The 144,179-nt window shown below is 37.2% G+C and overlaps 9 protein-coding genes and 1 long non-coding RNA gene across 14 annotated transcripts in view; 4 read left to right on the top strand and 6 right to left on the bottom strand.

Annotated features, from left to right (window-relative positions):
- Positions 1-3,242, bottom strand: part of LOC114361417 (uncharacterized) — a 7,439-nt gene extending 4,197 nt beyond the window's left edge. The window contains exons 1-5 of the mRNA XM_028316422.1: positions 3,171-3,242; positions 2,166-2,230; positions 1,487-1,554; positions 1,174-1,319; positions 1-6 (exon numbers count right to left, since the gene is read on the bottom strand). The exon at positions 1-6 is cut by the window's left edge and continues 98 nt beyond it. Coding sequence (XP_028172223.1) covers positions 1-6; positions 1,174-1,319; positions 1,487-1,554; positions 2,166-2,230; positions 3,171-3,228 — 343 coding nt within the window. The 5' untranslated portion in view covers positions 3,229-3,242. The remainder of the gene's footprint in view (positions 7-1,173; positions 1,320-1,486; positions 1,555-2,165; positions 2,231-3,170) is intronic.
- Positions 3,243-4,709: 1,467 nt separating this feature from the next.
- Positions 4,710-8,769, top strand: LOC114361415 (uncharacterized). Its single transcript, XM_028316415.1, has one exon. It carries the CDS (start codon positions 5,026-5,028, stop codon positions 7,795-7,797), a length of 2,772 nt encoding a protein of 923 aa, XP_028172216.1. The 5' UTR covers positions 4,710-5,025; the 3' UTR covers positions 7,798-8,769.
- A 9,773-nt stretch (positions 8,770-18,542) lies between these two features.
- Positions 18,543-25,629, bottom strand: LOC114361425 (uncharacterized). The gene is made up of 4 exons (XM_028316431.1): positions 22,740-25,629; positions 21,766-21,983; positions 20,208-20,739; positions 18,543-20,128 (listed from the first exon to the last, which is right to left on the bottom strand). Exons 1-4 carry the CDS (start codon positions 25,627-25,629, stop codon positions 18,543-18,545), a joined length of 5,226 nt encoding a protein of 1,741 aa, XP_028172232.1.
- A 3,175-nt stretch (positions 25,630-28,804) lies between these two features.
- LOC114361422 (uncharacterized) lies at positions 28,805-30,157 on the bottom strand. Its single transcript, XM_028316429.1, has 2 exons — positions 29,612-30,157; positions 28,805-29,499 (listed from the first exon to the last, which is right to left on the bottom strand). The coding sequence occupies exon 2, from the start codon at positions 29,486-29,488 to the stop codon at positions 28,805-28,807; it is 684 nt and encodes a 227-aa protein (XP_028172230.1). The 5' UTR covers positions 29,489-29,499; positions 29,612-30,157.
- A 578-nt stretch (positions 30,158-30,735) lies between these two features.
- On the bottom strand, positions 30,736-44,781 carry LOC114361421 (calcyphosin-like protein). The gene is made up of 7 exons (XM_028316428.1): positions 44,547-44,781; positions 41,199-41,352; positions 40,377-40,473; positions 39,123-39,203; positions 38,538-38,662; positions 37,880-37,964; positions 30,736-31,948 (listed from the first exon to the last, which is right to left on the bottom strand). Exons 1-7 carry the CDS (start codon positions 44,590-44,592, stop codon positions 31,847-31,849), a joined length of 690 nt encoding a protein of 229 aa, XP_028172229.1. The 5' UTR covers positions 44,593-44,781; the 3' UTR covers positions 30,736-31,846.
- LOC114361423 (long-chain-fatty-acid--CoA ligase 4-like) lies at positions 32,919-37,552 on the top strand. The gene is made up of 4 exons (XM_028316430.1): positions 32,919-33,095; positions 33,775-33,941; positions 34,580-34,688; positions 35,579-37,552. Exons 1-4 carry the CDS (start codon positions 33,032-33,034, stop codon positions 35,731-35,733), a joined length of 495 nt encoding a protein of 164 aa, XP_028172231.1. The 5' UTR covers positions 32,919-33,031; the 3' UTR covers positions 35,734-37,552.
- Positions 44,782-49,379: 4,598 nt separating the features above from the next.
- LOC114361419 (calcyphosin-like protein) lies at positions 49,380-54,851 on the bottom strand. The gene is made up of 7 exons (XM_028316424.1): positions 54,633-54,851; positions 52,174-52,327; positions 51,628-51,724; positions 51,434-51,514; positions 51,011-51,135; positions 49,883-49,967; positions 49,380-49,525 (listed from the first exon to the last, which is right to left on the bottom strand). The coding sequence occupies exons 1-7, from the start codon at positions 54,709-54,711 to the stop codon at positions 49,424-49,426; spliced, it is 723 nt and encodes a 240-aa protein (XP_028172225.1). The 5' UTR covers positions 54,712-54,851; the 3' UTR covers positions 49,380-49,423.
- Positions 54,852-57,443: 2,592 nt separating this feature from the next.
- On the bottom strand, positions 57,444-130,120 carry LOC114361416 (calcyphosin-like protein). Of its 5 annotated transcripts, none has more exons than XM_028316416.1 (8): positions 130,002-130,120; positions 79,462-79,536; positions 66,673-66,826; positions 62,437-62,533; positions 62,110-62,190; positions 61,195-61,319; positions 58,498-58,582; positions 57,444-58,110 (listed from the first exon to the last, which is right to left on the bottom strand). In XM_028316416.1, the coding sequence occupies exons 1-8, from the start codon at positions 130,072-130,074 to the stop codon at positions 58,009-58,011; spliced, it is 792 nt and encodes a 263-aa protein (XP_028172217.1). In that variant the 5' UTR covers positions 130,075-130,120; the 3' UTR covers positions 57,444-58,008. The 5 variants fall into 5 exon arrangements, with proteins under 5 accessions (XP_028172217.1, XP_028172219.1, XP_028172221.1 ...); XM_028316418.1 differs by lacking the exon at positions 130,002-130,120 and adding an exon at positions 82,654-82,690; XM_028316420.1 differs by lacking the exon at positions 130,002-130,120 and adding an exon at positions 81,533-81,762.
- On the top strand, positions 62,579-65,973 carry LOC114361424 (uncharacterized). Its single transcript, XR_003656593.1, has 3 exons — positions 62,579-62,737; positions 65,647-65,649; positions 65,922-65,973. It is a non-coding gene; the product is annotated as an uncharacterized LOC114361424 (long non-coding RNA).
- LOC114361418 (ribosome biogenesis protein TSR3 homolog) lies at positions 83,611-84,559 on the top strand. The gene has a single exon (XM_028316423.1). It carries the CDS (start codon positions 83,753-83,755, stop codon positions 84,491-84,493), a length of 741 nt encoding a protein of 246 aa, XP_028172224.1. The 5' UTR covers positions 83,611-83,752; the 3' UTR covers positions 84,494-84,559.
- Positions 130,121-144,179: the final 14,059 nt, after the last annotated feature.

The following is a 144,179-nucleotide window of genomic DNA, read 5'->3' as shown; positions in this document are numbered from 1 at the left end:
TGGATGCTGTAACAGATTAAATCAATCAGCTTATTAAACTTTACAAGAGAGGATTTTAGGGCTCTTACACATGAACACGATACCACACGATACCTACGTCGTCGCTTCACGCTGCGAAGTAGCATCGCGCATGCAACACTCGTATCGTGGAAATCTACGACATTGTACTTATAACTCAATGTCGTCTGTCATCCTTCAATGCGACATGACACGTACCGAAATACGCCGTCTGGGACCTCCACCCCCAAGGATCTACGTCCTTATAAAGGTATGTAAAGCCTGGTCCGTGAGCACGTAGAATTTTGTCCAATGATCCCAAGCTACCCATCCTTATCGCTCGCACGTAATTATATTGCTGTCGCGACTGTGCGACGCGCGCCCGCAGTGAGTGTGCGAGCGCGACAGCAACATAATTACGCTCGAGCGATAAGGATAAATTCTACGTGCTCACAGACCAGGCTTTAGCAGGAAGGGCGCTGGATGCAGGCCGCCACCAGCCGGTCTAAATGGAAATTATTGGGGGAGGTCTATGTTTAGCAGTGGACATCCTGTGGCTGAAATGATGATCGAAGGAGGAGTGTAAGTATTATCGTGCTTGAGTAGTGAGTTTCTTCGATATAGATGACTAGCTTTACGCCCGCGGCTTCGCCCGCGTGGAATTTTGTCTGTCACAGAAAAACTTTATCGCGCGCGTCCCTGTTTCAAAAACCTAGACAAAAACTATCCTATGTCCTTTCCCGGGACTCAAACTATCTCAATGCCAAATTTCATCAAAATCGGTTCAGTGGTTTAGGCGTGAAAGCAAGACAGACAGACAGAGTTACTTTCGCATTTATAATATCAGTTCTATACTGATATTATAAATGCGACTCTTGACAGAAGGATAATCATAAAAGGGTTCCGGTTTTTCTCTTGAGGTGCGGAACCGTACAGGAAAGTATTTTTACAATGGTCAAATTAGCAGTGTAACTGTGTCATACCCAGTTCAAATCAAAAGGTTCACTCAACATAAAATATGAACTTATCATGGCGCTTTTGATGGTGATCTCTTTCCATCAGGTGGTTTCGTTCGTTTCGGCTGAAACGAACGAAACGAAAGACTTCCACTGCTGGACAAAGGCATCCCCCAAGGATTTCCACAAAGACCGGTCCTGCGCCGCTCGCTTTACTTACACTCTATAAACCTGCGAATTTTTTCACGTTGTCGCAACAAAATGACGCTGATTGGAGTTTTTTTAGAACACGGTGATATGTTTTTTATTACTTCCTGATCAAAATACTCTTCAATAAGACGCGATTCATTACAGACCATTCCAGACCTGAAAAAAACTACATTGAATATTGAAGACTTATCTTGGCGGGAAAGATAAGTAAGGTATATAATTAATATTATGTTGTCTTGTTTCAATTTTTTCCATAGAGGATCTTTTCTGTTAATTTTCACGTCAAAATTACTATTTTAATTAAAATTAATTTTAATACGTACCCCGGAATATTGTATGGACGACGTAGAGCATAATTACTTAAGCACTTATATCTTTCGCTCTTTATCGTCTGTAAATATAGTACAATTTTATTAATGTAATGTTATGGCAATGTAATGTTTTTGGTCGCCAAAAATTTTTGGTTCTCCTAATTGTAAAATGACACAAACTTATCATTGATTCCGTAAGGCTAGGCGCAGACTACCGACTTAGTTGGCCGATAGTTGGGCACGATTTTAATTTGTATGAAGAATCGGCCGGTACCAAATCAGTGTAATGTGCGCACTCTCAGCCACTCTCATACAATATGTAAATACTGATTAACAGCCCGACTCAACTATAGGGCAAATAAAAGTCGGTAGTCTGCGCCTAGGCTAATTAATGAGGCCTAGCTAGCACAGACTCAGTTAAGACATGGTAGTTTTAAAATCATGGTTATCTTCTATCTTCTATATGTATAAATAAAAATGAATTGCTGTTCGTTAGTCTGATTAAAACTCGAGAACGGCTGGGCCGATTGAGCTGATTTTGGTTTTAAAATGTTTATCGTAGCCGTAGTCCAGGGTAGGTCTAAACGGTGAGCAAATAAGGAAAAATTGCGATGGCTTATTTATTGCCTTTAAGGCGGAACAGAGTTCGCCGGGTCAGCTAGTAAAAAAAAATAATCGGAGGTAGACTTACTTTAATGTTATCTTTGCAATTGATTCGTCTACTATTAGTTGAATTTTTTCCATTAATAGGGCTGTCTGTAATAATAAAAAAATGACTTGATTAAAAGATTTTACCCTATTGAACAGACGAAAGTACATCAATAGCTTATACAGTGGTATCTTATGCAGTCGTTGTGTTATTTAGCATAAAATACTTTTGACTGTACCTTGTAGCTGCTACCTAGCTATTACCTTTAGCTAGCTATATTTTGCGTGAAATTTTGTCTGTCACAGAAACACTTGTTTTAAAAACCGGGATACAAACTATCCTATATTCTTTCCCAGGACTCAAACTAGTTATCTCTATCAAAATCGGTTCAGTGGTTTAGACGTGAAAGCGACATAGACAAGCATTTCGCCCTAGGTTCACTATTCTATTATTACACACTCAGGCAGGACTCATGAAACGGCATTTCTTACACATGGCCCCTAGACTGTAGGTACAACAAAATACTTGCATCAAATAAAGACATTACACAACTTGTTTCGGTAACGTTTAAAAAACGTATTATAGAATGGATACGACACTTTAGAAAAGTTACTCCAGACAATTTACTAAGTAGTTTCTCTTAGCACATTTACTTATTCACTTACACACAAAATCACATTTACACTATCACACACGTACATTTTTGTTTTGTTTTTCTATTTAAAATTAAAGATAAAATTCACTCTAAACACTGATTTAGTCTACGAGTATGTTTTTGAGGAGGAGCCTGACTCTCGTTACACAGGTCAACCTTATATACGAAAGCGGCACATAGATACATTTTTGTAATTGTAAAGTGTTTATTTAATTTAATAATAGTAAAGTAAAAAAGTATTTATAATATTGTAGTAGGGATCACAGATAACTGAGGTTCACGTTTGTGAAGTTAACTTAGTTCATTATTATTAGATTTATCAGTCCACGATTGCACATAATATGTAGGATACAAACCAACACAAAATTAATATAAAAATTAGCAACACTAACCAACACACAAAGAGACTTGAATACTCATAAGTACGAGTAAAACTTCACAACGCCACATCTTAATTACCACGCTATCACACGGTATAACATTAAATGATACTATTTTCCTATTGTATAATTTATTTAGGTATTATTGAAATAAACGTCCCACCAAAAACATTTTCATGTAAAATGTTGCCAAGACGAGTCCATAAAATTAAATTATGGTTTGCATCGTGAAAAAGTTATCAGATCTCATGTAGAGCCAAGCTTCTAACTCTACTCGGCTCGACCTATCTTCACAAACTCTACACATTAGTCAAAATAATATTATGTGGCATAGACATTTTGCCATCATAACTATTGTTCATAATATACAGGGTGTCCCAAAAAGTAGTGTCAAGCCGAAGCCCAGAGGTAGAGCATCACTAGGGCTATCCGAATCCGAAATATGTTCCGCGATTTTTGATAGTTTACGAGATATGATTGTTTTACTGTGCTTAAGCACTTTTTTGTCATCAAAAAAGTGTTAAAAGTGATATCTATTCGCGCCACAGTCATCTGTGATAGGGTACATGCCTGATTTTTTATTATTATTAGATGAATACTAGGCCTAGCTGATTCAGAAGTATTTACATCCATAACACGAATGTTAACTTAAATTCTGCAAGTTGTAAAAAAAAAACTCTGAAAAGTCGCAGTGATTCTGGTAGCCCTAGTGATGCTCTACTTCTGGGCTTCAGCTTCTTCGTATCATCTTCATCTAGGCTTGTAGGTTGCTTGTCGCTTGGCTCGTCTTGGCGGGGGCCACTGCCGTGCCCCCAGATTAAGAAATAGTCAATATTATTTCCAATATTAAATAAGGATAGTACAGGCACACGAACAATAATAATTATTTTAGTGACGGACACATCAACCTAACTCATAATTTTCTGCCAAATTTTCCGCAATACATTCCTAACTTTACATACGTACGACCTACGAAAATTGAGAAATTATAACAAAAACAGCTATAACTCTTATAGTTTCGGAAAAAAGTGCCTGTGACATACGGACGGACAGACAGACAAACATACATGACGAATCTAGGGTTCCGTTTTTTGCCATTTGGTTACGGAATCTTAAAAAAACCTAGGTACTGTGTATTTAAAAAATAGTCCACGTGCCTCAACTCTTGCTGTGCTGTGCTGTGCTGTGCGACCTATACAAACTGTTGAACTGTTTGAAAATGTCAATTAATTATTATTGCATTAAATTGTGATCATATATTTTTGTGGTTTTCCTAAAGAAAAATACTATTATAATATCATCATCATTATTTTAGGCACAGAACGTTCGTCCAACACTGATGACTGAACCGTCCCAGTTACATTGTCGAGGGCGCTGTTGGGGCGCTGTTCATACGCATTTTCCATAGCCTTTTTGTCAAAACCTTTTTTTTCTTATGGCGTCTCTGGGATATTACGGACACAGGGACACAGAGTGACCTGCCCATCACGCGGATTCATAAAAACTTTCATTATTGTCTCTTATTGTCACTTGTCACTTTTCACTCTTTGTCATTCAAAATTTTAGTGATAAAAATAATTTAAATTAGTTACTTTTAAGATTTCAAAAAGATACCTTTGTATGGAAAAATGAATAAATCATACAGGGTACTACTTTTTAGGTAGTACTAGATATTACAAACAAGTAACCTAAGTCTTATTGCGATACAGATGGTGTCTTAGGTTTTCCTACATAAAAACACTACAAGGATGAGAGAGTAGTAGTCTCTAAGTCTTAAATTAATCCAGTGTACAGTAGGTATAGATGACACTGATGAAGTAACAACTGGACTACCTAGTAGATAAGGCTAAATCTATGTGGTATAAATATGAATTACTCAGAAGATACAACCCAATATTGGGAACCTCCTGCTCTTAGCAATAGAAAAGTAAGTAACAAGGGCAAATGCAGCAATAATTGGCAATTGATAAGTATCAAAAAATTATATAGACGCAAGAAAAGAAGCCGAATATCTCGTAGAGATGCTGGAGTCCAAAGTAAAAAAGAAAAAAGAATGAATGTAAAAACTAAAACTGAATGCTGCCCTAATACGATGTGTTCTAAATTAGTCAACACTAAACAGACTAAGTTTGATAAGAAGTCACTGATTAGTCTGTATCGACAAAGAAAGACTTGTAAAACTAACAAAAGGAGACTGTGTAAATGTCGATTTGAAGACAATCCTCATATTAATGAAAACAATAGTGCAGATAAAAATAAGCAATTTGAAATGATACCCAAAAATAACAATACTTGTGAGAAGGGCCTGTGCCCAAAGGGAATAAAACTCAAAGACAAAAATTTTGCTTGCTCTTGCGAGATGAAAACGAAAACAGCGCCTCCTGTAAAATGTACAAATAAAAGTGGCCATAAAGATAATAAATTAGTTAGGAAAAACTCAGTAGTAAAAATAAAAGAAAAAGTTTCTGACATACTTCGAAAATGTTCTAAAAGGATCAAAATAAGATATGGTCGGAATGAAGCAGGTAACTTTAACAAAACCGATGAACAAAGCGTCTGTAAAAACCAAAACAAACATGATATTTGTAATGAATGTAAGCATAAAGATAATACATATTCTAGTAAAAACAAGTCGTCAGGATCACTAACACTTAGTCAAAAGCTCCGCAATAAATTGAAAGCTATACATAAACAATCAACAAAACATCACATTCAAAAATGTGTCGTAGTACAAAACGAAGTAGAACAAACTGGTGATCCATTGTTTGAAATAAAAGTTAACCCAATGGATATGTGTGTATTGAATTCATCAGAGATCAAAGACAAAGTTATATCTCTGGGCCATGAGAAGAAAAGAGAAAAATGCGTTTGCCCCTCACACGCAGTCAAAAGGCAGTACATCCTCGAAAGAGAAGCATGTTTAAGCGGAGCATGCCAAAAAGCGTTAAAACATAAACAGACAAACTTTACTTGCAAGTGTTTGAAAAATAAAGTTTGGACTTGTACAGATTCCACATGTGATAAAGCTGAGCCTTTAAAAAAACATGATAACTGCCTTTGTGTAGATGATTCTTCTAAAGAACATGATAAGCCATTATTTGAAATGCAATTTGATTCCAATAATATGTGTATTATTAATACGAATGAAATGCGTCTTAAAATGGAAGATATCAAAAGGCGGAATAATAAATTGTGTCGTTCAGGTATTTGCAAGGACAAATCTGAAGAACCTAGTACGCGCGTTGTATGTAATTGTAAAAAATCTATGAAATATGATGAATGCGCTGAAGATACGTGCAGGCTCCCACAAAAATGTTGTAAATGTGGGAAACATCGCAATAAAAAAACGATGAGAAATAATTTAGATACGGCTTCTTTAAGAAATATAACATCGAAAGTTTCAGGTTTCTGTGCCCGAATGCTCAAATCAGATAATTGGATCAATCGCCAAAAAAAGAGACGCAAACGACATTGCAGGAGATGTAATAATAGCATAGCTCGAACCCAATCCGAAAATGTACATAAGCGTGATGGTCTTAAAATTATGATAAAAAAGCAAAATAATGAATGTTATGACAACTGTTGTCCGTGTGATAATGGCATGAGAGCTGAAAAACCTAAAAGAAATATGGGTGATATGACTAAATCACCACAAATTACACCTACTAAACCTGCTGCAAAGAAGAAAGTTCGTCAAAGAAATAGAATAATAGTACCCGTCTCCCCTTCAAAATTAAATAAAATACAAGCAATATGTCAGTGTCATCACATTTGTGAATGTGCTTTAGAAGAACATAAGAGAAAAATGAAAGAGAAACAGAAATCGAAAGGCTATAATCGAGGAAGAAGCAAACGAAAGAAAAAAGCTTCTGCCTCTTCAGACAAAAAATGGACGAAGGAAATAGAGAAACGAAAACAATTTGCAAAAGACCGAAACAAAGCTATGAAAGAAGAAAATAAGAGGCGGAAGAATCGAATGAAAGAAGAGATGGAAGTATTGAAATTATTAGAAAGTAAAGACGGAGCTAGAGATACTAATTGTTGTGTAGAAATTTTTGGAACTATATTTTCAATTGGTTTCCATACCATCAAGATTTTCTTTGGTGGATTGTTTAAAATTATTACTGATCCGAAAGGAAGCTACTGGTACACAAGGGAAAGGATGCAAGACCCTCAAGGCACATTAATTTCAATAAAACGATACGTGAGACGCGGTTGGCGAATCCGAAAGTTGAAAATTACGAAATGTATGAACAATTCGGAGACAGTTAGCATTCTCTCTGATACATTTAAGGAGAGTCCCGTGTACCAAGCGTTTGCTGACAGGGGAAAAACTAAAAAAGAGCAAGATACCTTTGCGATGGAAAGTAAAAAAAGGAAAAAAAGGGTCCGGCACAGACAAGATGCAGCAATTTACGGTTGTCGTCATGCGCTACTGACAACGTTACGGAAAACGCCTTGTTTGTGGGTTTACCACGTTTGCCCGGAATTTTACCCGCAATGCTTAAGTTGCTTGGCGTTCACGAGGAATTTCTGGCATCTGTGCCTCTTTGTGCTAGCGTTTGCGTGCTGGACACCGTGTATCGTGTTTTGTGAAGCTATGAGGGGTCTGTGCTGCTGCTTATTGTGTACTGGTTAGTGCGTTGTACAAGTGACTTGTCTGGTGAAATAAGTGAGCATTCTGTATTTTGTTTTAAGTAACTTGAAAAATATATTATTTATCAATGACAATGTACGTCTTTTTTATTTTTAACAACTAGGTATGTATGATAATTTCATCACTTTACAGGATTTTAAATTACGAGTAGTTTAGGGACGAATGATTATGGGACATGAATTCATATTACGATACAATTTTACAGCTAAAATATTTTCTTTATAGAACCTAAAACCATTGGAACTCCGAAAAAATATTGTAGGAGATGAATGACGAAAGGTATGGATGGAATGAATAGTAATACTTAGTCAATTTATTTATTTATTTATTTTAGGAATTACAAACAAATGTGTTACAAAAATTAACTTATCTACTAGACTTATGTATTATTTATGTGGTAACACATCCCACTACGTAATCCACATATTGATAATGAAACCATGTAATATAGAGCGAGGCAATTACAATTAAGGTACACCTTATAAACGCGGTGTAGCTCAACACCAAGAAGTAATTAATATTATGTTCAGACTTTTAATTATTAATTTTGTTCTGTTTTTTTTTTCATTTAATTTATCTTAATTTTAATTTGGTCACTTTGCAGAGTGTCTAAAATATGCTTTTTAAATCTTGAGGAACTCTGGGAAAAATCGATGCTATTAAAGTTCTGGTTGTAAATGGACAACAGTCTATTGAGTGGGGCTCGTAAACCCGCATTGGTTTTACACAAAGGTGTGAAGGTGTTAGTCAAGGTTGTGAAGCGATGTTATCCGAACGATGGAGGTGTCGGACTGGCCGACTCGTGATTCGAGGAACGCGGCTTCAATCCGCGCCGCACTATTGTGGTGAACTCACTACTAGCATACTTACCACGAGAAGCTCTTTAAAAAAAAGGTTATCCTTATCACTGCTCCCAGCCACAATCCCAGCTCAATAAACCGATGCAAGGTTGGTACGCTGTTTCCTAAAAACTGATGATCCCAAAATGATCTGGCAGTATCAAAATATCAGGATTTTTAATTCTTTGGTGCAGCGTCGCCTATCCGTAGCCGAGGTGACCAAATCCCTTTACGTGCTTACGTTAGGTTGACACGCTGCCTAGCACCTAGTTAATGGCGAGGAGAAAGGCGATACGGTTACGATCCCTTTCTGAATTGATAAGACGTGTGTAATTTTGACCTTAATCCGCCTCCTTGTGAAACTGTTTACTCGAAGCCACGCAAAGGTCCTTGTAATTTGTCATTTTTGACAGTCATTACTGCCATTCAATCAAATTAAAATTCCAGTGATAAAAATATAAATTAATTAAAAATATTTGAATCATCATGTTGCTCGTTAGGGAGTGGTGACTGGTGTGAACATGATCTAGCAATGATTTATTGCAACAAAGCAACATCTGTGCTATTCCCAAAGATTGATAAAGTTATACAGGTATATACTTGTCGAATTTCCCATTTATATCCCTATTCATTCGGTGTGGGATATAAGAGCAGAAAGACTCAGAAAAATATTCAATGCAAGGATAACAGTGTAGGATCTACTCTAACTAAAGCTGAATCAGCTTGCACTGAAACTAATGAAGTCAAAACAAACGATGGCTTAAATGAATCCTGTCCTAATACCATATGCAGCGAGGATGCTACTTATAAAACTGCCACTGATACGGACAATTTCAATGAGCAAATAGAATCTACCAAAAAAATATATAGACCGAAGACAAATAACCAAACATGCTGGAGAAATACTGGAGTTCAAAGTAAAAAGGAAAAAAAGATAAGTGTTAAAACAAAAGCAGAGTGTTGTACCACAAAGATGTCCTCAAAATTAGTTAACGCAAATCAGAAAACGTTTAACAAAACGTCTCTAATTAGTTTATATCATAAAAGAAAGATTTGTAAGCCTAACAAAGACAGACCTTGCAAGTGTAATTTTTCAGAAAGTCCCAAAAAATCAGTAAATGGAAAAGATAATCCTAAAGATAAAAATGTGGTTAGAAAAAGTTCAATGATAAAAATAAAAGAAAAAGTATCTGATGTATTTCGAAAATATTCTAAAAAAATAAAATTGAGTAACGACTGGAAAGGTACAGTGAACGCTAACAAAATTAGAAAAGAAAATATTTGTATAGATGCATACAATCAAGGTGAACAAGACATTTGTTACGCATACGAACTCAAAGTTGATAAATGTACAGATAAAACATGTACTCCTTGTAAAAATCGTTCAAAAATCATGTCACCTGTATCTCAAACACTAAGTCAAAAATTACACAACCGGTTAAAATCGATAAACAAATATTCAGCAAGAGATCACATGAAAGGAAGCGTTGTTGTACAAAACGAAAAAGAGCAAACTGGTGATCCATTATTTGAAATTAAAGTTAACGACGTGGATATGTGTGTATTGAATTCATCAGAGATCAAAAATAAAGTTATGTGTCTGGGGCGTGAGAAGAAAAGAGAAAAATGCGTTTGCCCCTCACACGCAGTCAAGAGACAGTATATCCTTGAAAAAGAAGCATGTTTAAATGGAGCATGTAGAAAAGCGTTAAAACATAAACAGACAAACTTTACTTGCAAGTGTTTGAAAAACAAAGTTTGGACTTGTTCAGATTCTACGTGTGAACAAGCTGTGCCATTAAAAAATAATGTAAATTGCCTATGTGTAGATGATTCTCCAAAAAACGACAATAAGCCTTTATTTGAAGTCCATGTTGATTCTGGTAATATGTGTATTATAAATACGAATGAAATGCGAAGTAAACTGGAAGATATCAAAAGACAGAACAATAAATTGTGTCGTTCAGGTATTTGCAAGAAAAAATGTAAAGAACGTAATACGCGCGTTGTATGTACATGTAAAAAACCTATGAAATATGATGAATGTGAGGAAGATACGTGCAAGATCCCACAAAAGTGTTGTACATGTGGAAAACCACATAACAAAAAAACATTGAGAGGCAATTTGGATACAGCTTCATTAAAAAATATAACGTCAAGAGTTTCAGGTTTCTGTGCGCGAATGTTTTGTCGATCTGATAATTTGACCAATCGCCAAAAAAAGAGACGCAAACGAAAGTGTAGAAGGTGTAATAATAGCGTGCCTCGTACTCAATCAGAAAATGTACATAAGCGTAATGGTCTGAAAATTATGATAAAAGAACACAATATTCCACAAAATAACCATGAAAGTGACAATAATTGCTGTCCATGTGATAGTGGGAACGAAAAACAGGGAATTAAAGTTAAGAAAACTAAAGGATCTATGGGTGACACTATTAAACCACTAGAAGAAACTAATACAAAATCAAAAAATGCTTCATCGCCTAAGCCCAGAGTGAGAAAACCGAAACATACTGGTGAGAAAGTTCTACAGTCAGAAAAAGTTGCAAAAAGAAATGTTCACCATAGAAGCGGACTAGTAGTGCCTGTACCTAGTTCAAAGTTAGCAAAAAAATCAAGCAAAATAGTTAAGAAGAAAATACAGGCAATATGTCAATGTCACCATATTTGTGAATGTGATTTAGTGCAACAAAAAAGAAAAATGAAAGAGAGAGAGAAAAAAAAGCGGGGAAACTATAATCAAAGAAGGGCAGAAATAGAAAAGAAGAAAAGGCAAAAGAAAAGTAAATCTGCTTCAGAAGATAGACAGTGGCAGAAGAAATCTTTAGAGAAACGAAAAGAATTTGCAAAAGCGCGAAACAAGGCAATGAAAGAGGAACAAAAGAGGCGGAAGAAACGGCTTAAAGAAGAAATGGAAGTTATGAAATTATTAGAAAGTAAAGATGGAGCAAGACGTACTAATTGTTGTGTAGAGATTTTTGGAGCAATATTATCAGCTGGCTTTCACGCAGTTAAACTTATATTTTATGCCCTTTATAAAGTTATATCAGATCCTAAGGGAAGCTACTGGTATACAAGAGAAAGGATGCAAGATCCTGAAGGCACATACGCTTCAATAAAACGAGTTATGGGTGACGGTTTGCGAATTAGAAAGTTGAAAATTACGAAATGTTTGAACAATTCGGAAACAGTTGGCATTCTCTCTGATACATTTAAGGAGAGTCCCGTTTACCAGTTGTTTGCTGATAAGGGAAAAACTAAAAAAGAGCAAGAGGCCTTTGAGGTTGAGAGTAAAAAGAGAAAAAGAAGAGTCCGGAAAAGACAAGACGCAGCGATTTACGGTTGTCGTCATGTGCTACTGACTACTTTACGGAAAACGCCTTGTTTGTGGGTTTACCACGTTTGTCCAGAATTTTACCCGCAATGTTTAAGTTGCTTGGCGTTCATGAGGAATTTCTGGCATATGTGCCTCTTTGTGCTAGCGTTTGCGTGCTGGACACCGTGTATCGTGTTTTGTGAAGCTTTGAGGGGTCTGTGCTGCTGCTTATTGTGTACTGGTTAGCGTATTTATTATAGGTGTAACGTTTTGGTAAAATAAAAACTGATCTTATAATAAGTCTTTCAATCAACATTGTTCAAATTAATCTACATAATAATAATTATTTACAGTATTTCTTAGGTTATAAGGTAATAACTTTGGTAATAACATACATACCCCTATCTAAGGTAGCAACCCTGGTTAAAGGTTGAAGAACTAACTAACCACAAACATTGGGGTTTGTGTGGCCTGACGTCATTCCTATGAAATTCAAATCAAGGTACAACGCGACGGGCACGAGCGAGCAACGAATTTTATGAAAAGGAGTTCGAAGTTTACGTTCGTAAAAAAACGAGGTTTGAGATAAAATAATATTTATTCAAAACAGAATAAACAGCATATAAAAAGCCTACAAAGTTCAAGAGCGCACAGGCATGGGCACCACACAGCAAGAGCTAGCATAAATAAGAATACGCGCGTCGTCTGCCTCATCAGCCCCACCAGGCTAATGCAATGGGGATAAAACCATGGACACACGTAGTGGACGCATATGTACGGCCTCCTTCTAAGCGTATTCATGTATATCTTATCGCATTCGTACACCTTATAATGTCCAAAAACATGACTGGATTTTTTGGCTTTCTTTTTCTTCTTTTTCTTCTTCCTTTTCAATTTTCCGAAACGTGTATTAATATGGGTGTAATTTGAAAAATTTTTCATCCCTTTAATTTTTAATTTAAACCTTCCCACGTTTACTTCGTTTGTTTTCCCCTTCTTTTTATTTGCCGGTATTGATTTCTGATTTTTTTCTTTTGGTTTGCTGCATGGACTTTTAGATTTTGCATTACAGCGAGTTACTTTTCTTTTACTTGAACATGGTGGTAAGGACGAATGCGAGCTACGCTTTCGTCTGAATGGATATTTACGTTTGTGTTTTCTTTTGCGTTTCTTTCCTTCCTCTGAGTTGGATTTTTCACAGTAAAATTTATCTATATCGCTATCCATTGGAATGTGTGGCAAGGACGGCGACCTATGCCTTCCTTTAAGTGCTTCTTTATTTTTGAATATCTTTCTTTTATGTAAAAAATCGTCTCGATCTGATTTGCCACCATGTACTTTGTCGGCATGATAATGTGCATTGCTTGGGGTCTCCCTTAAATTTTCGTTGTATCTATGACTGTGTCTCTGTTGTATGTGTGTTGCCTCTCTCTTTTCGACATCTTTTTTATGTTTAATTTTAGATTTATGTTGGATAGTTCTTAGAGCATCACCACTCAATTCACTCAATTGGGTCTCGTGCTCCTTCATCGAGCCATTAGTACACTTACACACACGTATTTCGTGTGTTTGAGAAGCGTTTGCGTCATATTTACAAGGGTATGTGTTGTGTGGACGATATTTGGAATACTGTTTATGCTTTGGGTCCCTTTTTACAGTAACTTGCGTTTTGATTGATCTTTTGTAGCGTTTCTTATCTTTAGTTTGATCCCGAGGGTATACTTTAAAGGCTATCTGTTTCCCTTGTTTAATTAAAACATCTCGAGCAAAACAAAAACTGTCACTGATTTTCTTTAGTGTGCCTTCTTCTTCACCACAAACACAAAGTTCTCCTTTTACGTGACCTGGACAGTCCGTCTTGTTACACCCTGATTCCGGTCTAGCAACATAGGGTTTTCTAATACTTTGATCCATTGCTGCTTTTTCATCGTAGTTACTAGTAATATGCTTATTCTCATTTTTGCATGCATTTAACTCTACTGACTGATTATTCTCTGTTTGGACCGTACAATCGCATAAATTCTTATAATTATTCTGTAAATTGACATGGCGACATGGTTTTGTAATATTTTCATTATTAATAGCATCTTTAGAGCACGCACAATCTGGATCAGTGTTTTTTTTATTTTGCACCTTAGTGATATTCCATTTGCAATCGGGCGGATTGCAAGCTAATGGATAGCAAAAGTACGAATGGCTATATGACTTTAAAGCTTTTGTGTCAGTTTTAGGCCTTGGATTTAGTTCGTGTTCATGTTTCTTATCGATTACAGTGGATATAGTATCATTCGATCTATCTTTAGCTTCTGTAGTCGTCGATGAACCGAAATGACGTTTTATTTTCTTCCATAGTGTTAATTTTTTACCCATTACACAAATATTGTTTAGAATGACCGCATCATATTTACTTTCAGTGGTTTTCAGAGAATGTTTTTCATGTTTATTCGTCCTATTTTTAACTGTTTCATTTTTGTGTTGACTAACATTATTGTTGCATTTGGAATGCAATTTTGGTATAGGAGCACTAAGCGATGGTTTAGGGAAATTCTTTTGGTATGAATCTTTTAAATTACGATGCATGGCATGAATTAAAGCTACTGCTTCTTTACTGATCGTATCTTTCTTTAGTTCCCCTTCAGTGTACAATTTATGCATTTTTTTAAATTGGTCTATTTTTTCAAAGTTCGTTAGACTTGATGTTTTTTTAGATTGCACATTCGAGACTTTCTTTGGAGTTTTCTTTTTTCCATTAATTTTTTTTATCCGCTCATGGGATTCATCAGGTCTAATGTTTGATTGTGATTTTGTTAATCTTTCTACTTTAGCGCTGACTTTCCGGTTACAATCATATTTTCTTCTATCATTGTCAGTGTTAAATGTAACCCTCATTTTTGATCTTACCAGCTTTTGGTGTGAAGAGGATATACAAGTTTTCATGGCCTTATTATCTGCAAATGTAATATGTCCGTGATCAAGCATTTGCAAAGTCCTTCTTCCTTGTAATAAAGCATTTTGAATAGTTTTCCCTTTGATACAATGTTTAGCATCATTATGCACATTATAGATTTCGTTTCTAAACGAATTGTTATTTTTAAAGTTCAAAGACATTTTATATGCCTAGAAACTAGATACATTTGCGTAACAAAAAATGAAGATGAATACTGTTTCTTCGTACGTAAGTTTGCAATAAAGAGGCATAACTGACTCAATATCCGTTCATTATATTTCTATTTCCTTTTACCTCCAATTTAACCTGAAAAAGAAGAGTTTATTGAAGTTTTTTATAACACACAAAGGGTCGTGCGTGAGCGAGTGTATAGCTGTATCAATTCTCACATTTATGTAAATTAACTATAAGACCGCATGCAGCATGAGCAAGAGTAGGTACATCTACTACAGATACTTTAGATTATATACAAAATGCGTGCCGGACCGGACGACGTAGTGTGGGCAGGCTCCCCTGACTGGGTGGACCGACGATCTGGTGAAAGTCGCAGGAGGTGCCTGGATTCGGGCGGCCGCGACGCATGACCAGTCGTTAAGGAAATCATTTGGCTGAAACGAACGAAAGAACAAAATGCGTAGATAACATTGACGTGGAAGCAACGTCTTTAGACGCGCAAAATCCGCCATACAATCCCGGATTCTTAAAATATTATTACCTTCCGTCTTCTCCTGCTTTCCCTTATGATTAGGGATTGAATTTGTTCCTGCTACATCAAGAATTTTCCAAAAATGATTCTTATATTAATTAAAATGCTATAACTACTAATCTAAATCCTCCTTTTCTTCATAAAATCATTAATTCATGGTTCCATTACAATTTGTATCTTTAGCTTTGTGATTACCTACGTTATATGTGACGTTTGGCTAACAACAAGTCAAGGATGACATGACAAGACGTTTATAGATGACCCACGCTGAACTGTCCCACCAAACTCAATGACAGGGGGGCGCTACCATCGTTCAACTATATGGTTTCCAACATGGCAAAAATCTGAACCAGCGATCCGGTATTGACGGTGGCGCCCCACTGTCAATGTCATCGACAGGACAGTCCAGTATTTTGGAACAATATTATTTTTAACTTCGAAAAGTTTTCATTAATCAAAGTTTTGAGGTTTGTTTCTATTCGTCAAAAAAAAAATCATTAAGCAGTAAAACGTTGGTAAAGTGGGATCATCTTTCGCAAAGGAAATATTTACTCTGATCTTTCGTCCAAGGGGATCATCAATCAACGACATGAAGCCGGAACAATTCGGAAAATAAAAACTCAACGGAGCGCTATTAGTTAGAATATTCAGCTTTCGAACATACAAGTTGTTCGAAAGAGGGTTAGCTAAACACGTCGGTAAAGGTAGAGCTATTTTGAGAATACAAGGCCATTAGAATTTTTTTGCTAATAAATTAAATCCTACTTACTATTATAACAAGGAAGGATAGACGAAGCAGGCAGGGTAGAGTAGGTAGAGGCACAGAATAATAATAAGTAACAAATGTAACATACAAGTATCTACATATGCAAACGTAAATTAATTAGGTAGGTATATAATTATATAATTAATTTTATTATCCTCATCAAGTCATCAATTGATAAACAATGGAATTCATGAAATAATTTGGCATGAAGCATTAATTCAATTTACTTTCAAATACAGTCGCATTATACTTAGAAAAGAAGATCCGAATCAGAAGTGATCTGCACCCATTTGTTTATTAAGGNACTACAGTATTATTGTTTAAAACCCAGATTAACATATTATAGACTATAATTTTTGTTGTTATTTGTTCGATCTGTGACAAACTAAATTTCACGCGGGTGAAGCCGCGGGCAAAAGCTAGTACAAAATAAATATAGCATACTCGTTGGTGAACATTATTACATACTTAGTTTCGATTGAGATCATTAATTGCAAATCAAATCAGTTAAAAAAGGAAAGACTAGGCCAGTCTAAAAGCAACGTTAACCTATTTAAATAATTAAAACTAACTTTTGTCTAAGAAAATAGGCTTTCAAAAATATTAAAGCTTCAAAATCGAAACTCGAGAATTCTCGAGCTCCGGTAATATTTTTCTCGTCTCGAATGAAGCCAAATTTCTCGAGTTTTCTCGAGTTCGAGAAAGCTCGAGCAGAAACCCTAATTACGAGGCTACGAGCCGCCAAAGCTTAACAAAAGTACAAAACACGATAAAACACTTAAGAAATTGATTAAAAAAATGTGTTAATGGATTGTTTTGAAGATCATTTAAAAACATCTTTAGCTTCTCTTCTTTCCAATAATAATAACTATATCACTTGTAGTAAATTAGATATTGGATTTCGCCAAAACTTTAAAGTTTAGTGAAGAAAATGGAAAGCGTGCGATGTGGAAAGCATTGGGGGAGGCCTATATTCAGCAGTGGACGTCCTGTGGCTGAAATGATGATGATGATGATGAATAGAATTATCCATAGAAAGTTTCTTTAAACATCGCCATCTTTTCTGATATTACTGCTTTTCATAGCTTTCAAAATTCAAATCAAAAATAATAACTGCATAGAAAAAAAGGAGTTTTCATTCCGTGATCACAAGCAGACGTCTGGCAGCTGGCGGAATCATTTAAATATTTTAAACTACCCTTATATTTTCGGTGCAGTCCTGTTGTCCCCCCTGCTTGGCCCCTGGTATTCAATATTATCAATAATATGTTCAATATTGACCAATATTTTGAATACTTGCACAGACAGACATTTACATTTAGGTAGGTACTCGTACACATACATAAAAAACTGTTTAGAAGCTCACTTAACACACGAATATCGTCAGCCTAATTTATAAAACTGCTTAAATGTCCTTTTGTGCAATCTTTACAGGAGGAAATAATTGTTTATTTTTCATAGTTATGGTACTAATTGAAGTATAATGATGTACTAATTGAAATTTAATCATTATATGTCAATTTTATTTCAATTTGAAAATATGTTGACGATAATTAGGTAATTATTATTATTCTGTATAAGATTTATTTTCTTTTTTTTTAATTCTTTTTTGAAACATAAAATAAGCTTCGCAAATTTTTTTGATCTGCGTAAATTAAAATCGAGTCAACATTCCGGTAGGCAGTTAAATTAGAATTCGCAGCGCGTCGCAACTGTATTCTGAGCGCTCTTTGATATCGGGCAGAAGCGCGGGCGCGCGGTGAGAGGCACGTTGTCTCGCTCTAATGCTCAAGGTCGTTTGGCCAAGTAATCGCCTTAAATGAAAAGTATTTCAAATCAATTTTAATGTGTTAAAAATCCAGCTTTATTCTGCTTGCAATCAATAATTATTATGCAGTTAGTTATTAGAATTTTTATTCTGTTTGCAATTATTGTTCTGCACACAAGTGCTGCTTTAATTAGAAAGAGCGGTCTGATCCTAACACAAATTAATAAAACTTAAAAATATGAGTCCAAAACATTGTAAATAATTAGTAATTTGTCTTTAAAATTGTTATTTTTATAACATTACTTTAACCTCCTGCCTCGCCTAATTCTGGTATTAAGTAAGCTACAATGAAATAAAAAATAGGTTTTTATAATATTTATTGTCAACCTGTACATAAACAGCAACACATAATAGCTCGGCACAATTCTATACCAAAGATACACGGACTCCAAACAACAATTGCTGACAAAAATAACAGCATATCAATAAACTGTCTCCATCCACTGAGCAGGCTTATGAATTGAGGGTAGAAGGAGGGACACTTGTCGTAAACCCACAAGAACGGTCTCTTTCTCAAAGACGCCATAAAGGGGCTACAACCAAAATCTTCTCGTGCGCGTTTCTTCATTTGCTTTCTGCTTTTTAATGCTCTCAATCTCTTCGTAGAATCATCATCAAATGCATGAATCAAATAATTTGTGACAGTAAAACTTTCCAACATGTCCTTAGCATTTTTGGTCATGCGCATGGCAGCAAATTTTTGTTTGATACCAATAGCTTTTGTTGTGACACCATCAGGACATTTAATATCAGTAGGGTGTCGCAATGCCATCTTAAAATTCTCAAAGCTATCTTTAGGGTTAGAAATGACCTTAAACGGCACTTTCATCAAGTTCCACATAATCTCGGCGCTCATTTTGGTTAGGTCCAAGCATGAGTCTGCAACCAGTCTGGTATCGGATGTTTCACTGTATAATTGTAATAGATCAGAGTTTACTTTGTTCTTACGATTTGACTTTTGTTTCTTACGTTGCATCTTTTGTTTTTGTTTCAACCTTTTAGTCTTTTGTTTTAGTTCCTTCGCTTTCTTACTATCCTCCATCTTTTTTAATATCGCAGGACATTGACACTCATGGTGACACAAACAAACCACATTTGACTCCTTACTAACATTGGGTGACCTTGTTTTTGACTGCTTTTTACAAATGTTACTTCCACATGAACATGATATTATAGTATTAGCAATATCTGCGTTTACCTTAGTCCGGTTGATGTTTTTCGGTTTATCCAGATTTGTTCTTTTGGGTATTTGTGTCTCGAATGTTAATTTATTAGTGTCAGAATATTGCTTAGTAGGACAAACACAGCACGGCCTTTTCATTGCTACACCATCACACTCAAGAGCACCTTCGTTCATTTCTAACGTGTCATGAATGTGTTTGACATTTTCGGTATTTCTTGGCACATATTTTTTTATAAAAGATTTTGTCAGTCGTTGACTTGGTGTACTATTTTTCAACAGATTTGTCTTAGCTTTCTTTAAGCAAACTTCGTTACAATCACTTGTTTTCCTACTCAATCTTTGGCTTAATTTACTAAACAACGGATTTTTACTACCAATCTTCGAATCTTTAGTATATTTTTTTGCTGTTGACTTAATAAGTAATTTGCATTCCTTGCTCAAACAAGTGCGGCTGCATTTTTTTACAAACTTCTTTTTGCAATATGGCATTATCGTCTCTATCATCGCTGTTTCGCATTTCTCATTGGAACATATTATTGGGTTAGGTTTCAGATTGTTAACCAAATTGATGTCTCTGGTATGGGTAGCTTGATTCCCATCGAAACGTTTCTTTTTAGATAGAAAAGAAAATCTCATAATACACCTGATGATTCTTGATCTTTTCACAGTAGCGTCATTTGCCTTGGACTTTGTGCACTGTTCGTCTAACTTTTTATCTTCTTGGTCTGTGAAAATAAATGTCCGTTTTAATTATAAATCATGTTTCACAATAACATAAGTTTAGTAATGTAATGCTTGAATTACCTTTTGACTGCGCCCTTTCCTTGCTTATTTGACTTAAGTTTTGAATGTTAACTTTTTTCATTTGAGATACTTGTTGCATTTTTTGGGGGTTTGGACCAATTTTTCTTCCTTTTTTACGTTTTCCTCGTTTGTTTTGGAGACTGCATTGTTCTTTCTTATAAGTCATATTGGTAGAACAGTGAGAAGCGTTATCGACTGAGTCTTTGGCCTTTTTTTTCAGTCTATTGATATAACATTTACATGAGGTGGATTTATTCAGGCAGTTTTCTTTAGTTTGTGTAGCTTTGAATTTGTGCTTCTTTCTGTGAGTAATAATTTTATTAATTCTGCTTGTTTTCTGCTTGGACTGCATTGGTTGCAAGTTTAAGCCTTCTTTATGCATTTTTGTAAAGCTAGAAAAGGTGTTTGATGGTAAATTCTTTTCCGGATAAAGTATTACTATAGATTTTTTCCTTGAACGCAGAAAAGGTCTTTTAGATTGTAAACATTCACATGAATCGTAAACATGAGTGTTGTATATTTCAGACATAAACTTCTTTTTTTTATTAAATAGTTTACAACTACATTTATCATTGACCTTCGTTTCAATATTACTAATTGCAAATCTAACCTGTTTTTTACGTTGTTTTGGTTTTTTCTTACCTTTGTTTCTTAGGTTAGACCTCGTATATTTTCTTCTGAATGGATTAGATTGAATAAATACAGGGTTTACCAGTTGTGCAGATTTTTTCACTATTTGATCAGAAATTCTCATGTAATAAATTTGATGTTGCTGCTGAAATGCCCTTTCTCTCACCGTGGTCACTTCCTCTTTCATATAACCAACTTGATACTCTGTATGTCTATGATAGCAAGAACCACACAGACTTTTATCGTTCAACTTCTTTGATGCTTCATCTTTTCGTCGACAGTTAAAATTTAATTCTTTCTGATCTCTGCCAATTTTTTTGTAATGAATACCTCTATCATTTTGTTCTTGATGCGCATATTTTTTGCAAAATTCAATATCAAAGTTATATGCAGAGCCCAGACGAACAGCTTTATTGGGAGAACACTTTTCTATACGGTGCTTTTGCCTTGGTTTTTCACGTTTCATCTTTTGATAACATATCTTCTTTATAGATGAATCGTTTTCTGTAAAACTTGATTGGACTTTCTTCGTCTTTAAAGATTGTCTTTTTACTTCCAAAACGGATTTCGCTCTCGGTTGTTTTCTATTTGCCATTACATATTTTTCACACGTGGGACGACATTCATACGGTTGAGGTATGTTTAATTGGGTCTCTTTTTCATAATCATTTCTGATTTTCCCAGTTTTTGCCTGTTTCTGATATTTTAGTGAACATAAGCATTGCTTTAACATTATACCCAAATTGCTTTTACGATTTTTATTGGCAAACATACTTGTCTTTTTCTTCAGAAGGTTCTTTTGTGTTTCTGATTCCTTTAAGTCCTTTAATTTCGGATTGGCTTTTTTAAGCTTCGTTTTTGTTAACAGTGGTTTGCTTTGTTGTTTATTGAACTCAATATTAAAGCTAAAGTTAGAATTTATCCTCACCAACTGTCTTGTTGGAGCTTTCATTGCAGATTTTGGTTGCTTTTTATGTTTAGTTTTTATCGAAGGCTCATAAAAGTTGGACTGAGTCTTTTGAGTTTTGCATTTAACAGGTTGAATATCAGTGCCGATGATTTCAGATACCATTTTTTCTGGTCCGCAAGCAACACATGACGTTTTACGAGCAACCGGACGATAAGATTTTCGTCTAGTTGCTGTTCCTTTTTCACATTTACATGTTACCATTATACGTTTAAGGTGTGATTTTCTGGATTCCTTTACACTTATAGATTTGTTTTTTGTTCTAGGTGTACATGGTTTATGCTGAGTTATTTTATTTCGTTTTAATTTACAGGTTTTTATGTCAGAGCAAGGTAACATATCACCAGTTGTGTTTTCATTGTTCATAATATTTCTTTTTTTACAAATCTTATGATTCTGTGATGTTTTTCTAAATTCGCATATTTTGTTTTCTATTCTGTTGATTTTTCTTTGTTGATTCTTAGGCATCGGATTTATCAAATTACAGTCTGGTGCATCTCCTTTCTCCTTATAAAATTCAATATTAAAACTGAAACTAGAGCCCAAGCGTACTACTTGTTTATTAGATACGGGCTTGGGGTCTCCATACAAGTTTTTAGATAAATTTGTAGTAACTGAACTTCTCTTGTCACCTACAGATTCCGGCCTGAGTATCATTTTTGCTTGGAGCTTTTGATTTTTAATGTAGGATTTAGATGTACCACTGGATGTAGATTTATAAGCTCTAGTATTGGTACATGAGTAAGAGCACGTTTGTTTTGTCTTTTGTAGTGACTGATAAAAACATTTTTTCATTTTACATTGGCAAGTCCGTGATTTCATGTCCTTAGTATTGATGTTTGATTGAGTTTTAGGACTAGAAACTCTTATGGTATCCTTTCTTGCTTTGAGTTGTTTAAGAGTACAGAAGCATTTATCGAAAAATGGTTTGATACCATATTCTTTTCTTTCATTATTTTTACAAATTTGTGGCTGACGTAGTGATGGTGCATCAATCGCTTTGCAAACACACTCTTTGCATTTTTGTTTAATGTGATTGTTTGTTACTTTATTAGCCACAATATTGTGCTGCTTGGTAGAACTAGTGTCTTTACTAAATTCAATGTTAAAGCTAAAACTTGATCCAATGTTCACAGATTGTCGATGATGAGACGTATCTTGTCCTGTAGCAAAATCTTTTGAAGATAATGACTTCAGCATCTTTGTTTCACGGCTCATTTGCCTTTTACTAGATCCAGTATCAGTCAAAGTTTTTATTGATCTAGATCGTGATTTTGAGCAACATACAGTATTATTTTTTCTATGTCTACATTCGTTTGTGGTATGACTCTGAGTATCGATTTTCTTCACACACGTTAAGTCGTTGCATTGACCACCAGTGTAATATTGAGGCAATACAGGAGGTCGTACATAAGCACCTGACGCTGAAGTTTGAGTAGTAATATCACATTCACAGACGGTTTTTGATACTTTCTTCACAGGCTTTTTCTTAACAGCTTTGTTGGAGTTAATCTCTTGATCCTTCTGTGTAAAAGAACTTTGACTAGCCATTGAACAAAATCCATCACTCAAATTTAATTTCGACTGTGTAGTATTGTGCCTGCATTTCGCTGTTCTTAGACATTTTTGCCTCATCTGATGCTTACTTGTATAATCAGAATGTTCGAAATTTTCATCATTTTTTAAAGGAGTGGCGTCAAACGAAGGTTCTGTTTCTTTATAAAATTCAATATTAAATCTAAAACTTGAGCCGATCCTTACAACACTTCTATTTGTAGTGTCATCTATACCATTATGATATTCTGTACGCTTCGGTAATTCATTCTGAGAAAATTTCATTTTTTTACTCCGTGGATCTGAAGATTTCGAACTTAATTTAGAGAAAATATTGCATTGACTAGCACAGGTCTTAGTAGTCAGTTGTGGGGTTGTCCCTATACAATGTTTGCGTTTTCTTTCTTTCAGTCCTGAATGCTTATTTTTAGTTTGTTCTTGTTTGTCTCTGACTCTTTTTTCACAAATTGCGGAGTCACAGTTTTCTCCGCGATCAAAGTACGGATCGCATGGAAATGGCTTTTTTTTCGTTTGTGTCGATTTTTTAGGTTTCGGTTCACAGGCACAATCGCTAATCGTTGTTGTTTTTTCGATTTGGTCACCGACAGTAGACTTTTCTAATGTTGCCGCATCTTTGAGCTGTAGAGTACAAAAACAACGCCGTAGAGCATGAAACGTTGGTATACAACATAATCGTTTCAGATTTGATTGAATAGATTTATTTCGGCTACGAATTTTCCTGGGATAGGTAAATTTAGTCTTCCTCGAACCTGTTTTTTTATTTCTTGACCTAAATTTTCTGATTGTCTCTTGTTGCGGCTTATCTAGCTCAGTAATTTCGTTTTTCTGGTCTTTGTAAAATTCGATACTAAAACTAAAATTAGAGGCTATGCGTACTACTTGTCTTTTAGGTTCAATATTTTCACTTTTGGTATGTTGTTCATTCACATCTATTGATTGACTTTGTTGTTTATGTTTCATTGTACCAGAACCCACAGACTTTTGAGAAATATGTGTGCTTGAGGTTTGTGACTGTGCCTTTAATATTTCCGCACATTTTCTATAATCACATTCACCCGGTATACACATTGAGGCTTCGCATTCTCTTGGGAATTTCCTATCTGTAGAAGGGAATGTATATCGCCCCAATTCGTAAGTAGGTGAAACTGGTGTTTTGCTTTGTTCTTCTTTGTCACATTCACAAACATTACGTGGAGATTTAGGCTTAGTTGTTTTTTTCTTAGATAAAACTGATGGTTCTATATTGATAACCAGTCCGTTTCGTTTTACACTTGGACTAGTTTTCCTTTTCCGAGACCAAATTGACTTCTCGTGTTCGTAATTCTCCGTGGGTACAGCAGGCTCTGCTTCAGCTTCGCATGTACAAATTACAGGTTTAGATTTTCGTTTGCTAGCTGCTTTTTCCTTCTTCGGAGTCCTCTTGAAAGAAATCCCGGAACCTATTACTCTTAAATCATGATACGACTTTTTAATATCACTTTTGATATCATTTAGCCGCATTTTAATTTTTTCATAGCATTTTGGAGGGTCGCAGTCTTCCGGAAGGCAATAATACGGTTCTAATTCCTCCTTCTTAGATCTTTTAAAAGATATACCAGAACCGATCGCTCGTAAATCATGAAATGACCTTTTAATGTTACTTTTCATATCATTTAGTTGTGTCTTAAATTTTTCATAGCACTTAGGAGGTTCACATGCCTCTGGATCACAAAATGGTTCTATTTCATACTTGGGAGCTTTCCTAAAAGATATTCCGGAACCTATTGCTCGTAAATCGTGATATGATCTTTTGATGTCACTTTTGATATCATTAAGTCGTGTTTTAATTTTTTCATAACATTTTGGAGGAGCACATTCTTCAGGGATGCAATAACTTGGTTCACATTCGTATTTTTTCAATGCTCGTTTCCTTCTTAACTTATTTCGAAACATAATTATTGAATCTCTCTTTACCCTGATTGTGTTTTCAATTTTGGAGATACTACCTTTGATACTCCTTGTAACTTTCTCTTTAGCATTTTTTAATCGCTGAAGAGATTTGTTTGGTTTTCTTACAATGTTGCACTCGCAAACACATCGTTTAGCTTTAATTGCTTTCGATTCTATTGTAGTAGGTATAGAATCAATTTCTTTATTGAATTTCTTGCTGTGTAGACGCGAATGTTTTTTGTTGACAGCTTCACTATAAACACTTGTACAAGTGCAGGGATCAGAGCGGATATATTTGGTCTTAAAATGCACAGCTCTCATTTTTTTGCTTCTGTCGCCTTGTTTGCGTTTAGCATAAAGGCGACTGCTGCTAGAAGTTTGGATCTTATTCACGGGCTTAGTTTGGGGGTAATTAATGAAATCTGCGTTTTTGTGAGGCCCCACTTGGGTACTACAAGAACAACAATTTTGGCAGTCGGTTAATTGGTCTTTAGGTATAAGATAGGGTTTGTTGGAATTTCTTGGATCTGGCTCCATTTCTCCGCGATCTACCAAGTCCACTATAGTACGGATCCCACTATGTTTATGTCTTTTATCGCCATCGTCCATTTCTCTGTGTTTCCCATGGCGTATTTCATTGATAACATTAGTTTCATTGCCAGACAAAATTTCATTTCTGACACCATCATAAACTGCCCTGGTTTTGATCAGCTTATCTATTAATTTCCTCTCTCGCATTGGGAGATATTTTCCATAGTATAACTTATCGATTCGTGAACCTTTCGCTTCTAAATGTTGTGTGGACATTTGATCAAGTCCAATGCTTTGTAGGCAGTCAGGGCATGAGCAATTTCGGTGGTGTTCACCTGTCATTTTGTTTTTTAAAGAAAGAAAGTTTTTTACTTTATAGAACTTTCAAAATTCAATTACAATCACTGAGCTAATGATACATGCAATCCACAAGGTCAAACACAGTTCACCGGGAAATTATTATTCTGAAATAAATAGTAGGTAAGAGATAAGAATGATAATAAATAAATATTTATAAGCTGAATATTAGGATATTATGTATTGTTTTACTTACATAGCATTTAAAACTTATCTAAGTACCACAATAACAGTACCAGCTACATTTGCATGTAGGCATCTACATAATTAACACTACATTCTACATAGAATGAGAGCTGTTACGCCAATATTTTATTAAATTGTGGCATTTTTAAATGCAGATTAGATTTCATAAATATTTAGAAACTCCTAACAAAAATTTTGTTTACTTTGCCGAAAGTAAAATACATGTCAGTCACTTTGATTTTATTCTTTAAATTTATGGCCACCTTGAAAATGTAGACAAGGAGGTAAATAGACCAAGGAGGATATATTTTTCGTGCATTGCCCGTGGTCCTACTGCTCAGTCCCTACCTGAAAGACTGAAAAGAACTACGAAAAAAATATTTGCAGTGGTGCTACCGAAACCAGTAGAACCACGGGCGTCATAAAAAGATATTTAAAAAAAATATATTATTCTGTCCACCAGAAGCAGAGGTAGGTTGTGTTCCTCATTAATCAAGGAGGCTATCTCTATTATACAAACCGTCTGCTAACTAATAGTCCCGAGTATTTACTCAAACTAAAACAAATAGAAATCCTGTTTAACATTTCTTTTATTAACTTTATATTTTATCGTACAACATGAATGGATGTTTCACTATCTTCTTCGGGATACAATGTCGCATTTATAGTTTCTGTGTATCCCACTGTGTAATCTGTTGATTCTTCTAAAACCGATTCAGTTACTAAAATAGTGCTATGTATATTTTCCTCGACTTTTGTGGTTTCCACGTCTTCTGATCTGTCTGTTGTATTTTGAATGTACTCAGTAGCATCTGTAACTAAATCAGTTGATACTTCATAGTTTTCAGTGAAGTGACCAGTTTCTTCTGTTTTTAACAAACTAATCTTATAATTATTTCGGTTACTATCCCGTAGAAGTATCTTGACAATTTTCAAGGAATCAAGTTCACTTGGGAGAACTTTCTTGTAAATTTTGTTCTCGGGTTTCTTGAGCATTGCAATTTTAGCTTTAAGCATCATTGAGTCATGTTTAATTCTATCGCATTTCGCAAAAATATGACAAGGAATTATAGTATTATCAATTCCGAATCTCTTAAGCATATCTTCAATCCAGAACGTGTAAAAGAGAATCAGAACAACAGCCACTATAAATATAATCAACAACAAGTAGCCACAACTAGCTGAGTCGTTGTAATGGTAACATGGTCCTGTATTGCACATATTTGCGCAAAAGCATCTCTTTGAGCATAAAAACACAAGATAGACAGGTATTATGGAGAGCACGTGGCAGCATGTGGAAACATAGCTGTGAACAGTGTGAATTATCATCCTGGCGATGTCTTCTAAGGCTAATAATACAGTCATAAGTATTCGCGTCACCATTTGGAAGATACATATCACAGGCATCAAAAGTGCGATACACATGGTTAGAGGTACAGTGTAGAGTTCCTTTGGTGAAAATTGACTAACAACAAGTAGGTACCTACTTGTTACATTTCTAAGAAACTAGTGGAAACCACAACGCACTCCTTGCTAAAGGTTTTTAAAGGTTTGAGCATAAGAATACATTTAAGTATTTTATCATCTAAAATACTTGACTAAGGATATTTTTTGTACACATTTTTCATAATTTTATAATTTTTATTAATGTTTTCACGTTTTAAAATTTTTCATTATATTTTTGTCAGTACCTACTGACATATTTTACTGGACTGTCCTGTCGATGACATTGACAGTGGGGCGCCACCGTCAATACCGGATCGCTGGTTCAGATTTTTGCCATGTTGGAAACCATATAGTTGAACGATGGTAGCGCCCCCCTGTCATTGAGTTTGGTGGGACAGTTCAGCGTGGGTCATCATATAAAATATCTTTGACTGTCTTTGACAATCACACGTTCATTTTCATATTTTTCAAACGTGGATTTCTAGCTTTGATATTATCTTTATCAGCTTTCTTCTCATTTATTGATTTATCCTTGAATACCATATAAATTGGCAAAAGGCAAACTTAATGCCATAAGATATTCTATACCACATTGCTGTACCATATAAACATCTTGATACATATTCTATCAAAAACGCTTTTCAAAATCCATAAAGGCCTTATCATCAATGTTGATGCTACAAGGCGTTTTACGGATAAGCATGTGGTACTATTACTTATTTTGTGGCACGGCCTACTCATAAACACTCATAAATTCCTTTGATCATATACAATAGTAGTCTTTGCTTTGATCCAAATCACACTCCGGTTAGGTATGTTCTTTTCTCAGTTCTTTTTAGAAATTAAGGATTTTGGACTGTTTACCAGTGAGAGCAAATCCTTTGTAAAGCAAAACGTTTGTACATACTTACTTATTTGTAATAGTAAACGACCATTATGATTCAAAAATTTATTACAAAACGAAATCAAGACGGAATCATATCAAATAATACGCCACATTAGTAGTCAATTTGCGATTGCGTGCATTAATTTTCTTTTTCTTATCATCATGACGCCTGTTATATGGTTGCCACAATTGAGGCTTGGAGCTGGTCGTTACGAGGTCTGTTTGGGTCTCCTGTTGCTGAACTATCACCGTCCTTGTTGTGTCGTCGGCGAGCTTAGACATATCATCAAAAGGTGTAGTCATAGTAGTGGTGGACGTCAGGTCGTAATCGGTGTCAAGAGATTCAGTGTCATTTCTGGAGCATTCTGTTATGTCTCCAGGGGTGGGGACGAATCTGGCAGCGGCTGGTGGCCGGGCTTTCGCGTAGCCCAGACTGTAGAATATCTTATCGAGGACTCCAGTAGCTCGGAAGATGAAGAATAAGATGACAAAAGCGAGGGCAGACATGAGACAGTCACAAGTTCCCCCGCGGTTCACAGGGCAGGGTCCGCCGCCGCCGCACATGAAACACTTCAGCCTCGCAGTCAGAAGGAACACGATACATATCGGAATCAGCGACACCATTTGTAACACGAACGATATGAAGTTGTACAGCGTCTGCAGAAGCATTCTGATTACGTTCTCGATCATCAGAATTACGGTCATAAAGACCCTCACCAGCATCTGTATCCCGCATATTGCGGTTTGCAGGACCGCGTGTACCGTTCGACACATCTTGGTTTATTCTGAAAAACAGAAATAGCTGATCATTTTGGGGTGCTTTCAGGCGAACTACTTTGATGAAGCGTTTTGTCGTTATAGATATCAGCGTGATACAAGAAGAAAGGTTTGTCTTACGTGTCACTTCATTCGGCGAGATGAGATAAAAATGATTCTGTCTATCGTTCATTTATATGTGGTATATCGTCGCATCAATAAATAAATTACAAAAACAGTCTTAGAAAATAAGTTGCACAAAATGACAAAAAAACAAAAATGGCTGGATGACATATTTCATGTTGATCTCGTCGAAGAAGAAAGGTTTTATGCTTGAAAGATTGTTAACATTTTTTGTCTCGTGAAGATAAGGCTGATGATACACGGGTACTCGTGTCGTGGGACACGTGCAAATCGGCACTTAGGTAGTTTTTCCATAGCCCCTTCTTTATTTCTGCCGAACTATACTAATTTTTTTGATAATTTTTGCGATTTAAGTTTTTTTTCCTAATCTGAAAAAAAAAAAAAAATTCTCACTGAATTTCGATGAAACAAAAACAAGCTCCCGCTGGAACCTAGGAACCTACACTCAGTGTACTACATATTATTACATAATGCCCGTTTTCACCATCAAACCCTACTTTTTAAGTGACCCCTATTGCCCCTATGAAGACCACGGGAGACCATAGGTACCTACTCGTATATTAATGTAATTTCATACTAGTAGGAAATTAAACTCAAATATTACCACCAACAAACATTTTATTCAAATTAATGTCATTAGCACTCAATTAAAAATTAAATAAAGTGTTTTGCTAATCAATATTTAAGCTATGTTGCGTACATTTAAAGTCAAATAGGAGCTCAAAACTATTATTTTAAAAAGCTGGCTAAGCTAGTTAACATTAAGGTACTTAAAGTACATAAAATTAGGAATAATTTATAATCAGATCCACACACAAGGGAAAGAAAAAATGCTAAATTACAGTTATCATTTTTGTCTTTTGGACTCTCGGAACTTGTTCCGGTGTTGAAAAAGAAGACCTCACGGGTTGTTAACCAAGTGATGGTCCTCTTGTAGGAATCGCCGTACAATTCGGCACGTATTGAGGATTGCAGCTTTCTGCATATTATAAAAGGTACTCGTCGGCAAGTCTAATGCGTTTAAACTATTTTTTAGTTGGTATGGTATAACTCCCGTGCTAGAGAGCACAAGCGGTATAATCATTACTCTATTTTGGTTCCATAATCTCATGACTTCCTGCTTTAAATCCGTATATTTAGTAACTTTTTCCGAAATTGTTTTGTGAATATTGTGACTGTTAGGGATTGCAATGTCTATGATGTAGGTAGTTTTTTCCTTTTTATCAAGTAGTATGATATCCGGTTTATTGTAGTGTATAGTTTTATCTGTAAGAATTGCTCTGTCAAAATACATTTTGTGAGTGGTGTTCTCTAGCACTGGGTTTGGGTTATATTGGTAGTACGGTACTGAATTTTCTAATAGATTGTGTTTAAGTGCTAACAGTTATCATTATTATTATTATTATTATTAGAGAGAAATGTAGCAGACTCGCGGTTATAATATGTTTTAAGACTGGCATCTATAATGTTGGACAGGGTTTCTTCTTTATGTGATGGGTATGCTCTTGATAACAATGCCACCCAAGGGGTACAGAATAAGATACGTTCTAGTAGATGCGAGTTTGCCCAGAAAATTTGTCCCCTCTTTACAACATGTGTGAACGAAACACGAAAAAGACGTAATTGGTTGACTTCCCTGGCGCTTTTTGTTTAATAAGTTAGGTATTAAATAAGATACGATTAGTTTCTGCCAGGGTAATCAACGAAATACGTTCTTTTCTAGTATCTAAATACCGTATTTGCGGGTTACTTTTAGCCCTGAGTAGAGGGTAACTTTGGCTCTAAATAAAAAAGGATAAAAGGTAGCTTCCCACCTCATCATAGCAATGTCGATAAACGACAAGGCTATGTTAGAGCGTTACTTACGCCTATTTATTTTTAGTTAATTGCAACATAGTTTGCTCAATCACATTTTGTTGAGCCAAAGTTGCCCTCTAGGGCTAAAGTAACTCACATCTACGGTACGTAAGACCGCTTCCACATTAGGGCGTCAGAAGCGCGACAGCAGTGCGGCAGCGGCGTTTTTAACACGCTTCTATTAGGTCAACTTGTAACCAACTATAAAATCTAGTACCTATGAAATTATCGGCAGCGCGTCTGTCGCGCCTTTGCAGCGCTGCTAAAGTCGCCTAAAATGTAAAAGCGCTCTAAGAAGTAATTAAAATTGAAGATGCCAGATTAGTGAACTGAACACGCCCATGTTCAAGCGACCGCGTAGCCCGTGATACGTGTTTACAGCTTGTAGGCCTGACGGATCATCAGGTCGAAGTAGCAGTCGCTGTCTATGGACACGCTGAAGCCGCTGTAGAAGTTCAGGAACTCTTCGCGGGTCACCTGGAAGAGAAGAGCACATCAGACTATACATTTTGCATTATGCAGTGTACGCTGGCCGCGCGCTCGGCAGTGTACGGCCAGCGTGCGGTGCACTGCAGTGTACNAAATGACGTCCACTGCTGGACAAAGCCCTCCAACAAGGTTTTCCACAATGCACGGTCCTGCGCTGCCCGCATCCAGGCTCTTCCCGCGACCTTTACGAGATCGTCGGTCCACCTAGTAGGAGGCCTGCCCACGCTACGTCTTCCAGCCCGTGGTCGCCACTCGAGAACTTTTCTGCCCCAACGGTCATCGTCTCTACGAGCTATGTGCCCCGCCCACTGCCACTTGGTTTTAGCAATTCTGCGATACCACATGTCATACGAATATCTAATGAGTGAACAAACGGACTCATTCAACTCCCATTCAGCCACGCCATGTTGCATGTGGAATGAGTGAAGGAACGAGTTAATGAACGAACTCATACTACTTCCTTTTAGATACGTCATATTCCATGTTGAATGAGTGAACGACCTCATTCAATCATTCAGTCCATTCGTTGTTCAATTATAGTAGTTTGTTTCACTAGTTATAATAGCCTGAAAATTCAGTAACAGTATTTTCTTATTAACTCGGTATAGGCTTACATTTTATTAGGACTAAAGTCCTTATGACTAATGTCCTTACGACTAAAGTAATTATGTTGCTGTCACGCTCGCACACTCACTGCGGCCGCCCGTCACACAGTCGCGACAGCAATATAATTACGCGCGAGCGATAAGAATGGGTAGCTTGAGATCATCACGTGCTCACAGACCGAGCTTTAATTCGTTTCACTAGTTGTAAATAGCCTTAAAAATTCAGTAACAGTATTTTCTTATAAAATCTGTATAGGCTTACATTTTACAAGGACTAGTTGTAGCGATATAATTTACACTTCATGACCATTCGCCATTATGATTTAAGTTGTTTATACTGTTGTTGTGTGTGGACTAACCATGCCTACGGTCGCAGGGTGAGATCGTGATCGGCGGCGAGTCGGTGGCGGAGGGCTACTACAAGAACCCCGAGAAGACGAAGGAGGAGTTCGTGGAGGCCGACGGCATGCGCTGGTTCAAGTCCGGAGACATCGGCGAGCTGCACCACGACGGATGCATCAAGATCATCGGTCAGTACATCTTAGTGAAATATTCCATTGAGTTTCCACATTTTTATTGATTTTGACTCTTATTTCAAAGGTTGTAAGATTGTAATTTATTGTGACTGAAAAGTTTTGGTGAAATTGTGCATTCAACAACACTCTTTTACTATTCAATGTACTAGGTAACTGAGGGAGTACTAAACTTTTTCGACGACTTTATTCGCTATGTTATCTCATAAATGCATTATAACAAATGTGAATGTCAGTGGCGTAGCGTGCCTTAGCCCCTCCTATATCAAAATGTGTTTGGAGGGCTATTAAAAAAGCATTGCAAAATTAAAGAACTTCCCTCTGCAGATGCCTACTCTGTCTAGCCGAAAAAGTCTGGCACGAGCGGCTGTATTTCGGGAGTTTCGTATTATTGATATGATGTGCAAATTGAGTAGTTGATCCAATCTTTGATGTCGCTTGGAGTGGGCAATTTTAATGTTTTTTTTAAAGATTATTAGCAATTTGTTATTATACAAATTACTAATACTCCCGTTAGCTTCTCGTACTAAGCTAAATATGCTTGTATCACGAATGAGCTCACCACAACAGTCGAGCGACGGCGATCACGAGTCGGCCAGTCCGACCCCTTCACCGTGCGGCTATCGTGGCTTCAACAAAGTATGGGTGTATCCTAAACGTGCGTGTGTCCCCGCAGACCGCAAGAAGGACCTGGTGAAGCTGCAGGCGGGCGAGTACGTGTCGCTGGGCAAGGTGGAGGCCGAGCTCAAGACGTGCGCGCTGGTCGAGAACATCTGCGTCTACGGCGACTCCACCAAGACCTACACCGTCGCGCTCGTCGTGCCGCACCCGCAGCGCTTGCAGGTAAACAACCCATAAAACTCACTTTACACCTGCTGCTGTCTTTTCCGAACATTATGATCCGGGCCTTTTCAAAGCGAGAGAAATAGTCACTGACAGAGTTGATTTATGTATTATCCAACTATAGTCTGGTCTGTGAGCACGTAGAATTTTGTCCAATGACCCCTAGCTACCCATCCTTATCGCTCGCGCGTAATTATGTTGCTGTCGCGCTCGCACACTCACTGCGGGCGCCCGTCGCACAGTCGCGACAGCAATATAATTACGCGCGAGCGATAAGGATGGGTAGCTTGGGGTCAATGGACAAAATTCTACGTGCTCGCAGACCAGACTATACAACGAACCGTCCCATCAGTGACATTGACAGGGTCACTGTCAATACCGGATCGCTGGTTCCGATTTTTGCTAAGTTCGAAACTAAAAGTTGAACGATGGTGACGCCTCTCTGTCAATGAATTTGGTGGGACAGTTCAGTGTAATTTTATACCATCCTAGTCCAGTTACGGAATTATCATTTTAACCCCTGACGCTGTGTCGTGAAAATCCGTTGACGAAATTTAATTTACACTATTACCATAGTTATCGTCGAGCATTTATCTTATCATTTGAATGACTTCTAATGTATTATTGTGATTTGGCAGGAGCTGGCGGCCCGCGAGGGGCTGCCGCCGATGGAGTTCGAGCAGCTGTGCCGCGCGCCCGCCGTGGAGAAGGCCGCGCTGCGCGAGCTCGCCGACCACGCGCTCAAGTGTGAGTACACCCTTAGCTTTTCTTCTTCTTCTTTGATGTTGGCAATACACGTCGGCCGACTTGATATGTGCCATTTTGATCATGCCAAAATGGGACCAAGTGGGATGGGACTTGGGTTAATTAAAGATATAATGCATTATGATAGATGATACCCCTTACCCAAAGGGTAAAGTTGTGGTGCTTTACTGAGACTTCATATGGGCTACTTGAGAGAATCCGAAGAATCACGCTGCACTGTTTTGCTTCACTTGCCCACACTCATGCATGTTCACGAGCACTTAATGGTTAATAATCCACCATTATTACACATTAATAGTCGTCCAAACACTAATATTACAAAGTTAAACAAAACTGCTAACATGACGCTTAATATTCGCGCCAAGAAGTCGCATTAGCTTTTATTTCGGATCGATTCGGAAACCGTGGCTTCTCGGTGGATTTCCGCTGGCCCTACCATTCATTCCCCGTTTGCGTAAATCGTAACTTCTTTTCTCGATGTCAGCCAGTGGAGGACAAATAGTAGAAAACAGGAAAGCAAGAATACGAAGGGTTTCAGTTTTCAGGCGTAAGGGCCCTTAACCTCAGAACGACGCCCATGGCATTGCTATTCCCATCATCCCCTTTCAATTTCATAAATAATATAACAATGTAGTGTAAAATTGCGTTTTGAAACAAAGATTATAAGGATATAGTTTTGTTGTGCATTTTTTTTATATTTTGTGATTTTAAATTGCTCGCACTCTGCATAACTTTCGATTAACTTGTAAAGTTTATCTGTGGAAACTGATTAGGCTACTGTACTGTTTTTATTTTTAAGGTCACATGTATAAACGCATGCTGTTTATTTCCTTAATAAAGAAAAATAAAAATAAATAAATATAAATCCGCAGGCGGTCTGGAGCGCTTCGAGGTGCCGCTGGCCGTGAAGCTGGTGACGGAGGTGTGGTCGCCCGACATGGGGCTGGTCACGGCCGCCTTCAAGATCAAGCGCAAGGACATACAGGAGCGCTACAAGGACGACATCAAGCGCATGTATGCGTCCTGAGCGCACCACCTTCTGTTTACCGCCGCCCGCCCCGCGGACTGATATTAAAGTAGTGCAGGGATGGCGATCCAATGGCACGCGCCACAATATTTAAGGCACGCCCACCTATCACAAAATTCACTATAAAATAATGTGTTTTATACATATAAGGGCTATCGTATTTGCCCTCATCAGTTAGTGCCACTGTTGAGTAAGGTCATGTCGCTCGCCAGTGGCACCACTTGTACTATACCCCTCATTGATAGCATTAGGTGATATTTGATGGCACGTCTAAGACTTTATCAAGCATTTTTTTCGGAAAAGTGGCACGTTGATACATAAAGGTTCGCCATCCCTGAAGTAGTGTAACGTTCGTGTGGATCCAATATCCCGGCGCTAGGTGTGAAGATATTATTATTCTCCTGTTGTTATTTTACTGAATTCGGCGGCCTGGACCGCGCGGTGCCGCGTGGGCTCTGGGCTCTCGAGCTATAGAATGGATGGACTGACTGGAAATTTGCCTAGCCTTTGAGCGTTCGTTTATAAATAGATAAGTACGTCGATAAGGATTCAGCTAATAATTAAGATTCGTCAACCCGATCTTGTACTTATTTATGTAAACGAATGCTCAACTGAAATGTGTGCGCCATTTTTGAGAATGTTTTAAACAGAATTCTGAAAATTACATTGGTTTAAATTAGATGATGTAAGTTTTGTGGGGCGGGTCGCTTACGCCCGGGCCGCGACCGGGCTTGTAGATGTAAATGTAAATTATGTATTTATTGTTCGCGAGAGTAGCCGCAACGAGTCGCATCACACGCCGACGGCGAGTTACGTTTCTGTATTTAGTTTCGCTAAGACTTGTACATATTTGTTTCGTTCTAAATACTGTAGTTGCTACTTTTGGGATGCGAAATTGCGCGAGTGCGGATGGATGGTGTTTTATTATTAACTATAGTTGAATTTTGTCTCGAATCAGTAGTTTTCGTATTCAAAAGACAATCTGTCAAAACTACTGAATCGAACTATAAATCCGAGATTAGATCTGATCGAGTGGGCACATTCGTGCGAGTGGATGCGTGCGTGTGTACATTGGGGACATGAAACTTTTGTAGATATTGGCCTAGCGTCTCGAGTGTACGATAGTGGTCGTATGAAGCTCTTAAACTAATCGATTAGTACTTAGAGGTATGGGGTTACGTTTACCATGTAATGTAATATTTGCAATAATAAGTTTTCGTTATTTTGATTGTGCGCGGGAGTGCAACGATGAGCCAAATGGTTAGTAGTTAGTGCGCCGGCCAGCGACGCGGTGCGGTGCACTGCAGTGTACGCTGGCCGCGCGCTCGGCAGTGTACGGCCAGCGACGCGGTGCGGTGCACTGCAGTGTAGGCTGGCCACGCGCTCGGCAGTGTACGGCCAGCGTGCGGTGCACTGCAGTGTAGGCTGGCCGCGCTCGGCAGTGTAGGCCGGCGCCGGCGCGAGCTAGTCAGAATACTTCGAATGTCGTAACATTTCCTTCTCTGACCGCATTTCGCTGAGCATTTACGACCTTTATACACAATCCTTGCATGTATATTTACACATTTAACTTATATATGTAATCAGTAGTACTGTTCGTTACCTGATTACGATCATGGATTCCATATAAATAATAAATGTCATAATAATATTGTAACATTGTGTGTTACTGTAATAGGTAGCATCATAATATTTTTCTATAAATATAGGAAGTTTCGAAATTAATTCAAGTTATTAACTGAATGTGAATCATTACTGTTAATAAGTAGGAGTTACTTGCTCAGTTAATGTGACTGTACTTTGTGTTTGAAATTAAATATTGCAACTGAGAAACAATTTTGTATTATTTATTCAATAAATGTTAATAATAAAAAAATCAAATCATTTTTGTTGGAATATAGTACCTATTAGAACTACATAAGATCCTACAGTGTTGAGCTTGAAGTGCCGTCGTGCCAACGTGGTTTCACAGTTGTAAAATTTTATAGGCTAGTTTAGTTAGCACGAGGGTGATCACAGTCAACTTTCATTTTTTTTAGCTGCTAAAATGCGATTCTCCTCTAGATTTTGTGAGACGTCACTTTTTAGTTAACTGAATTAATATTGACGTGAAAGTATCTAAAATCATATTTTATAAATATTTTACCTTTCCATCTATGATCCCGTCTTGTTCAAAGTTCGCGAGGAATCTGCTCATAACCAGGTCTGCAGTTTCTTCACCGCTCATGTATCTGATAATCGAAAATGCTTGTGTTGAAGTAACGATATTACTGCCATAGTAAAAAAAAAGGTAATGGTACCACGAAAGACCGAAGTAATGCAATGCAACAGGACCCAGGACAAATTGTCCTGGCGCCGCAAACAAGGAGAGCCGACCCTAAATAACTGAGGATTTGGTTAGGACAAAAAAGAAGTAGCGCCTAATGTAAATATAATAAAGTCTTATCTTATCTTAATGTGCAAGGGTAGGTAGCATACTAGTAGACGATATCGTTATTCTGCATTTGATCCACTTTTTAAAGCAACTAACTAAAAATCTTATTGAAAACTGGAGAATAAATTCAATTTTTAAGCCAGCCAGAATGACGTCATGTTCTTATACTTAGATAAGTTGTAGTTTAAGTTCTTGAAACTCACGAAGGCGAGTGAGCTTTACTTGTGTGTGTACGTGTACTTGCACATAACGATAGAGTAATGTGTATCAAAACTTTTGAAACAAGAACAGTAGCGAGCCACCACACAATACGTAAAGCTCACTCGCCTTCGTGAATTGCAACAACTAAGTATATCTAAACATTGATCACCTCGGATGCGAAGTAACGGCGTAGACTCTGCGGATGTCGTCCACAGAGATGACGCCGTCGCCGGTCTTGTCCAGCTTCTTGAACGCCTGCTCCACGATGGCTCGCCGGGAGTCCGACATGGGGGGCTGGAGACACCAAAGAAAAGACAATCTATAAATATAAAAGCGAAAGGTCACCCAACCCACTCATCACAAAATCTCAGAAACTATAACATCTACAAACTTGCAATTTGTCAGGTAGATTCCTTATAGGGTCTAGACATTCGCTAAGAACGGATTTTACAAAACTCCAACCTTAAGGGGTTAAAACGGAGTCCAATACGACAACATTCTCATCATGGCCGTATAAATGACCTGGAGACTGCAGGAGTACAACCATTTCCCGTTTCAGTTCAGATACCCATTTTCGGTCAGTCATGTTGTCTCTTCTATAGCAAAGAATCACCATTTGATGAGAGCTAGAGAGAACGGAAATGGGTAGCTGGAACTGCGGTAAGTACTGTACTCACCTACTTAATTAAAACTTTTTCAATAGTGTCAGTAGCACAAATAGGCCAAATAGCAAGAATAGAATATTGGTACTTACGCGGATACCACTCAGAAATTCTTCAAGAACAATGTAGCCGGTGTCATCCTTATCGAACCTGGTGAAGAGTTCCATTGCATCCTGAAAAAATATAATCAAGACCATTAAATAAGAAGAAAATCTGTTGTTTCTACTCCCAGCTCGGTCATTGATAGGAGGAGGCGTTACTAATTACTTAAATACAATATTTTTACTACTTATTACTCACATCATGCATAGAGATGGATAGATCAATTCGCCTAAGTATTTATTAATTCGTAAGGAAATTTTGTCCCGATGTTTTGTCTAGTGGTCCTACCCTATGGCATCATAGGGCATTCCGTGAAAAATCGTTGTTGTCGTCGAACAACGTCGCTCGCATGTCTCCATCCGTCAAAATCAGTTTTGGGCATTAAAGTAGGTACTCTAAAGTAGCTCCTTTGAATAACATTTTATTAATTTTGCAAAATTCATAAAACATATCGAAGCTACAGAATCAAACACCGACTGATGTGATTATTCTAACTCAGTAGCTGCACGTCTCTGAAGTGTTCTTTTTATCAACCGATCGTCGTCGATTTGTCGTTATTCGACAAAGACGATGTAATGGACTTGTTATTTAGGGTCAGAATAGGGTAAATCGTACACATAAACCGTAAACGCAGGTAGCGATCGATACATACCAATATTTGTGGATGTGGCAGATGTTCGGTCCCGCAAGCGAAATTCGCAAATAGACGTTAAATAAAACTTACCTTATAATGTTGACGTGAACTACGGGTAGGTACATAATGTGTAAAACCAGACTTTCACAAAATAGTGCAAGTAGTGCTTAAATAAAACCGACCTTATGAACTCAATGGCGACATTGCTGTGGCTGCACAGAATACCTAGAGTAGGGCTGCCTTATGTCCCGACACACCGGGACATGTCCCAAACAAATCTGTAGAAGTCCCGGTCTGTAAGCAAATGTCCGCTCAGTGATATAATAATAAAATTACAGTACAATTCAATGTAATATTATTTTACCATCTAAACTTCTACTTGATCTTGAGTATACTTGATTCTATTGAATCAGACGGTTACCCTTCAATGCTTTATTAAGTTTACTTAAGGATGCAGAATTATAGGTAAAATTGAATTGAATTGCGTCTATTACCATCTAAATGCTTTGAAATCACAAACCAAATCTTCTTGGCGTTCTGAAAGTTTGTCCTTACCTAAAGAAAGCAAAATTCAGTGCAGGCCAAACCCAAAAAACATGTCGAATTATACCTCGTCACTGAAATCTAGCCCAGTTTCCTTGATGCTCTCCACAAACTCGTCTCTGTTAAGTCTCTTGTTGCCTTGAATCTCCATTCTTCGGAAGGCTCTGAAAAAAAAAACAACCACATTAATCATACATTAAATTAGGTAATTCACATTATTTACAGCTCAAAATACAACCTTCATCCGTGGCACCGCTTTGGTTGATGTCACGTCGCAGGTAAATTGTAAATACGGAAAATTTACGGCGTGCAAAAAGACAATTTAGTACCTAATCACGCAAGCATTATCAAATCAACTGATTAGGTAGGTACACAAATCAAACGTTGCTTAACACACCCTAAATGAGGAAATTAATGATTGTGACGCAATGCCAAAATCCCTTAGTAGCAGCGTGAGAGAATGGCTTTTCCAAAGAGTCGATAGACAGTTAATGGCGAATTGAGCAGAAATTATCCAGTACCTAGATACCATGATGTCACCGCATTTTTAACGCCCGTATTCACAAACGATGCTTGCGTTGAATAGAGCTTTGTGATGGGTTCGTGTGTGACCCTGTGCGTCCACGTGCACTGTGAGACCTCATAGTAATGTTTGTGAATACAGGCGTAAGTGTAGTTGGCCAATTTAAGAGCGTTTAAAGCAATATCCGATGATTCCAATGGCGGGAATGACATCTGCTAGTGCCACCTGACCTCAGACCTACCTAGCCAGCGCCATGCTACTGCTACTTCTAAGTGTAGTTGGCTAATTTAAGAGCGTTTCAAGCAGTATCCAATGAATCCAATGGCAAGAATGACGTCTGCTAGTGCCACCTGGTCTCAGACCTACCTAGCCAGCGCCATGATGCCAGCAGCGCCGTGTGAGAGGCACAGCAGCCGCAGCTTCTCCAGCGGGTCGGTGGCCGAGTCCAGGGCTCTGGAGCAGCGGTTCATTAGCTCCTCCTCCTCCCGGAAGGTCGTCGACATCGGCCTGTGCCATGCAACTGCGGATAGGATAATGTGTCATAAGGATCTTTAATTATTTGATTTATACTAATGTTTATCATGAATAGGTAACATACATTAGTATTTTAAAAAAATCTCTTTATCCTATCCTTATCCTATCTATATCCTACTGAATTTATAGATTTGAAAATTTGTGAGGATGGATGTATAGTAGATGTTGTAACACCTTCTGTCACCTCTGTAACGCCTATGTATCACTACCTATGTTAGTTATTCTTTCATACAAAAGCTAGGCTACTGAACGGATTTTGACAAAACTTTACAGTAGTAAGTATTATTGTTTAAACATCATAACATAATTACGACATTATTCTATTTTCGTATACCTAATGGACCTAAATTCGTTCAGTGCCCACCTAATTGAGACGAACATAAAAATAACAAACAAGACCCACCTTCCAACAATTCCAAGACAAACAATAACATATTATGACTCGACTGAAGGTCACATTCATTGTACCTAGTTTCAGACTAATCTAGATTCCAGACGTCGATACGTTCTGTCTGGGTTATTAGGGCAGGGCATGCGCAATGGGCCGGTCTAATTCCCTCAGGAACATAGCCTAGCCCTTTTCTAATCGCAAGTAACTTCATTCCTATTTTCTCCATCATAAAGAAAAAAACATTTTTAGTATGATAATTGATAACTATAAGCCCTCAATTTCTATCCGGTCTTCCGGATCTACCAGAAGGCTAAAAGGATACTTTAAAAGTAACCTAGTTGATGCAACTTTCTTTTTTTTTACAAATCCTACAAAATAAAAATGGACATCAATATTTTTACTCGAAATCTATGGAGTTATTGAAAGGCAGGTGCCTATTGCATAGATCAACGACAATCAACGTTACAACAAACTAATGTTGTCAAGGCAGCCCTTTCGAACGAAACATTAGTCTATCTACATAATGCATAAGTACACGCATTATTGAATTTGACTAGCTAGTTCAAAAGTTCGCACTCGTTATGTTACCTAGCCAGTAACAGATAAACCTAGATGTCGATACATCTTGGGAGGATCATAGGATAGGACATGGGCATTGCATCGATCCCATTCCACAATACCAATTTCAAGTGACCAACAATGGATTTTTTTTAACACTTCAATAAAACCTCTTTTCCCACTAGTACTTTAAGGTAGATAATATTTTTAAACTGTTCTTACTTTGGTGCTTTAGCTTTAGTTTTACAAAAATTTATATTTAATCTAAGCTTATCTAACGAATTTAATATTACCGGTGGTTGCTATACCAGTAAACCCGTAATGGCTAAGTTGTCGTGTAAGAACGAGTAATCAATTATATTGTATTCATTCCTCAATTGCTACTTAATAATGGACAGATTATAGTTAGTCTTTCATAGGCCGCCCTTCTCATTAAATTCCGATTTGCTAGCGCACGAAAGCTCAGGCTCCCTAAAATATTAAAATGATTAAATTCCAATGAGTCAGCCTACTCATTGTAAACAAACTGCGTTAGAAAACTTCAATAGGTAATACGGACAATGCCCACTGCGCCATTTTACACCTTGACCGTGTCAGGCACGGCAAAAAATATTTTTTTGTTAACAATACCACACCTATACCACCCTATACCGCAGTGCTCCTTGCGATCTTTCTTAGCCGTATTATATTCACGAGTAACTCAATATTTTTTGGTAACAATACCACACCTAACGCGGTGCTCTTTGCGATTTTTCGTTAGCCATTTCTTTCCCCACGAGTAACTTTGGGGATGAATGATAAAAACAACGGAAACTCGGTTTCCATTCGAACTCGAATCCGCAATCGAACTTGGAATTCAGTTTTGCGAGAAACAATGAAAATAATTCTACCCCTCACAATCGGGACGTCCCACGCCAATCGGGACAACTTGTGGCATGGCATGCCTTTAAGCACTACCTTAAGAATGTCATGCCTCCCACTAGAACGCAGTGCTTTCAAAAGAAGTGCTTGCGATCCACTGCCTCCTACACTTCGCTTATTTTGCTTCAAGCAACGACCCACGTGTTGAATAGAGCAGCGGTTCCCGAATGGTGGTCCGCGGAACCCTGGGGTTCCGTGGAAAGGCCGCAGCCCGCAAGGGTTCCGTAAAAAATATTATCCCACGTTTCGTGACCGACGTTGTTCGCTCGCACCGACTTGTTTACGCACAGGGCGTGCGGGCGGAGTAGTATGGGGGTTCCGCTAGGAAAAGTATAATCAATTAGGGTTCCTTGGCAAAAAAAAATTGGGAAACCCTGGAATAGAGTATCCTATCGTAAATAGTAAAGTTAGTTTACAAACTTCTTTACATGCAACGAATTTATTTCTCTTTTAAAATTATAGAATAGAACTAAAGGAAAAGGCGGCGTCAATTTTCTCACCATGTGGTCTTATGATGCATGGCATGTCATGCATGCAATGTAACGCTCTACGGACTACGGCACTTGCATTCCTAAGACGGTCTAGACTTGGATAGGGGTTACTTAGATTTTAGTCGATACATAATAATTTACTTATTTCTTTCAAAAATACCTAACACAAATGATGAATTTCCGCTATCTCTTAGACGTTTCAGTAATAAACCTACCTAATCACCTGACCCAATCAATGAAAAGGTATTCAGTCGAGTAGGTAGGTACCTACTTAAACATATATAAGTAAAAGAGAATACTTTCACCCCGTATTTTAGTATCATTTTATTTTCACCCCTATTTCATTCAGCACATTGCATCGGTCAAACTACTAAAAAGTTGAAAATTTTTCCATGTCTGAACTCCATACTAAATCCGTCAAAAGTGTCGGCTCCATACAAAATGTGTTCGAAAATTCGGCTATGTGTCGGACCCCCTTTGCGACACCCGGACCCAGAACCGGAATAAGTATTATCCTATGTTAATTAATTATCTTTGAGATAACTAACATTACTAGAGAAAGTAAATAAATCGATCAAAATGTAAGTAAACTTAGATTAATACATTGGATTAATAAAGCCATTTCAGACAAAATATTGATCACGATCATTTAAATTCACTACAAAATTTCTTTTATTAGATGCTGACCGACTGACTGTACCTTCGATAAATAAAATTTGTCAAAGATTACATTACTTATCATTAAAAAATTAAATAGAAACCGCCGGTTACCAGAATTTGCAACTATAATAACGAAAATAACAATGGAAAAATACTCACTGTTCGAAGACGTTTTAGCCTTTCCAAGATACATGTCGTCCACCATAGTAAAGTTTTCACAATAAATGTTCCGTCAATCAAATACAATAAACACACGTTCGTCGTTTGTCAATTGACAACTGACAACTGACTGTCAATTTTTGGCAGTGGAAGGACGTGTTTGGGTCGCGAAATACAGCAACCGACTGATATGAAAGCCGGCCGGCACTGCGGCAAAGCCGGCAGACTACGCAGTTGTCTGCCCAACTGAACTTGAAAAGTCAATGCACCCTTGTCTAAAGTGATGTGTGATATCTAATCCAGAAGGAATTTGTATTGTTATGTAAGATTCTGTCTTCTAAAACCAATACACAAGCTAAGAACGCTAAGAACAATAATTTACCTAACAATAAAAAAATGTTCTAGAACAATCTCGAACGTCCTCGAACATTCGATAAGAAATAGAACTTTCTAGAAGCGGGGAGGGGCCGATTCGCCCTTCGATAGCAACCAAAGGACGATTACCGCGCCATTATTACGTATTTTCGTTACGTCAGATGCGTCGCTCGTGTAGAGCTCGTGACTAACGAACGATCCCGTTTTTCCAGAATCTTCTACAGGGGTTACCCCTTCCATTATGATGTTTCATAAGTTCCATTCCATTCCTTCTATCTACAAGTGGGTGTGTAATGATGACGTTGTTTGGTAAACAAACTTTGTTTTGGGCTGTGTCCCCTGGACAACAATTGGCGCACAACATGTTGCTCAGTTGAAAGTCAAAGCGATTTTTTATTTGGCAACTAATATCATTGTTGGCAACGTTGTTTGTGCTAAGTTCCGAACAACTTGTTGGTCATCATTTTCTGTCGCATATTGCTGTGCAACATATCGAACGTCACTTGGCGTTTACGTGCAACATGTTCTGCAACGTTGCCGCAAATGTTTGTTGTCGTATGCAAAATAATGTTGCCCGGTGTAATGCATCTTATTATTTAATTTTTTTGCGTTCAATTACTGTAATACAGTGCCCGTCTGCAACAATTGACGCGCAACATGTTCGGCAACATTGTAGAAGTTGTTCATCTAGCAACGTTGCGAAATCGTTTTGTTGCCGCAAATGTTGAGCGTCAAATGTTGCGCAAAATAATTTGTTGCCAACAATATTATAATGGATTTAAAGCGTGTAGCATTTATGACATTGCAACTTTGCCTATTGTCCCACTGGTGGGACTCCCACCCACATTCTGTCGTTCAACATTTTTCTCCTGCTACTTTACGTGAGACGGAACAAACGGTTTAGGCCATTGTTTAGGCCCAGAATGTGTTGATAAATTATGTTGTTGCTAATTCCTTCTTAGAGGATGGATGGATAGATTTAGTTACTCTTACCACAGAATATTGTACTTTAACCCATTATAGACTGAGTTTTCTTAAAGTGTCAGATTTTTGTTTTTTTGAAATGTGTTCATAATTATGGTCTACATAATGCTATACAAGCATTAAAAAAATTATTCGACCTGTAATCTGGAAAAAAAATGCTGGTACCATATGGTACCGCTAGCCTCTTACCGTGTCAGTTGGTTAAAACATAACTTTATCATGGACTTTATAAAAATTGGGTTAATTATACAGGGTGTCCCGTAATGTAACGTCAAGCCGGAAATGGGTGTTGAGGTAAGTTGTGCTGGTTATCAGAAAAATATTAAAAAAAATCTATGTGGCATATTTTAAAAATAATAGGCATTTAAAAAAAATCTAAAAATTCTACTCCAGGTGACGGTACTTTTGCTCGTGTTGCCACAAATCTTCACTTTTTCCAAATTTTTTTTTTGTTATGTAACCCTGAATAATGCTTCTCTAAATTGTTATCAAAATTACTAAACCAGCTGCTCCAGCTTGGATGAAAAAAAAACAATATTCCCAAAAAAAATTTCAAAATAAAAATTTTGCCTAGTTTAAACTGACTGTACTGAAAAAAAAATGTACTACGCGAGTGTGGCAAGTGACGTCATAATTTGGCGCATTTAGTAAGGATTCCAAAATGGTATAACACTTGGTAAATTTTTGCTGTAATTGTCGACAATTTTTGGTTTTTTGGAAATAGTCCCGTTTTTAACTTTATCTACCTTGATTAAAAAATATTATTCTAATGTGCCCAAAATTCAAGTTTCTGTGACTGACTACCGTACAGTCAGTCACAGAAACTTTTGTCACCATGACAGTAATTAGTAGTTGACATACTGTGACAAAAGTCACCCGTGCGCGCGCGCCTTTACTACCTGCTCTGCCTGCACTTGTACTTGGTAACAGGGATAATAAGGATATGAAGTTTCGGTTATGGATACGGTTACGGATATTAGAATAATATTATACCGGTTTCGGTTACGGTCACGGATATGAAATCATTTCAGATTATCCGAAAGTCTCGGATAATTTCGGTTACGGAATTATTAGAATTTCAAAAATGTAGGTATAATACAAATAGCAAGATGCTGCGTGAGCGTGACCCACATAGCTACTTTATGTACCAACTAAGACGACACCTATGTATGATAAAGGTAAAACAGGCTGGCATATTAGATGGTGCCAGCGAATGCCAGACAAGTTGGTAACAAATATTAAGATTTAAGGTACAATTCCAAGACGGGCCGCAGACCGCAAACTGCAACCGCAAACTGCAAAACTATGAAATCGGCAGCGCGGCATTGCAGCTGCGGCGTGTATACTGCAGATTTCATAGAGTTTTGCAGTTTGGCCTTTATCCGAAACTATCCGTAACTTTTGAATCAGTTTCGGTTACGGTTATGGACATTTTTTTATTTCGGATATCCGATAGTTTCGGTTACGGTTACGGATATCCATAACATCCCTGCTTGGTAAGATGGCCCTCTCCGTCCCGCTCATACCTTTTAAAATGGCTTCTCCACCTCACTTAAGCCAGAAACTTAAATTTTGGGCACATTAGAATAATATTTTTAACCAAGGTAGATAAAGTTAAAAACGGGATTATTTCCAATAAACAAAAATTGTCGACAATTACAGCAAGATTTTACAAAGTGTTATACCATTTTGGAATCCTTACTAAATGCGCCAAATTATGACGTCACTTGCCACACTCGCGTAGTACAATTTTTTTTCAGTACAGTCAGTTTAAACTAGGTAAAATTTTTATTTTGATATTTTTTTTGGGAATAATGTATTTTTTTCATCCAAGTTGGAGCAGCTGGTTTTGTAATTTTGATAACAATTTAGAGAAGCATTATTCAGGGTTACATAACAAAAAAAAATTTGGAAAAAGTGAAGATTTGTGGCAACACGAGTAAAAGGACCGTCACCTGGAGTAGAATTTTTTGATTTTTTTTTAATTGCCTATTATTTTTAAAATATGCCACATAGATTTTTTTTTATATTTTTCTGATAACCAGCACAACTTGCCTCAACACCCAGTTCCGGCTTGACGTTACATTACGGGACACCCTGTATATTTTATTATTATTATAATATGTATTATTAAACAAGCAAATAACAGGAATGATATTACATGTAAAAAAGCTGTATATTGGGTCAGCAATATTCATTTTTATCTTTGAATATTCAAAAATTTGGAATGGAGCTTGGCATTGCACGCTGCACAAAGCCCCACGTTAAATTTTCTATACTCTGATATTGTTCGAGAGTTGCAATTATCTTGAGTTCATTCTATAAATTTCTGCTTCGTCTTGGGACCTTCATCGTCCTCCAAAACTGCCAATGTTTGTGAAAGTTACATCTAAAATAAATAAAAACCCATGGTTTTGTAAAGTATAGAAAACTATTTTACTTTATCTTCCTGTATACCATAAATACCATTGAATATATCACATACTTCCCAATAAATACAGTAAACACTAAAAATAATAAAATAATTAAAAAGACACGGTAAGCGGCTAGCGGTACCGTACGGTACCAGTAATTTTGACATACAATATTTCCCATTATTATTACCTATCGACGTAATTTTACACCATTTCACAATAAAAGCACTTATAGAGAATACAAGATTGTAACAAAATCAGTATTTCACTATCACACAAAAAAAATATGATCACTTACTTTTATGGCGCGTCAATTTTTAAGAGAAAATTTTGATGCGCTCACTTCAATCATCAATTACACACAACTGATAAGAATAACTGTCAATTTTTTTTCCTATAAGCATAGACCATATCTATTGGCTACGATTTGCATCAATGAGAGCACTGCATCTTTTCACGTGTTTAATGTATAGAGCCAAATTAAAACACACAAAGTGGTACCATATGGGACCGCTAGTCTATAATGGGTTAACACGCAAGATCTAATGAGGGGATTTTGATAAAACTCGACTTTTCTCTGACAAAACTGAATTCCACCATATGGCCTTATTAGGATTGAATCTATGTTGCAAATAGGTAATAAGTATAAAAAAAACATTTGACAAGTTAATTTTACAACTTGTGACTAATAAACTAGTGAAAGGCTTGCAGCTTTTTCTGAATATACCTACATAGGTATGAAATAAAAGTCAATTTAAGTAACAATAAAATTTAATTTAAATAAATTAACATTAGCCCAACTAAAATTTGCATTCAGCATGTAACCTATTACAAGTAGATTATGTTTTATTAATACAAGACGTAGTAGTATTATGACAATATTAATTATCGACTTATTTGAGGCAGAACAGGCTGTTTCTTTCTTCAATGGTTCAAATCAAGTAAATATTTTTTAAATGGGACAGAATTTATCCGCAAGCTAATATTTTTTAGTTTTATTGGAATTTTATACAAAGACATTGAAAATGAATGTTAGCTTTTTTATTAATTTCTAGATCCCATCAATTTTGCACGTGGTCTTCTTTTTTGGTCACTAGAACAAGTTTACAGCTTGTAGGCTTGACGTATCATCAGATCGAAGAAGCAGTCGTTGTCTATGGACACGCTGAGGCCGCTGTAGTAGTTCATGAACTCCTCGTGAGTCACCTGAAAGAAAAGGTAAATTGAAATTATCGTCCAAAGAAATTGTATCAAAACTGAGACTGGGATCATACTCAAGAATAGGATCAAGCCCGAGGTGATTGGCTCAAGCACTGAAATTCAATTTTAATCACAAGTTCAAATCTATTATTGATATTGATATCAGTTTCCAATCGACGGAACCAAAATGAATCCAAACGTAAACATAAAGATCGAAATTACACTTTACGATATAAGAACAAAGAAGCATGGTGCACTACATATTCACAGCACCCTTGGTTAGTTCGTTCTTAAGAAGGCTTTCAATAACAAACAAAAGCTCTTTAAGATTGAAAATAGTCAAATTAAAAGCAAGAAATTCACCTTGCCGTCCACGATCCCATCTTGTTCGAAGTTGGAAAGGAACCTGTCCATAACGAATTCAGCGGTCTCTTCGCCGCACATGTAACTGGAAATTAAAAGACAGTAGGAATCAGTTTGATGATTTATTTTCAATTGTTGAAGCACTTAGGTGTAAGCATTTCGCAAATGTGCCACTAGTGACTAGTGGCACATTTGCGAAATGTTTGCGTTGCCAGACGTCCCGATTTTGGCGGGACGTCCCGATTTTTAAATCAAATTTCAATGTCCCGCGCGGGACAGGCTCGGTCCCGCTTTTCGGAGAGAGACACTCACTTCACCAGATTATTGTTTGAAACGCCTTATTATCACAGAATAATAACAAGTTGATATTATTCTAAAGAATATTTTTTTATTTCGATTTTTGTTTTTTTTTTTTCTTTTTTTATTCTAAAGACGAATTTAACGATAGCGTAAATCTGATTTAAAATATTACTTTTTGTTAAAATACCTACATTTTCTATGGCTACTTTTGCTATCTATTATTGTCACGTAAACGTAATTTTAAGTCGAATAAAAAGATAAATATTTGAAAACCTTTGATTATTTACGTTTTTTTACTATGTCCCGCTTCTGACGGAAGAATCCCGCTATTTTCACTCAAAAAGTACCAAAGTCCCGACTTGGCGAAAAAAAAACTGGCAACGCTGGCCACTACTGATTGTCAGTTAGCTAGCGAATGTGCTAGATAGATAGTTCAATGCTCCCTGCAGATTTTTTGCCTATTACTAATTTCGATTGTATTTTTACGAAATTGCTATCTCTTCGAACCCAAACAGCTAGTTAATACATAAAAGTAAGACGTAGAAGTTAGAATACATTCTTTAAATTTTGATGGGTCATCAATATTACATATCTTTTCATCCACGAAGACGCGCCCCACCATTCTTCCGCTAATGTTTGAGTATTATCGGTACACGCTAAATTATCCATGAGTGCACACGCACACTACAATAATGACGCTCGGATTGCTCGGATCAAACTCCCCGCAACCCGCGCTTCCCTTGACTAAAAATTGGTGGGGCGCGTCTTCGTGGATGAAACGATCTATACCTCAGATCATAGAAGGGATTCTATGATCTGAAATCTTACCTTTGCTGTGAAGTCACAGCGTAGCATCTGCGGAGGTCCTCCACAGATAGGACCCCGTCGCCAGTTTTGTCCAGTTTCTTGAACGCCTGCTCCAAGATGCTTCTACGGGTCTCAGACATAGACGGCTGAAATCACCAGGTTAATACCATCAGAATAAAGTGTTCAGTCTAGTCAACTGTGTGCGTGTACTCACCATACACTTATGCAATATAGCTCATAAGTAGATATTATAATATCATACATGTCACAGTTAGCTTGATTTACAGATGGATGGTCTGAGACAACACGTAAAATGCTGGTACCCAATTTTGCTTTTAGAGTTCGCTATAGAAACCACTGATATTGTTTTCTAAACTGCTACGTGAGCTACGTCTAAAATTCCTATTCAGTATCTAATTTATAATAAGCAGGTCCTATACATACACGAACGTTTAACAGGAATTCGTCAAGACTGATGGTGCCGTTGCTATCTCTTTTGAACTTGTTGAAGACGTCTACTGCATCCTGAAATATAAAAATAAAATGTTAAACTTTTATTTTCCTATCGAAGTTCTGATAGGGCACAAAAAGACTACGATCCCTGACCGACTAACAATACAATAAGTAGGTATAGGTACCTTGTAACTAAAATCCAGCCCAGTTTCCTTGATGCAGTTTGCAAACTTCTCCTTGGTCAACCGCCCAGTGCCTCCTTCATCCATTTTCCGAAACACCCTTTAACAGACCAACCAATAAGTTTTATTACTCATATCCAACATTGTATAGTCACGATGAATCATGTTCGCCGAGGATAACATAAAATTTATTTCAGTGCCCATGCCTGGTTAGGATTCTTGGCTGTCATACTGAAGATCCTGACTACACAGGAGCTGCAGTGGATGGAATGAGACGTGTAACAATCATCATTTCAGCCACAGGACGTCCACTGCTGAACATAGGCCTACCCCAATGATTTCCATTTTGGAGTCCGGACTCCGGTTGGTAGCCTGCATCCAGCTCCTTCCTGTTAGCTTCTTCCTACGCTGCGTTTTCCGGTACATGGCCTCCACTCTAGAACCTTGCTGCCCATATGACAATCCCGCGCTTATGTCCTACCACCTGGGCAGAACTCCTGCATAATAGGACACAGCACTTTTCTATCTAGTAAACATTCTTCGTCCTACCTGGCCAGCCCCATGATGCCGACGGCGCCATGCGAAAGGCACATCAGACGCAGCTTCTCCAGAGGGTCGGTTTCCGCTTCCAGCGCTCGGGAGGTGCGCTGAATCAGCTCCTCCTCTAGACGGAACCTTGTCGACATCGGTCTGTGCCATGCTACTGTGGATTTGTAAAACGGAAAATCGCTTAAGCTACGGTCAAACCAACGCGTGGAGTTCGCGTCGATGATGATAGATCGGCGTTGCGACATCTGATCGCCATCGCCTTTTCGCCATCCACCAATTCGCATTCCGCCATCGGTTTGGCCGAATCTAGGCTATGGTCTCCTAATTGAAAACTACGACGTCAGCGTCAAACGTTCCTGTCGATGCCATACGCCGACGCGCGTCATCTGATAGAGACCTCAACTATTCGGCGTGACCTAAGGCGTTTAATAGGAGACCACAGCCTTACAAATTGCCTAGCTCAGCTTTGGGAATATCTCTCTAAATATTCCATTTGAATTCATGGTAGAAGTAAGCGACTGCTTAGTCATACAAGTGATCCACTTAGCGGTGTCAATATCCCTTGGACCAGCAAAACATGAATGACTTTTTTAAAGGACAAGTTGTTTGTTGTTTACAAAATTGTTGCGGAATACTACTAATACTACGCGGCATGCTATCACGAAAACAGCATATGTGTCATGATGAGTATATTTGTTGTTTTTGTATGCAGAAATTATTGCAGATATTCATTTTGTATCGTGAGACTGACTTAAATTAAAACCATAAATAGATTTAGGTTCAAGGAACAGTCCACGTCAACAGAAATTAGCAACCTTGTAAACGAATTAGGGGTTAGGTACATAAACCATATTACAGGTGCCTAGCGATGTCAATTATTGTGAACGGGAATAATACTATGTTTAAAATATCTGCAGTCTATTGGCGCGTAGTAACTGTACCTAATAGTTATGCATAATTGCATACTGTTAGGCCTACTTTAGTCCATGAATTTACCAATGTAATGTTAAGTAATATTCGTCTGCTTTTATTATAGCAGTTTTATGAAGGTAATAATTGATGGTCTTGAAAACAAATATCTACTTTTTATACGAAACTTGCACGCAAGTAATAAATTCATCTAGCAATTTATTTTCAAGTGACTCGAGTTTATAACATCAAACAAATCACCTTCATTTTACCTAGGTCAGGTCAGAGAGGTTGAAAAGGTCTGGATAAGGACATTAGGGCTAGACTTGCGCAGTATGTCGATCGATCCTATCCTATTTACAGGAGTCACAAAAATGTGGATCATAATACGGTATATAACCCACAAATTAAACCTACCTTTGTAAGTCATTCAGGAACACGGAAGACGATCCATTCTACCTTCGCATCGTTAATTACCACCTCAGACCTAACAATTTTTATAGCAGTTACACCTACTAAGTACGGCATCATCGATCAGCTTGATGTTTTGTAAAATCTCGATCATAGAAGGCAATAGATATGAACTCGTGCGTAACTACAACGAGTACCAGTGTCCCCACATTTTCCCTACCACAGCTCCCACACACACGCTCATACACACATTCAACTGTGTAAAAAAAGACCCTTCTATGATCTGATTGTTTCAAATTTTCGGTAATTTCCGTCTTCCGTTAGTTCGTGCCGATTTCAGCAACTATCATGCAATCCCAATTTTATTGTCATAGTCTATTGACGCTGACTGACTATACATGAAAGTAACGTTCCAATTAATTCAAAATCAAAATTATCAAATCAAAAGTAAAATCTCTAAGTAGGTAGATGTTAGATCTCCAACCAAAATTAATGTTACACGAAAAGAAAATATTTATACAAGCCAAGAGCATACACTAGTTTATTATGAACTCGAAATAGTAAAAATATGATAATATATTGAAATAGTATTAAAATATTTAGTTTAAATCATGCTAACAATTTCTATCAGACTGAAACATTCCATCGTGCATCGCGAATTTCCAAGTTTGGTCATCGTTTATCGATTATAGTATTTGTGTTAGGTATTAGGATACAATAATAACACTCTTAAAATGCTTAAAAGCTATTTCTAGCTTTGCTAAAATAACATTATTAATAGATATTGCAATTCAAGGATGATTGATATTCAATGAGCCGGCATTACCGGCATCGCGGCATTGGCCATTGGAATGCGAGACAGAATGGGTAGCAAGCAAATAATTTAAAGAAATATAAATAAATAAGGATTTAACAATTTAATTTGGACATTATCCGCAATATTATCCTTCAATTATCCAACATGTTATCTCTAATTCTGGCTATAAAATAAGGTATTTTTATTATAATTAAATGCAGGAGAACTAAAAGATCTGTATTTATAGAATCTAGGTCCACAAAAACTTTGCTCTTAATGAGAAATAAGTAAAATCCTACAAAATAATCCTAAGCGTCATCAATAAAAATAATGTCACACTCACGGTTGGAGGAAGTTTTAGCCTTTCCTTGGAATGTATCGTGATACATATTATCGTCATCATTGATATTGCCTTCATTCATGATAAAACACTCGATTTCACTTAGTATCCCAACAATAAATTGCAGATATTCCGAATAAACTGTCCCTCGTCACATTCGCACAAGGAATGGTGGAAGCATAACAAAGCACAATTTTTGCCGCCCGCCAAATGCGTAGGCCGTACTGATTTATTTTCTGTGGTACACCCCGCCCTACCAACTATAGCCTGACCAGGAACATAAAAACCCTCGCCATGTTGCGGAAAACTAATGGTACTAATTTCTTTTATAGATGACCCACGCTGAACTGTCCCACCAAACTCAATGACAGGGGGGCGCTACCATCGTTCAACTATATGGTTTCCAACATGGCAAAATTCGGAACCAGCGATCCGGTATTGACGGTGGCGCCCCACTGTCAATGTCATGCACAGGACAGTTCAGTATTTTGGAACTATAATGGCAACAGTATAAACTGAAAACTTCATTGACATGTCACCTTGCATGTCAGTCTATTGCTGTCAAAGTGTAAACAAACTTTATTTTAAATGTGCGCAGTTGGTTTTATGAATTAAATTGCTAAAATATTTTTATAGTCGTGAAAGAAAAGTGGTTCACAATGTGTTAAAGTATTTGTCGAAGAGAAATACTAAGGGTTCGGACAATATTTTCATTGAATAATGTTTCCGACAAAGGTTGTCAAATTGACTGACATGTTTATCGTATAGTACAGTCCACTATGAAAATTAGCTGTGGTTTGTTTCAACTACATATTTTAAAAATTTTGTCACTTTCTAAGTGTTGAATTTTATGGGATTGGGAAAGAAGTACCGAGTTTGAAGCGTTCATGAGCAGACATTGCAGTTGAATATTCAAGTTCTGAATTTGATTATTGATGAATAATAAAATAAATCTACTAGCTCGATTGATGGTTTCATTTAATTTNCCTGGTCAGGCTATACCAACATAACTGTGACTCTGAGTCTTAGAGCTCTGAGTCGAATAGGAGGCGCTAACTTACAGATGATTAAAATCTATTGAAAGGTACGAAACGAAATACCTAAGTAGGTTTCGCAAATTATACAATAAATAGGAATTACTTTGCTAGCAAAGTAATTCCTATTTATAATAACAGAGAGAGCTATTATAAAGAAATAAATGGAATCTCTCAAGACGAATGTTACTGTGCCTAGAACATGCCTAGAATCTAGGCACCCCTAGACCATAGCTAGTTATAGGACCTAACTTTTTTACAGATAACCCTAGAGTTCCCTTTTCTGCCGATCTTCAGAGTTAAAGTTGGTGTTATACCGGTTGCAGACCAAGAGCTAAGCTAAGTTAGTTTCGTTTAGCTCGCATAGCTGACGCAGTTTCCCATAGTCGTGTGTAGACTGAAAACTATGCCAATTCTATGGGAAACTGCATCAGCTATGCGAGCTAAACGAAACTAACTTAGCTTAGCTCTTGGTCTGCAACCGGCACTAGCCGCACTTCGCAGTTTCGGTTTCGCACTCAATGTCGTATAGCCTGACCAGGAACATAAAAACCCTCGCCATGTTGCGGAAAACTAATGGTACTAATTTCTTTTAATGGCAACAGTAACTGAAAACTTCATTGACATGTCACCTTGCATGTCAGTCTATTGTTGTCAAAGTGTAAACAAACTTTATTTTAAATGTGTGCAATTGATTTTGTGAATTAAATTGCTAAAATATTTTTATAGTCGTGAAAGAAAAGTGTCCTAATTTAACCACTATGGGCTTTTTCCTATGGAATTAACTTAAATCTAAAGTTTAAGCCACTAAACCAACTTCCCTGGCATATTTGAAAGAAAATACCCGTCATGAAATGGCAGCCATCACTGAGTTTACCTGCCTGAGCCGTCATAAGTGATTTTACTGTTCGATTAAATGAGTGCTACGAACGCGAGGGTCTACATTTGGACAATATTATTTTTAAGAAATAAATTCCCAAAATGTGTACTTTAATAGTTACTAAACATTTTTTCGATACACGGCTTACTTTTTTTTTTATCGATCCACTAAATATAAACTTTCTTTTGAGACACCTTGTATAATATAAATCGCTTTTTCAGCATTTCAATTACTCAAACTTGCTTGATGAATACTTTTTCAATTTTTATTACATGGTCATAACATTTTCACCATTCTTCTGCACCAATGCATGAAATACACCTGAAAACCCCGATAAAGCAGCTATTAGGTAAGAATAATATAAAACCAAACATAACCCTCCTTCTGACGCAGTTAGGTAATAAACTAAATGTAGGTAAGTATCAAAACATTTCACTCCAACTTACTGTCAACTCAATGACGCGCTTTAAAATCAAAGATTGACTTTGAATTATGCCTTATTTTACAATACACTTTGAAAACAATATGACTTGCTTGAGTTTTTTCGTCTTTTTCACAAAAATAACAAATAGGCATGAAGAGATTACAAAATTTCTGCAGCGGCTGACAGATCTCTTGATTTACTTTGACAGGTGACAATAAAGCCATAGACAATGGCCATATGAAAAACACACTTTTCCAATATTTTTGTTTGCCATGAGATTCTGGTACACCTATACTCACAAAGTATATTTCTTTGACCATAGATAAAATAATGTCTATTATACGTTTAGAGAATCTATAATTCCTCTATGGTTATACGGTCGTTTGTTTTTCTGCAAATAAATCACTTAGCGCTTAATTTGTAGCGCATTATTTTGGCGGCGGGTCGACGTTCATCAATAAAATAAACAAGGAAAATACCACCAATAAACATTTAATTCAAATTAACATATTAGCACACAGTTAAATAAATTAAATATAAACTATGTTATTATTCAACGATAGGAAACATAGATATTTGGTGCACTTTGAGTATCCGCCATCCGATGTGTCTTCTCCGAGGTGTGTGGTGTGAGTGGAGAAAGTGGTGAAGTGACGAAACGTTTTAAAAACTTTGGGCTAAAATAATTTACATTTGAGGCAGAACAACTAATGAGCATTTACTTTAAAGGCAAACTCCTCAAAACCCCAACTTGGTAGAGATTCAAGCTGCCATCCCTTTTAGAGGAAACTGAGGTCTTTTTTTAACTTTTTTTCAAATCAGCTGCCAGATTCATAGATTATCTTTGGCCCTTGGTCTTTATTGGTTCCGTCACAAGATTTACCCCATATTCGTCGATCCTCAAAACAATACCACCTTAGCAAAGCAAGCCCAAGCCATTTGCGCCTTATTCTTCCACAAAAGGGAACAATTTGGCTTGGGCTCAAACTCAAGGATATTACTGTGCATGAGGATTCAGAACTAAAGGGGGTTATTGATTGTTTACAGCTTGTAGGCCTGACGCATCATCAGGTCGAAGTAGCAGTCGTTGTCGATGGACACGCTGATGCCGCTGTAGTAGTTCATGAACTCTTCGAGGGTCACCTGGAACATAATATCGAGAAAACATTTAAATATGGAAGATTACCAACGGCAGAAAAGCCTTGAAATGAATATTTGAAGGCTTTTCTGCTGTTGGTAATCTATTATAATTAGCCCTTAGGTGATGGTATTTTATGTTAATAAACTTTACGCTGGCAGCTTTGTCACTAATTTAATATTTCATTTTCATTTCATTTTCATTTTTTTAATGGAGTAAAACACTCTGTAAAGTCACGCCAGCCAGAAGAAGGTTTGGAGAGGCATCTTATGAGAAAGATTTTGGTCATAGCTAAATTTGAACTGACAGGAGCTGTTTGTATGTAGGCAATATGGGCAGCCTATTTTGATCCAAGAGCGAGTCCTTAAGTAGAAGATATAAGAGAAATTTACCTTTCCATCAACAACTCCATCCTTTTCGAAGTTGGAAAGGAATTTGTTCATCACGACGTCGGCTGTCTCTTCGCCACTCATGTACCTGAAAATTGAAAATCGGTGTTATGTAGGTTTATATTAAACTTTATGATATCTTGACCAATGACAAATTATCTCAAAGGTTCTTCTAGCTTCATTATGCGTGGAATAAATACTAAGCTATATTTTAGATTCCCTCCACTGAGGTTCGACCCTTTATAAGCATCTTACAATGTTTTGCGTGGGATTTCCACCCACAAGGTGGACCGACGACGAAATTTAATATAAAGGTAGCAGAAACGCGCTGGACGCAGGCCGCTACCAACCGTGCGATGTGGAAGTCATTGGGGGAGGCCTATGTTCAGCAGACGTCCTGTAGCTGAAATGATGATGAATGTTTTTCGCAAAAACACGCTTTATTTTTAAATGTTCTTAATTTCTATTGTGGTAAACTAGTTATAAGGTAAGTGCCCCCTACTTCGGTATATTAAGGCTCTTACGACTTTAACATTTTATTTAAAAATAACCAAGCATGATATCAATATGAAAGCTTTTGTATGCTAAACTTTGGTCTTTTGACAGTAAGTTAATACATAATTTATAGTTATATAGTTTGAACTTTTTTTTATATTAATTGTTCTGCGGACCTCTTGTTTGGATCCTGTTTCGTGACAAAATTTTGCTCTGTTTCTAAGTTCGTGAACTCATGTCCCCTATTTCGGGATAAGGTTTTATGCATCCAGTTAGGATATTTTAATAATGATGAAGGGTTTAATAAATTTAAAAACGGTAATAAAAATTAAGAATAAAATAATTATGTGAAATTGACGATATTGCTTACCTGAAATATTCATAAGAAATAATGTGAGTCTAGTAGCTTATAATATTTTGATTTGTTAATTCTAACAATATGTGAAAATATTTATACAGGGTGTTAGGTAAATGGGTATATGAGCCGACACTAGCCCATGTTTACATGGGCATATAAATGGTATGGTGAAGTCAGAAAGAAGAACGGTCACGCCCCATACAAAAAAAACCCAGACCCGACAGAAACGAGACATACCTCAGTTTTTTTGTCATGTCTTAATTAGTTAAATTATATATTTTTTATATTCGAAATCTATGTATAACACCAAAATATTACCCTTTGTTTTTGTTCAGGCGTCATACAAAAACTAATACAAAATGCCTATTTATCACCAAAATTGGTAAATGTATGTACCTAAATGTCTATTACAGCTGCTATGGAATGTAGGTATCTAGGTGACCTGGAGATGCAGCCGGATTATACAGGATGGTTATACATATGGAACGATAAGTGATCTCACTCGATTATTTCTAAACTATACAAGATATCGAAAAACTAGTTACTGATTCTGAAAGTGCTTCATAAGCTCTTTCAAACGGCACAAATAATAGGTTACAGATTATGGAAGCTGGTAACATTGAATTTTTGGATTTTGTAACTTCTCGTTTCCACCCTGTATAATCCGGCTGTATCTCCCAAGTCACCTAGATACATTCCATATCAGCTATTCAGGTACATACATTTACCAATTTTGGTGATAAATAGGCATTTTGTATTAGTTTTTGTATGACGCCTGAACAAAAACAAAGGGCAATAATTTGGTGTTATACATAGATTTCGAATATAAAAAATATATAATTTAACTAATTAAGACATGACAAAAAAACTGAGGTATGTCTCGTTTCTGTCGGGTCTGGGTCACAGATGACCGTTCTTCTTTGATATCATCATTTTAATTTGTTAAATTTTCATACAAAATAAATTTTATAAAATCCGATTTGTATGAAAATTAAAATAATTAAAACGAAGATATCAATTTTCTGACTTTACCATACCATTTATATGCCCATGTTAACATGGGCTAGTGTCGGCTCATATACCCATTTACCTAACACCCTGTATAACCATTAGAAATGTAGGGGGGGGGGGGGAAACTTACCCCCTCCCCCTTCGTACCCATAAAATTTTATTTGTTATTTGTACCCCCCCCCACTTCTCCCCATAATCCCACCCTTGGAGCTGTTTCAAGTGAGGGTAGACCCCCCCTGAAAATAACCCCAGATACGTCAATGTCTCATAATAAAAAGTAAGTAATTAATTAATTTCTTAGGTAGGTAACTATTAAAAACTAAAAAATATGTCGATTTCTTTGATGGTATGTGTCATAAAAGTACCTAACACCAAACATTTATATATCACGAACTTGGAAAAAAGTAACAATAATACGGTTCCTTGTTTCGTGATACTGATTATTCCAAATTCCCCAAGTAAAATTCATGGATTATTGTCAAAATATGTCAATTAACTATTATCTATCCCATATACAATACAAATAAACAAAGATAAATAAAACAAATCGAAATAAAACCAAAATTATGCTGGTACTACTTATGCTAATTTATCTTAAAATTGGTCATTTACGTGAACTTCAAAAAAAAAAAAATTTGGAAAAAGTGAAGATTTGTGGCAACACGAGTAAAAAGACCGTCACCTGGAGTAAAAATTTTTGTTTTTTTTTAAATGCCCATTATTTTGAAAATATGCCACATAGATTTTTTTTTATATTTTTCTGATAACCAGCATAACTTGCCTCAACACCCAGTTCCGGCTTGACGTTACATTACGGGACACCCTGTATATCTTACCTCGGGTGTGAAGTGACGGCATAGACGCCACGGATGTCGTCCACAGTGATGACGCCGTCGCCAGTCTTGTCCAGCTTCTTGAACGCCTGCTCCACGATGGCTCGCCGGGAGTCCGACATAGGGGGCTGGAATCAAAACAATGATAAAATTATAGGGTGGGTGCGCTAGTGCCACGACAGGATCCAGATCCGGGGCCGTCGAGGCATTTGCCCGGGCCACGATGCAGGGGACATCTTTAAAAACCCCCACAGGTAGGGGCTAGCGGAGCGTTTGCCCGGGCCCATTCTTTGGAGGGCCGCTCTCGGTACTTCTCTGATCAGCAGAGCTAACTGAGCGCCGCTGCTAAGACATCGGTATACCATAACCCGCTACAGCTGGCTGGGTGCTGTACCAGGGCCACGAGGAGAAAACCTCTATAAAAACAACTGGAGGAGGGGATTGGGCGTTCCCTCGACGCCGGAGAGGTTCGCTCGTGAGCGAGCCTCTAGCTTGAAGTGGAGCTGCGAACGAATGTCCGAGCTGGGACAAAAACTCGCGGCTTCGTTTCTTTGGGCTCCAGTGGACAGGCGGGTAGGCCCCGCCTTTAGTGAGCAGGCGGGGAGAGTCCCACATAACCCACTGGCCGTCCCCATCGACCAGTGGGTATGCGCTAAAGCATTTCCCGATGTTAAAAAAACAGAAACAAAACTGAGGTTGAGGAACGGAAAATTTTTGCTCGTTGTCAGTAGACAGTAGTGTAGTGTAGTAACACTCTTCCATTCTGTAAGCTCATGCTGTGTTGTGTGATGTTTCTTATCCATGCAACCTTTGCATAGTGGGCTGTAGCTGTATGTCACATTCATGTGAATAGTGTTAGTGGGATTGTGTTTGATCATCCTATATCTTTACGAATTTATTGTCATTTGGGATACATACACGAATGTGAACCAGGAACTCGTCGAGACTGATGGAGCCGCTGTTATCAGTATCGAACCGCTTAAACAGTTCCTCAGCGTCCTGGAATAATTAAATCAAAGTTTAAGCTTTTTATTACACTTTTCCTTCTTTTCACCAGGTAAATTGTCTATCGCGACATAAGGCAATGGAAAGCTATTTGAACCTAAGTAAACACGAGTTTATTACGAGAAAATATCAGCTGGGAGGTAAGTAGATACTCAGAAAGGACTAATTTGTTCTTTTAAAGGAACTTTAGTAATAGTTATAGTGTGGGTAGAGGATAGACAATCAAAATTCAAAGCGTACCTGGTTGCTGAGTTCCAGGCCAGTTTCCTTCATGCCGTTCATGAACTCCTCCTTGTTCAGCTGCTTGCTGCCGTCATCGTCCATTCTTCGGAAAAACCTAGAAACAGACCAGACGAGAAGAATGAATGGTGGTGTAACGAAACATTATACATTAAATTACATTTACTTTTCATTTTAGTAGATAAGAGAGACATGTTCCAATTTATGCTAGCTTTCGTGAACTTTGTAACAACGACCATTAATTTAGTACCCGGACACTTTCTCTCATAAAGTCATGTTTTTGTCGTCTGTTTTATGCTAAGTGATGATGATGATGATCCATCCGACCGATTTCGGCCATGGCGACCACTCCGACTCCTAGCTGTCTTGGCGGCGCTGGTGTGCCCGAAGATGGCTTACGTAGCCTATTTTCGCGGCAAAATCCCTCGCGCATTGAGGGCATCTGAGCACGCCGCCAACATAGTTATAGTGAAAGGCGGCAGATGGACGGGCCTTCAAGTCATCGCGCTTCGCGTCGAGTTCAGTCGTACGCTGCACCTCGAACTCGTGGACTTGCCTTTTCACAATCTCCCGCCATTCTGGACGCTGTGCTGCCAAACCTTCCCACTGAGAGGGCTCAATGTTGCATCTTTTCATGTGCCGCTTCTGTACATCTTTGTACCTGAGGAGTTGACCGCCATGTTTCCGCTTACCCTCCTCAAGTTCAGAGTAGAAGATGCGCTTCGCCACTCTCTCCTCCGTCATACGTGATACGTGACCACACCATCGAAGTTGGCGACGCATTATATAGGCCTCAATGCCACCCACATGGGCTCGTCGTAGCACCTCGGTATTGCGCACTCGATCAGACCATCTGATCTTCATGATGGTACGAAGGCATTTGAGGTGGAAACGATCCAGTGTGCGTATATGGTGGCGATACACGCACCACGCCTCGGAGGAGTACAGTAGGTTTGGCAGCACAACCGCCATGTATATTGAAATTTTTGTAGCCAGCTTTAGGTCATGCGAGCAGAAAACCTTGGAACGCAGCTTCCCAAATGCTGCAGCTGCAGCACTGATCCTGCTGCTGATCTCGGTATCAAGATCACATTTGGATGTTATAGTACTCCCCAGATATCGGAACTTATCCACCTGTTTCAGTACATCCTCACCAAGCATAATGCTTAGAGACTCGTGGTCATTTGTGTCCAAAGACATCACTTCTGTCTTCTTGACACTTATCTTCAGGCCGAACTTGCAGCATGCCTGGTGAAAGACGGACATCAGCTGTTGCAGGCCTTCTGAGGATTCTGCTAGAAAGCACAAATCATCAGCATACATGATCTCAGTGATCAGTGCATACGAGACTTTAGTGCGCGCCTTAAGTCTGGCTAAGTTGAACAGGCTGCCATCTGTGCGAAAACGGATGCGGATTCCCTCAGAAACAGTTTGTAGAACCTCTTTGACTACCACCGCAAAGTATAGAGCAAACAGTGTGGGCGCTAGCACACACCCTTGTTTCACCCCACAGGTAACGGGGAAGAAATCTGACTGTTCGCCGTCTACGGCGACGCAGCACTGCATATCGTCGTGAAGGAGTCTCAGAAGTCTCACGAACTTTCCCGTGCACCCTAATTTTCCCAGCACCATCCAGAGAGCTTCACGAGGCACACTATCGAACGCTTTCTCCAAGTCAACAAAGCAGAGATATAGCTGACGACCCTGCTCTCTGCTTTTTTCCTGTAATTGACGCACGGAGAAGATAGCTTCACAGGTACCTCGGTCAGGTCGGAAGCCAAACTGGGTTTCGGGCAGGATCTGTTCTGACAAATCCTTTAGGCGGTTTAAAAGGACTCTGGCAAAGGCCTTTCCAGGGGATGACAGAAGCGAAATACCACGGTAAGAGTTGCAGTCGGAACGGTCCCCTTTGTTCTTGTACAGGGCACTGATGCGAGATACTTTAAAGCTTTCGGGTACTCGCTCTTCCTCCCACATGCGAACAAATAGTTCCCAAACCAACTTATGCAACTCCTCACCCCCGCACTTGAGCAGCTCTCCCGGTATAAGGTCAATGCCAACCGCCCGCTTGTTTTGCTGCTGCCTGATGGCAGTGACAACCTCCCCACAAGTCAGGGGCTCATCCAACTCAGTGGCTAGAGGGAGTTGAGGCATTAAGCTGATATTATTAAGATCAGTTGATCGATCTACGTTGAGCAAAGTATTGAAGTGTTCGGCCCAACGCCTTAGTACATCTTCCTTACTTGTCAGTAATTGCGTACCGTCTACAGACCTCAAGGGTACTTTTGCCCGATATGGTGTACCAATCAGCTTACGTACCTCGCAGTAGAACTCCCCAAGTTGGTTTGTGTCAGCGAGCCACTGCATGTGACAAGCTTTGTCCCGCCACCACTTGTCTTTTATTTGTCGAGACAGCCTACGCAGTTCAAGGTCACTTTCTTTGACTACCGCGACACTTCCACCTCGTCTTCTATGCTTTTGCAAGAGATTTCGATGTTTGTCGAGTGCTGCCCTGAGAACCCCATCGTTCTCATCGAACCAGTCTTCATTACGTCGGTATTTCATACCTAAGGCAACGGAAGCGGTTTCCAAGAGATGAGATGACAAACATCCCCAAGCAGCACTGACATCATCTGTCTCTTTGACTGGCAATAGCTTCTTGGACAAGGCTTCAGCATATTTCTCCCTGGCCTCGCGATCATTCAGCCTATCCACGTTTATCAGCACAGGCTGTTTCGTTGCGGACCTACGTGGTCGGCGGAGGCAGAGTCGCAGCTTAGTAACTATAAGTCGGTGGTCAGTCCAACAGTGCGCTCCACGCATGACGCGAGTGACTTGAACCTGACTGATATCTCTTTGCCTTACAACAGCATAGTCGATTAAGTGCCAATGTTTGGATCTCGGGTGCATCCACGTTGTCTTGTACTTAGCAGCAAGTCTGAACATAGTGTTCGATATTGCGAGCTGATATTGAGCACAAAGACTGAGTAGCAACTGACCATTACTGTTCGCGTTGCCGACTCCGTGTCTACCCAGAACTCCAGGCCAAGCCTCATAGTCCCGACCAACTCTGGCATTGAAATCGCCCAGCAATAAGACCTGCTCTCTGGCGCTTATACTGTCAAGGCATTGAGATAGTTCGTCATAGAATTTGTCCTTGATGTCATCAGACTTGTCGAGCGTTGGAGCATAGACACTGATGACATTAAGGTAGTTGTCTTTATCCAGATGAAGGCGCAATGTGGTAACGCGATCCGAGATATGTACTGGATACTCCTCAAGTCGCTTTACTAGGTGATTTTTGACTGCAAATCCTACACCTGAACGCCGAAACTCGGAGGAAGCCATACCTTTCCAAAAGAAAGTGTAGCCGCCTCCAGGCTCCACCAGCTCTCCTTCATCAGCAAGATGCGTTTCGCTGAGTGCGGCCACATCCACGTCATAGCGATGAAGTTCGCGAGCTACAATGGCAGTTTTACGTTCAGGGCAGAATACAAAGCTTGAACAGTTATTCGACGTCGGGCTCGCGCGTCATGGTAAAGTCTAATTAGTTAACTGGGGCCATCCTTAAGAGGCGTGGCTCTAGACCTCTAAAATATGGTGGTCACTTCACCCAAAAATCACCCAAGTGCTTCCCTTTTTGGGGTTGAATCTAATAAGGTTTTGAGCATGTCTGCTCAATAAGTTACTGCAGTTAATAGTTAATGCTGTTTGGCCTATAAAATACAGACAATGGAGTACCTGGCCAGCTCCATGATGCCGGAGGCTCCCCTCGAGAGGCACAGCAGACGCAGCTTCTAAGCTTCCATGTCCCCAGTTATGAAGATAATTTTCAAGGATTTTAGTGACCACTACTAATGCCTATGTGTCAATGTATAAGCCTAGGCGTCGACCACCGACTTTTAGTTGGCCGATAGTTGGGCCCAATTCTAATTTGTATGAAGAATCGACCGATTTCAAATCGGTGAAATGTGCGCACTTTCATACATCTCCATACTGATTAACAGCCCGAACCAACTATCAGCCAACTAAAAATCGGCGGTCTGCGCCTAGCCTTAATCTCTATGGCCTAATGACTAAGGACTATAATCGCGTACTAAGCTTCCATGACTCTGTTCCATGTCCCCAGTTAAGAAGATAATTTCCAAAGAGTTCAGTGACCACTACTAATGCCTGTGTGTCACTGTCAATGTATTAATCTCTATGGCCTAATGACTAAGGACTATAATGGCGTACCTGGCCAGCCCCATGATGCCGGAGGCTCCCCTGGAGAGGCACAGCAGACGCAACTTCTCCAGCGGGTCGGTGGCGGCGGCGAGCGCGCGGGCGCTGCGCTGCATCAGCTCCTCCTCCTGGCGGGAGGTCGCCGACATCGGTCTGTGCCATGCTACTGCAGATGCAAAGGACAACTCTTCAGTCTTGGGTAAGTGGAGCGAATAGTGGAAAATGTGGAAATGTAGCTTTTTCAAAAACTCGAAGTGTTGACTGTCCATCGTGTGTCACGGTGCGATCATAGGGAAATGACAGGTCGCATGTCAAACTGTCATGGGTCGCGCGACCTGTCATTGGCGATCTCAAAGCTCATTAGGGCTCTGAACAATGAATAGGTACAACCTAAGCAGCATAAATTACTGTTTCAGAATGAAACAATGCCACATTAACCTATTTCACGCTACATGTCACATGGCGCTCATGTCGCCGCACCTTTCAGTGGGTAGGGTTGTCGATTTACGATCTTTCGTTTCGTTATTACAGTTTAAAGGTCAGGTCCTAAGGGATGTTCGTGAGTTAAACGAAAAGGCGTCAGTTTCACCAAACACTTTTACCACATGAGTAAAGAATTTGGTTTCTCTGTGCCCTTATAAAAGTTTTACCTGATTTTAATTTAACATTGACTCTTCTGGAAACTTATTGGTTTATTACCTACTCAGCTAAAATGTTTTGATGCTGATAGGCTATCCCAATTTTGATACGGTTTTAAACTTTATTTTTAGTTCACGCGAAAGGTTTCCAGATATTTTTAGATTTAATATTAAGACCATTTGCCCATACAGATTCTAAATTTTTCAGTTACCTCAGAAAATGATTTCAAGTAGGTACCTATTTATGTATTCTAATTTTGTTTGTTTCAGGCGCAACAACCCTATAATTTTCATGGTTGCCTAGCAGTCGTATGAGGACGCGGATCGATTCCACCATTGCTAGTTAATAATTTCCACCGTAACATTACCACGACATTTCTAATAAGTTTTTCAGTAGGCCATTATCACCTATTTTATTCAGATTTCCATAGTAGGTTGGGACTTAGGTACTACGCTACTATCGCGGCAATTTTCTTTGTAGGAAGGAAAATCGTGCACGCAAGCTTCAGATTTTCCAACGTATATAGTAAATTGCGATTGATCGCACGCGTTTTAAATTCCAAATCGGTTTTCTGGTTTATTTTTATTTAACCTTGAGTAGGAATGAAATATGAGAAAGCTTTTTAATGACTAAAACAAATGTGGTTGGAAAACTGAAGGATCTTTAGAAAATACGAAATCCACAAAAACGATTTCATTGATTACTTACTCGTAGTTCTTAAATGGATGCTATTATTCAGGAAAATAAAGCTACAAGTTGATGTTGTAAAAGTACAAATACAAACATTCCACTATGAGACATTAAAAATTGATTTGGTTTATTTTGTTTTAACGCTTCGCGGTTTTCAACTACACTAAATTGATAAGGGTTGTATTCGAAATAAATACCACTTAAGTATACTTTAAGGAATTAGACTTTACAAGGAAATTAGTATCTTATGTGCTTGCTAAGGAATCAACATTTTAACCACGTGCGTTTTCTAAGTGTACAGAAAAACAATACCAAAAAAAATCGCACTAACTGTTCGATTTGGTTTTAGGCTTTCCAAGATACATTTCTTCTGTAAAACACTATCATTTGCACAATTACTGTAGATGATCGTAACAATCCGTATGCTAGCACATTTCGAAGGAATACAGACGTGTTTTGGCTGGTAAAAGCGACAGCAGACTGAAGGCGGCACGCGGACAACTAAACTTGAAAAGTCAATGCACTTACAAAGCTAAGGAGGTAGGTGGGTTACTTACACATAATCTTACATCCTGAATGTATTTTACATAGATTTTATTATACAAACATACCCTCCTTCTGGCGCAGTCGGGTAAAAAATAGGAATAAATTGGTAAGTATTTTTAACTGGTTTATACAGATAGTTCAAGCTGGAAGCCGCCAAATCAATCGGTTATTTTGTGTCGTCTACCTTCTTGTTGTACATAAATACGGTAAAGTAATCTGTGTCGTTACATTTTTTTTCAAAGATGGGATTGATCCTAAAAATTAATATGTATGAGACTGGTAAAAAAGGAAAAGCATAGGTAAGTATTTTGATTTTCTAATCCCAAGATAGCCCCACTTGATTAGAGAGAATCCATTTAGGTATTTAAAAGGTGAAAGAATTACTGACACATCAAGGCGAGAGCGAAAGAATAGATTTTGATTAATTGAGATCATTTCTTTGTTAATAAAGTGTTAAAATATAGAGGAACGTAAATGGATCCCAAGTTATTGTATTCTTAATTGGAAGAATAATTGCTTTTTTACTTAACATGGGACTAGAGCTCGTGTACTAAGTAGGTCATGATGCTGACAGATATGACTAGCTGACCCCGTACAAGTATGACTAGCTGAAAGGTCCTACTTTTATTTGGCATGTATTTAAATGATCTTTTTAAATTNTTTTGACTGCAAATCCTACACCTGAACGCCGAGGCTCGAAGGAAGCCATACCTTTCCAAAAGAAAGTGTAGCCGCCTCCGGGCTCCACCAGCTCTCCTTCATCAGCAAGATGCGTTTCGCTGAGTGCGGCCACATCCACGTCATAGCGATGAAGTTCGCGAGCTACAATGGCGGTTTTACGTTCAGGGCAGACGCTGGCATCTCGATCAATAAGCGTTCTCACGTTCCACGCGCCAAAGGTCATGATAGGTGGATTCATGATTCGTTTACTTTTGTAGCGTCGACCACGTATTCATATGATGCGATGGTAGCCGCGGTTACTACCACCTTCCAGGTAGGGACGGACGTTTTTTAGGGCACCTTTTCTAGCCCCCTCCCTGGCTGAGCAGGGAGAGCAGTGCCTCCCTAAATAGGGCTGCTCTGTCATCCCAGGTGCTGCCGAATCCACACTGCCGCCCCAAATTTGCAGTGCACAAACGACCACGGCGTGTACTCACACCCCTGGGACCGCCCGTGTGCAGGAATCAGACAAAGCCTAGCTTGCATCAGGCCAGACCTCTCTACCTCATCCCATCGCCACAGGACTTAACTTCATCGGAGTCCTTTAGACGGNTAATTTAAAGATAAAATATAATAAAAAACATCATTTATTTTTAAAAGTGCACATACAAAAAAGATCAATTAGTTTTTAGAGGATCAAATAATATTGTCCCCTTTTATTTTTCGTGCCCATGGTATACCTACCTACTTACATAGGTAAAAGTGATGTAATTAAATGTAACTGCAAGGACTTTCAGAGGTTCCGAATCTACGAATATTTTCCATTTTCCAAATAGAACTGAGAATTACAATGTGGTCTTCAAAATATGTATTCCCTAGAACTCAAACTGTGGACCTTTGAGTCGAAAGCCCGGCAGCCTTTAACTTCAAGAGTCTTCGAGTTGTAGACAAACATGTTAGAAGAACTTTATAGCTTGTTCAAATTTTCAATTGACCTACAGTCTAATTTTTTAGAAATCAGCAGAAATGTCATCAAATATGGCCAACTGACATAAAAATATTTTTAGTCTGTGCACTAGTGATGCGACAAAACCTCTCGTTAATCGCGAAGTGAAATTATTGTAGTACTTGCTACTCGCCGGGTGATCGTCAAAATACTAAAAATATGCAACAAAGTCGCAACATTGAATGTGAACTGCCCCCCTAGACAAAACGCACTTTTTGATCGAATCGAAAATCGAATTCGTCAAAACTCCATACAAAAAAGGGGCTTTTCGACCACTTTGCGACTGGTTTGCGATTATAATTTGCACTTTGTCTAGACCCACGGATTATGAAATTTTCGAGAACAGGAAACAAACTGTATGCACAGATGTAATCAAAAAACACACTGGACAGTAAAACAATCAATTATCCGTAAAGTCATTAAACTTCAAATAGTTGCAAAAAGTTCTGTTTGACAGTGTTGCTACTAGTGATATCTCTGTACCCCCAGTGAAAAGGGATCTAACTCGACTTAGATCAAAATTGACTTTATAACATAATGTGAATCTCTGAAAAATTAGCTATTTTTGTATCTAATCGGTATGTTTCTACGACGTATAGAAAAGAAAATAATTTTGTGCCAAATGATACAAGTAAGGCTTTGTGAACCAATTTTGAGTTTTCTTTCGTGTATATTGATACATGTCTACTTTTAACAAAGTGTACCGGAGGCTTCTTTCAATTTTTTATTGTGTCAAGAGGTACGACTCGTGTTACTACTTTTTACACGATTGAAGTTGTTCAGATTGAATTTGTGATTAACAATATAAGATGACTCATATTAATATACACAAAAAAAACTATGTATTGTTGGTTGGTGAAAAAGAATGTAACTTAATTTATATCACAAAAAGTAAAAGACAAATGATTATTTATTTTGTGTATAATGATTCAATTAGACTAATACCATTAACCACAAAAGTTTCGTACATGTGTAAAATGTTATCAGTTACTTAGATCAAAAACATTTGAAAATCGCAACTAATGATTTGGTTAATTATTTGGTGTAAAATGATATAACTTAGCCCAATTGTCAGATTAAAGGAAAACATAATGCGTAGTTTATAAATCAAAGAACTTTAGTTAATAGTTTTAATAAATAATGGTTAACATCTACTAGTAAAACATATAATTGAATTCATAGTGCCTAACGTTGTCAATAAAAGTACTTAATAAGTGCATTATAGAATTTACAAGAGCTCCAACTACCAGAACTCTTTATAAACAAAACTCATCACCTTAGACAATAAATTGAACTGGGCGAGTCATGTCGAGAACAAAATAAAAATGGCCTGTATAGCATTCCATCAGTGCAAGAGACTCATTGGTAGTAGATGAGGTCTCAACCCAAAGATAACACTGGCTCTACACGTCGGTTATATGGCCCTCTTACACAAAATATTATAGATCACTTGTGTGGTGGCACAGAACACAACTATCAACAGCAAGATCAAAACTCCAAAGCCTGCAACGCCTAGTAAGCATAGCGGCCACTAGTTGTATGAGAACCACTCCATCGACATCACTTGAGTACCTTCTGAATCTCAGATCTTTAGACCTCATCATTCAGGAGGAAGCGCAAGCAGCCGCTCTAAGACTTAAAGGTAAGAACGGCATATAGAAGCAAAACAAGGAGACAGGACATTCCACGATCCTGCACAAAACCCTAATAAAAGAAATACCTCTCACCGAGGCACCTATCGGCAGAATTCCCTGTGTTCACTCTTCGACTGAAGATATAATATCCAGCTTACAGCGGAAACGCAAGATTGCTCTGGAATCAATGAAGTTAGGATATTACACTGACGGCTCCAAAACCCAAAAAGGTACGGGAGCTGGTGTCTTCTCGAATTACCTAAATATACTAAGAATATCAACAACACTTGATAAACACAATACAATTTTCCAAGCAGATTGCAATCAGAGCAGCACAGGCGGTTGCAACCATAGACATCCGAGGTCTGAATATAAAAATAATCTCAGATAGTGCAAGCAATACAAAGCAACTTAATATACTACATTATAATACTTATATTGGAATGCCATGACGCGCTCCTAAGTCATTGCAGATGCAAATGGCGTTACCCTGCACTCCTGAAGTGGATCAAAGGACACAGTAACTCCTTGGGCAACGACGCAGCAGATGAACTGGCCAGAAGGGGATCGTACACGACGGTATTTGGTCCGGAACAATTATAATGCCGATACCATAAGCACAGATCAAGACCTGGCTGCGCTCCAAAATAGAAAAATAACACCACACAGAATGGAAAGATTGTGAAAGATGTAGGCAAACAAAAGATGCAGTTGTGGATATTATATCGAAAAAGTTAAAGACTCATAAGACTTAACAGGGACAACATCCGCAAGGTCCTAAGTGTAATAACAGGTATGTTAAACAAACACCTACACAGTATAGCTGTACAGACAGCCTGATGTGCAGAAGATGCATGGAGGCAGAAGAAAAACCACAGCACGTGCACAAGGAGTGCAGAAGCGTAGCAGATCAACAGGCTCAAATTCTCCAATCACCAGGGTCGCTGCAGAAGGCCTGTAGAGACCTAGATAGGCTGCTGCTACCTGGGGGGATCTGGAGCGGTTGGAATAGGAAGATCAAATAGCGCACAATGGTCTAATCAAAAGGTTAAGTGCAATATTCGATTGCCCTGCAAAACTAACTACGTAAGTCCTTATGAATGGATACTATGTATAAAGTAAATAATTATGTAAATGGCATGTGTTGCTGGACTTTATCTGCTTAGCTCGCAAGTATAACATGTCTTGTTAATCATGTCTCTATTGATTTAAGAAGATTCCCGTCTTAGGCAGTTCGATTTTTTCAAGTTATTTATGATTTAAGAAGAGGCTGACAAGGGTGGCTAAATATCTTGCGCTGCTTCTTCTCAGCACTGACCTATTTATGTCCCAAAATAAAAGTAGGGTTCAAGTGATACTAGGACGTGTTAAAGGGCTTTTTAAAAGCCTCTTTGTTGAAAACAAATGCATTTTATGACTTTACTTTTATATTATCCTTCTGTAGCCAAAAAGCAATCAATATAGCTTGACATCATCATCTCTGGTCCAGAGTTTGATTCCCAATAAGGTAATTGTAGAAAACAAACTTTTCTCTGTCTCCTGTCTAATTAGTTGATGTGAAACCATTGTTGTTTCTGGTCTTTATTACCCAATTGCTTCAACTAATACTTACTTTAAAATAGGAGATAATGTATGTGATTTAGGCCGATATCATTCATGGTATATGGTGTAATAATTAATAAAATAGTAGTTTCAGATCAGAATAAACATTTAAGGAGTAAATAATTAGAATCCACTCTAAAATTCACGCCTTATTCCTTTACAATCGCCACTTATATCACTTTACACATAATTATTAGGATACTTAGATCGCTATTATGTTAGTTAGATCAGTTTACACATTTTTTTTCTCATCACAAAATTGGTGTATATTGATATAAGTAGAAATTTTTGGACGATTTACCCTAAATAACCTGAAATAATGATTCCTCATAGTGTAATTACTAATGTTTGTTTTACAACTTTTTCTAAAATTAAAGAAACAAAAAAATATCAACAGAAATAGCGTAAAATGTATCACTTTACACTTGTTAGCGGGTGGTCAATTCAGTGTGGTGTAAAATGATTTATGTCCCATTACATCACTTTACACGAATGTAAAGTTGCCGTGCATGGCGATATAACTGGGTTTTTATTTAATAACGAAAAAACTACATGCTATATTTCCCAAACTGGCACACTGCCTAATTATATCTAACATTACTTTTCACCTAAAAATATTTCACCAAGTTATCTCTAATAGCGACGAAGCAGGATTTTTTTTAACTTCAAATGCGATTTCCCAAAAATCACCATTTTCGACTTAACTCCGTTTTCACTGGGGGTACAGCTCGCTCGCTCAGTTCTTTGTTGCTCTATTCCGCTAGGCTAGGGAGGTTATTTAAGATGCTATCAATTGAAAAAAGATTTTTATGTTCTTTTATTTTATTTACTTATATAGAAAAATAAGCAATGGAACAATACGTAAGAATAATTGCATAAAAAAGTAAAATAATTTTGTTTAAATAAAACCGACTAAAAATTAAACTGACTCCGAAAAAGTATACACTAAAAGTAGAAAAATAATTTTACGTTATCTCCAATATAAAATTAATCAGTAATCGGAATAAGTGAATACTTAAAATAATATCGATTAAATTTACAGATTATTGTCTATGACTCACAGGTTACAGCACTGATGTGTCAGAGACAAGTCATAGACAATATGGAGATAACACATGATTTTAAACGTCAAGTCAATTTGACAAGTCTCACAAATTTTCATCGTCCACGTATTTTGCTAAAATACATTGTTTCAAAGATTGATTTCAAACTTGTATAAACGTGAAAATAAAGTTGGTTTCATGGGCTTGTTAAATAATGTGTATGATATTATGAACACGTAAGTGATTATGGTGTGATTGTGTATGAAAGTGTTTGTTTACATCTCTGCTGGATTCTAAAAAATCAAGGTTATACTTTCTTTAATTTATTCGACGAAGTTTCAACAATAGCAAAGTTAGCGCGTGTGACGGTTGCGTGCTACGGCTGCCTTAGAACGTAATCAGCCGCACGTTACAATTAACTAGACTATAAGCTGTTGGGAACAAAGAGTTTATAGTTTATGGAATCAAAAACATTGTACGGTTAAGTTAGATATGGATTGAGATTATGAAAATATGAAAGAATGTTACCCAAACCCAAACAAAGAAATGATTTAAAAAGTAGTAAACTGGGTGAACATTAATATTATTTATTTTATTTTGAAATAATACTTAGTCATTGAAATATGATGATGATGATGTATTGAATATTAAATACCTTCCTAGAGTAGGTAATAATAGCCCAGGTTGCTTACGGTTAAATACATGACCCTATAAAGTTATAGGTTCATGGTTAAAGAAGTTAGATAGATCCAGTTACTTTTAACTCGAGCTTTTGTTGGTTAGTTTACTGTTTAGGTTGAGGTTTAGGTATTGTTGCGTGTTGTATCTGTAAAAGTACCGTTAAAATATCGATTAAAAACCGCGGTGTCATGTGAAATGCGGGCTTGTCTTCTTTATCGCGATGGTTTAACTTTTAAATGCATGCCATAATTACCCTTATAGAAAGCCATTAAAAGAGTTAATTATGTTAAATTGGAAGGGTAGCTTTTTAGATAGGAATAGATAAGAAATAAGAACTGTTTTATTGCACATAAACTAATAGAATAATACTTTCATTTTAGTAAAAAATAATAATTTAGGTTGTCTCATAGCGAGGAATGATAAGAGGGGCCAGTCCATTATCAAAGTAAGAATAAGCAGAAGAAGTTTTACTATGGAAACCCAACGAAGGGGTTACCTACGCCATATCGAATAACAAATGATCGAAAATCAAAATATCGAATACGTTTCATCCTCAGATCATAGAAGGGAATAGATGTGAAACGGGGGCGTGGCGCGTGTCTCCGCGATATGCCCAGAAACGAACATCGGCCGCGTAGCTATAGTCCGATTTTTAATTCGACGGAATTCTGACAGCTGTCATTTTTTGACAATTCAGATGTGATAAGCCTTTTTTGCTTTGAATTATTAATAAATAATATGAAATGAAATTTCATCAAGTACAACTTACAAGAATGAACTATTGTTTGTTTTGTCAATTCAATGTACACTAATTATTATGTACATTTTAGAGATTAAATAGAAAAAAACGTGTTTTAACACAGTAAAACAACATATTATCATAAACGAAAATATGTATTGATCATCAATAATCATTATCGTCGTCATAATCAACTTGGATTATAAAATTGGCATCTTGTTAAATTGGTTATTTTATGAAGCTAAGATTTTATTAACAAAAAGATTTTCATAAAAAAGGTTTGTAACCCATGGATTATTGACCAGGGAGTCCAGTAATAGAAAAATAATTTCCCAACTTTTTTTGTAACTTCAAAAATATGATAATAAAAATTCAAATAACCATTTTGAAATGATCAGTACATTTTTAAGCCTTAGTTTTTCAAGTGAAACCTTAAATTCAAGAAAGGATTATTTTTTAATTTGTGAAAATGCTCTCCATTCATAATGGGAATGTTTCAATGTTGACAACACTTCTGAAATGTCAAAATTCCGTCGAATTAAAAATCAGAGTTTAGGTTAGTCGCGATTAGGGTATGCAAAACCGAAAGTTTATCAAAAACCGATTTTTTTTTCGGTTTTCAAGAAAAAAAACCGGTTTTCGGTTTTTAATCGGTTATTATCGTTCTATTTTTTTTTTTCAATCAACTAGTAGTTACATACAGCGATTTGTTACGTCCTGTCCGTTTTGTGTTAGATTACATTATTTAAGAGAGGGTTATAACAGTTTTGATAAATTTAGCTTATTCATTAGGCATTATAGGCACATAATGCATAATGTATAAGCTAAATTTAACTCAAGGGATGGTAGTTTATCTCCATTGTACGTAATAATTGTCAACGAATACGTTTTAAAATTCATTACTCTGTCGGTTTAGTATTTTGTTAATTACCACCATGTACGTAATGTAAAAGACCTACATCAAAAACGTACTTGCTTACAATTACTATTGATATAAGCAATATCTTAATTTAAAAAGCATAATAAAATGTAAAAAGCTTTAATTTTGTGAACGTTAGGTGATTACGATTGATATTTTAAGCTATATCTTAAAAATAAAAAGCTTGTAATTAAAAAGTAGAATAAAATGTAAAAAGCTTTAATTTTGTGAACGTTAGGTGATTACGATTGATATTTTAAGCAATATCTTAAATTAAAAAGTAGAATAAAATGTAAAAAGCTTTAATTTTGTGAACGTTAGGTGATTACGATTGATATTTTAAGCAATATCTTAAATTAAAAAGTATAATAAAATGTAAAAAGCTTTAATTTTGTGAACGTTAGGTGATTACGATTGATATTTTAAGCAATATCTTAAATTAAAAAGTATAATAAAATGTAAAAAGCTTTAATTTTGTGAACGTTAGGTGATTACGATTGATATTTTAAGCTATATCTTAAATTAAAAAGTATAATAAAATGTAAAAAGCTTTAATTTTGTGAACGTTAGGTGATTACGATTGATATTTTAAGCTATATCTTAAATTAAAAAGTATAATAAAATGTAAAAAGCTTTAATTTTGTGAACGTTAGGTGATTACGATTGATATTTTAAGCAATATCTTAAATTAAAAAGTAGAATAAAATGTAAAAAGCTTTATTTGTGAACGTTAGGTGGTATTTTTGTCAAATTTCAATACACTAAGTATTACAGTAATAAGCTTCTGCAGATATCGCAAATAAATGAGATTCAATGTTCGAAACAATTCAGAAATAAAAACTGTTCAATTCACTCACACATAGGTTAATTATTCACTGCAATAATCACCAACCACCGGGGATTCCCCGTTTAAAGGTAAACGACGGAGTAACCAAGTGACAATGTTGCCAAGTTATAAATTGTAAAATAACCAAATATTCGTCAAATATCAAAATACCCAGGTTATATTATAATAAAATGATATTGCTTATTTATGGAATTTGTTACATGTATACAGATAGAAAAACCGATTTAAATCCGGGTTTCGATTTTTAAAACCGGTTTTAGAATTTGTCGAAAAAGGGCGGTTTTTCCGATTTTTCGGTTTCCGATTAACCGGTTTTGCATTCCCTAGTTACTTGCGATTATAAGATTTTACAAAAAAAAAACAGTATAAGTAGGTAATTAGTAACTGTCAACTATGTAATTACTATAAGAGCTAGTTGAAAGCCTAATATAGGCATTATTTTTGATAAACATATGCGGTACGCAGATCGCCATAATTAAAAAATAAATGCGTGATAGTAGTTAATAATAACGTATAATAATAAAAAGGTTTTCATACGTAAGCATTTTGTGAAACCAGTTTCGAGCCTTGCTCCTAGCGATAATCTTGTCGACTCCATTTTATCTTTGTTCTTTCACTAGCGTTTTCTAAGTGTGCGTCACGTCACGCGGCCATTGATTGACCATAAGGCACGCCATCTGGCCAATCACAGCACTTTTAAGCCGGTTGCACATGTTGTCGTAGACTCTCAGTCGCTTTGTTTTTACACAGTTGAATGTGTGTGTGGGAGCTGTGGTGGGGGAAATGTGGGGACACTGGTTCTCGTTTTAGTTACGCGCGACTTCATATCTATTCTCTTTCTATGATCTGAGGTTTTTTTTAATTTAAGTTATTTGTATGAAAGATTACGCGGTAATAAGCAGTTTACGATTTACGAGGTATTAAAAAAACTACTTACTAGATCTCGTTCAAAACAATTTTCATTGGTAGTTTTTATAGTAATGTACATCATATGTTTTTTTTTAGATTTTTCATTTTCTTATTTTAGAAGTTAGAAGGGGGGGACCAACTTTTTTCCACTTTGGAAGCGTCTGTCACGCAAACTGGTTTAGAAAAAAAATATTTTAGAAACCTCGATATCATTTTTGAAGACCTATCCATAGATACCCCACACATACGTGTGGGGTATCTATGGATAGGTAACACATACGTGTTTGATGAAAAAAAATATTTGAGTTTCAGTTCTAAGTATGGGGAGCCCCCAATATGCGGTTCACAGAATACATCTACCTACCAAGTTTCAACAGTATAACTCTTATAGTTTCGGTAAAAAATGGCTGTGACATACGGACGGACAAACGGACAGACAGACATGACGAATCTATAAGGGTTCCGTTGTTTGCCATTTGGCTACAGAACCCTAAAAAGTGTAAAATAAAATTATAATAATTAAAAAACTTCTTTAAAAACTAGCTTTTATTCTGAAATGCAGTTGTACTAAAACGAAAAAAATAATTGTACTTATGCAAGGTTTAAATATTTTGAAAGCTTGTAGCGCAAACATAAAAGAGGAATAAATTCCATGCGCGATACAAGCTTTCGAAATTATTTGAACCTTGCATACAATTTTTTTTTTTGTTTTATTTATTATCGTGTGTTAACGGATTAACGATTAACGTTAACTTGCGTTAAATCTTGCGAAATGTAACGGTTTAACGTTTAACGAAGTTAATTTTTTTATTAACGGTTTAACGATTAACGAAGTTAACTATTTGATTAACGGTGCCCAGCTATGACCAAGATGTTAGATACTTACCACCGTCCATGATGTCCTTTTTGCTGGCTTCGGCTGCTTTATCGCCTTTGCCTGCGTTGTCGTAGTTGAAGCAGGCTGTGAACAAAGAAGAACATTTTAAAACTCATCCCAAACCAACAACACACAGTCCATGACACAGTTAATAATTGTGAATGAGATCAGGCAGGAACTACTGGTCTGATTTGTAAAATTATATTTGTGTTAACCCCTTTATCGAGGAAGGCTTTATGCATAACATCACCTTACAGCCAAGACAGGCCGGAGCAGTATAGAAAAATGTTACAAAAACGTGAAATATTATTCTATTTTCTGTCACGCGTACGAAATCGCGAACACAGCTACTTAGGTAGTGTTAAGAAAAGTGATGGATCGGTGCGTTAATAGTTAATTGAGGACATCAGTTCGACAATCATAAACCCATCACAGATTCATGAAGGTTTCTATTGCCACAGCAATAGTATGAAATTAATTGTTAGGTATCTTATAAATATTACCGAAGCCAAATGGCGTGGACCATATTCTATCAAACTGAAGGCTGATCAGGGAAATAAATGCAAGAGAAAAATACCTTTCTCCAGATGTTCTAAACGAATGCTGCGGGAGTTTTTGAGTCCAGGAAAATGTTATGAATATTAACATAAGAAGACTGTTATCAATGTAAAGCTATTCACAATTAGAGAGTGGCCCCATCGAGCGACTTGGCGATGGCAATGGGCAAGTGTGGTGTGTGGTCAGATTGACAGCTGTGGGAAAATCCTCAGTAGGCAACAGCTTATTCAAACAATCAATAAAACACACAGTATCTAGAACTACCTATGGTTAATAAATAAGTACTTAATGGTCGTCCGTGACAACTCAAGGACTGACGGCAAATGCGATCCGCCTGTTTAATTCCCAAGCGATATGATATATGAAAGTTAATAATTACTTTAATAACTGAGTATTAGGGCCTTGCCACACTTACATCCAATTGTTTTACGCCCGTATTCACAAACATTACTATGTTATATGCGCGTGGACGCACAGCGTGACACATGAATAAATCACGGAGCTCTATTCAACCATGTGCGTCCGATTTGCAAATTTGTGAATTTGCTTTACCAACTCTATTTCGGAAGGGAGCTCTATATTCGGCAGATAATGCAACAAAATATGATACACATGATTGATCGACAGGGTTTATCAAACCTGAGGTGCCGATCTATTTGGAATAAAAGATAGCCTATGATCTTTCCTATGTCCATCCCCACACCTTAAATACATCAAAATTGGTTCAGCAGTTTAGTCGTGAAAACGTAACAGACATACAGATGGTTTACTTTTGCTTTATTATCTAAGTAGGTATGGTGGTATGGATTGCAATAAGTAGGTAGGTAAGAAGGTTATTCCAATTGTTGTAAACAACTTCAGGAGATACAATCGATTAATTTTTAAAGCGGCCATGTGTCACTCAATTTGCGACAAAGTCACCTACTGAATTGCTTAGGTTCTGGAAGTTTCTTTCGAGTCATGCTTGGCCTAACTAGTAGTACATGACTCACAGTCTGGCGTCCTCAGTCAGCCAAGCCTACGCGAGCTGTCTCAATAAAAGATAAACCAAATAGGCCGTGACTTCCAGCAATTTTGATAAATAGTGCAGAGACAATAGGTAGGTCTAGGTACAGCCAACACCCAGGCTAAACCTTTTTGTTGCAAAAACATAACTATTTAAACTTTTTAAGGTGCCCTTGTTAGCCTTTATGTGCCTTCTTTGTCTGTTGGTACATTGAACTGTGAAAAAGCGCTTTTCATTAAATCTAAATACTAGGTACCCTAAATAAAAGTTTTAAACACTAACTTCTTTGTTTATTTTTGTCTAAAATTCTGAAATTCGTAAAAATATGTAAATAATGTAACAGATTAAGAAAAAAAATTGAACGACCAATTTTCCTTTGGTAGTTACTAATAAAACATGAACTAACAGTTAAATAAGTGCATCATAAAGTTATAACATCATTTTAAATGTTAAAACACTAAACAAAAAATGTTAATTTGGAATTGTTACTAAATATATTTTCATTTCACTCCTCACCTGAGAATTCCCGCGAAGATTTCAATTTTTTTTTCAAGCAATGATAATTCGGCGTATTCAGCCAGGCCACTATCACCTAACACTCGCGACTCAATAATGTTCGATGGGAATGGGAGGCATTATGCTGTCACACTGGTAAAATCGATTTGCCATAACATCGGATAATTAGGCTATTCAAGTACGATTATTGTATCGCCACGGTTTATTGAATGTATTTTTTTTATAAAAACACGCAAATGGGTGATTCAGACAAGAGGAAACTATGGAATGACGCGTATCTTTATGAACTGGCTGGTGCATACACGGTAAGACAACAACTTTGACCTTGTGCCATATTTAGAAATTCTCTAAAAAAGCGGTTAACTTACTCTAGATGTGATGTTTTTGCCAACTTTTATTTTGATGTAAGGAAAAGCATAAAATATCATCTACTTGCAAAGCTAGTAAAACTTATTGATCACCAAATTGGAAGCTATTAGGAATACATTAGTCCTTATCAATCTGATTGTTATGAAATGTTATGTCGCCATAATCGGGTCGAGATTCTTATCAAAATTACATGATCAATATTGTCTATCGTTTTGTTTGGAATGATGCTATTGTTGATATATTGCTTGTAAACACATTAGAGATAGCCTTGAGAATATTCTGTCGAACTACAGACAACCTAAGACGGTCATTTCATTTAGTATAGCTACTTCAATAGTGCACCAATACTACAATAAATACACAGCAACGTCAATCACACTTGGAAAACTAGGACTTGGAATAGGGCGTTGTCTCTTGCGCTTAAACGGTAGGAACTCAGGGAATCAGGAAACCTGAGGCCGAATAAAATTAACAGGCTATCTGATAATAATCAGCAATCTTAAACCTAGTGCGGATGCTTAAGCGATCTCGGGGTATAGGGATTGATGAGGAGCGTCTCTCCATTAAAAGATAAGGCTGTTGTAATCAGATCTATAGCTGTTGTAATGACAATTAAAGTGATACCGCAGAGAAAAACCTTAATTTCTTCTACGGGTACCTAAGATGTTTTTTGGTAACTATGCGTAACTTGCGTAATCGTTGCCTTACTCGTTGTTGAACGCCCTTAGGCCTAAAAACTTTTTTAAACTTACCCGCCATAGAGGCGCTGCTCATCCTTCCGCGTGTAAAATCAATTTTTAAATTTTAATTCACAACTTAGATAATAAAATATTACTCAACAATAATCACAACTTTAAAATATATGATTTTTCTAACAAATGAAATGACATTAACGTTGTCAAAAGTTTGATAGTATTTATGAAAAATTAAATAAAGCTATGCAGGTTTTACTACTATCTGTCTCACGAATTAAAACGAGAGTATGGCCTGTCTAAAGGAGAGAGTAGTGATCATAAGGATGGTTTAAAAATAAATAATAATCATCGCCCAATTTCCAGGCCAATCCGTTCATCTCTAATGCCGTAAAGTTGAAAGAACAAGAAAAGAAAAACAATTTGACACTGACATTTTTGACAGTTCTGGCAGCTGACAGTTTGTGTGTGAGTTATAGTTCCAAAATACTGAGCCCCGATTACGGTAACTTTTAACGTCAACAATCCAGACACGCTTCTCGATTCTGCGATACGATTGGTCAAAACAGCTGACGTACGCTGTTGAACGACCAATCGTATCGCAGAATCGAGAAGCGTGTCTGGATTGTTGACGTTAAAAGTTACCGTAATCGGGGCTCTGGACTGTCCTGTCGATGACATTGACAGTGGGGCGCCACCGTCAATACCGGATCGCTGGTTCAGATTTTTGCCATGTTGGAAACCATATAGTTGAACGATGGTAGCGCCCCCCTGTTATTGAGTTTGGCGGGACAGTTCAGCGTGGGTCATCTATAATTTCATGTATTACTTTTCTCTATGGTTAATTTATCTCTATAGTTCCAAAATACTGAACTGTCCTATGCATGACATTGACAGTGGGGCGCCACCGTCAATACCGGATCGCTGGTTCCGATTTTTGCCATGTTGGAAACCATATAGTTGAACGATGGTAGCGCCCCCCTGTCATTGAGTTTGGTGGGACAGTTCAGCGTGGGTCATCTATACTTAATCTGTGGTTACGTTACAATACAAAGTGAGGTTATGATGTTTTGGTTTGATGGTACAAAACAAAGTAACTTTTACCAAAAATACAGCGGTAATTCGTTAATTTACGTATTTGACAAAAATTTAATAAACAATGCCACCAAAAAAGAGAGGCACCGTTCATAACCGACGCACAAACCATCATGTTAAACGAGATTACGCCGAGAAATTCAATGACCTGAGTATCCAGTCGTCGTCAGAAGAATCAAATGAAAACGAGAGCTCAGGGAGTTCAGATGACGAGGGTGTTCCACCCACCTTCAATATCAGCATGTGGGATTTAAATCACTGTGACCCTAAAAAGTGTTCAGGAAGAAAACTCGCTAGACATAACCTCATCAAGAACTTAAAACTTGGACAACGCTTTCCAGGACTCGTATTGTCTCCTGTTGGTACTCAGTGTGTGAGCCCGGCCGATAAGGATATAATAGAAAAGTTTGGACTAGCTGTGATAGATTGCTCCTGGGCGAAAATCGATGAAACCCCATTTGACCGTATGAAATCAAATCATCCAAGATTGTTGCCATTTTTAGTCGCTGCAAACCCCATAAATTACGGAAAGCCGTACCAGCTTAGCTGTGTTGAGGCATTGGCAGCGGCTATGGTTATTACAGGCCAAAAGAAAGCGGCACAATTTTATTTAGGAAAATTTTCATGGGGCCATTCTTTCTTGGAATTAAACTCTGAAGTGTTAGATCTGTATTCTAAATGTACTGACAGTAAGAGTGTGATAGAAGCACAGAACACCTTCTTAGAGAATGCAAATAAAGAAAGAGACTCAAAACCTATGTGGCCTCCGAGTGATTCTGAGACTGAGTCAGATGATAGTTCATAGTAATTTTACATTTAATAGTGATGTTATTCATGTAATGTTATTATGTATTTGTAAATAATTGTAAAAGTATCAATATATTTAAGCAATATTTACCTCAAATGTAATAAAATAGGTGCGATTTATTTAAAAGTGTTGTATAATTTATGAGTATTGACCTTTGTATAATTGTGACAAGTATTCACATTTTAACAAAATATAAAAAGTACCAAAAAAATACCAGTTGTAGGTATAATTTTGAAAGATTCACTTTTCTGAAACACATTTTATTTGCTATGTTAAAATAACGCCATCTAGCAGACACTTCATAAACTAAATGCGTCATAGTAAGTAGCGCCATCTATTTAATCACAGTTGTTTTAAATTCAACGAGTCAGTGACGTAGTTGGTAGTTTAAAAGCAAACCAACAGGTAGCGCTATATTACCAAAGACCGGTAAAAAGCTTCCCGAAAGTTGAGCTTGGTGTACATTCAGTTAGTTTGCTTTTGCATTTTGTGAGTGTAAGTTGGGTCTGTGACGTTCGAAGTGTGTTTTCGTAACTCGCGGAGTAACTTATTTATCACTAACTGTTTTGTGTATGAGTGGTGAAATTCTGTGTATAGTGATTACTGTGTATGTGGCTAATAGAGAAGTGACTATTCATCGGAATTTACCTAGAGAAAAACTTTTAGGTGAGTTTGTCCGTACATTTACTTCGGTGCAACCTGTCACGCAGGTGTCTCGCAAGTCAGTAACCTCAATGATGAATAAACACTACAATTTTCCATGTACCGATATACATTTGCCATTAATTCGTAAATAAAAACTTAGGTAAACTTCGTATCTTCTGTTTTTTTATTTCTAAAAAGTTATAAATTGCCTTTACTTCGTTCCTAGACACGTTGTTTCAAGGCTAATAGTCTACTTTTATAGAGCAAGCTTTATCTAAGTAGATACGAAACTTGTGCTGGTTCTCTACATTGTTTTTTTTTTAATTTGTTTTAAAAAGACAGTTTTGTTTAAAAACTTCGAACTTAGACGTACCTACCTAATTGGTGGCCACTGAGCAAATAAACTAACTCTACGTTCATGTTTGCTGGTGGCTGTTTTCACTGGTGGCTCTACCACCGTGTTTTTGCTTGCCGGTGACAAAATGGCCAATGGACTGGTGCGGTAGCGTGAAGTTTAGAACCGAGTAGGTTAAGTACAGGTTCGATAGCCGATTTTAAAAACGTACCTTATAGGTACCTACTTACTTAAAATGAATTTTTGAGTTTCGGTGTTATAAAATGCTATTAGACGGCCAATGTAGGTACCTACCTACTTAATCCATTGGTGTTAGTGTTTAACTAACACTTTCAACCTCTATTAAAAATCTATCTGTTATTAGCTTGTTAGGTAGGTAGGTAGGTACCTACCTACCTACCTACCTGCTATATACTGAGTTAGGTAGGTAGGTACAGTCAGCGTCAAATAGTTCGTGACACCCAAAATGGCCAAAAAGTTGTGTTGCGAACTTATTGGCTACTTTGGGTGTCACGAACTATTTGACGCTGACTGTACTTGGAATTTTTACGCTACACTCCTAAATTAATAAAACCTAGATGGATAGTCTTCATACAAACGCTTCGTCAAGAGTGAGGCAAAAATCTTATGTCATTAGTGTCAATTTTGTTCGGGAGTGTAGACAGTGAAGGCGATTTTCCCGAAAGTAGGGAAAATTTTAATACGTTTTTAATTATTTTATAATTAACAAAAACAAAACGCATCATGTACTTACTTATTTATTGAATTCAAAGTACCTACCTAATAACAATAAGATAAATCGACTTAAAAGTCTCGATTTCATAAAAAAGGAAGTGTATTTGTACGGCGAACAATTGGGAAAAAAATTTTCTTGTTACTGGTATCATTCCCGTATTTAATTTTTGAAAGCCAAATTCAAGCAAAATACGCGTCTAATTGTAGTAGAAATGTAACACTGGTCACTTTCTTTCGTTTTTCTGATGTATTTAAGACACCCTTTCACAGCACAAACCGTTTTAATTAATTAAAATTCGTCGGACGTGTTTACCAATTTTTCACTTTGACAGTTCATGTGACGTTTACGGGTGAGCCGTGCCGGCTCCCTAAAAACTGCCTCACTTTTCGTGCACTGACTATCTATCTAGGTTTTATTAATCTAAGGCTACACTAAGATTATTGGGAGTAGCTATTTTTTGCAATAATTTATTTTAAGAGAAAAGAGGTAGGTAGACATTTGCACCTACTTTCACACTTAAGTAAGGATGCGCACTATAGAATTTGCTACACTGGATGTGTTCTGTAATCTGCGGTCGTCAAAGTGAACGCAGCCGGCATCTTGGAACAACATTGATTTATCCTATGCTTAATTTTTTCGATGCGATCTGACAGTGCGGGCACGAGCAAAGAACGCAAACCGGACTGCTGACGAATTGCCCTGACCGACAATGTTAAATTCATCTATGATGCGGGCTGCGTTCACTTTGACTTGACCGCAGGCCGCAGAACGCATCTAGTGTAGAAAATCCTTATCCATAATGTCCATAATAAAATATTGAAACTCTTCCTCGTCCCAAAACACTGGCACCTAAAATTCTGAACGTAATTCCATTTCAAAATGATTCTGACATGTATTTCTGATATTTTGACAATGTCAATAGTATTTTGAGGAGAGTTCGATGTGATCGATAAAATTTCAGTGATTTCGTCTAAAAGGCGGAATTTCACTAATGCGCTGGCGTTTGGAAGAAAACATGTTGATAAGATTGATATCGACCGCTTGATTTACGTGTCATTGTGACTATGTACTTGTCCGGTAAGTTGCAACATTATTTACTATCCATACCTACTCTTATTAAACAAACCAACCTCTATTTCACACCTTGCAAGCTTTATTTTGGTAACCTATGTCCTTCTCTTAGGTCCAATCAATCTCTATAGATGACCATAATTCATCAAAATTGATTCAAAGTAGTAAGACGTAAATAAAAATGTATCTTGGAATCCATCATTTTTTTGTTACGATACACGATTGACTATGTAATAGACCTTAAAGTGCGCGGATGAAACTACAGATAGAAGCAAGGTTAAAAGCTAATATGCGTCCATTGAGGACATGTTCTATCAATTTCTATCCATAATTCAAAATTTTACCCTAGGTTTGTCTCCCTTGTGCTCCCAACTTGCTGGATGGAATTTAGCTCAGGAGACTGACTAACCAAGGTCTGCGTGTAGTTTTTCCACTTATTAAGGTGGTCACGTAGACCAACTTTAATCAGATAATTTTATCAGTAACCTGTAATTTTACAGGTCAACCATGTTGTAGATGTGACCATGTGGTACGTCATGTGAACGGACTGTTTGGATCTGTGCATGTCAAATTGTGCTCGTTTCAAGAGTTTTCGAGCCGTTTATTTTGAATGTTACAATAACTAGTACAGAAAAAGCATCATAATGAGGCCCTCCCAGGACTCCGGGGCTCCGAGTCAGAGTTGCTCGTGTACTACTTGTACGTATAAAAGTGAATCTGAAAACCCATCTATCAAACGAATCATAGCAGGAGGATCGAGAATCGATAAACTTTATTACGGTAAATATATACCGCTAAGAGAGCGAAAGTTGTTAGATAAATTAGTCAGAACAAGAGCTGTCTACGACGATATCAGGAATCAACTTCTGTCCGAAAGTGATGTCAGTATTAAAGAAAAAGCTAACTTGAAACCGAGAAAACACGTACAGGCGCGCCCTATGGCGGCTACTGATAAGAGCAGTGCGATTTTAGAGCTCGTTGATCTTGTTGATAAAGGGAATGTGAGCGGCGGGAAAAAACTGAGCGAATGCTGTAGTTGCTGCATCTGCGGTTCCAAACAAGCCCACACCCATGAGCACACGTCACACATGCGTCGCCATAGACATGCTCATGGGAAAGCTCACGGTGGTGCTTACACTACGTCAAGAACAAGCATGATCCGCAAAAAAATGGGAGAAGTAAAAAGGAGTGTTAGGTTCAAAGCAAAGTCCATTAGATCTGCACCATGCACATGTGCATCTAAAGTCGGCGGCATGATTAAACGCCAGTCACAAGAAATCATTAAACGATTACGACCTGAAGGTTCTAAAGCTATGTTGGAACAGACTGCGATAGAGTCTTATGAACGAACCGCCGGGGGACAGAAGAAGCAAAAAATAATGCAAAAAACTTACCAAAAAATTAGAAGATCTAAAACCAACTTAATGGAGAGTATGGGGGAAGGAGCTAGAAAATTGAGAGAATCACAGACGAAAGTAAAAGAACACTTTGGAGCTGAAGCCAAGAAATCATTGGAAAGAATGAAACATGCAAAACACAGAGCCAAAGAAAACGTTAAAACTGTTATTAGAAAATCTATGCGTAGAAGGCAACCGCCATCTGAAGAATTGAATTTCGACGAATTGGATTTTCCAATTCCAAAAAAAGATTCGATAGCAAAATTTAAAGAAAGGCTTCAAAGAAAAAAACACGATCGTGATTACCACGCATGCGAACATGAGTGTGTTGCTGACGAATGCGTACCTGAGAATTGTTTTAAAATTATAAAATTGCGAAGAATTCGACGGGAAAAGAAAGAGAAAGTAAAGCAGGATAAGTTTGGCGTTGAAAAAAATGTTAGTGTGTCATCAGGTGCATCAAGTGTAGGTTTACAAGCTCAACAACAAGGAGTAGGTGTGACCACAGAAACAGACCGCACCAAAAAACAAGCAATCAAAAAGAAGCGACCTTCAGCGGAGCCGCGAATTAGTGTAGATCTTGGCATCAAAAAGACAGGCATTGAACCTCGTGTTACTGTTACAAAATCTAGAAAAGTAAAAGAAAACGAAATGTGCGCTTGTCAGGAAGCACATTCTAAAGTACCTCCAAAGGAAACTAAATCGGATAAATCTACGACAAGCCTACCACCTGTGGCCTCAAAACCAAAAAAAGGCCAACAGGCAAGTTCGTCTGTTAGTTTAGGAATAGAGATTCGTAAAGGGAAAGCTAGAAAAACATCACAAAAGCAATCGGAAGCGTCTGGCCATATACACATGAAGAAACAAGGTCGAACTCGACACGCTAAATTAGGTTCAGAACTAGAAAAATCCTCACAAACAAAACTGACATCTTCAAAAAGAGAGGCCCGTGCTGGAAGTCATGCTCTTAAAAGATGTTTCTGTACTTTGAAGTTAAAAGGAAAAGGAAACCGATACAGACCGGCATTATCTTCTTCAAAACATACGACGACTGCAACACAGTCAAAAACTTCAACACGCAAATTAGACCAAATGGATAGGAATGTTGAAGAGCGTGTGCAAACTAAAAAACTAAATCGCCAGGTCGCCAGAGAACCTGGAAGGGGAATCACCACAGGAGTAAGTGTTAAACCAAAGCAAAAATCAGTTTCGAGTTTGACATCAAAATCTTTAAGCACAGGCTCTGTAGCTAATTCACCTAAAAAAATGGATAAAACTGAAAAACGTACATCGTCTTCTACTCGTGCGCTGGAACAAGTAGAAAATAATGAATCACAAAGACAAATAGTACGTGTGGGCTCTACATTCAGCTTCAGTATAGAATTTTACAAGGATAAACCTAAAGATGAAATATTGGAGCAGACTCAGGAGAAAGTTGTCGAAGATCGAGTGAAGAAACATACTAGAGGTACTGGTAAAAGAAAACGTTTACGCCATAGACATTCACAAATCAGTAGTTCAACGGGAAAATCGAAATACACACTGACAAAACACAGTTTGCGTAGATGTTTTTGTACATTGAAATTAGCCAACGCGGGCAAAAAGAAGATGAAAACGTCACGTTCCCAAGGAAGTGCTACGTCGCCCTATACTCCAGATATACTTGTTAGTGTCAATAGAGCCATTGCAACAGATAAACATAAACTATTACCATACGAATGTGAACCAGGTATTTGTGTCCCAGATGAGTGCGATCCTTATGAATGTCAAAAACTAATAAATAAAAGACAGATGAAACATGACACCAAACAGTCCAATACCGACTATCGAAAAACTAAATCAACATCTAGTTTGACTTCAAGATCTATACCTAATAAAACGAAAAAAGTACAATCTACTACGGCGACATACGAGTCTCCCAGTAATAAACATAAAGAAAAAGGAAAGGCTCTAAGGCGGATTCGAACAACTCCCAGTAGCCCTGAACGTCAAGTGGTAAGGATATCGTCTAGTTTCAGCTTTAACGTAGAATTTTACAAAGATAATAATGACAAAGCATCCGTTGCTCCAATTGACGAGGGTCCCAAAGAACGGCCATCTAAAGCGTCGGAAATAACAAAAACCAATAAAGATAGGGGTCATCAAGACAGGATAAAGAAACGTCAAAAGTCAACATCAATGTTGGTAAAGAAAAAAAATCGAGCTTCTTTTATTGGACCTGCTATGAAAAGATGTTTCTGCACTCTGAAATTACAGAAAACAAAACATAACAAGCAAATACAACAGATTGACCAAGTAACAACTGGAACTGTTACTCCACATAGTAACGTTGTGGATTATAAAAATGTCATGCATACAAAAGGCACAAAAACCAAAAAGGGAAGACAATATGCTTTAGAGCCATACGAATGTGAACCTAATGTATGTGTTCCGGGAGACTGCGACCCTTACGAGTGTTTAAAAAGAATACAAATGCGCCAGTTACGAGAATCAAGCACGTTGACAGATAAGGCTAAGATGAAATCTGCTACGAGCATTACTTATAAATCAAAGTTTCGATCTAAAGGTGCTTTGGCCAAAAACAAATATACGGGGAAAAAAGTTTCGACTAACATCGAGAGTGTTGCTGGTGACATCGGACAAAAACCACAGCGACAAGCTGTCCGCATAGGGTCTGCTTTTAGCTTTAATATTGAGTTTCATAAGGACTTGTCGCCATCTACTACCATAAAACGAATTAATGTGAAAGAAGAATTTAAATCGCTTAAAAAGTTGAAACACAGAGGATCAAGAGCTCAAGAAACTACGAGTAGCCATCAGAATACTCAAGTAGCCGCAATTAACAAAGCTAACAAAGCAGCCGGTATTCGACCTATGCTGAAAAGATGTTTTTGCACTCTAAAATTGCAAGAAAATGATAAAAAACTTAAAACAAATATCAAAGCACCAAAGGTTGTTACTGTAAGCAGAGTAACAGTTAAGGAGACGAAAATAACTGATAATAAAACTCTGAAGATATTACCAGCAAAGAAACCCAATCAAGGTTTGAATTGGGCTGCTGCAATGTACAATATTAATTCTTCTAGCACTTTTTCAAAATCCAGTATTGCATTTCAATATAAAGATATGCAATCATATTTCCACAAAAACCCCGTATCATCGAATCTTTTATCGCCTAAAGCTATAAATAAATCGCCGTGTAATATGCTCGCTCATTCAAGCTTTATTTTACCGAATCAACGCACGCAAATTAATGAGAATTACGCATGTTCTGAAAATTGTTTATGGAAACGTGCTAACAACCATGGAATTTATTTTAAACGAATTAAACGGGACAAAAAATACATTACTTCTCAGAAATCAGCAATTTTTTCGGAACCACAAGGAAAGTATACCCTCGATCAGCAATATTTGAAAATTGTTGGATATAATCAGATATCAAATCGTTATTACAATACAATGAATGTGCAAGTTCGAGAAAGAAAAAGAAGAAATCTAAAACCATATGAGTGTGAACCAGGTGTCTGTGTGCCTGACGAATGTGATCCGTATGAGTGCGAAAAGCTGATAAGAAAACGACTAATGAAAAAAGTTGATAGAATGTCTGGTACGAATATCAGATCAAAGTCAACTTCCAGTTTTGCGTCCCAACCATCTACTTATTCAAAATCAAAGAAACTTCAGTCAAAGCGTCCCCCACGCGAAAAAGCTAAGAAAGTACCTGCGGGTGGGATTAGATATGAATCTGCTCCAAATCGAAAAAACAGACAAGCTGTGCGAGTTGGTTCCAGTTTCAGCTTTAATGTAGAATTTTCGAAAGGTCAATCTTCACCAGCTAAATATGTGCCACGCGAATCATCGAGACCCTCAACGGCTCATAAGCCAACTAAACCTCCCAGAAAGGCAGTAAGAGCAAAAGGCACAAAAGGATACGGGATTGATCGACATGACCAAGATTCACAATCTATGACTCTGACCGAAAATAAAGGTTCTGGAATGAAACCAATGATGCAGAGATGTTTTTGTACTTTAAAATTACAAAAAAAAGGTAAAAATCAAAAAATTAAGAAAGAAAAGCCAGTTCAGCACGCTTTTGATAGAGGAACAGCAACCCCTCCCAATACTTTTAACGAGTTTGTGACTTCAAGGACTATGATGAACGCAGGTCAGAATACAGCAAATCAAAAGCCACACAAGCTATTGCCCTATGAATGTGAGCCGCAATTTTGTATTCCTGGAGAATGTAATCCTTATGAATGCCTAGAAAGAATTAAACAAAGAAACAAAAAATTAAGAGATTCTGGGACGGGTGCAATGCGTTACAGAACATCGTCATCCAGTAACACAGGTCAACGTATGCGCACACAAGCGAGACAAATACAGTCAAGTCCACGGAGACATCAGAGATCTAGGGAAAGCACTGCAACTCGATCTAGTAAAGTTGTCAACTTTAGTGACAACAAGTCACGACAAGCAGTTCGTGTAGGATCAAGTTTCAGTTTCAATGTAGAGTTTTTCAAAGAAAATGCTCAATCAGCACCATCACCAACTAGAGCTGTCCGAGAGTCTAGCCCGTCTTTTGCCGTTGAACGGGCGCCAAAACAAAAAGTTGCTAAACGGAAAGTAAAAGGCGTCGGACTGCAAAATGAAAGAAAATACAAACACAGAGATTCGCAAATGGGAAATGTACTAAGTCAAGTGAAGTCAACAATGACAAGTTCATTTATTAAGCGATGCTTTTGCACAGCAAAACTTCATGGAAAAGGAAAACCGCCTAGAAAAGAAAAGGCAAAACCTAAGTTGACTTCAGTAGACAGTAGAGGCTCGCAGGCAACGGAAACAAAATCATTTCTGAAAAGATGTTTTTGTGTATTAAAACTGAAAAAGGGTGGCACGAATCAGAAAACGCAAAGAGACCAATATGCCAATACTAATACGAGAGTTGTAAATCAACCAATTACTGCAGACAAAAACATAATTACCACTCGTTATAAAAATCGATTACATAATCTTGAACCATATGAATGTGAACCGGGTATATGTGTGCCAGGTGAATGCAATCCATATGAATGTGAAAAGTTAATAAAGGCCAGAAACGTAAAATTAGATACGAGAGGAGCGTATACCGGTAGAGCCAGAACTAGATCTACATCATCGAGCTTTAAATCATCCAAAACATCAAAAGCAAGGAGAACTCAATCAAACTTTGGATCTCCAAGTACTATTTCCAGAATGCAATCAACCAAAAATGTCAAAGAATCTCCTAGCAAAGCAGAACCTCTTCGTCCTTCTTCAAATAGACAAGTCGTTCGTATCGGTTCAAATTTTAGTTTTAACATTGAATTTTACAAAGACCGATCACCTAATACAGAAGAGGTTCAGGCAGCTGCGAAAGCTATTAGACATAAGCCTCCTCGTCCAGAACCAAGAACTAAAACTGCCAAAACTGGTAAACAACGCAAACCAAGGCATAAAGGCTCAGATGGTAATAGTGTAGCCACTTATGACCGTGAATCACAAGCTAATAGAGCCAAGATGGAAGATCGTGCATCAGGATTTGGCCCTGCATTAAAACGTTGTTTCTGCACACTAAAATTACAGAAACGTAAAATACCAAAAGCTAAGTACAATACACAAAAAACGGGAACTGCAGCTATGAAAGAGATACCTACACTACAAAATAGAGCAATTATGACAACTGGAAGAAATTATAAATTAAAACCATACGAGTGTGAACCTCATGTATGTGTACCTTATGAATGTGACCCATATGAATGTGATAAACTGATAAAAAAAAGAAATTTGAAGGAGACTACCAAAGGCGTAATGACGAAAAGAGGGAAGCCCATTGGATATAAATTAGAGCCTTACGAATGTGAACCAAATTTTTGCATTCCTGGCCAGTGTGATCCCTACGAATGTGAAAAGCGTATAAAGATGCGCAACATGAAACATAGGACTTCAGGAACTTCGACAAGAAGATATAAAGGAAGATCTATTTCCAGCGACATAAGGCCTACTGGTGGAAGAGCTCGAAAAGTTCAATCTGCAAAGTACCGCGATCGAAGAAGGTCAAAATCTGTATCTTCTAAACCGTTTCGATCAAAGAAATCTCTAGATTCTGCACGACAATCTGTCAAAATAGGATCTGGTTTTAGTTTTGACATTGAGTTTTACAAAAACAAATCGTTAAGTAGTAGACCTGAAATTAGGCCTGTTAAGCAGAGAGTTAAGCGCACAAAAAGCATCAGTTCCTCAGCAAGACAGCGCATGGCTAGGACAAGAAATAATAAAATGCAATATCGTAATCCTATGCGTGACACAGAATCTCAAATTTTAGCTCAAAAAATGCGTGACACTGGCGTGAATCCATTTTTAAAGCGATGCTTTTGTACATTAAAACTTCAAAAATCTGGTAATATGGTCTCAAGACATGCAATTGGCAGAGCTGCACGTGATAAGAATGTGTACATGGCTACATTATTGCCGTATGAATGCGAACCTGGAGTGTGTGTACCAGGTGAATGTGACCCCTATGAATGTGAGAAAAGAATCAGAAGAAGGCAGATGCGATCACAACGCTCTGGCACAGAGAGGAGTAGTCAGGACTCATCAACAAGTTCAGGCGCAAAATACAGAGCTGCAAAAAATCAAGCAATGCGGGATGCCCAAGCACAAAAACGTCAAAAGGCCACTTATGCCAAAAGAGAGTACAAAGAAACACGAAGACCTACGCTAAGTAGCCAAAGTTCATCAAGGCAAGCAATTAAAATAGGTTCAAGTTTTAAATTCGATGTTGAATTTTATAAAGATAACTCAGCAAAAGTAGACGAGCGGCCACGTACTTACAGGCAACCAGAAAAAAGGATGGACAATGCTAAAATCAAACCGATAAAAACTCATACAAGAAGCCGAAGTGTGACCAGTAGTGATATTAGACGTCAGAATTATAAAATGCAGACAAGAGGTTCAAAAACGGAATCCAAAAGTACTGGTTTCGGGCCTTTGTTAAAAAGGTGTTTTTGCACTTTGGCATTACACAAGCAAAAGAGTCCTCCTACTTCAAAAACTAAAGCGACGTATAGAAATGATGATCTATCAGATTTGTATCAGTTTAGTAGAAACGTAGGAGTGGGAACAAAACAGAAATTTCACAAGCTAAAACCATATGAATGTGAACCTAATGTGTGTATCCCTGGTCAATGCGATCCTTATGAATGCTACGAGAGAATTAAACGCAGATTAAAAGATTCAGGCACAGAGACGCCGAGACCTAGAAAGAGGTACGCTTCAAGTTTAACATCAAAACAAGCCAAATATAAATCAGCAAATACTCAGGCAATGAAAGATAGACACCGGAGAGAGAGACCCACTATGACATCAACAATGAGAGAGTGCAGAAGAAAGCAATGTGCTCCACGATGTTCAGGTATCTCGGGTGATACTAATAGGCAAGCCGTTAAAATTGGATCTAACTTTAGCTTTTCCTTGGAATTCTACAAGGTACGACCAAATACAATTAAAATCCCAAAATCTGTATACAAAATAAAGGGTTTAGATGAAAAGCCAAAAAAATACAAAACCAATAAAACTAGTCCTTCTCAAAAAACATTTTCGAGCAGAAAATCACATGCTGGCAAAGGATCATACAACCAAAAATGTCAAGCAGACTGTGTTAAGAATAAGTCCAGAGGTACTACTATGGGGGCTTTTATAAAAAGGTGCTTTTGTACTCTCAATTTACATAAAAATGCAGCACAAAGAGGAAACACCGAAAGTAGGAGAAAAATAAAACAACCGAAAGTCAAAAGGCCACCAGATTCTACAAGACAAGCCATGGCTCAAACTAAAGAAAAATACACCGCCCACAAAACCTTACCCTATAAACTGAAACCATATGAATGTGAACCTAATATTTGTGTTCCTGGCGAATGCGATCCATATGAATGCTTAGAAAGAATAAAGCGAAGAAATATAAGACGCCATTCCCGCAGGACTGGTACACACATGAGATCTTCCCAAGTATCAGTTTCTAGCATGGCTTCAAGAATTCCTCGCTCATCAAGACGCGTTCAGTCAGGTATGAAGAGAACGCGTATGGTATCGCATCCGCAGCAAGTGCCTCGAGTGGTCGAACAACCAAGATTTGCAAACATGTTCGATTCTAACAGAACAGGTGTAAAAGTTGGTTCCAATCTTAGCTTCAACATTGAGTTTTATAAAGACAAGACACAAGCCCCAACCGTCGATACCCAAGAACGTTACGAAGACTATAGACCTAAAGAACCTAAATTAAGACGTATGCCAAGAAGGTCAACCTTTTCAGAATCTAGACCTAAAGGAATACATAAAGGTATAGGTGACAAAGCTTGTGATCGACGAACCTGTGATACGCAAGCTGAAATGATTATGAAAAATAAAGCTGCTGGAGTGAATAACATGCTTAAAAGGTGCTTTTGCACACTTAAGCTCCAGAAAAATGCAATGAAAGGTCCTAAGGTTTATACCGTGAATAGAGTAGCCATTGAAGAAGATTACAGAATGGGTTACAAGCGCGCTCAAGGAATGACAAAAAAACCATCTAATCCATTGTTAAAACCATTGCACACACATAATGATAACACAGGTAATTTATTCAAAAGCAAACGAGAAACATATGAAAGAAATCAAAAGTTTCGTGCCAAGGAACAATATCATAACACACATCCATTTATAGACTCAAAAGAAATGAAAACTCTGTATCCATACATCCCTAATAAGTTTAACAAAAATGTAAGTAAAACTATTCTGCTGCGTACTGCAGAAGAACATAAAAATAATACTGATAAGAAATCAAATATATTTAATCAAAAAGTTCAATTTGCGTCAACGAGGGAAAGAAGACCGAATGTTTCAGCCAAAAACGATAAAGCAAACGAAAATGATGATAAAAAATCTGTTTTAAAAAGTCTCTTTTCACGACTATTTTCAAACAAAAAGTTTAAAGAAAAACAGATAGAAAGTAAAATTGTCCCAATGAAACATAATGCAAACAAGCATTTATTAAAACCAGACGTTTTGAAATCTTCTAAAAGTGATCGTCGACCAACAATTGTTAAAGCAATGACAACACCGAAGAAAACAACGAGTTTAAAACTAACCAAGATGTCGGAAAAGATGAGAACACCTAAAGATGAAATAAACATGTGTCTTAGGCATAAAAAGTTCTCCCACTACCAATCAGGTGACACTGCTCAATTATCTGCAACAGCAAATAAACGACTCGTACCAGGGTCGCTTTACCCAAATGATGACAAATTATACACTTCAAATTTTCAAGCGACATCAAACCATAAACCTTATATTCGGTCGCCATACGAAACCGACAAAATAATACAAATGGCATTAATACAACCATCTAAAAGTAATAAAATAAACAAAAAAAAGGTGAACACTACAACGAATACTCAAGTGAAAAAGACTCGAACAAAAGGTGTTGATACATGTTGCGACAATCCTAACACTAATAATGATAGTATATTGTCAAAGTGTTTGTGTTTCATAAATAAAGTCAAGAGTAAAAAAAATATGAACACTAAAATTCAGAATGGAACTTCGGAGACTGGTGATAAGAAAAAGAAATTTAAAGGTCCTAATGTAGTGTCAGATATTTGTCCTTGTCCTAATAAAAAAGATAAAATGTCGTCAGGCGACAAAAAAAATGCTGAAAGATGTCTCTGTAAGGCATCTAATAAACACAAAGGTAAAAAAGAACTGGAAATTAATGAAGTTGCAGGGACAGGTAAAAAACAAAAGAAGAAATCGGCTTCACCGGCAGGCGATGCACCCGTAATGAGCAAAGATAAAAAAGGAATCCTTAAAAACAAGAAAACCAAATCAGGTAATTTATCCAATGACATAAGTATCGGCGCTAATATAACATGTTCCCATGCTGAACCATGCCCTTGTTGTAAAAGCAAGAAAGGTCAACACAAAAAGGATAAATTAAAACCGGGAACTACGGATGGGGAGGTTGAAACCAAAAAAGGTAAATTAAAACCAGGAACAAAGGGTGGGGAGGGTAAAAGTAAATCTATGAAATATGTAAGCAGCAGAAAACATCTAATGAAATCAAAGCTAGGAAAAAAACCGTACGGTGCAAAAATTACAATAAAAGCAAAAGGAGATCCAAGCAATCGTGGGAAAACGGACATGAGTGGATCTGGTATACCGAAAATGGATGGCCCTTGTATTTGTGGAATGAAAGTTTGTGATAGAGAGTCAAAAAAGATGGAAGTATTTAAAAAGAAAGAAATTTTGAGTAAAACCCCAAGGCCTTGCATTTGTGGTAGTGATATTTGTGCTCTAGAATGGAGAAAGAGAGAGGAAAAAAGGGAGAGAAAAATATCAAAGGCCAAAAAATTCATTTGCGAGTGTGGAGAAGAATTAGAGAAACAAAAAAATTTGTCCAAAGAGAAAAAAGAAGCTGAAAAGAGAAAGATGTTGGAAGAACAGGCTCTTTTAAAGAAATATAAAGCAGAAGACAAAAAGCGGAAGGAAGAAAGATTAAAAGCTGAAAAACTAGCTGAAAAGCAAGCACAGAGATACAAAAAAACTGCTGACGGTGTACTTGCAGCTGAGTCATGTCTAGATATACTTAAACTAGCTCTCACGACTGGAGGCGATGTGGCGCGTTGTTCTTCAAGGGCTCTTATGAATCCTCGTATGACTTACCAAAATCTACAAGAACTCGCAAAGAATCCAAGTCGTGGATTTGCTGCCATGGGCGACGCGGTGAGTGGCAGTGGCGTATTCTCTACTTGCAAAAGAGTGAGGCAGAGGTGTTGTGCTATGAGAGCAATGCGAAAACTGAGGAAAAAAATGGAAAGCAATCCAGTGACGTACTTTATGTTGCACGCTGCTGACTCAGATCCAAAGAAACGACTTACTTTCAAGAAAAAGAAAAAAATGAAGCGCAGAAGAGAACCCATTGATTTTGAATGCAGTTTGTTTATGGCTTCCTTGAGGAGGAGGCCCTGCCTGGCTGTTTATTACACCTGCCCGTGGTTCTACCCTCACTGCCTTAGCATGCTGACGCTGTGGAAGCAATTCACCGATGTCATGCTATTCCTGATTGCGGTCACCGTCTGGAGTCCTTGCATCGTAGGGATGGAGATATGCAGGGCTTTCGTGTGCTGCTTTTTCTGTACTGGTTAAATGTTGCTTTAAATAAAGTATTGTTAATCCCATCATTTTGTAAATTATTTTTTAAACCTGCTTCTCAACTCAGGCTATTAAGGAATTAGGCTATCTCTCTTTATTCTGTGATGGCTTTTTTATTTCCTGTACGATTTGCCTGCCAACTAGTGGCGGGTACTCGAGGTAGGCTTTAGAAATAACGAAACTCCCCCTACACCATTTAATATCATATCCAATCTAAACTCTATACCTAAATCATTTTTAACAAACAAAATACACATAGGAGACGTACGAACACTGCGCTATAAACGGGGTTACGGTGATTTATAATTCAATTTGTTACGTGTAAATTGAAAGACACCCCGTTTTTTGGAGCCCATAGATCGCCCATTTATAGGAGAGAAGAGACAAGTTGAGCCTTTCCGACATTCGAGCTTCCAGCTTGTAGGTTACTCTTATACTCCATCTATTGTTTAAGATAACGTGATAGGAAGTGTGGCGTCAAGCTTATCACAGTAGTTGTATATAGGCTTGTGACTGTCGTATGTGTGGCATCTTGTAAGCTTCAACCACACCAACGCGTGCAGATCACCATCGCCCCAGCGCGATCATAATAGGCCAATGACAGGTCCAGCCCCCTTAGACAAAACGCACTTTTTGATCGAATCGAAAATCGAATCCGTCAAAACTCCATACAAAAAAGGGGCTTTTCGACCACTTTTCGACTGGTTTGCGATTATAATTTGCACTTTGTCTAGACCCACAGGGGTTCTGACGCTAGGTCCGCGCGTAGGGTTGCCAGGTCCAAAATCACAAAAGCCGGACTGTGCTTCATTTGGCCGGACATTTTACCCTAAAAGCAAAGCCATTTTGCAATTAGTGTCAGCTCATGAGTGAGTACTATCATAACCAACATCCCGATGCGTGCGCTTCATATGATTCTGTGGCTCAACTTTCGCCTGGCGCGGCAACCAAATAAAAAGCCTAACAAAAGCCGGACAGGCCGGACAAGGCAATATTTGGCGGACGCCTGGCAACCCTATCCGCGCGACCTGTCATTGGCATAATATGATCGCGCCGGCGATGGCGATCTAAACGCGTTGGTGGTTGAAGCTTTAGGTGTGAATTTACAAAAAGAATATAATGTACTGTCGCTCTACATACAGAAAAGAAATTCAGTGTTTATGACCCTCATATTATTTTCCTTCTCTGTAGATTAGGCAATAGTTCTAGCAGAAATACTAGTAAAAAATATTTTGTAGGTACTCCTTCAAAGAAGAACATAGCTTGCTAACCAAATACGAATCTATCAAATGAGTCGCCATTACGTTCCCAGACATTACTCGTATAATTAAATGTTGTGTATCCCGTTTGATCCAGGACCCCTTCTGCAAACTCTACAGTCTAGCCCTGCTTTGTTTAAGCACATTTGAAGTGGATGCATCACCCGTGATCCCCGTAAGACCCCGTATTAATAATTGATTGCAGCACTTGATACAGTCAACTGGTTAAATTATTCAACCTGACTAATATTATTTAAAAATCTCATTTAAAAAAAATATCTATCAATGGTTAGTCCAATCCAATAACCAATTTATCATTTAAAATATTTCACCTTCATTATTTCTCTAATTGGTTGTAAAAACCCAATTATTTTCATAACTGTAAAATGATTAAGATGTTCTTACTCGTAGATCTACACAATTTCTATAATAATAATATGAATACAGATTCATACTAAATGTAGGGTTTCTTTACTATTTAATTTTGTGCTAATTTGATACAAAAAGTTTCAAAAATCTATCTCTAGGATCAAAACTTAGGGATCATGCGTGTTACCAAAATGCAATAAAATTTTTAGTTAGGTACTACGGAACCCCAGACTTCGTGACTCTAGTAGTTATATTTCAATGTTATCGACATCATTATAATATTATATCGCTTTTATACGTCAATGAAGGAAATGTTACGACAAGGGGCGCAGTTTATGGTACGGGGAATTCAATTATTGCCTACAAAAATGTATTAATTGTTAAGTACCAAACTTATTCACTTCGCAAAAGTATGGAATCGCCCTATTTGTTCCGAGTGATAGATACTACTACTATGCTATAACATGATTGTAGTCACACACACTATTGTAATTTGCCTCCGTTCGTTCGTTCGTTCGTTCGTTTCAGCCGAAAGACGTCCACTGCTGGACAAAGACCTCCCCAAGGATTTCCACGAAGACCGATCCGAATTTGCCTCTGTATGTACCTACGTAATTTACGGCTGCATAATAGGTAGGTACGTAAGTATAAACAAATTACGATAAGCGACGTACAGTCATAACATAAGTACGCAAGTTACTTAAGTGAGTAAAACTTATCTAAGTGTAAGATCGCTCGAATCAAGAAACAAGAGGTTGTTTCCATACTTTTACTATGAGTAAGAGAAAAGTCGTGCTAGAAATAAATTGACAGAACTAAAAATAGTTAACCCTACGAAAACGCATGGTCGAAGTGCCAAAACAAAAGAGAGCAGTATCGACCAAACCCTTAAAAGAGAGGGAGTGCGCCACCCTCTTTATGACTCAGAGGGGAGGACCCTACACGTAGATATTGCGGTACCCTCGGTACTGTACCGCTGCATACACTATTGATCTGCCCTTTGAGTTAGCTATCGAATTCGTAACTTCATCTTTCCACCATAAATCATGGGAAGCCATAATGTTTGCTACCGGTTGGACAGTTTTTAATACTTTTTAGGGCTACCATTTAAGAAAAATAACTTAACCCTAAGAATCACCCATGTAAACATGTAGCAGTTTTATAAAAAACAACTAAAATAATTGTTAAGAAATAATAAAGAAAAAATGTTATGGGGTAAATTAATAGGTATGAGTAACTGGAAAAAATATATTTTATCTGTTACTAGCTTTCCGCCCGCGGCTTCGCCCGCGTGGAATTTTGTCTGTCACAGAAAAACTTTATCGCGCGCGTCCCTGTTTCAAAAACCGAGATAAAAACTATCCTATGTTCTTTCCCGGGACTCAAACTATCTCTATGCCAAATTTCATCAAAATCGGTTGCGAGGTTTAAGCGGGAAAGCGTAACAGACAGACAGACAGGCAGACAGAGTTACTTTCGCATTTATAATATTAGTTGGGATTAGTGTGACATCAAATAATTTAAAACTAGAAAACCCTCATAATTTATCAGTTTTAAACTCTATTTTAATTGCTTTTCTCATGGTAGCTATGTTATTCTGGTTTATTTTTTATTTTGCCTCAATAAATATTGTGATTTTATTAGGTAGCCGAAATTAATTAATTATTTAGATTGTAGATCATTAATCATTGAACCGATCCAAATTTTGCCATTAAGAACTTTATCGACTTAAAATCTTTGCTATGTTTTACCGAATCTAAAGGAACAAGAGTTTTCAATTACCTTTAATAGGTTTATTCAATTTTTAATCAATTTCGATATGACGTATAGTCGCTAACGTTAACCTGCCGCAAGATGTCAAATTTTCTCAATAGGTTTTTAGCCTTATTTTTGAGTAATAGAGTTCAAAATACATTGGGAAATTCGTAGTAGGTTGATCTGCGGCTATCGTAACATCGAACTGGTATTTTTTTGCGAAGGATTATTATCAACAAGCGGTTTATGACATTGCTTACGTGTGGAACCGGTTCCTTAGTTAGATGAAACTGAATAAAATTTTATGGTTTCCCTCAGCGTGAGATCTTGGATCAAATATCTTTTTTTAAGCAAGTGAACGATCGATCGGTATCGAGATGAAACGGTGCTGCCGATGAGTTTCGCGATTAGTAGGTGTATTTTAATGAAGATATAAAATTGTAAAGATAACATAAATAGCAGATAAGTAAGGCATTGACTCCGTAGTCGGTTTGAGTTTTCGATTACTTTCTTGAGGTAAGTAAACTCGCTACTTTTATAGGTTAGGTCCTTGGCTATGATAAGTCACTTTTCTATTGTGGATAAGGTAATAAACTACGTGAACCATAAAATATCACTCAAAAAAGAAGGAAATGATTTTGTCATCAATTTAGAAGTTAAACGGAATCGATTAATTCTCAACCCTCAACTGTCGAAATTCGGCTTAGACTTTTCGCAAAAGTTTCCGAGAATTTTTTCGGCTCGCCACCTCCTATTATATCAACCAGGGGTAAATTCTTAAGGTTTCTTTTCTCTCATATTTATTATTATCAATCCAATAAATATTGACCTTTAATAAAAATAAAACATCCTGAAACTATAGGTTCAGTCGATAGCACATAAAGATAACTACTTACCTACCTATAGTATAGTTCTTGTGTAGTTGCCATTGTTGCAGTTTTGCAACAAAATGTGTCTGATGTACTGTTGCTGTACATTTATATTTTTAACAAACATAGATTTAGGATAAAATCTTAAATGATTCTTCAAATACAAATAGTTTATTCAGTACATAAGCCCTTTCCAGGGCACTTATACACGTCCCAAATATAGCTTGCCCTACTACTACTTTGGGACAACATTATGGACTGTTGCTAAGAAGAAGTGGCGGAAGAAACTCAGTCACCTTTGTCAGCTTTCAGATGTGAAAGTGTTTTCAAATTAAGAATTAAAAGTGTCAATTAACTATTGCATCATGGGGAATCGTTGAATTCAGTTTTGACCAAAAGTAAAAGGGTCTTCAATTCATAATTATTTCCACTACTCCCTTTACAACTATAATAAGTGCACCTTACATGTTTCATAATATTGCGTAATTTACATTGATCAATCTGTAAAACACGTGTTTGTGCGCAGCTGGCAGGGGTTGCCTTAATTTCTTAGTCGGCTGCGCATGTCCGATAAATATGCACGTAATACGTCACCCCCATTCAAATCCCGATATTTTAACATCTCATTTGAATATTTTCTTTGAGGGTGTTTCTGATATGACGTCATAAATTAACGTCATAACTAAGCAAGTTTTATTTTCGGTCAATAAGTCGTTGTTAGACAAGAGCCCCGATTACGGTAACTTTTAACGTCTACAATCCAGACGCGTTTCTGATTCTGCAATACGATTGGTCAAAACAGCTGACGTACGCTGTTGAACGACCAATCGTATCGCAGAATCGAGAAGCGTGTCTGGATTGTTGACGTTAAAAATTACCGTAATCGGGGCTCAGAATTATTGTTCGTATGGTTTGGGAAAAATAGTGAACTAAAATGTTGCAATTTTTATTAAGTGTCTCATTACTTACCATTCTAATTTTTAACAAAATTATCAGGGATAACGACGTCGAATGACACGATATTTTGTTATTACAGTTAGTCTCATTTTCCTTTCGGTAGCCTTTGCCGTCTGTATAATATAATTAGGTAGATAAGAGTTCCTATCACACCCACTGCTGGGTGTAATTGCCACAAATGTAATAATCTTCATGTGGCATTATAGGGAAACTCGCAGTAATGTATAACGGCGCGAATTGTGCCTACGGGACCACTCAGCCCTTGCCGAATCGTCATAAAGTGTAAAGATAATGTTTCCATTTTGTTCTATAGAATTTTGGAAGATATACAGAGCTAATAAAAAGTATGTAACTGGGTTACTTCATTAGGGTTCCGTACGCAAAGGGTTAAAACGGAACCCTGTTATTTTTTACTTAATAACGTAGTTAAAAATTAAAACCGTATATTTGTAGTTTAAGTGCCACTTTCAAATAATAATATTAATAGTATGTCTAAATTCAAAAGTAACTAATAATAACCTATGCTCGTAAATGAAATGACATTCAATTACGAATTTACACTCAAGAATATTCAAATTCAAGCCAGTGAAAATTAACCAATCACGGGCTCACCCTCAGGGTGAGGCTCTCTATCAATGCTAGAGTTTGAATCGAGTTTTGAGACTCGATTTTTGATACAGCCCTAGTTGTAAATAAAGCGCCATGTTACTACAATATATTCCCAGACTGAAGAGCTCGTGCTGTTGTCTAAACATAACTGTTACCTAGACGTAACCCACTCTTTTCTTCCCTCTTCATAAACAATATGTTTTCACACCGTCACGCCACAATAGGAAACATTGTTGAGGTTTTCCCGCCAAAACACGCCACCCGCCATGTTTCCAACATGGCGGCGAACGCGTTTTACGACTTCCGTGAAAATTATGGCCGTGTTCTTACGTTTGACTTTTATATCCACTGCGCTGGCGTGTAGGAGCCTTAATAATATTATTAAAACCAAAGTATAGGCTACAAACTAAGTTAAGTTTTGCTAAAAAATATGTCACACATCGACGCCATTACATGAACGTTGTATCTAATAAACAAGTCTCTAAACAGAGCCAACACTGCTTGTTCGTAGGTATCAATAATACAGAGGCAATACAAGGATTTCACATAAAGTTAAAATGTTTACAAGTCTACAAAGAAAATCTACATAAATGACAAAACTGGACTCTACATAATCCTAATGAGTTTTTAAGAATATTAGTTAATTTTTATTGCACAAATGCCGCGACCCTCAAGGTAGCAGGAAGGCGCTGGATGCAGTGGACGTCTAATGGCTGAAATCAGCCAACGTTGATGATGATGATTGCACAAATTACTAATAATCTCGTTAACCCCTCATTCTAAGCTAAAATGCGAGTAATTTTGTACTAATTAAAATGCCTATAGGAAGTGCTTAGCTACCGTACTTCTTATTACTTCCAAATTTATTTATTTTTGTTTTCGCAACTCCTGCAATGCAATAGCCGTCAAGTCCGCCTAAGTACGGCTTAAGTTAATTTACGCCTGCCGCTAACAAGCCGCGTAAAGCAGATCGATCGAGTGATTCATTCAGAGCCACGACTTCTGCTCTTTGGTCCATGTGAGAAGATTGAGCGGATTAGTCCTTACAATGTTAATGTTAATAACCACTTTGTTGCCTTATTTTAAGGTCTAAAACAATGAACATTGAACTTGCTTACCCGAATGAGGGTTAGAACTTCTAACTTAGGTAACAAACGAGTCTTCTAATCCATAACTTGGAAATCTTAGCTATTAAATTGCGCCAGGCAACTCGGTTCACTGCGTCTGTTGTGTGACTCACATCTTTTAAAATATTCTGGCATGATACGCAGGATCAGTAGAAAACTAATGAAAGGATCAAAAGTGGGATCAGTCATTAGGCCTACAAAGTATCATTCGTAACAGATTCCATTTCGAATCGCTTTATGGAGCGAAATATGTTACAAATACAAAGGAAACCGGAGCGAAGCGATTCCGGAATTAAATTATAGATGACCCACGCTGAACTGTCCCGCCAAACTCAATGACAGGGGGGCGCTACCATCGTTCAACTATATGGTTTCCAACATGGCAAAAATCTGAACCAGCGATCCGGTATAGACGGTGGCGCCCCACTGTCAATGTCATCGACAGGACAGTCCAGTATTTTGGAACTATACTTATGTCACATTGTCACATGCTACTTCACAAGGGGGGCAGAAAAAAAGTGCTATTTATGCAGTTCCAATTTGTAGCGCAATTATGAGTTAACTCAATCCAACTAACGTAAAATTTTGTTTTCTCGTTTTCTTGATTCTCGAAGTCGGAAACTCCTGCATTTTCCATAGTCCACATAAACAGCGGGAGCAGACAGCGCATTTGTCAGCGACTGTCCAATTTTATTACTCGTTCCGTGGGAAGCTTAACGGCCTAACTTATATTCGCTGCCAAAATAATTATCTTTGGACAATCTTTTCTATGAATATCAAATGAGTGCGATTTTATTATCCGTCTTGTCGAGTTAGCGGCTTGGTTGTAGAGCTTTTTAATGTTTAGAAGATTTCTGCTTGTTTTAATAGATGATGGATTATTTAGGAATTCTGAAATAGGTAAGTATGCAGTTGCGTGTGTCGTGTTTTGGGCTCTATATGGTGCGAATTTGTCTTTCGACATTAAAAAATAGGAAATGATATGCATATTTCTAGCTTCATAAAACACTTCGCACACAGGCAACAAATTGTCACAACACAAACAACAAAAAATTTGGGAAATCATCATTTAGCCATGCAGTTTCATTGTGTGCTCTTTCATGAATAAGTTGTGTCGGCACTTCTGATAAAATCCGAAATTAATGTCTACCATTGTATAAAAAAACATTTTTCCCCAACATTTCAGGTTTGATCAGACCCGGACAACAAAGCTAAGCTCTTCCACGAGGTGTTCATATTTTTTCTATACAAATACACGGAAGTCCCCGAACCGGGTTTAACAAAGACATCAATTGAACCGTCAAAGTAAACAATCCCACTCTTGAGCCCTTCAATTCCATTGATCCTACCTGCGCTCTTTGAAGCGAAAACATTTTTTTCTGTAGTCCTTCTCTTCTGAACTCGATGCTCAAGTGCTCAACAGTCGATATTCAATAACTCAAGTGCTCAATTAAGAAAATTGAATTGATTTTGCCGGCGGATAAAAGATAATTTTGCGCTGCAACCTGTTATGACGTCACAGGCAATCTGTCACGAGTCTAAATCAAATATTTTCAAGGGTCCAAGTTTGACAGCTCACCCTCAGCTAGTGACGTGGTAGCTCCTAAAGTTAATTACATCGATAAGCAATTTAATTTTGTTCTAATAGGTGACCTAGCTGCACAATTTCTTATTTGCAAGGTATTATTTGTCGATGGTTAGGCTAATGCGCGATCTTTCGTGGATAGTATAGATAGGTACATACAATAAACATAATTATGTTAATTTGTTAACAGTTATGAAATCCTAGTGTTGTTTATGACACAGAACGGATGTAGAGTAGAAGCTTTACCAAGAGCTTTTTGAGTTATTTTAGATTTAAGGAGCCATTAATCGCTTAAATTCTGGTAATTCTAGGATCCTGTTTTTTGGAGACGTCTCCACGAATTTATCTTACTACAAGTTACGGGTCCATACAAAACTTTCCGCATTTTTTTGTGATATCAACTATCGATACTTCCACATCCCTACCATCAGCCGTCAACGACATGTGTGACCACCCTCAGCTCCCCTCCGATTCGCCATTTGTCATACGTCCTCGTCTATTAAACTGAATACACGTCATGCGTTACTTTGTCAATGTTAAAAGAGCAGAAAGTATGATACGGGTGTTTAACCATAAAATACCTATTTACTTCCAACAAGTCAGGACTTGTCTGGAGAACTTTTGAAGAAATCTGTGTAGATCCTCCACCTTTCATTTGTCTTCTTTGTATTTTTAGCCTAGGCGCAGACCACCGACTTTTAGTTGGCCGATAGTTGAGTCGGGCTGTTAATCAGTATGGAGATGTATGAAAGTGCGCAGATTACAACGATTTGGTATCGACCGGTTCTTCATACAAATTTAAATCGGGCGCAACTATCGGCCAACTAAAAGTCGGTGGTCTGCGCCTAGGCTAACGGTATTAAATGTTCAGTCGACAGCATAAATTTTTGTTGTAAATTAGCAGCTATTACAACTAGATAAGACACCACAGTGTGCCGCTCTGTTTGATTTAAGACCTGCACCATTATCGAAATTATTTACCTTTTAAGTTATATGTTGGTAACTTGAAAACAAAGTTTAACCTCGAAAATACATCTAGGTAACCCTTCTGTAGTCGGGCAGTCTAATACCAATAATAATGTTTCCCCTTTAGCATGATTCTGCTATTACGTTTGGGGCTTTCCAAGAAATGTGTCGATTTTCTACTATAGACGGCGACCAGCCTTTTTCGGCGAATCGATAACACGAATGTAAGTACTTACGACTTTACTAGTTAGTATTAATTGTGACTGGATTTCATAAAAGCGGACACATTCTTTTTCATGCAATAAAATGTATGAATAACTAGCTTTTGCCCGCGGCTTCACCCGCGTGAAATTTAGTTTGTCACGGATCGTCATAAATTAGAGCCTATATGTTATTCGGGGTTATACACAATAATACTGTAAAGTTTCATCAAAATCCGTTCAGTAGTTTTTGCGTGAAAGAGTAACAAACATCCAGACATCCAAACTTTCGCATTTATAATATTAGTAGGAAGTAGGATACGCTTTTAAGTATTATCTATTATAGCGTAGATCAGGGGTGGCCAAACTTTTGACCTGTGAGGTCTACTTATGCTCGAAAATATTTCTTGCGGTCGACTGCAAGGTAGAGTTTAGACGAGTGAAATAAAACATTTTAGCAGCAACAATACTACCACGTTACGACCGACCGAAGCGTGTGAGGAGTACCTATACCTATAGGTAGATAGATAGATAGTCAGTGTTCTTGGCGCGAATAGTAAGTACATTTTAAAAAAGTTCAGTTTATTTAACTCTCGCGGGCTACCAAAATCGTCTCGCGGTCGACCTCTTGGCCATCACTGTCGTAGATAGTAGCTATGTTATACGTTTTTGCCGAATAATTTTATTAATTCATTTGGCATAAACTTCTAAGTCAATTCCGTTAAAACGCCGTAAATCTAGAAATAAAATATTCATCCTGATATTTTATAGTTTGAAGAGTAGGGGAGTCCCCTAACCCGGGGGAGAGGTGCTATTTGTAAATGGATTTTAATTTGAAACCTTTACCTAAGGGATCGTCTGTCGCATTCGATTAAGGTGGATTTTGTCGTTTTTCGTAAAACTCATTAGGATGTGCTTATTCTGTGGAAGGACAATAAAATTTATCACGCAAGTAATTAAACGCTTTGTATGCAATACTTGAACAACAATTAATTGTAGACATAACCATATTTGAAGAGCTTAGTACCTAACTATAATATGCTGAATTGCTGACTATGAGACTTTTTCTAGTTATTTATTTATAATATTCAAATATGCTGACTATTGAAAAAAAATAATTTATTGCTAATTGAAAAAAAACAATGATTTCAAATTGATAATCTCAGTAAATTCGCAGCATCATCTTTTTGCATTCAGTTTCTGGAAATTACCAAAATCAAAACTGAAGAACCACTATTATTTTAGGTTTTTTGGTTGGTAGGTATGTAAGTAGTAGTAACACATACCCTTTAGAGAAATAACTTTATTACCAATGGATTAGGCTATGCATGGAATTACTGTAAGTAAATAGGAGTAGTTTTGCGGTTGGTTGGTAACTTGTATAATAATAATCTTTAGAGGATCCAACTTTATTACCACTATATTAGGCTGCATGGGATTAAAGTACTGGATTGCTTACGAAAGCTTATTTAATCTAAAAATACATTTATTGTTACAGGTATCCACCCTGTTCCCAACCGCTGAATAAACAAGAAGGTAAGTTTGATGTCTTATCACTTTTTCGCGGATTCAGAATGAAAATTCTTTTATTCAATTCCAGCGTTTACAAGCCGCTATGAATGTCAAATGAAGTTGCCCACTGAGGACCACAATATAGGTTCAGTAAGTAGGGCTTCTTTGTTGGTTACATAAGTTCTAGACATAGGACTGAGTAGGATATGATTGAGTAGCATATAGGGCCTTATTGGTCACTGCCTTGAGGCTTTATCAATGTTATATCAAGAAGGTAGAGTCAGGAAAACCCCATAACTTTTCCACAATATTGGAACACGAAGGGCAAACGTAGACCCATAATTCTTACTCATACCAAGAAAAATATGAGTACCTTCAGATGCAATTGAAAATCAATTTTAGATGCAGGTCTGGGAGGCGAATATGGTTCATAAACCTATCCGATCGTTAGTAAATCGTAAAATTTTCAAATGATAGACTTGCAATTTTATCATCATCATCATCATTTCAGCCGTAGGACGTCCACTGCTGAACATAGGCCTTCCCCAAGACTTACACTTTAATTTAAAATTAAAAGTGATTTTGGGTATGGAAATTACTCAATCTTTTTTAGATATACTGCTCTTAGAATACATTGCAATGAGAAAGCCAACGAACCCGCGTTGACTGAAAGTACTGAAACATTCGAGTCTAAGTAAATATTGTATTACGTGTAAAATGCTTCTGAAAGCATTTTCTTTTATTCTTTAGATTCACTATCTAAGTGGGTACGTGTAAAGGCTGTACGAGCGAAAATTGTTAAGTACTGGATTTAAGACTACCAATGTCTAAAATTCTTTCAGTGAGTTAAATTAAGATAATTATTATTACGTTCAACAGATTCAGTGTGATGAAAAGAGAAAATAACAAAATAGTTTGAGCAAAAGAGGTTTATTAGGTTATGTACTTATGTAGGTAATATGGATTCTTTAGTTTAAAAAGAACGAATTAGATTTTATAAGTTGGCTGACAATCGTTTAAAGTTGTTAAACAGTTTTTAACAAATACTTTATTACTTTAACATCCCACGATCAATAAGCTCCACAGATTTATTTACGATCTCTCAACAAGAATAATAAATACGCATTTCAAATTTTATTATTACAACGTGCGTGACGATTTGAATAAAAGTTTACAACTCTTTTATGACTACGTTGATGATATAATTGCGTGATAGATATTACGTTTTACGCAGAATCGTATATTCCCAGTTAATTCGTGTTTTAAAACATTTTTTTTAAGGTCAATGTCTGATAACGCTTCCTAGTTGTAATATTAAAACGAGTTAGATGCACTTTACAACCCTATTAAAACGAATTATAGCATAATCAAGCTGAAATTAATGGTTTGAGACTAGGTTCCGATAAAAACGTGTCAAAGTGCGTGTTAAAAGTCGAAAGTACAGTCGTACGTATGCACATTAGACCAGGCCAGGTACACATTTTAGTGCAAAATGAATAAATAAACCAGACTACATTTTTTTTTCAAAATCGCATAGTAAAACTACATAAAGTGTCTCAATTTGGTTAATGTATCATGGAACGTTCCAAAACACGTCAAATAGTTAAAATATTGCAACTTTTTATTAAAAACAGAACACAATTTTTTCGATCTCTACAAACTCTAACATCCAATCATGAACCGCGAGTCTTAAAAGTCTTTATTTCGAGACTTGAGTTTATTTTTAAGACTAGGACTCGTTAGTCACATGAATCATTAAGTCTTCCGAGTCCTCTCGAGTATTTTAAGTTCTTTGAGCTAGACTAAATCATAACATGAACTTGAGTTGGTGTATACTAATAGGCAAATGAGTTTTAAGTCCGTTTCGCAGTAAATATGTTTAAAAATGGAAAGAACTTACTGAAATCCAACACGACAGACGTCAGTAGCGTCAGCAAATCCAATTAAACGTTCAATGATTCGCGCCGTAGTCACATTTTGCACGCATTACCATCCGGTCTACAGTGTGCCCTATGCTTTACGCAATTAAAGTGATGGGGCTGGATGTGACAGCACATTTTATTATTTGTTTTTAACTGGGATAGTGGGCAACTAAATGATATTGTTTCCCTGCGCGATCGAATCAGAAATGAGGAGATCCGTAGGAGAACCAGAGTGCCTGACATAGCCCGCAGAATCGCTAAAGGCAGTGGGCGGGGCACATAGCTCGTAGAGCTGATCCTGGCCGCTGGGGCAGGAAAGTTCTTAAGACGTAGCGTGGGCAGGCCTCCCTTTAGGTGGACCGACGATCTGGTAAGGGTCGCGGGAGGTGCCTGGATGCGGGCGGCGCAGGACCGGTCTTTGTGGAAATCCTTGGGGGAGACCCTTGTCCAGCAGTCGACGTCTTTCGGCTGAAATGAACGAACGAACGAAATGATATTGAGATTTTAGCATTTTTTTGGAAAATAGTGCCTATTAATTTGGGTAGGTACTAAGCCTGCTATTGAGTACATACTCTCGAATCTAATTCGCATACGAAGCACAAATTGTATAGCAATCTTAAATAATAGTATTTTCATTGATTTCTTCAGGCTCGCTATACAAAGTTTTGATCCCAAAATCACTTCACTCCTTTATTTGTATGCAGCTCTTCGCTCCGTGAAGCGACTGCGGAATTGAATTTATCACGAATGTTACTTTGTTTAGGGGGTCTAAAAATCTAATTGTTTCGAGCTACGGCTTCTGGCGATCGTAAATTAAAGTAAACAAAAGGGTTAAATAGCTTATCATAGTTTAGTATGTGTCACGCTCGTGCGCCTTTAAATCTGCCGATCGGATCTCTGCGGCTATTCAGGGCGTAAAACATTAGGCCCTTCCAGCTTAATCCTTAAAACCCCCTTTTGCTCGCACGGACAAAGGGCGCCGGCTCGAACGATAAACGGATTAAAATTCGTAAAATGTATGCCTTTGGTATTAGTAACGGCATAATCATAGAAGATGAAGACTGACCCTGTTTGTTTAGAGAGCACCAGCAAAGTAGAAACTGCTTGGTATTTTGGTAATATTTGGTCAAAAGCTGGCCCTCAAACACGTGAAAAGCCTTTTCCAGTTTCTCACTCTGTAGTCATAGATCATAGTCAAGATCACATGAAAGTAATGTAACATGTAACCATGAACACGGCACTTTTCAGTAATTTAGGTACCCTCATCCAGCATCCAACATATTATTTGAACTTTTTTTAAACGACAAAGTTTGCTTCTTCTAGTCTTTTCTCTTTTGCCACTTCGAATCAGATTCGCGTGAGAGAGGTTTAATTTTATCGTGTGTTGTGATGATTTACCATCTAATAAAAAAGGATATAAAGAACAATATAAAAATGAACAATACCGTGGATCTGCTTTGCTATGATATAAATTAGTTGTGTGTTTTGAAATTCAGTGGGGATGAAAATACCCGTGGTTTTATTATTAGGGTCATTCATCAAACGTTATTGGAATAATCTTGGAATTTATTACCCACACAATATTAATTTTGTTATTTTCAAATTAAAATGGCTTCGAGTCCATAATACCGTCTGTAGAGAATTGAGAATGTTACTAGGTATGCAAAATCACTTGAAACCCATGTTACAGTTAAGCTTTTACATTTACAAATACATTAGTTTTTATTTCATTCAAAAATACCCAGTAGTTATGATTTTATAGGCATTCAAAGTTCGCTTAAATATTGAGTCCCGCCGACGGTCACGTGACCCCGTGTGACGTACATTCACAGCGTCCGCTCACTAGAAAACGGATATAAACATACTTAAATATTTTTTTTTGTAAATACAAACTTATTATACATATTAACACCCAGACCCATCACAGAAATTAAAATTGAACCAAACCCAAACTTGATGCGATTGTGTGGTTTTATTGCGAATTACCTTCCAGCTCCATCATTAGACCCCGATTACTATATAGAATTAAAATACTCATCAATACAAAACGAACGAGCCCAAACTCGATGCATTTAAGTCGTTTTATTATAGAGTTCCTATGGCCACCTTCCAGCTCCATCATCAGATCAGCTCCATGTCATCATAATATTGCATGGTCATCCAAATCACATGTGTTTGCGAAATTTCAGCTTAATCGGTTGCCTGGAAGTGGGTCTTAATTCAGCTTGCAAGATTCCACCCATACAAATATGAGCCAGTCACTGTAATATGACGTCACGCGCAAAAAATGGCGGGCCGGCCGCCGCCCGCACTTTTAAAATTCAATATCTTGGAAACTAATTGACGTATCGAAATAATTCTTTCACGTGTATTTTTTATTTTTAACAGAGAATACAGAAAGCTAAAAAACAAAATTAGTGAACATTCTTCATTACCGTAGGTTCACCCTTTTGTGGTTTTGTCGGTAATGTAATTCTGAAAAGGGTTTTAAAAAATATTGTTCACAATCTGAATGATTTCAGTTTAGATATGGGAAAAGATGTGCGTACGCTTTTAGTCGCTATTTATAGCGGTTGTCTGGTACTCATTTTGCTTAGTTTAGGGCTAGGTAGGTCTGTGAAAAAGGGCCAAAGATATTTTTTATCATTTAATTAACTCTTGTTGAACAAAAGTACAGCAGAACCTACACATTTATTTGCGCCTGTAACAAATGAGGGTCGTAAAAGATCGTCTGTTAAAGTCTCCGCAATTCGCAACTGGCAAATAATTCAATTGCTACCCTGTTGCCGCCGCACCGTTGGTCAATTGGACCCTAATGCCCAAATCTAGACCTTTTTAGTACGCACTTGACCCTAAAATCTGGATTGCGGACCAAAACGGTTTCAGGTTCGTAAGTGTGTGGAATTACCAGAATTACCCTATTCCGACCGTGATTAGCTAATGTTTTATGGAGGCAATTTATTTGATTGTATTCGTGTAACCTTTCGCAAGGTCACAATGTGTTGGGTGATGTATTGCTATCCTATTTTCCTTTAGGAACTTTTAGAGTACAGAGGACCGCACGCCAAGCTAAATACTATGGCATCTAATGCTGTAGTGATAAGGGAGATTTTGCAACAGAAATTAATAGTTTGATATGCTGTTGACTGTACAACAGTGTTATGTGGAATGTAATTTATTTGAACCGTGTGGAACGGACGTCTTACTTTTGTTGTTCGTAATTTACTCGAGTAGGTACTACATTTTATTCTCAAAATCCTTTTATATTCCAAGATATTTCCATATGGGCAACTTACTAACTTTATTAGGGTGAAATTGTACCCTATCATAACAGGCTAAAAGCTAAGATAAATCTGTGATAGGCAAACTTGAGACCACTCTCTACATTATTGAAAAATTGGCATGATTCGTATCACCTAGGTATTTGGAAGTCGAACTTAGGGTGGATTCGACCAAACAAGAGTAGGTAAATATATTAATCTCAAAATAAAGATTCGTCAGTTTTGACATATTTCCCATACCATACTGAAACTGTCAATATGCTAGTTATACCAGGAGTTATTCTCGGATAAAAGTTTGGTCGAATCGGGCCTTAGGGTGATAGGGTCTCTAGGGAGAAATCGTATTACATACGTATAGGTACTGAATCGATATCAGTAGTCCTCTAAAGTTGAGCAATGATTAGTGCATAACTACGCAGTACATAATGTACGCAGATTTCCCTCATATTTCCAGGTTTTCCCCCTTTTTCTGGTGTACTGTTCCGCACGTCGGATTACATTTTTGTTGAATAACCGAACCTATTACGGCGGAATAAGATGCTACAATGTTACCGTGATTTGCCGCCGACTTTTACCGAAGTGTAGAACCATTAACAAACTGTCTGTGGCCGGCGGTGCGTGTGATTCGTTTGTCCGAACCGATTGAACTGAAATTTTGAATAATTACGGACCCGTAGGTTTTTAAATGATTTTCGCTCGGTATTAGAGTAGTTTTGTGATGGTCGTACAGACTAATTAAATTAAGATTTATGAACGATCGTAAAATTTATTTCGTGCATTTTTTAAAAGTTGCTTTTTCTTCTTCGCTACCTTGAAACAATGTTAGCTGAAACATTAGTTTCAACAGACCCCTACAAAATATCCATAGATTTTAAGGGCTAATTTTCAGATTCTATTTTTTTATGCATGACGGCAGGTATTTATTGAAGAATAAACTTGTCATTTTGACATGTTTTCCATACTGAAACTGTCAATGTGCCAAACTTATTCTTCAGTTAAAAGTTATCCGACGATTGAAAAATTAGCCCTTCTTCATTAGAAATCTAGGGATCATGACAATGTGTTGTCTGAATTAGACAGTTTTTTTGCCAAGCAAAGAGTGTATGAATAACTTTATCAGAACGAGGAAAAAAGTCGTTTCTAAGAAAAGCGGTGTATTAGAAATAAAAATATGTTGAATCCACTGATTCTTGAAATTCGTCTCTATTCAAATCATGCCTTCAAGTGACAATCTGATTATCCCTTCTTGTGCTCGATTAAGCAATTAAGTTCTTCGTGGTTGCTTCGGAAATTCTCGATTTTAGTTTGAAAGGAAAAGATTTTTTGTTAGAGCACGAGTTCTGCCGACAATCTAATTTTGTGACTGTCCAGAATAAAAATGGATTGCTTCAATATTGGGTCATGTTCTGTCATTTTTGGAAGACATGTGGTTAATTTGTAAACGGGTGTTAGTAAAGTAGGTTCCGATTTGTTTGTCTTCAATTTCAAACTATGTAATTATTCTGACTGATGAGGAGATACTTGAGTAAGAATTTTTATCGAATTCTTAAGGGTTATTTTATTTATATGAATGGAACGGTAATACTCGTAGTTAGTACTAATTATACTATTCAAACAAGTTAACAATCAAGGTTACATTAAGGTCATAATGTCAAACGTAATCTCGCAAAATGTTCAAATAATATTGTTTTACGTGATCCTGAATCCACATATTCGTACTATTGCAATTTTTTTATTTTTTATTTATTTATTATTCAAACATCTTACAAGCTAACAGAATATATTTCAAAGCGCTTATAAGATTAATTGTACATAGGTTATCATGCATGTCAATATAATAATAATTAATTCAATGTATGTAGATACATCAGTCTGTCGGGGTGTAATCCTATCTACCCTTTTCACACGCGCCAGGGTTAAAACATTATAGTTAATTAGTGATGGACAGGTTAAGTTAATTAACCCACACGTTGTTTTTATAAATCCATCACTGTCAAAGTTAACTGAAATCCTGGATAAAGGAGGCATTGTGTTTTAATTAATAAAATGTAACATTCGTATTAATTAGCTTTTGTTGAACGTACATACCAATGCAGTGATAAATAATTATTATGACGTTGATAATAAAGTCAAATTAAATGTAATCTGTCTTAATGCTTGTTTATTTTTACTGCTTAAATCTTTTGCAGGATATTCTTTTACAAACATAGTTCAGCTACTTAGTCATTTCTTTGTGCCATAATTAATATCAAAATACATTTTTTGATATGGTTGTTGGTTACCATTTTAAGTAAATTTTATATGAAAACGCAGGCAAAATCTAGTCTAAAATATCTTTACACATGGTAGCAATTCATTTACTTTCTTAACTAACACATGCATTACTTATTCATGAGGGGTCCCAGGTTCACACAGCCCTAGGTGCCCTAGCCCTAGGTAACTTAGTTAGGAGAGTCCCTTTGATGTGGCCGGCTTCATAAAAGGTGTCTAGCATCACTAATTACTATGCGCCTTTGTGAATCCGGTATGCAAGGGGTTAAATTTACAGTTCTGGTTTAAGTTTGAGCTTACATGATAAGAAAGGGTTAGAGGGACGAAAGTTAAATAAATCTACGTTTTTAATGAGGTATGCGGTTGGAGGAAGCTCTAAAACAAAAACAAACGATGATTATGTTGTAAAACTTGCAAATGTGCCTTCGTTTAGTCGCCGCCAAAAGACGTAAGCAATCTTGCAAACAAAAACTCTGCTGATATTTACTGCGTATTGTCTACCAGTAATGTTCCTTAATCATGAAATAGATACAGAAACTTATCGTAAATACCTACACGTAAACATTACAGAAAGTATTTTTTAAAAGCGTTTTAGTATAAAAATCGTTAGTTGATCCTATTTTAACCCTTCAGTGTCTTAGCTTTCTTGTTTTGAAAATACAATTATGTTTTAATGTTCTTGACCATAATGATATATGCGTTTCGCTGGTTATTAACCGTGGAACGTTTTTATGAGGGCAAAGATTAGAAACTTAATCGTTTTGATCTATAATTTGATCCTCGCTTCCCTATTTTGGGAGATCAGGTAGTATTTTTTACCCCATGGCCCATCCCATCGGGTTGATTTATGCAGGTTGTTATTATCCGCTATACAGGTGCAAAATATACCGCGATAGTGTGTTGTTAAAGTATCGATTTGAGTATGTTACCATTATCCAGTTGCTATAAAGCCGTAAGTAGAGCCTTTGACGATGTTTAAAAACGGTAAACAAAAATTTACTGCACTACTGGGCCTTAATAATAATTTTAACTTGCAATCATTGACATATTTTATCCAATAACTAAAAGACGTACCTACATAGTACGAGTGAGTATTTCAGAAGTAGTTTTACTAAACTATATTTTTACTGTCGACTGAATAGTCTGTAGAATACCGATTCTGACAAATTAAATGTTGTTTATATCAATTATAATTCACTCGATATCTTACCAAGAAGATTTTAAGGACATCCCTCATTTTTGTTATAAAACAGCACCTACTACGAGTATAACCACATAAGATTACATTGTTTCTGAATGTGCTGTCAACCATCATGACCCTCGATACCTAACCAAGAAGATTTTAAAGACATCCCTCATTTTTGTTACAAAACTGCGACTATTATAAGTACCACATAAGATGCTACATTGTTTCTGAATATGCTGTCTACTATGACCACTATACCTTTAATTTTTTTACCCGCTGGCCCAGAATCCAAAACTTTAATTATCGCGTGCAACTCCTGACTCCGTCATAAGCGTCAATACTATGTTATTATGTAGAGCTTTAAATTACCTTTTATTTTGTAATAATTACAATGGAATTCTCGACCGGACACGCCAGGGCTGGGTGAAAAAAAGATATACAGGGTGTCCCAATATTAGCTCGTCACTCTGACACCAGAGGCAGGTACAGTCCTATCAACTTAAGCTGAGAATTGCATTTGTGTGAGTGATCGCCAAAAGTACCGTTAGTAAAACACATACAAATAAAATTAATGTTTTATTAAAAGGAAGTCTATAAAACACTTGCTACCAATTGGGCCGATGTAACGACACTTGACACATCCTTTTAAATAAATAAATAAATAAAAACACGTCCTCGCTCAGCATATGCCAAGGCACGAAGTACCTCGACGCTGATATTCTGCGAGCACCGTTTATAGAGAGGGCGTCCAGCCAGCCTTACAAAATACAACAAAAAGACAAACTTTATAAAATTACAAAATAAAAACAGACTAAAAACTTTTCGTTCACACCTTTAAAATACTTATTCAATTTGCATAAAATTTCTTTCACTTGGCTGCTTAATGGATTTCGTACAGGAAATTCACTTACAGTAGGAGCCATTTCACTAATATTTGGAACACAATTACATAAAATTACACGTATCTGCTACCAGTACCGGGGGAGAAGTGAAGTATGTGAGCGACAAAGAAGCGGTGCGTGGCGGACGCGCCGCGCTTCAGGCCGCTTGCTATAATAAACCATGCGCGGGACGCGCCGCGCTTCAAGCCGATTGCCACTCTAAACTATCGGTGTGCACTCACACAAATGCAATTCTCAGCTTAAGTTGAGAGGATAGAGCTTAAGACGTTGATGAAGTCTATGTCCATTTTTAAAAATAATATCAGTCATATTTGAAAACTCATCGAACTTTTATCTTTTGAACTTTTTTCTATGGACATTAATAACTGAAAAGAAAGAAAGAAGAAAGAAAACAATCTTAATTGGCTCAAAAGTTATTGAAACTTTTCTATGAACATTAGGCTTGTTCGCTGCGTCTTAAGAGCTACCTCCAGTGTCAGTGTGACGTGCTAATCTTGTGACACCCTGTATAAATTATCCGAGGGTAAAAAACGGAATGGGGCATTAGTCGATTCAATTATATAAGCATCAGGAGAGATCAGAAGCTTTGGGACCGGTTTGGCAGCCACTGAACTAGTCTGACAATCTTTCTTGTTGCGGAAAATATGCGTTGTCGTTAACTTTAAAGCAATCTTCGTTGGGCACAGTGTTATGAGGCTGTAATTGACATTTATCGCAATGGTGATGAATTAATTAATATTCTAGTCATGTTTCCATATAATATTAACGGATCTTGCAGTGATATAAGTAGGAGGAAGTAAGAGGTCTCTCCAGGGTCTATGTGTGTGAAATAAAATAGGAAGCATTAGGTGAGTATTGCAAATGGCAAATAGTCCTCATTTACTCGTATTATTATTATGTATTTTGCCAATTGAGTATACTATTTTTATCGAGAAAAGTTAGAATAGGCCCGTTGATTCTTGAATGTTACACCATGTGACAAATAATTATGAATCTCTCCAACCCATAATGAACTCATGAACATTGTTCAAAACCACACCCGTTGAGGTGTGAAGCGTCCTTTTAGGGGTCCGTTAAACGAGTTTCGTTGTTCGCTTTCGTTAAGCAACGCGAGCATTACAGCAGGTTGGCTCGTAAAAGTCGACGGCCATAGAACTGCAGTGATGGCTACATTTCAGGTAGGTATCGATAAATATAGATGACTTCGACTAGAGTTTCAGAATATTGATTAAAATTGAAAGTTGGTATACATCAGGTTAAGTGTGATTTTTGTCTTTTAAAAAATTTGCAACATTTTGAATTATCATCATTCATCATTATCATTTCAGCCATAGGACGTCCACTGCTGAACATAGGCCTCTCCCAATGATTTCCATAATGACCGGTTGGTATCGACCTGCCTGCATCCAGTTGAATGATTATTGGGTAGTAATATGACTTAATTTATTCTGACCTTAAATTACTTGTTGATTGTTGTTGAGCAGGCCTTTTTCCCGTAGACCGATGACCAAGTAAGATTGCGGGAAGTCACGCAAACAGTCTAGAACTGCCTCACTGAGGGAAGAAGTGGACTGTCAAGTGTTGATGCAGTGCCTCTACCATGAGTTTACCTACCGAGCATCTCGCTATCGAGGGCGTAAAAAAATGTATGGCAAATTGTACAGCGCCTCTAGCGGTTAGTAGCTGAACCACAGCAAAACTAAAAACACTACCATGAGTTCATCTCAAATCGTTAGGTAAAAAACCTATCTAAATGAATACGATAGCGACTAAAGTTTTTATTAAGTTTCATACAAATAACTTACCATGAGTTGCAATTTTCAAAGATGTCATCGAAAAATACCTTAGCTGTCATAGTAACGTAACTCACTGGCTTATTGACGTGTGAAAAGCGAAATAAAATTGTGGTTTTAGGTCATTTTAGGTGTTTTCTTTATTAAATTATGTCGGAAAGAAGTTCATTACGATGGAACATGTTATCAGCATGTGGGCAGACCTCCCACTAGGTAGACAGACGATCTGGTGAAGGTCGCGGGAAGAACCTGGATGCGGGCACATTGTGGAGATCCTTGGGGGAGGGAGAGGATGCTGCGTTTCCCAGAGATATGCGAGGGAATTGTGTCGTGCGAAGATGTCTAGCTGTGCTGTGAAAATGTGTGCGGGTTTCCACCAAAGCTGTGCGAGGAAAATGTATCGTACGAGGATGTGTAGCAGAGATTTGAAAATGCTCATTAGTGTTGTACAGCCTGAGCCTTTTCTACCAGAGATGTGCTGACCGAGGCGAGGTAAATGAAGCGATTCTATTGGTTCTTTACAAACACATCCTTCGCTACGCATCCTCGCACATCTCTGGTGGAAACGCAGCCTTACGAGATCATGATAGAAAGCTAATCCGACAATGAATATGTATTTTCATAAGTTGAAATTTACTTTTGTTTTTAATCAGTCTGTGTATTATGTATTAGGTTTTGTGAAATAAATAGTCAATAAAAATTAATCATTTTATTTTCAACTAGCTTTTGCCCGCGGCTTCGTCCGCGTGAAATTTAGTTTGTCACAGATCGTCATAATTATAGCCTATATGTTAATCTGGGTTATAAACAATAATACTGTAAAGTTTCATCAAAATCCGTTCAGTAGTTTTTGCGTGAAAGAGTAACAAACATCCAGACATCCAAACTTTCGCATTTTTAATATTAAGTAGGATATTAGTAGGATATGTATTTACTTAATTATTATTACTGACGAGATTGCTACCATGTATGTTTAGTGACCATGAAAGATTAAAACAATATAATGTATTTAATTAATTATAATATCTTAAGTTTTACAATAATAAGGTAGGTATATCCATCCAGTTACCCTAGGTCTTTATTATGGATTTAATTTACAAGTAGTTATTTACAAGCACTCTGCTCTAAATCCTTTGGCTTCAGGGAAGAACCTGGACCGCCACCAGTCCAGTGTTCCCTTGGCAGCTCTGTGTATGCGAGTTGCCTTCTTCTTGCTGTTTAAAGTCACTCCACACCTTAACAAATAAACATTACAAATAATAATGACGAAATAAGATAAAAGCAATCAAAATGAATAAAGTAGTAGGTATTTATACACACTTTTCTCAATTTCTCAGTAGTTTTCGTGTCGCCGGTGGCATCAGCATTTCACGTTCGCGTGTCCGTTAGTTCCACCCACCGTTGACTATTGTTGGCTCTTTCTTGGGGCCCTTCAGTGGGCATACTCAGATCGCCATATCTATAGAAAAACAACTTTATTGTATCTAGAAAATATAAATCTAGCACTCATATTACTGAATTTTAGCTAGGCACGTGGAAGTTATGCTGGAAAGGTTGTATTTCTCCAAAAAAACCAGCTCAAAATTATTCGTTTAATTTCGAAATTCCTCCACTACATAGTATGTTTATTTTTACTTAACTTACCTTTCCATAAATTCTACAATCGGTTTAAACGGATAGGCGCAGGTTCTCATTTTCCTATCGTGGTTAAAATCCAATTTTTTGTGGAAAATTATTCATCAATAATCCTTCAACAAAACATGTTTTGTTATCTGTTGTCATGACAACAGCTGCGTCAAAGTCGCAATGACAAGAAATAAACAATACAAATTTAAAATCATCATGTTAATTCAGCTTTAAGAACTGTTCTAGGACACTTAAATTTTGCAGTGTTATTTTTGACATTTTTGTTATTTCCTACTCTATCTTTTCTATATAGTTAGAAAGGAGCGGCATTCGTTCTTTCATTCATCCATTCATAGAGTGTGAAGTTGGATACGTTTACATGTTCACCAACATGACATCACAAAACCATCGAATTATCGCTGGCGAGTAAAGTATACGGTAATTGAACTCATGGTATGATTTTAATGCAAACTTCATCGATCCACGTTTAAACTCTATCGACTGTAGTATACGAATACAAGTTTTCGATGGCAACTCATGGTAGAGGCACTGATTGCTGATGCTATACTCACTGTAAAATGTTATGGCATTACTTTATCGATACTATCGATATATTGATCATCTATTGAAACCTCCCGTCACTACCCAGCAATTTATTTCGCGTTAGACCTAAGGCTTTTTTCGGGCCCTCACGACCCGCGCCTCTGGCGTAAAGCAACCCTTTTCACAGTATCAAACTTGTAGAATTGCTCGCTTTACAACACAAATAGATAGCTTAACAGTTAACGGTTTGTTGTCGACAGGAAACTCGGAGCCATTTTCAGGTTTCGGCTTTTATCGATAAACTGAAGTTTGTGTGATCAAAGCGACCAATGTTTTGTGAATTCCCCAATATCGTTTACAAAAGAGGTTCCAACTCAAAACAAATCGTTTATTTATAAACTCCAATTACCGTTTTAAAGTCCCTTTGCGTTCAGCTAAGTACCTATGTAAAATCATGTTATCTGTTTATGCCAATTTCAAAATGTACTTCTAATGATGTGAAAAAAGAATTGGACTTCAAGTGTCGTCGAAAGTACTCTACTTCCTTGACATATCTGGCGTTTTAAGACCTCGTAAAATACCTTATATCCGTACCTACCTATACATGTAGCAATGAATTTGATAAGGCTGTTTTTATCTGTTCTATAAAACCTAGAACTATTTTGTCATAAACTAATAATACTCTAATTTATCATATTTTAGAATATTCCAATTCCTAATCTAATATCATAAACCTCTTCTTAATCATTCTTTTATATTCTTGTCTTATGTGGTATACAATAAAGTGTGTTCTATTTATCTAACCTATTTCTTAACCCCTTCATGCTTTATTCAGGTCTTCATTTATCAATCATTGACTCCAAATAAGTCAGTCTCGCCAACTTTTTCCCGTTCGCATCGCTTCAGTTTGCGAACGCAAATAGCTACGAAGTTCCACGGAACGGGAAATTCCCGTGAATTCCTGGTTTATTTATGGCGGTGGTGTTGTGCATTGATCCCTCGCTTTCGGATTCGGATGGCTTAAAAGGTCTAAAGTGAGCCGTGTCGTGAAAAATGCTGTCTGGTACGTTTCAAATTCATTTCGCTGTAGTGGAAGAGTTTGTAACTTTGTAATACTTTGTATAGCTTTATGTTCATGATTCGTTTCACTAAATTCTTTAAATAAGTACAAGTTTTAGTTACCTCTCTCCAGCTTTACTGTCCACTCTTAAAATTCTACACTACAGACATAGATTACTATTAACTGCGTGATTTAACGCAACTCAATTCACTTTAAACCGTAAATTATCCCACAAATTAAACAATTGCAAATCATGTCATAGAGCATGGCAATTGACTATTTATTTATTTATTTATTTATCAACACCAACAAGACATACACCATTTTAGACAATATTATACATGCTTATATAATAGGTTAAGTGCTATCTTAATTATAGGCGTTACACAAAAGAAATTGAATTAACGTAGCACAGAACATTAGTAAATTTTAAATTGAAATAAGTTAAATAACAATAAATTAGTAATTTTACAATAATTTTGCAAAAAAAAATACTTTTATGAAATTAAATTATGATCATACTATAGTGCGTTAAATATATAAATTAGAAATTAGAAAAGACAATCAAGGCAGCAAAATTAGTCCTTTACGGAATTTTGATATATTGCTTAAAAATATATCCACATTAATCAGTTCGCTTGATGAGTCACTGAGCGAACCCATGTTGTTTGTGACATGTTTGTGTACTTTATTATAATTAGTCACTAGCCTATTAAGTGGTGCCTGGAGTCCCTGACGCGAAGATGAATTTCTCTGAACGAAGGGCATGTAAGAAGCTAGACGAATACCACGCGAGGGAGCACGAATATTGATCTGCGACAGAAGGTTAGGCGCATCAAGGACACCATTAACCAGCTTATGGAGAAACAAGTGATCCATCAGATTTCTTCGATCTTCCAAAGACTGAAGCTTAAAATGCTTTAACCTGTCGGAGTAGCTTGGGAGCTTTTTAGCCATGTTACAGCTGTATGATAAATGCCAAAGGAAGCGCTTTTGAACTCTTTCTATATTTTTCCGATACACGTCATAGTAGGGGTTCCATACGATGCTACAGTATTCTAGCTTACTTCGTACCAGGGCTGAATAAATAGCTATTTTTGTGGATGGATTTCTAAATTCTTTGCAATTTCTCAGGACAAAACCAAGCATCCTGAAACTCGCATTCACAATATTCTCTATGTGCTTATGGAAGCGTAATTTGTTATCAAGAATAACACCTAGGTCACGCGCATGCTCCACTTCCGACAGCTGATTCCCATTGAGGAAATATGCAGTGGGGGTTAGCTTTTTCTTCCTGGTAAACCTAACAACAAAGCACTTATCGACGTTTAAGCACATGCCGTTTCTAGAGCACCATGAATTCAAGTTGTTCAGGTCATTTTGTAGTAGCGCTGAATCAGCAGGCTATCCATGATAATGTAATGCAATTAGATTCGAATGGGAGTGCTTGCTCTATGAACTGTTATCGCTCAACCTACATTATGGCACCTAGATCTCTTGTCTATGAACACTATACACTAGTATTCTAGGTGTACCGAATAGTTTAGGACCTGGTTAATTGCCACAAACGGATTGTTCCGGGTCAAAGAGCGGGGCATCGACGATAGTTTAGGTATAGTGTTGCAAATTGGAACAGAGTAGTCGACCGATTAAGTGTCTGGAATCCTGGAACTATTAGTCTGGAACTGACTGAATAACCCACTTAACTCACCGACCATGGCTGGGTTAAATCAATACGGTATTGACAGAGATTAAACTGGACTTTACACCTTCACTCAAACTAACACCTAGACTAGGTAGGGTATGATGATGCTATTATTTTAGCACAGTCAGAGTTTGACGCTGACTGTACCGTATAAAATTTTCCAACTAAACCCAGACTTACTGAAATATGTAGATTGTAATCCTTGTGGTAAAACTTAGAATGGTTTGTACAAGCAATCACGATATTATCAAAGGTTTTAAATAAATTACCATGATACTCTTTTTAGCTAAAATATTAAAACTTAAATAATATATTTCAGAGTTTAGAGCTACATTATCTTTGTAGCTAAAGTATATAATGGAGCTAGACCAATCATGGAACGGTACAATCGTTAGCAAGGTTAGATAGAGGTCAGATACTCGTGCTAAAGATACTAATTTAAACTTAGTGCTTTATGGCATCTTCTATTCCATAATTAATATCCTAAGGCCCGATTCAACCAAACTTTTATTCGAGAATAACTCTTGGTATAACTGGCACATGGACAGTTTCAGTATGGGAAATATGTCAAAATGTCGAATAAGTGACGATTTATTCTGAGATTAATATTTACTCTTGTTTGGTCGAATCCACCCTAAGACGCTATAGAATTATTATTGTCTGAGAAGTCAAATGGATATCTTCTTGCAAATAGCATGCCTGTAGAGTATGGCATTAGAAACTTAGGAGCGACATTATATGCAATGACAGAGGTTTAGATACATCACTATCATTACATAGTATAATAAAAAACCGCTTTCCGCTGTCTGTTCCTATTAGGTATGCTTAGCTCTTTAGAACTACGCAACGGATTTTGATGCGGTTTTAATAGATAGAGTGACGATCGACGATCAAGAGGAAGGTTTATAGGTATAAATATGCATATTATAGAAAAGAAAAGCCGGGAAATTCCATTGCAACCGTGCGAACCCGGGGCGGGCCGCTAGCAAGAAATAAAGCTATGCTTGACCTCACCTCTCTATCGTGTGAAATGTAAAGTTATTGAAACGTAATTCCTGTAAATAATTGACGATATTATTATCTATCTACTCGTATTTATACCTTTATCACATTAGATAAACAAAACTGTCTTCCCTAAGCTTCGAACTCTATATTTAGATCCATGGCACTCTTACGGCTAATTTGATACTTACTGCCTGATAACTTTATTCCTACACTCAACAGTCTCATCACGACTGTACTTAGAATGGACTTATTACTGCGTTAGGAAATGGCACCGATTATTTATGCGTGGTGAATGATAATAAGCGACTGCTACCGACGGCTTAATTTAGAAGGGCTACATTTGAATACCTTGCGATTTTAAGCCCAATGAGCATTGTATTATACTTTGAAATGTTACCTATTACCTAATAGAATTCAGGGAGATTCTTAAAGTTACACTGCAAAGTAGTTATTGAAGACTCCCACTAAAACACTTTACTATTTTACACCTAACTTAAACGCTGTTGGTACCAAAATTTTAATCTTAGTTATTGCAACTCACAGACAAGAATTCAAGTGAGTTTTTGTGTTGCGTATGTTAAAATCTACACCTAGTTTTAGATGAACTAACAGAATTAAGATTATCAAACTGGATTGTTAAAGATCATCAAATGAAAACGAATTCCTGTGCTTGCGTTGTTAATATAAAAATATACAAAGCTAAATCACATCACGTATAGTTAGTTACATTTACCCTTTTGACCGCAAATAACAGTTATTAGAGCCATAATAACCATAAAAATACACGCCATAATCATATGCGATCGAGTTTATATTGTTGATGTTCTCAAACACAAAAAGTGAAGTGAATGGATACAATTTTTATAAAAAAAACTTAGTGAACAATGTTTTTGGAAACTGTGATATGGGTATCTATTAGCTATTAGTGCTTTCTGAATTTATAAATCTCAAACTCAGGAGTCAAAGTCAACAGTGAAACACATCTGATGAAGCCCCGACCATCGTAGATTGCATTTCCAGTGTTTAGGTATTATAGTCATAGTCATTTATTCGGTTAGATCATAATAAACGCCAATATTTGAAAAACATGTTTTGTTGCAATGAGTTGTTCTTTTTACACGGTAGTCATTTGTTTAAATTAATTTAAACAAGAGACAAATTGTATAGGATAGGTGTACTTAGCGTAAATACTGTTAAAGGAGCTAAAACTTCAAGAATATTAGACTTCGAGTTCTTAACAATGATCCGATGTGAGCCCTCTACAGTGGTGCCAGCCGAGCTCAGGTGCTAGGCGCAGAAATTACTTAACTAGGATCATTTTTCAAGAGCTCTGATACTTACAGTGTCTAAATGGAAAAACAAATTTTTCAGAGGTAGGTAATTAATTAACAGTTAAAAATACAGAAGAACGCAAATTAATATTATTTTACAAATTAGTGGTTATTATTGCAATTTTTCAAGTTATAATGAATTATGATCGATTTTTGATCACCCCTGAAAAGGTCCCAACTTTTTTACACAGTACAGAACCTCCCACCGGGAGCTATACTATAGGCTAGTTACAGCACTGCTATAATCATATCATCATATCACTTACGGTCATCCTTATTGGGGGCCGCGCCGCACACCACCACAGCCACCAAGCACACAACCACTGTTTTAGTCGCCATTTTAAAAACTGCACCAATTTACTTAAACAGCCTTATATAACCGTGGACACCCACACACCACGGCATACGACACGGCCTTGGCAATTGGATAATCGTGTCATCTCCGTGCTCTTATTGTCATTAGCTTTGTAGGTATAGGGCTCTGATGTACTAATGTCCTTATGTTCACCTTGTTTTCGATGCGCGAGTTGATAAAATCTGTTTTGTACAGTCTTTTGTTTTGTTGTAATAGTTTTACGATCCTGTAATTGCGTTTGATTGTTCTGAAAATGGTTCAGAATTTACGTATGTAGGTAAGTGCTTTTGATTTACATTACATCTGAGTATATGCCTATCATTTCGTTGCATCCATGCGGGATTGACACAGGAAATTTCCTATGTAATATTAGGTACTGGATACAAAGACAGTGTGGTGAACACTCGAGAACTTTTCTGCCCCAGCGGGCATCAGCTCTGCGAGCTATGTGCCCCGCTCTATGTGCCACTTGATTTTAGCGATTCTGCGGGATATGACAGTCACTTTGGTTCTCCTGCGGATCTCCTCATTTCTGATTCGATCACGCAGGGAAACTCCGAGCATAGCACGCTCCATCGCGTTCCATCCACGACCATAGTTACCAGTTAAAAAAATATTAGTCTCAGTTACGGCAGTACGTGGGCAAATCAAGGCTGATACCCGGGGTCAGTAATTTGTCAGGCACATCAGCTCAGTTTAAACGAGTCTCCTGTGACAAATGATTGCCGTCCCGGAACGGCCTGTGGTACCTTTTATACCGTGGATTTATAAGGATGCTTTGTCAAAATGCTCTTGCAAAATTGTGGCACGAAATAATCATTTTGGCTGTGTTGCGGAGTTTAATTGGAAATTGTTGAAAGTTATCTTTATTCTTCTCATTCTGCTACAAAATTCTGCTACAAGAGTGGCGTTGTCAGTAGCTTTCATTGGAGTATTTTTTATTGTGTGAATTTATGAATGTTTTATTGTTTGAATTGTTTGCTATTAATTTGAAAGTGGCTGGAAACTATTAGACATTTATAAACCCAGTTTAATAGTAAAGTTGTGTTACTTTATTGAATTTTGTATCACTAGGATAATCAATTCAACAAAATAAATGGGTTCTATCTAAAAACAAAACTTTTCTGAATGTTGAGTTATTGCCTCTAGAAATTATAATTGAGACTATCGTTCACAGTTCACTTTCAATCAGATTAGCAATACAATACAATCAATTTTTTACGGTCTGCGTATTGTTTTAAAGATCTGCGGGGATCCCACGACATTATTGTGAATGTGGAAAACTTCTTTTACCACAAAGTAATTAAAAACTTAACTGACTGAGTTATAACGACTAACTTGTCAATCTTTTGTGGCTTGAAAAACTAAGTTAATTGAATTATTTTCAAACAAATTACAATTTTCTTTTCTTATTCCTTGTCTCATGAACAAAGTTGTCCTGATATACAGTAGAGAAAAAGTAATCTTATAAAGTTATTCTAATTTGCGCTGATTGCTTTGTGTTAATCTCATAGATGAAGACATAAAACTATCCAATAATGGTGAACTGTTTTTCTTCAGCTACTTTAATGTATTTTTTAATGCAAAAGCGTTAATAGCAGATCGTTTCGAAATATTCCACCAAACGAGCGATACCATTTTGCGAGCAAACTATTATTACTATAGATAACGACCCAAAACACAGAACGTTAACAAAAGGCATCGGGCAATAAGCTGTTTCGCAACAAAATGCGTCAGACGAAATGCACTGGGGTGGGTCGGCTGGGGCAAACATCCCCTACAGTAACAACAAAAGATGGTCGGCTACGCATTCGTATCGATTGGACGGTTTAAACATGTCTAATAAATGCGAGACGGCTGCCGCGAGGATCGAGTCCGATCCGATTATATCGATTGTTTTTTCTAGTAGCATGTTGTAAGAAGTAAGAACACTGACATGGATATTGGATAGTGACATTTATAGTGTTTTGTTTTTTGATAAACTAGCGTTTGCTCGCGGCTTTAACCGCGTGAGTTCGTAAGTCTCTTCTATTTTATAACCTTCAATGAGCCAGTTTAGGCGTGAAATCGACTTTAGTATTCCAGTTGGGATGGAAAAGCTATTTTAATGCCAAAGCTAACTGTTTAATAATAAAAGAACTTAATCTTACGCATTACTTTAACAGTCGATCAATTACAAATTATGTATTCAGATAAAAGTAAATTACAAAATGACTTGCTTTCCTTTTGTAGATGTGATCATTAAACTGTAACAGTAAAAAGTTTTTATTGCATGTAAGCTGTACTAAGAATTAACTTGTGTAGGCTTTATGAGTACCTATTGTAACTCACAAAATGGTTTTTATCAACTTTCTTTACACTTAACCTTAATTTAATAGCTTTATAACGTGCTAAGCAAACTTTGCGTGTTCCAAGCAAGTTATTAAGTTAAGTTTAACGTTTTAATTGCGTTTAAAATAAACTTCATTTGCGTTCAAGTAAGGCAAGTGGCAACTGACCGGTGGAAAAGTTGTATCCCGATTTATAGTGCTAATAAATTTCTGTTTTCTTCCCGTAACTTGGCTCATAACTCTGTCGTGCCGGAAAAGACTTTACAAGTTAAACTGAATGTAGCGGAACTTTCCAACTTTTTGTGCGTCCCGAGTCTGGAATCTGGATTCGCGGGATGAAATGACTCATCGGTGAATAATGGCTCGTGCTTTCGACAAATTGTTGTTTGAAATTATTTTGTCTTTGTCATTACGCTTATATTACTAGTAGGGACTTTTCTATCTCTTTTACCAATATTTAAAGACCATTTACAATACACTGTTACACATTATGTATGTTATAATCGTACTGAAAAACATTGACTAGTAAGTTGAGTTCAACTTCTAGTTTACACAAAAAACTTACTTTTTAGCAGTAACAACTAAGTATTACGTTTGATAATATGTTTTGCGTGTTTCATTTCAAGCAAGCAGCGCTTGAATTACAGGCATATCAAAGTTCAGCTTTGGTGGAGAAGAGAGTTTCCATGGTTGATATCTCCACCATTATGATTAAAATAATACAGAATAGAACACAATCTCTTATTAATTTTCAACTGAAATCTGTATCACCATTTGTATATTATCAAAACTAATCTAAATTCAGCATGCTTCTGTCTTCTTGATCGAATTTGATACTAATGTTGAATACAATAAAGTTCATTTTGTATTTAGTTCTCAAATTACCGACAGACCGCCGCACATGACATATCCTTTATGACATGTCCATGCGTTTTGACATCTCATGAATCATAAGGGGATAGTAGTTTGATTATTGTGCGGATGGCTCGTAGTCCAATTAGAACAAACAGCTCTTTGACAATTATAATGGTCTTACCATAATCTTCTTATATGTAGGTACCTGCTTGCCCTGTTAACTGTATTAATTTTAATCTATATATTGATGTGCCTGGATGCGAGCGGCGCAAGACCGGTCTTTGTGGACATCTTTGGGGGAGGCATTTGTCCAGCAGTGGAAGTCTTTCGGCTGAAACGAACGAACGAACTTTACAATTGTGCACATCAATATATTCGTAAAAAGAACCTTGAAATTGCTTTATAATAATCCTACGAAAAAACACGCGTAGTAATTTGCAGAGTGAAATTTAAATATCACAAAAAGTACGAAAGATTCCACAATAATTCACTTCCATAATATTAAAAACCTCCGTACCTACTTAAAGTAAGTAATTTCATAAGCGACTCCTCCATTTTTCCAGCCACCTGCGACGAAACTTTATCAAATACTTAAAGTTACACTCCAACGGGTCGTTAAACTAACCTTTATGTTTGGCTGTTCTCCCCAAACTGTGGCCGTCAGTTTCTCCCATTAAACCGGTTAGCGCTGCGCCCTCGGGTGTATGTGAAAACTTTTATTACCCAACTTCTGGTGTATTAGCCGCCTACTTATGGCAACCCGACTCTGGATTAAAAACTCCCAACTTTTTAATTTAAATGTTTGGCTTTTTCTTCGATGCGTCAAAGCGAGGGAGTTATCTGGCTCGGGGCTGCAAGTGGAACTTTAAAGCCTTTTGGGCTTTTGGAAGACCAAATTACAGGATGGAAGGAGACCGTACGAAGTTAAAATAAGTCCCGCTTTTTACCATGTGTTGTGATTAAAACATTCGACGTGTGTAAAGAAAGAGGCTTATGGTATTATTCTATGTACGCATGCAGCAAATAAGACGTCTTCTCTATGTAAAATGAGAAAATCATATGAATAGTAAGTCCTATCTTAAACTTTCTAAAAGTGCAAATTGCATGCCTTTGCCTACTATAGTTTATTCGAATCCTGTTTGACGACAGCGCTTTCAAAACGTATGATGTCTTCGTAAAGTCGATTAAAAGGGACGCCATATTCGCTTAGGGCTGCCATTAGGGGTCGCAATACCGAATCATTTCAGCAAAACCGATATTTTCGGTATTGGCTCTTAAACCAATACCGATAATCCGGTATTTTCGATATTTCCGGGATTAAGCTAAAGTTAGCAAATTTAGTATAATAAAGTTATTTTGTGGAGGAATGGTAAGTAGGTACCTAACCTAAATGAATTTATCTTCTAAGGGCTGATTTTTCAATCATCAAATAACTTTTAACTGACGAATAAATTTGTCATTTTGACATATTTCCCATACTGAAACTATCAATATGCCAAAATTATTCTTCAGTTAAGAGTTATCCAACGATTGAAAAATCAGCTCTAAATAAAACAAAATACTCATTGACACAAGGTTTGTTGTTTGATATGTTGGTAATCAATCAGTTAGTTCTTTGCAATAATTTACTAATTCAACGATGTCTCTGTGATCAACTCGGTCAAAACAGGAAGCGATCACCGAATGGTGAGGCACATTGAATATCAGACCCAAGCTCAAAAGATGTCGACTGATGAAGTCTACGCTCCGCCCAGCGCCTATCCTATCCAAGTCAAAAACCCCGAAAGCTTTCAGCTCGATTTGCAAAATCGTGTCGAATGCCTAGGAGACTGCGGAAATGTGGACGTATACAATGACAGGTTCGTGGAAATTGCCCAAACGACTGGGTCTAAGTTCTTTAAAACCCGTCGTTCAAAAGGAACCAAAAAGATCTCTGACCTCACCAATCAACTCATGGAAGAGAGACGGAACTTGGTTCTGCAGTCCTCTGAAGATGCTGCTCAGTATCGGCGTCTTAACAGACAGATCTCCAAGTCTTTGACTCGCGACCTACGCCAATTTAATACAGACCGTATTAAAGAGGCGATTGAGTGAAACAAGGGCTCTAAAGTGTTCTACTCTTCTTCAAAAAAGGTGACAAAACCTTGTTGAAGAATTATAGACCCATCTCACTTCTGAGCCATGTCTACAAGCTGTTTTCAAGAGTCATTACGAATCGTCTCGCTCGCAGGCTCGACGACTTCCAGCCTCCCGAACAAGCCGGTTTCCGAAAAGGCTTTAGTACCATAGACCACATACATACGCTAAGGCAGATTATACAGAAGACCGAGGAGTATAATCAACCACTTTGCCTGGCGTTTGTGGATTATGAGAAAGCCTTCGATTCGGTCGAGACCTGGGCAGTGCTAGTCTCTCCAAAGGTGCCAAATTGACTATCGATATATCGAAGTGTTGAGGGGTTTGTACAAAAACGCCACAATGTGGGTCCGCCTCCAGGATCGGGACTCGAAACCTATCCAGTTGCAGCGAGGGGTAAGACAGGGAGACGTCATATCTCCAAAACTGTTTACCATCGCCCTGGAAGATGTCTTCAAGCTTCTGGACTGGAATGGATTTGGCATAATCATAATCCTTTATTAAAATAACTTGGGTTAACTAGTTCAAATACTTTAATCAACTCGCGCGCGCGTATTTTGAATTAAATGGCGCGTAAATTTTTCTATTAATATTTGTTTTTTATTTTTTTACTAAAACCGAAAATACCGAACATCCCGGTTTTTGTGAAATGAATACCGGTATTAATTAGACCTAAATTTGGCCCGGTATTCCGGTATTTTCGAAATTCGGTATCCCGGTTTGCGACCCCTAGCTGCCATCTAATTATGAGACTTGACTCTGACAAAAGACCGGTTGTATCAGAATAAGTTAAGACATCATGGATTTTGTAATGTTAAGCAAGTAAAGAAAAGCTCTACCAACCTGGTTCTGATTAAAGGCCAAAAAGTCGAATTTAGATAGTGACTTTTGGCAACCCTTGTCTAGCGACAGATCGTCTGAGGTGGGCATCCGGACTAATCGCATTAGGTCGCCCCGCGGGTGCGCTCGCTCGCATCAGGGGGCGACGACGCACTACTTAGCACTAAAAGGCGTATGTAAGTAGGTATACAGTGTCTGTGTACATATTTGAGACGCTTGAAATGAAGCTGAAATGGTACTATACTAGAAAAAATAGCAGTAAGTGACAAATAAGGTACCTATACTTTATTAGTAGATGAGGTTGCAAAGTGCATGAAATATCAAAATGTCCATGTTTTTGTAGGTTAACCTAAGCATAGATCTAAGTGAGTTAGGAGATAAGTACTTTATTGACACTTAGGTAAGTTACTTACGTGATACTTACGAAGTTCGTAAATATTGTTTTCCTCATTCCACTTGCATCCACCGAGACTCCATATCTAAATATTCATTAGGCGAATAGCAATTTTATACCACAGCACTTATGGCTAATTGTCGAGGTAGACTCCACTTGAGACCGATTCGTTCTCGCTCATTGCAAAAACACAAAACACTCCAATGAGTGTTCCCCGCTAATCCATTACTAGATGCATCCCATACAGTCGACCTACCCCATACATACCCCATGCAAGAAGAATTGCTGGCACATCCCAGCGATTTGGCAATCGAGCGATAAAATCCTATGGGAGTCGTGCTGTCATCTCGGTAATTATGGATGTTTATTGTCATGAGATATCTTCTAAGTTTGATGAGATAAGTTGGCGATTTGTAGTATACATACATACGTGGTAGTACAAACTTATAGGAAAAATCAATAGAAATTAACAATGTTTGTCGTATTATTATTGTGTCGTTTGTCGATGTAACACTAATAATACAAAGAGGAATGTTTTCATTGTTTTTTGTTCGTTTGAATTGAATAGGCGTAGCTTCGGAGCCTTCGGGCCGATTTGAAAAATTCTTTCACCATTAGAATGATAATGATCCTGGGACCGACGATCTGGTGAAGGTCGCGGGAGGTGCCTGGGATGCGGGCGGCGCAGGACCGGTTGTTGTGGAAATCCTTGGGGGAGACCTTTGTCCAATAGTGGACGTCATTTGGCTTAAACGAACGGTTATAATCCTACATTATAACAAAAAGCACCGGTTATTGTTATAGTAACCGTTAGGTTGTGCAACTCAGCCTTATAAAGCTTGCTCTACCTTAAAAACACTAGCCGGAATTCGAACTTGCGTACTACACCGTCGAATGAACATGGAGTTTCGATCAAACTACTCATCGACGCGTGAGGTCGAAAACACTGAATCAGCATATTGAACAGTTCGATTATAAAGTCATTATTGTTCCTGACGCTTTAGTTTTAGCTTCCACTGACCTTTATTTGATGGATTTCTGTTGCCAAAAGAACTATTTGAATACATCAATCAATCTGAAACTTATAAAAAGATGATGATTTCATCCATTATTTTCTAATTACTACCATCTCATATTACCGGTTTTTCTATAACATTGAGAGATTGTGGAAGTTGTTACAATCTTTTACGTGGGTAACGAATGTTGACATGATCATATCGTGCTTGTTACAATAATTGATGGTACAAGATGTTGTTCGTAGATTTTTTTAATTACTACCTTGTTATGAGAAACAACGTTGCTTTACGAACTACTACTTCTTATACTCTTAGGCTGAGTTGCAACATCTTACTTTAACTTTAACAAATCTGTCAAATGCATACAAAAAGAACCAGTTCTTGTCAAAATGTTACGGTTAAAGTAAGTCGGTGCAACTCAGCCTTAGTAAGTAAAAGTATTCCTATCGTATTGCTACGACGTTCAAAGTAAACACACCATAATCTTACTCTGACAGATACAAAAGCACCTATTACCAGTATGTTTAATTACCACCGACCACCATTGACGGCTACCATTAGATATCCCATGCTAATTGATGCCTTTAGCGATCCATCCGTGACATCTGTGATCGTGCATCCTGATCTGTCTTGAAGGGTATCACTAGGTAGAGCAGGATGGGAAAGGAACACGGATGTAAGATTCGTAGTAATTTCGTACCTGTATATTGTGTATACTAAACTATTAGTTTGTTTGTGGTCAGAAATGACACAGATTATCTCTTAGTTATTATGATGATCACTTTGTTCCCCTAAATTAGATTTACTTATTGAAAAAAAATTCGCCACATTTATAAGTACTAAATCATGAATATGAGTAGATACCTACCACAGAGTTCCTAGTTAAAATAGCGACATAAACATTTCAATTTTCGCATTTCTGAAACAAATAAAAAGTCAAATTCAATAAAATGTATTAATTTTCATAGTATCTCTTATCGACTGACTGCATCAAACACAAAATTCCAATTTCTATACTGCAAAGTGCAAATCAAATACATAAAATGACAAAAACCGAGCATTTATTTACAATACACTTCTACGTTGTTGGTTATGTGTATGTTGTTGTATTGCAAAGCAAACTTGGTGTACACTGTAGCTGAAAGTCGTTACGGGTGTAATGTTTGCTATCGCGAGCAAGTTGGGCGGCGACGGTGAGTCATTAACGTATAAAGTAGAGGTTTCTTGGTGATGTAAATTGTGTGATTTTTAGAAAAATGCTAACAAATAGAGACACTGGCTGGAAGTAAAAAAAAGTTTAGAATACCGCGGGAAAATATGACATTTTATTTTCTTTTCATTCCAGAACAAAGACGTACCTAGCAAAGACATCAAAAGTTATACAGCTATTAGGAGCTATTATTCCTTTACCTAACTCATTTGATAATTTTATTATGTAAAATTAATATTTGTCTAAACTCGTTAATTTAAGTGTATTTATTTATGTCTGATGTAGATTGGTCTGTTTGTTTACCAAGGCTAAGTTAATTGCCAAACAAACTTAGTTTCACGGCGCTGCAACTGAAGTCGTTTCGAGTGTAATGTCTGCTATCACAACAAGTTGGGCGGTGAGTCATTTACTTATCGGGGGAAGGAAAGGCAAAGGTTGCCAGCAATCGCTACAAATTATGCGCTGTTAAAAATGTCTGGTGAAATAACAAAAAGTTTGATAGTGAAGGCGTTTCGTTGCTAACATTTCTTTTAATGTGGCAAAGGCATCAGGGGTTGCACGGCTTATGAGCTGGGTAAATTACCACTTGGACGTATTTTTTTAGTTTTATGAGTACGACAAGTTTATTTAGCCAAAATCACACCCAACCAACTGACTTTTATGGATGAGGGAGTTAGGTAATTTTTAGACGCTAAATGCCTTCACGTATGCAAAGTACCTACCTAAATAAATATCAAAGTTTTAATACAGTACCTTAAGAACCCTAGGTAATTCAGTATTCAGTGGTTAAACTTTGACAGTAAATAAATGGAGCGCCAACGAAAATTCTTAGTTCCTCGCCCGGGATCAACTGCTCGTCTAAATGTAAAAATATGAATTTCGTTAACGTCCAAAGTTGCTTTTTGCTCGCTCGCCCGTGACTTAAAAATCGAGCGAAACTGCAATGAGTGTTAGTACGGTAAGAGTTTAACTTACCACTCAGTGGTTCCCAACCTTTTCTGGACTTGGGACCACTTTCGTAACTATATTTTTCGCAGGAACCATTATAAAATAAATCCGCAAATAAAGCCAAAAACTATCTAACATAAGTATATCTATCTAACGAAAGGAAGACTTTTTTATGCCTTTGTAGCCACGATAGCCGAACGGTGAAGGGGTCGGACTGGCCGATTCGTGATCTGAAGAACGAGGGTACGATACTATTACTTATTCTGTGCTATTGTGGTGAACCCAGTCTAACACAAGAATATTTAGCTTACCACGAGGTAACGGGATTATTAAATAATTTGTATTTAAAAATTGCTCATATTCTTATACAATTTTAAAAATCCACATACCAAATCAACTAAGTAACAATATAATTTTTAAGCTTGCATTCAAGTTCGGTAATCCTAAGACTAATTAATTTACACAGAACTCATGCGAAAGTCGCGAAATTTAAAATCGTTCGTGGACCATAATATTTTAGCTCCTGCAAACCACCGGTGTTCCATGGACCGCTGGTTGGGAACCCATAAGTTAGCGAATGAGTGACTCATTGAAACATGGGGGAGGGGTCAGCGAGGGTGTCGACCCCAAATCGAAATTAAAATTCCACCCGTGACGTCGGGATAATAGACGAAACGAAATTTTGAATAGATAATATCGAATGTCGAATTTTAAGCGTCAAGGAAAAAACGCTTTTGACTCGGAATTGCGTTGATTACACAGCAAAAACAAAACATAGCAGGGATGTTTACTTATTGTATTATATTTTTCTAGTAATCGATCCGTTCGTTATGTTCTGAAATGGCTGGACCAGTTTTGATGAATTCTGTTAAAGTTGATAGGATGTTTTTTGGGAGGGAAAAAGGGCGCAGGCTAAAGGGATGAAAGGTTGGACGGGGATTCCATTATAATACCTACTAGCTTTAAAGAAATTAAATCGTAAGCGTTTTTTAAAAGGTGTCAAAAAAAAGTATCTAAGTACAGTCAACGCCACATCAAGGTAAATACCGTGGCATCTTATTTACTAGTTGTTATACCTAGGCAGGTACAAAGTACACACTCTTTTGCAAGAAAGGGTCAGTCAGAGGTATTACTGTCGACTGTACAATATAGAAACCAGAAACCAGTATAGTATGTGAGTAACCACCACTTTATTCAATTGAATAATAACCGTACCTAACTAACAGAGCCATCAACTGAATGAATGTTATTTCACCTTTGCCTAACCGGTCATCGAACCTGCACTCGCAAGGTATGATCATGGCCGATCTTTTATTATATCCGCAGTGAGCATCCGATCGCATAGTAAAGTTGGTTTATTAAACGAATAAATAAAGAGTTACACATAAACCATAGTATGAAAATTGCACACTTATTTTATAGAGCCATTCATAAATTATGAGTAGGTATTATTATTTATATTTATTTCTCCTATTCACTTAGACTCTTTTGGAGACTATGAGAAACTCCTGTAGTAATGTAACGAGTTGCAATCGACACGGACACGGCATGCATAGCTTAACACTGGAACCTGTGTAAATAGGTGCCTATTTTGGAAGGAAAATAGGTCTACACCAACTCATTAAAACCTTCCTAAGTAGGAATGGCAACACCATATATTTTTCTAAAGAAATGATGCCGTCAAATAATTTTGTTACGATAATATATTAACTGCCAGAAACACATCCTGCTGTTCTGTCGTTGATGACAAATAAATTTTGTTCGGTCGATAGCTTGCCCAAAATACAGTGTGAGTCACGTTAAAGTGTACATATGAAAATAGATGAAACTAGACCTATTTTTATCGACAAAAAATAGGTCAAAATTTTTTTGAGATTTTTTAAAAAAAAATTATAGAATTTTTTTTCTTCCAATTACTTATTGTAAAGTAAACGTAATAACTTTTAAACTAAGCGGTATATCCTGATAAAATAAAAACAGTAATAATGCTAAATAATAGGCAATACTAAAACAATACATAAAATACACAAAAAATGCCAACAAATAATAAAGAATGATACTTTTTGAATAAAATCTGCTTAAAAATTCGTATTTTTTTGGTTATTTGATAAATTTCTCCAAAAAATGCCCCTATAACAGATGGTTTTTATTACTTTTTATTATTCTCTATCGTATTACTTTTGTAAAACTAAAAATTGCATGTCTCTATCCCTATCACAACATTTGCTATGATCGTTTGAACAAAGGCCTGCCACCACATTTTTCTCCGCTACAGGTAGAGACAATTTTAATTTTAACTAAAATGCTTATTTTACTTCGAAATCTTTTGTTTTTATTTGAAATCTAACTTGTCTTTATCAAAATTACAAATCTAGAGTCACTTTCAGTTTCGTTGTTAACGAAGCGTTGGATGGCGCGCCCGGAGAGGCTTAGTTCAAACGATCATTGCAAACGTTGTGATAGGGATAGAGACATGCGATTTTTGGTTTTACGAAGGTAATACGATAGAGAATAATAAAAAGTAATAAAAATTTTCTTGGTTGACTAGTCACAAGCTCACTTTGAACACGTCTAAAACTAAAGTCGTTACCTTTTCTATTAGCTCAGCTACACAGCCGCCAACTGGACTTTGCCTAAAGGCTCATTCTTGCTCTAACTGGTCACTATCCTCTTGCGACTGTCCACAACTGTCCACAGTAGACACAATTAAATACCTGGGTATAAACATAGATAAGCACCTTAACTTTAAGAACCACATTCAACTCCTTACAGGTAGATTGCGTAAACTTATCTTTGTCTTTAAAACCCTTAGGCATGTAGCGAACCCCACAATCCTACAGAACGTTTACTATGCACTGTGTCGCTCGATACTTACGTACTGTATTTCCTGTTGGGGAGGTGTCCCGAAGTCTACTCTGAAGCCGCTTGAAGTGGCTCAACGGGCGATTCTTAAAGTAGCCACTTTTCGCCATATGCTCTTTCCGACACAAGAACTTTACCAGATATGCAAAGTTTTGACTGTGCGCCAATTATTCATACTTGATGTCATTCGTCTTCAACACAAAGTAACTCCCCATGTACAGATAGATAAACGCCGTAAGGACAAAATTTATACTGTTCCTTCAACTGCCTACTCTTTCACCAAGAGATTCTTTTTCTATCTGGGACCCTCTTTATATAATAAAATTAACGCCGAACTTCCGTTATACCAACTGACATTTTTTGAATTGAAAAAAAGCTTACGATGCTTCCTTTTAACTAAAAGCTATGATCAAACTGAAAAGTACTTTCACACGCTCACTTAACGATGCTCATACATATACACACACATACACACACACACACACACACACACACACACACACATTTTTTTGGTTATTTGATAAATTTCTCCAAAAAATTCCCCTATAACAGATGGTTTTTATTACTTTTTATTATTCTCTATCGTATTACTTTTGTAAAACTAAAAATTGCATGTCTCTATCCCTATCACAACATTTGCTATGATCGTTTGAACAAAGGCCTGCCACCACATTTTTCTCCGCTACAGGTAGAGACAATTTTAATTTTAACTAAAATGCTTATTTTACTTCGAAATCTTTTGTTTTTATTTGAAATCTAACTTGTCTTTATCAAAATTACAAATCTAGAGTCACTTTCAGTTTCGTTGTTAACGAAGCGTTGGATGGCGCGCCCGGAGAGGCTTAGTTCAAACGATCATTGCAAACGTTGTGATAGGGATAGAGACATGCGATTTTTGGTTTTACAAAAGTAATACGATAGAGAATAATAAAAAGTAATAAAAAGCACCTGTTATAGGGGCATTTTTTGGAGAAATTTATCAAATAACCAAAAAAATCCCGCGGGTGTCGTAAGAGGCGACTTAGGGACTACACATCAAACAGAGAATGGGCAGCAGCGCTCTCTGAAAAACATCAATCTTTTAAACTGCGATCTCCAACCCGCCTGCCAAGCGTGGAGATTATGGCAAAACCCTCCACTATAGTGGAGGAGGCTCATAGTCCAGCAGTGGACTGTAAAGGGCTGTTGATGAACCAAAAAAATACGAATTTTTAAGCAGATTTTTTTCAAAAAGTATCATTTTTTATTATTTGTCGGCATTTTCAGGGTATTACATGTATTTTTTTAGTATCGCCTGTTATTTAGCATTATTACTGTTTTTCTTTTATCAGGATATATTGCTTAGTTTAAAAGTTATTACGTTTTCTTTACAATAAGTGATTGGAAGAAAAAAAATTCTATAAAAATTAAAAAAAAAATCTCAAAAAATTTTTGACCTCTTTTTTATCGATAAAAATAGGTCTAGTTTCATATATTTTCATACGTACACTTTAACGTG

The sequence above is a fragment of the Ostrinia furnacalis genome, unplaced genomic scaffold, assembly GCF_004193835.3.
Source record: "Ostrinia furnacalis isolate ACB-3 unplaced genomic scaffold, ASM419383v2 OfSCF5695, whole genome shotgun sequence".
NCBI classification, from domain to species: domain Eukaryota; kingdom Metazoa; phylum Arthropoda; class Insecta; order Lepidoptera; family Crambidae; genus Ostrinia; species Ostrinia furnacalis.
This window is presented reverse-complemented; position numbering and strand designations above follow the sequence as displayed.

Excerpts from the sequence above, each read along its gene's own strand:
- LOC114361415 (XM_028316415.1), top strand. The coding sequence starts at position 5,026 with ATGAATTACTCAGAAGATACAACCCAATATTGGGAACCTCCTGCTCTT.
- LOC114361425 (XM_028316431.1), bottom strand. The coding sequence starts at position 25,629 with ATGAGAGCTGTGCATTTTAAGACCAAATATATCCGCTCTGATCCCTGC. Across the intron at positions 20,740-21,765 it reads AAGCTCCAACAAGACAGTTG|TTTATGTCTGAAATATACAA; the intron begins GTGAGGATAAAT and ends AAAAAAAAGAAG. Across the intron at positions 20,129-20,207 it reads GGAAAGGGCGCAGTCAAAAG|ACCAAGAAGATAAAAAGTTA; the intron begins GTAATTCAAGCA and ends TTATTTTCACAG.
- LOC114361422 (XM_028316429.1), bottom strand. The coding sequence starts at position 29,488 with ATGTGTCGAACGGTACACGCGGTCCTGCAAACCGCAATATGCGGGATA.
- LOC114361423 (XM_028316430.1), top strand. The coding sequence starts at position 33,032 with ATGCGCTGGTTCAAGTCCGGAGACATCGGCGAGCTGCACCACGACGGA. Across the intron at positions 33,096-33,774 it reads CGGATGCATCAAGATCATCG|ACCGCAAGAAGGACCTGGTG; the intron begins GTCAGTACATCT and ends GTGTCCCCGCAG. Across the intron at positions 34,689-35,578 it reads CGCCGACCACGCGCTCAAGT|GCGGTCTGGAGCGCTTCGAG; the intron begins GTGAGTACACCC and ends ATAAATCCGCAG.
- LOC114361421 (XM_028316428.1), bottom strand. The coding sequence starts at position 44,592 with ATGGTGGACGACATGTATCTTGGAAAGGCTAAAACGTCTTCGAACA. Across the intron at positions 39,204-40,376 it reads GGCTAGATTTCAGTGACGAG|GATGCAATGGAACTCTTCAC; the intron begins GTATAATTCGAC and ends ATATTTTTTCAG. Across the intron at positions 38,663-39,122 it reads AATTTCTGAGTGGTATCCGC|CCCCCCATGTCGGACTCCCG; the intron begins GTAAGTACCAAT and ends TGGTGTCTCCAG.
- LOC114361419 (XM_028316424.1), bottom strand. The coding sequence starts at position 54,711 with ATGAATGAAGGCAATATCAATGATGACGATAATATGTATCACGATACA. Across the intron at positions 51,725-52,173 it reads GGCATCATGGGGCTGGCCAG|GGTGTTTCGGAAAATGGATG; the intron begins GTAGGACGAAGA and ends GGTCTGTTAAAG. Across the intron at positions 51,136-51,433 it reads AATTCCTGTTAAACGTTCGT|CCGTCTATGTCTGAGACCCG; the intron begins GTATGTATAGGA and ends TGGTGATTTCAG.
- LOC114361418 (XM_028316423.1), top strand. The coding sequence starts at position 83,753 with ATGCCACCAAAAAAGAGAGGCACCGTTCATAACCGACGCACAAACCAT.
- LOC114361416 (XM_028316416.1), bottom strand. The coding sequence starts at position 130,074 with ATGGCGACTAAAACAGTGGTTGTGTGCTTGGTGGCTGTGGTGGTGTGC. Across the intron at positions 62,534-66,672 it reads GGCATCATGGGGCTGGCCAG|GTTTTTCCGAAGAATGGACG; the intron begins GTACGCCATTAT and ends GTCTGTTTCTAG. Across the intron at positions 62,191-62,436 it reads GCCTGGAACTCAGCAACCAG|GACGCTGAGGAACTGTTTAA; the intron begins GTACGCTTTGAA and ends TAATTATTCCAG.